At 41.5% G+C, this 129,513-nt stretch overlaps 4 protein-coding genes across 6 annotated transcripts; 2 read left to right on the forward strand and 2 right to left on the reverse strand.

The window, feature by feature from the left end:
• Positions 1-5,261: 5,261 nt before the first annotated feature.
• GSTO1 (glutathione S-transferase omega 1) lies at positions 5,262-12,409 on the reverse strand. 2 transcript variants are annotated; one of them, XM_065639132.1, is made up of 7 exons: positions 12,307-12,409; positions 12,116-12,224; positions 10,321-10,543; positions 9,673-9,774; positions 9,358-9,426; positions 7,482-7,588; positions 5,262-5,796 (listed from the first exon to the last, which is right to left on the reverse strand). In XM_065639132.1, the coding sequence occupies exons 1-7, from the start codon at positions 12,338-12,340 to the stop codon at positions 5,643-5,645; spliced, it is 798 nt and encodes a 265-aa protein (XP_065495204.1). In that variant the 5' UTR covers positions 12,341-12,409; the 3' UTR covers positions 5,262-5,642. The 2 variants fall into 2 exon arrangements, with proteins under 2 accessions (XP_065495204.1, XP_065495206.1); XM_065639134.1 differs by lacking the exon at positions 9,358-9,426.
• A 2,559-nt stretch (positions 12,410-14,968) lies between these two features.
• Positions 14,969-59,830, forward strand: CFAP43 (cilia and flagella associated protein 43). Its single transcript, XM_065639149.1, has 39 exons — positions 14,969-15,054; positions 18,214-18,467; positions 19,216-19,312; positions 22,135-22,302; positions 23,697-23,847; positions 28,585-28,735; positions 30,480-30,542; positions 31,634-31,713; positions 32,392-32,523; positions 33,552-33,668; positions 34,849-34,929; positions 35,776-35,924; positions 37,093-37,196; positions 38,267-38,407; positions 38,784-38,953; positions 39,723-39,875; positions 40,316-40,446; positions 41,135-41,300; positions 41,879-41,983; positions 43,596-43,673; positions 44,949-45,074; positions 45,531-45,635; positions 46,350-46,466; positions 47,271-47,426; positions 47,577-47,783; positions 48,572-48,661; positions 49,474-49,551; positions 50,201-50,326; positions 50,850-50,969; positions 51,048-51,155; positions 51,839-51,925; positions 52,228-52,316; positions 52,712-52,919; positions 53,710-53,822; positions 54,635-54,791; positions 55,640-55,804; positions 57,785-57,865; positions 58,926-59,079; positions 59,673-59,830. The coding sequence occupies exons 1-39, from the start codon at positions 14,969-14,971 to the stop codon at positions 59,828-59,830; spliced, it is 5,022 nt and encodes a 1,673-aa protein (XP_065495221.1).
• Positions 59,831-61,920: 2,090 nt separating this feature from the next.
• Positions 61,921-65,693, reverse strand: SFR1 (SWI5 dependent homologous recombination repair protein 1). 2 transcript variants are annotated; one of them, XM_065639315.1, is made up of 4 exons: positions 65,180-65,693; positions 64,057-64,180; positions 62,531-62,917; positions 61,921-62,314 (listed from the first exon to the last, which is right to left on the reverse strand). In XM_065639315.1, exons 2-4 carry the CDS (start codon positions 64,159-64,161, stop codon positions 62,123-62,125), a joined length of 684 nt encoding a protein of 227 aa, XP_065495387.1. In that variant the 5' UTR covers positions 64,162-64,180; positions 65,180-65,693; the 3' UTR covers positions 61,921-62,122. The 2 variants fall into 2 exon arrangements, with proteins under 2 accessions (XP_065495387.1, XP_065495388.1); XM_065639316.1 differs by having other exon boundaries at positions 64,057-64,183.
• A 21,514-nt stretch (positions 65,694-87,207) lies between these two features.
• On the forward strand, positions 87,208-128,945 carry COL17A1 (collagen type XVII alpha 1 chain). Its single transcript, XM_065639531.1, has 57 exons — positions 87,208-87,455; positions 92,023-92,088; positions 92,823-92,867; positions 93,632-93,730; positions 95,678-95,815; positions 96,174-96,221; positions 97,143-97,178; positions 98,769-98,816; positions 99,191-99,334; positions 100,314-100,457; positions 101,189-101,260; positions 102,243-102,314; positions 102,677-102,742; positions 104,055-104,219; positions 104,584-104,673; positions 104,813-104,857; positions 105,472-105,621; positions 106,303-106,518; positions 107,098-107,136; positions 107,849-107,875; positions 108,364-108,390; positions 108,875-108,937; positions 109,101-109,205; positions 109,708-109,770; positions 110,425-110,460; positions 110,596-110,649; positions 111,035-111,070; positions 111,271-111,306; positions 111,702-111,764; positions 112,114-112,149; positions 112,530-112,601; positions 112,954-112,980; positions 113,680-113,715; positions 114,250-114,285; positions 114,504-114,584; positions 115,649-115,684; positions 116,375-116,455; positions 117,673-117,726; positions 117,848-117,889; positions 118,724-118,786; positions 118,946-119,005; positions 119,533-119,559; positions 119,647-119,688; positions 119,850-119,915; positions 120,287-120,334; positions 121,563-121,676; positions 121,950-122,087; positions 122,647-122,730; positions 123,744-123,872; positions 124,989-125,078; positions 125,623-125,736; positions 125,983-126,135; positions 126,919-127,326; positions 127,520-127,660; positions 128,229-128,291; positions 128,493-128,564; positions 128,751-128,945. The coding sequence occupies exons 2-57, from the start codon at positions 92,034-92,036 to the stop codon at positions 128,795-128,797; spliced, it is 4,542 nt and encodes a 1,513-aa protein (XP_065495603.1). The 5' UTR covers positions 87,208-87,455; positions 92,023-92,033; the 3' UTR covers positions 128,798-128,945.
• The last annotated feature ends 568 nt before the right edge of the window (positions 128,946-129,513 follow it).

Genomic DNA, 129,513 nt, shown 5'->3' on the forward strand with positions numbered 1-129,513 from the left:
AGATGAAGTGCAGCAGGTGCTGAGGTGAAACATTTAAATACATCCTTCACTGTTTAGGCATCTGAGTGCTTGTAAAACATCTGACTGTGGCACTGTTTTAAAAATCGTGCACAAGAATGAAGATTAAAACCCCGATGAAGTTCTTGAGAGTGTCATGGATGCTCCGCAGGAAAAGGAGTCAATTTTAGATGCAAAACAATCTTCAAATCCACCAGCAGACTCACAGCCATTAACAGTCTCAACTCAGCAAAGACTTAATGATGCGTAAGGAGCCAAGATTACATTTCTGTCTGTATTGTGCTGCTTTCCAGAAGTGCCAAGACACTTATAATGTCATTGGAAATCCAATTAGGCACCTTTCTGCAGACAATCTAACATGCAGGATCCAACCCAGTGCAGTACAGGCCCAGCAGGCAGAGCTAGGATCAGTAACCACACCGTGCACAGCCTGACTCATCAGTCACTTCACCTCCCCAGGTGCATGAAGGCAGATATTCATTATATTGCTCCTAACCTTCAGTCTTGCTCTCTAGCCCTCTGCTGGGGATCAAACAGCACAGAGGAATTTCCCAAAGCCACAGGGAGACAGTACTTGGCTTGCTAACATGTTCCAGGTCTCATCCTTACCAGCTTGCACAAGGCAGGGCAGCCCCGGACGGTTCCTGTGCCTGTAAGCACAAGAGATGCACAGCGGCTCTGCCCGGCCTCTGTCACACAGGCGTTCCCACAGGACAGAGGCGTCCTGCACTGTCAGCACGATGTTCCCAGCAGTTCAGTTCACCTTCAGGGTTATCACATCATGACAGCATTATGAAGCTTCTGCATGTAAAACTAGAGAAAAACAGAGCTTGTCCACAGGCAGGTTTCTACCAATGGCCCCACACTGATCCCCTCCTGCCAGAGCCACACCTGGCATAGCCTTGGAGGTGGAAAGTTCGATCCAGAGCAGAGATACACCAGCACAACACAACTAAGCTACATAAAGCATATGAAGAGTAATTGAAAGGCACCAAGCCTGTGGGTTTGAAGCCATGGGTTATATCAGAGCTGTCTTCCCACAAGGAGAAACAGTTGATTAATCACCCTGCCTTAGCTACTACAAGTAAGAGGAGATGGACTTTGCTTCCAAGCCTAAACAGGCACAGGAAAGAGCTGTGTGACAAATGTAGAGGGGAAAAAACAGCCACACTCTGCCTTGTGAATTGGCCCAGAGCGTATTCCTGTTGAGAGCTGCCTTCTGAGGATGGTTTGAGTGACAAGAAGAAAGGCACAAAAGCATTCTTTGGGGAAATGAGAATGTATGCAGAGAGCTGCAGGAAGAACAGTATTAAACCATAATGTCTCACTGTCGATCCTCATTGATTCTTCAGGTGGTCTGAAGTTGACAGCTTTTTCCCCCTTTTCCTCCTATGCCTTTGCTGTGCAGTCACATAGGTGACTCATGCAAACGGTCTGCAGCTTACAGGAAACACTGTCTGCTCCCTACTCAGCTTGTAGCTGTTCAGTGCCCCTTTCTTTTGCCTCGTTTTCCCCGGAGAGATGGCTTTTTCCATCGGCTTTGCCAAGAATGGTGGTTCTAAGATGCAAACCTGCAGCACGTGCTGTAATTCTCACAGACTGCCTCCTGTGCATCAGGAGATGGCTGTGAACGGCACAGAACAGGCTCAGTACATTGGTCCCCTAATATGAGCTGTGTTCTTCCTTCCTCGTGGACTCAGATGCAGTGTTACTGCACCCTGCTGTCACATTCCACCCCAGATACAGCTGCGTCTCACTGACAAGTTTTAAAATTCCTGTTTTAGCAAATCAGCAAAGTCTTTTAGGAGGGAAAAATCCAAACATCATCACACAGCATTACTAATTTACTCAGTTAAATCAGGAACTGCCACTCCTGTTGGCTTTGGACCCACAGAAGAAAAGACCGCTTCCATCTTACAGAAATTGGGAATGGTTTAGTAAAATTGCATCTGCTCTCATGACTGTAAAGAAACTACATTTTCATCAGCCATTCCCAGTGTCCAAGGAGCAGAATGGTGAAGTATTCAGGCTACTAGCAAAGAGACAGGTTAAGAAACAGCAAGTTATCAAACTTTGATAGTGCAGGGGAACATTACAGACTCCACGAGAGTGGAAACCTTGGGACAGCAGGCCCAGGAGATGTAACGCTGTGCCAGCAGCGCATGCCTAGAACATGCGCTCACATGCAGCCAGGCACCTCTGATGAGCAGAAGAGACAGCTGTTAAATGGAACATGGCAAGAGGCTGAGATTAAGTGAAACACAGCAAGATGCTGAAATTTCCTCTCCTCTTACTTTTTTGATTAGAAAAAGCAAGAAAGCCACAGGCATCTGTCTGGAGTTCACATAAGTGTTTCAGGTATCCCTAGTATGTGACATTTGAGACTTTTCAAACCAGTATCTCCAGCCACTACCACTTCCAGCACAAGAACCACACAATCTTCTAACACCTCCCTGGACAGACTCTTCTCAACAGTTTCCCCAAGCAAGGACCTTCTATCATAGCCACAGTCCCATTCACCAAGTTCTCACCCAACTTACTCAAAACTCAGCAAGCCTTCCCAGATCTTATAGCCTAGGATTCCCATCTCTCCCTCCATCTTGGCTCCCTTCCACCTTGTTCTTAACTTAGATATAAAGCATCCTAAAATGATTTTGAAGAACAAGAGGCTGGACCATGTCTTGCATTATGGTAACAACCACCATCTCAATGACATCAGTAAAGATACAGGGACATGCTACAAATGCAGGACAGAACAAGGCCAGTGCCTTGCTAATCTGAAGTGTCCATCATACTATTAAACTCACTATTTTTACTGAACAGCCTCCATGCTTTTTTGTCTGACACCAAACTTTTATTATTTCTTTAAACCTGTGCTGAGAGCATTTATATTAGGTGGCACAACAGAGAACAAACAAACAAACAACAAAATCACCATTGTTTTTGAAAGCAATAGCACCAACAACTTTCAAGAGCAAAATATGGAGTAGAAGGTGAGTAAATACAGTACTTGCTGTACAATCTGATCTACAGAAGATTTTAAGGAACGCTTAGATGACCAGCTCTGCACTTCAGTCAGCTTGATCCTTTTATTACTATCTACTATCATTTTCCTCTGTTGACTAAAACTGAAAATACAGGTTTTCTTTTCTTGGCCTCTTTAAACTAATGCTATGTATACTTTACACCCATCCACCCTGAAAGGAGAGAGCCAGTCCATTCTACACAACTTTTCCTTTCCTTTGAAGACTAAGCCAGAGTCTTGCATATTCACTACCACATCAAGAACGCTCTGTCTGAGGCCTGCATTTCTTGGTGTGCCATAATGAGTTCAGGACCCCAGCTGTCTGCCTGGGGATTTAAAACACTGATATTTAATACTAAATTATGAGGTAGAATATTTCATTTTACTTTTTTTTTTTTGGCTGAAGTAGCATATTTATAATGGTACACCCTACAGCCACTGAATAAAGACAGGGAAAGCAAAACTTTATTTTGACAGTCGTGGAGTTACCATGGTCTGTCCCTAGTCAGTTCAGTTTTTGGATGCCGGTCTCTGCTCTGAAGGCATTATTGGATCTCCCCAATGTCACATTTCCCACTGGTGTCCAGTAATACAGTGGAGCAAACTGCAACATATTTCTAGTATGTTTATGGAAGCCAACTTAGAGCCTGCTACATTAACAGCTTTAACAAGCCCTACACAAAGCAAAGCAGCTCATAAAACCAAAATGTTCTGCAGTTAATACTTGGAAGTTCGTCACTGAAATCCCACCAACACCATTTCAGGGATAGAGGCTTCAAACTCAAACCCCGCTTTTGTCTTATGAAATAGTCTAGATCCATCTCCTGACAACACACCTTGCAGCTTTATGCTTCCTGTGGGTTCTCTAATGACAATCTACAAAACATGTACAGCATCAGATCTGGACTGGGAAACTTTTTAAAGAACATCAACATTCTGAAGCAGCAGAGTAATTAGTATTTATCTAAGTAGTGCCAGATGTGTTTAAAAGCCACAGAGATAAACAAGAGGGAAAAACCTGCATAGTTTGAATTAAAGCTAGTAAGAGCAGAAACAATCCCCTCCAACAGCCATAAGCTGAGAGACTGAGTTCCTGCTGATTATTTTTCCTCATCAAATCTTTCATATGTGCTTTCCAACTTAAAGTTACACAAGCATGTACCTCTTCAGAGTTAGCATGTTGGGGCAGAACATGTTAAAGGCAAAAAAAAGATTGGTCCAGTTTTCCTCCAGAAAAGCTCCAAGACACTCAGTGCCTCAGTTACCAGGAAAACCATGAATCACCACTTTCTGCTCTGCTACCTTACCTCATTGCAATGGGAGACAGACAGGAACAGTCTTGGGTATCTCACGGCAACTGCCTCAGCACCACAGGAACCACAGCCCTGTCTTTGAACAAACTGCTTTGCCTGATTTCTTTCTGTGTGCTTATTTCCTGGAACCATGGACAGTTCGGGTTGTTAGTGGTCTGTTAGAGAAAGACCTACACAGCTGAGCAACTTCAGAATGGGTCATAGTTCTTTTGGTCCCCTACTGTGGGGATTAAAAAAAAAAAAACCAACAAACAAACAAAACCAAAAAACAAAGTCTTTCCTGTGAGTACTTTTGATTAACATAATATTGTCCCCACCCTACTATATTAGTGTACACAACGGCTTCAAAAGATGTACAACTGCAAATCTCTGTTCCAGCAAGCAAATGGCAGGATCAGAACATATTCATTGCTTCACCAGCAGGAAGACACCACCAATAAGTAATGCTCTGACTGAACTGCTTCTACTTCAGTTCTCCATTTTCACCTACATCTTGACATGTATAGCAACACTGAGTTTTGGAGCAGGACAGAAGAATAAATGTCCTTCTGCTCAGGATATGGTTTCTGTTAGCTTTACTCTCTACTCCAGCCTTTAGCATAATTTTGGTTAGGACCTAGACTAACCTACTTCAGAAGGGCAGAGAAGTGACACATTCCCCCAGCAAATCTAGCCCACATTGGAAGCCATTACTAGGTGGCCCCTGCAAACGTGACTTCAGCAAGGATAAGTGGGTTCAGTGGTTTGGCAGTAGTGGTGCCTAAAGAGGAGGACAGTTTGTACTAGGTAACTGCATCTTAACTTCAGAGACCACACTATCTGTTTTAGGCTTTACAGTGCCTCGCTCCTCTCTGCACAACCAGTCCAGTGACTAATAGCTGCCTGGAAAGAAGAAGAAAAAAACATTTAAAGACAACTTTCTTTGCTTTTTATTTATTTTCAAGACATCAGTATTACAAGTTTTAAACCAAGTAACAGGGTCAGTTCAGGGACTGCCCACCAGCAATGTCTGCAAAAAGGCCACAGATAAGAGAACATCACCTCTGAGGAAAGGCAACATTTTCCTTCATGCAATATCCATGACCAGCAACAACTTTCCATCGCCTGCCTGAAGCCAGCACACCCCCCTCCTGACAGTGGAGTTTTAAGAAGGTTCCTCAACCTTTTCAGCACAGATTTATTCCTCACTATGAAATGCAACCACAGAAGAGCCCACACAGAAGATCCCCACAGCTCACACTGAAAAGCGGCACTGACGCTTCAGCAAGCATGTGCCTACTGGCACCTCAGAGCCCATAATCACATGCCTCAGGGCTGTTCTTCAAATAGAGCTGGAGGTAATCTTTGTATATCTGGGGGTCAGTCATTGTAGCCTTGACAGCAGGGTCCTCCTTCATGGCCTCCATCCATCGTTGGAGCTTTGGGGTGTGACTCAAAGAGCTACAGGAAAAAGAAGGAGACTGAGTAACGCAAATGGGAAACAGGGAGGGCATCAAGGAAGCAAAACAGCTTGAGAGGTTCTATTTTACTGCTTGTTTTGCTTTCTCCCAGTATGATGCTCAGCTCAGAGCAGGTAACAGAAACATACATCAGATCATAAGGGACAGACGAGCATTTAAAAAGCAAAAAATTTCTTGCAGAGCTTGTGCACTCTGCAAAGCTGAGCAAAAACACAAATGAGCACTTACTGTGTAAGATACCAGCATGTTTTTGCCTACATTATTCCTGCTGCAAAAAGACACAGCTCCTATTTACCATTTAATCCGCACTGAGGGCAGAGGCTTGTGCACCACTACCTCCCTCTGGAATGTTTTGTTAATAGTGATTCTTGAAGTAAATGCTGCGTGCAGGGGTTGAGTCCTCCTTCACTACTCACAAAGCTCTCTTTTCTCTCACATACCAAGACAAGTTGTGCAGTTTGTACTACCCTGCAACCCAGCAACTCAAAACACAGACCCAGTCTATTGAGGAAACTGAGAATTCAACTAACAGACTAAATCCATAAACCCACTCAGACACATTTGAAAAAACACAACTGTGTAGCAAATTGAAAATAACAATTTACACTGTTAAGGTTTCATTCTCTTCTGGCAGATTGACTCAAGTACTTTACATTACAATTTCCAACTCCCGCATTTGGTTAATACACAAGTTCTCCAGGTAGCATATTTTCTTAACATACAATGGCTTAGATCCTCAATCATTCAAATACCTTAATGACTGTACACCTATACTCCTATATTGCTTGAAATATTTCCCCTTCCAGTCAAGGACCATATAGGAGACAAAGCAGGTCAGCAACCCATCAATATAGCACTCATTTTACAGTGCCAGAAGTTTCAATGCTAAGAATTCCCTGCATCTTTCTTGTTCTTCAAGAATGCTTCAGGGACCAGGGTGAGACTAACTGTTCTATACTCATCTTCCACTTTTACCACCCACTTCCTCATAAAAGTCTTTAGTCCCGTTTTAAGCCAGCTACAAAACAGTTTTTCTTTGATACCATTTCCCTATATACTAATGCAATACCATGGTAACTGGAGCTATTTCAGGACAAAACAGACCGAGACATTTATTTACATATCAAAAAAACACTATTACAACAGGGACACATCTATTAGCTACAGCAGGGTAGGATACAGTTTACCTATCTCAAAAAAAAACCCAAAAAAACAACACACACACCAACCAACCACAACAACAAAAAAAAAAAAAAAAAAAAAAAAATCACACTCAACATAGGATTTCCAAAGAAGATTGCATTTCAAGTCTGAGGTTTTCTACCAAGAACTTTGAACCTAGGCTTCCATACCTCCATCCCCTTCAAATAAAGACCATAGTCATCTATGTTGTTAGGGATGGAGAGAAAGTCCTGTATTTTGACAATTTCTTCCAAACCTGTCAAAATCATTTGGTAGCAAAACAGACCTGGTGAAAGAAAGCCTGTTTACAGAAGATCCCTGAACAACTCATCTGTCTTTTGAGAAGATGCTCCCTGCAAACTGTAACACAATACAAACTTTCTTCAGCAGCCCCCAAGAGTGCCCCATGGCTGCAGAGTGTATGCAAAGAATATTTATGCTGAGGCACTTCCGTTTGCACTAGAAGCTAGGGAAGGTACTCACTCCTTCAGCTGGAATGGTTCCAGACGTTCAAACCACGGCCACATCATGTAGTCAAGCATGGAGATCGAGTCCCCACCGAAAAACACAGTGTTGCGTTTGGACAGAATCTGTGAGGGGCAAGAGATGAAAATTGCCCTCAGAAAGGAAACTATCACAGCAGGACACTACAGTAACAAAACTTTCCCACCTTGTAGTGGAAGGCAGGTATACTGAAGGGATTAGACAGCAAATAATGCAGATAGAGCACGCTTCTCCTGTGCATGCAATATCTGGTGAATTAGAGCTAGTCAAAGGTGCTATAGTATCAAGCCTAACTATTTCATACACTGTCAATCCAGCTGTTCTCTAGTGGTTCAAAAACTGTCGCAAAATATTAATCGCTAGCAAGCTGCAGCTTGTGCACAAACAAAAAGGAATTTAGCTCTCAGTCTGTCAGTTTGTGATATCTGATTTGTGAAAAAGCATTAATTGCACTGACTAATCAAACATAACTATGCACATGCATTCCTTGAGCAATAAATCTACTTAAATTTAACATCCAGGTATACTAGAACATCATTTCAACAGGGACTCTTTTCCCATGGCACTTGCAGCTAAGTAGTGTCATGAAAGCATTTCCAATATTACATTTAGAACTGGATTTAATTCCAGGTGCGAAGGGAACAGGAAGCAAGTATAATATCCACATACACCAGAAGAAGATCTCCACAGCTCAGCACAGAAAACAGGACAATGAAGCAAGGTCTTCTTCAGAGACTGGCCTCTTCTTTCATAAGACTAGTCCCCCTGTTTTCAGGCACTTTAGCATTTTAAACATGGAACTCGAGAGACCTTACAAATCTTTGTCTTCAAATACAGACACACAACAAATTTGGACAACATTCCTATGGCATTTACTCCCTGTTCCCTAACCCCCATGATCTAGTGGAAATTTAAAGCAGTCCTTCAGGAAGCATCAAGCTGTTTGAATTACCAGGTGTCTGGCAGAACATAACCCACTAGATGCACAGACACTGAGACAGGAACAGAGATGGGAACAGAGCTCACTGTGTTGGGTAGCAGCAAACTAAACACAGCAGTGTTTCAAAACACTTCCCTTCTTCAGTATCTCTTGCAACAGGCTGGGTGAGGTTTGCATGGCTCTGTTCCTTTCTCCCATCCTCAGCTGACTTTCAGCTGCTGCTGCAAAATCCGTCAGGGTATAGTAAAATAGACACACTGAAGGAGCAGCAAGTATTTCATAGCATTAATAAAGGAGGAGGAAGGTTAATTCTTCCTTAATGTTTAATAGATTTGCATTTCAGGGAGGTGAAACACACATGGCTTCCCTCAAGAACTCATTTGACATTTGCACTACTTCAGCATCAGCTTGATCAGATAGACAGAACTACTCAGAAAACAATTTTACTTTGGCAACTCAAGGGGGTGGGGAAAGAGAATGCACAGAACTGTTAGGAGAATTAGGAAGGTACTAGAAAGATATTGATAGCTTTGCACCAGGAGAGAAACATCTTGATCAAGCCAAACATTAGTTGTGGCTGCCAGAAACACAGAAGGAATGGGTTCACGATAAAAGCGAATGTGACTGCTGTTTAGACTAGCCAAGAACCACTGCTGACACTAAATCAGGATTGTGAAGTTGCTTATCCAGCATGAAAGCCACCTGATGCTTCCTGGAGCTCTGCTGAAGCTGCATTACACCACTGTAGCAGAACATGGCCCCGGGCTGGATTTCTGCAAGAGACAGGCTACCTTCTGCTTCCCAAAGACAAGCTCTTGAACAAAAAAAGATTTAATTTCATCACCAGTGTATCTGCACCAATTTCAGAGCTACAGCACAGGTGCCTTTCAGCCACTCAAACACCTCAGTGCTTACTCTTAGAACATGCTGCAAGGTCTCCGTACACTTAAAGCGCTCAAAGGTATCCAAGACAACAGCAGTCAGCTAGAATTCAAAAAACTCCGTAAGTCCACACAGCCTTCATCATACAGATGTTTACTTCACCTACTTGGAGTCTACTCTAATGGAGCTGTTGTGCATCCTAGGCTGGAGGGAGTAAATTGAAAGATTGTTCATTACTATAACTACCAACTGAATGAGAAGAGATCTAGCTCCCAAGGCCAAAGCATGCGAGAAAAAAAGGATCACACAATCACAGGCAACCTGCTCATTATCATGAAATACTCTTACCTCTTCGAATTTGCCAAGCTTTTCAGCAATCTCTGCTTTGAGTGCTGTGGTGTCCTGTCCTTCTTTGACTGCCACAACATGCTTGAAAACTATGGATGTTAACTATGCAAAGGAAAGGATAAAGTTTTAAATATTCTTATTATAATAATACAAGTCACTCAGAGGTTGAGATGTTAATATAAGATTTAACTTGCATCTAGTAAAGATTTAACCTTAAAGAGTTAAATGAAGTCCATTAATAAAAATCTTTTATACTTCAGAAAAGGCAAGCAAAGGCTTAAATGAAGAATGAATGCAAATACTAATTAATTTTAGTCTTGAAAAGAAGGGCATGTTTCCCACCTGCGCATACTACCAAAAAAATAGCAAAAAGTAGCAAAACCTTGTCTCAGTCATATATACTGTCACTACCTTGGCCATCTTCCTGCATCCATCCCCACACATAAATGCTGGGAGCAATCCAGATGCACAGTGGTTTGTAGCCGCTCACAGCGAGGGACCCCAAATAACCCCTTTGGTTATTCAAATGCTTCTACCAGACACAAGATCTCTCTCTTAAGGGACAAAAGCAGCACTGGCAACAGAGCTGCTGGGTTTTGGCACTATAATAAAATAAGAAACACAATCCCACCCTGATCACGCAAGTACCTTTGAGAACTGTTCCAAGAGCATCTTCTGAAGGGCTCGCTCATATGGGTCTGAAGGCATCAACTTCTTCCCTGGAAATGCTTCATCCAAATACTCGCAAGTGATCGGGGACTCATAGATCAGCTGGCCTTTGCTGGTCTCCAGAACAGGAACCAGCCCAAAAGGGTTCTTCTCAAAGAACCAGTCAGGTTTGTTCTTCAGATTGATGTTGATTACTTCATGGCTAAAAGTGTGAAAGAAACAAGACCCAAACAGGCTCAGTTCATGCTCCATACCATGGTGAAATGCAGTCATTACACCTCCATTACAGTACTCAAGAGGTTGAATCCTCGTTCCCCTGCTCTCCTTAGTCTGCCCTGCAGTCCTTTGCAGAACTAACCATTTGACACATAGAAATACTGCCAGGGAGCACTTCCCTTTGCTGGAAGAAAAATCAGCACAGACTTACAATGAGTTGTTTATTAAACCAATAACACATGAGCAGTCTGCAAACACACAGAGGCAGCCCTTAGAATTAGGCTAAAAGCAAAGGTCAAGCTAGAATGCAGCGCACTTATAACATACAGGTTCAAGGGCATTCTAAGAAAGAAGCACTGGTTTGCAAATAAGCTACACTCCAATTAAGAAATGCAGCTGAGCTTCAACCTGACTTTACACCAAAGAACAAATCAGAACAACACCCCACCTACTTATCTTCCTCACCTATGGCCTCACATAGAACAAGTGTGCAAGGTAAAGACAAAAATAGATACTGATAAAAAAGACACACGGGAAATATGTCTATGTTGTATTAACAAAGCATGTCATATGCTGTGCTCAAAAAAAAAAAAAGGAAATCAGTCCAAAGACACTAAATAAAAACAAAATTAAACTGATCTGGAAGTTTTAATGTACCTACTCTTTGGAAAAAAAGACCCAAGAGAATTTAAAAAAAAAAAAAAAAGAAAAAGAAAAAAAAAAACAAAACCCTCACACACACCCAACTCCCATCCTGCGATGGGGGTAACTGAGCGGTAAGCATTCACTATACTAACATAAACTATGAACTCCCAGTGCTGGATAACGAACTGTTGTCAGGCCTGGGACTTGATGGGAATCAGCAGGCAGAAAACCTTTGAAGCTCTAAACTGAAGGAAGCATTAGTTCCCATGTAAAAGCACTGAAACAAAATGGCTATCTTGAAAAAGAAAACAAACACAAGTACTTAATTCCATTAACTTACTACAGCACAGCAATTATAAGATGTTATAGGAACATAATACATTGCCTTTTTTACAAAGGCTACTCACTATTGCATTTTGCTAAGTGGTAATATAACAGAAACACTATTCGTATCTCCCAGGGTTGTCACTGCAGGTTACAGCAAAACCAAACAACAGACGTTAAGGCTCTACTCACATTTACCCAGGACAAGGTCAAATTTTATTATTGCAAACATTCAGGATGACAGGTAAGGGGAAAAAAAAAAAAAAAAAAAGAAAAAGAAAAAAGAGAAAAAGGAAAACCAAACATACATACCGAAACAATAAAAATCAGCTTGTGGTTTTTCCCTACAGGTTTACTTTGGGCCTTTACATAATTTATTTCACACACAGCCTGCTCATTTCCCACATCGGCAAAACATTGCTCCCAAAGAAGTCTTAAGAAGTTTAAGCTTTATATGAAAATCACCCACAGAAACCCTTTCTCACTCGTTTCTTTCGTAGATGTTTAACTGAAAGCCATTTAGGATGCCCGTGCAAGCAGAGAAGCTCGAACCGCCCCGCGCGGTACCGACCCGCCGGGGGGGCCTCACCTGATGCCCTTGGCGCAAAGGACGAGGCGCGTCCGCTGGGCGAAGGGGCAGAACCGCATGCTGTACAGCCGGATCACCCCCTCGGGCACGGGCCCCGGGGCCGCGCTACCTGCGGAGAGAAGCATCCCGACAGTTACAGCCGTTACTCGCCCCACGCACAGCCCTGAGGCGGTGCCGGGGCCCGCGCTTACCCTTGGCCAAGCTGCGAGAGCGGTCGTCCGACATCTCGAAGCGCTCCAATGCGCGGCGCTCCGCTGCGCCGCGTTATGTTGCTCCGTGCCGTGCCGGGCCCCGCCGCCGGCCCCGCCCACCTGCCGCCGGCCCCGCCCACACGCCGCCGGCCCCGCCCACCGGCCCCGCCCGAGGGGCGACCGCGGGCAGGGCGGGAACCACCGCCCCTCAGCGGGCAGCGGGCAGCCGGCCGGGCTGTGCGGGCCGCCGGGGGTCTGCCTCGAATGGCTGGCCCCCACGGCGAGGGGAAAGCTTGGGTTTCGGTGGGAGCAGCGTCGCGCACCCCGGTGGTCCCTCCTTGAGCTGACCGTCCCCTCCACCGGGAACGCTGACCCAGTCGCTGGGCCAGGCACTATTAAGCTGCTCTCTTCTTTATGACCGCAGCATAACCCACCCCAGCTGGCACTCCCATTTAAGTGGGAAACCTGTGGCAGAACTCCACTCATATGCCTGGTTTTTGAAGTGATGCCTCCTGCTTCAGGCGTCCCTCCGCATCCCTCATGGCCTCCTGGGCAGCCTTGTCCCGCTATGGCAGCACTGCATCACCCGTTGCCCTTTAAAATCCGATCAAATCCCACTTGACGACAAGAAGGTTTTCTCCTGCAGCTATTCTGCTTCATGATGAAAACCCAAAGCAAATGTTAGATTTAATTGCTACCTTACCATCATAGAAGGATTAGCGCTTGGTTCTGCAAGCATGACCTGTGGGACCATCAGGATGTGCACAGAGCAAAAGAGAGAACCGAAGTGCAGACTGAAGTCCTCTCCATCCCTTTTGCGCCCTTTTCAGTGGAGGTGAGGACACCAGGAGCCTTCTTTGTACCAGTTTTTCCTGAGGTATAATAGTGGTAAATGGAGGAGATTTCTTCTCAATGCATTTCACACAGTGTCCAAATTGATCTACAATCCCAGAAGCAAAATGCTTCCCTTCCCAGGGCTCCCCGCACTTCCACCCAACCTTAGGTCAGAGCTGTACGTTATTAGGAAATGGCACATTTATAGGCACCAGAGGGCTAGGGCAGCCATAGCCAAAGAGAGGGACAGTCCTGGCCCTCCTGGCAATGGACATGTCTCTGTCAAAGCCCCAAGGCTAACAGCGGAACGGGAGCTCCTCCACTCTTCTCAGGGGATCCATGCTTGCACGGTGAGGAATTTTTGCCTATCGGTGACTTTTGGTTTGGGCATCAGGTCACGAAGATCAAGGCAAACACTGAGATGGCCACTAGTAAAGTGCCCATGAACGTGACACCATGATCAATTTGAATGGAAGAACAACATGATTTTTTGTTAAGTCACTGCTGTTTGATTTTTGTTAAGTCACTGCAACTCAGCAGTGAAAAGGAGTGGTAACTCTTTGCACAAGCCTGCCATGCCCTAGGTAAAGCAAAGCTGTGAATAAGATGACCTTTGTCAACAAAATAATTCCTCCTACAGTTAAAAGAACCGTGTTAGAGGACATGTTTCTCATTCCTCTGAGAGGAATGATTCAGCAACATTTTTGTGTCATGAAAAAAAGTCATTTGAAGTTTCTTTCAGCAATTAAGACGACACGGGCAATCTGCTAACTCGCAGCCCAGAGACAGGCACATAGGAGCCTAAAGCAGCATCACAAGATCTGAGAGCTACAATAGCCCCTCAAAGCCACCATGGAAAAAAATAAACCCATTTCCTCATCCTATCTTGGTTTTGCACAACATGCAGAGCACATGTGGAGATAAGATGTAAGGCACAGGCTTGTGCTGCACCCTCCAGACAGGCATGCCACTCTCCATCGTTGCTGCGGGGTGCTGTGGTTGTGCAGCAATATCACAAAGCCACACATGGCCACTGTACAGATAAGTAATAATGAACTGACTCAAGCAAGACACAGTAAATAACATTTCTCTCTTCAGGAAAAGGAGGTATTATTGATAATTCAGCTTTTACAGTGCCAGAAGGTTCTTACTGTGTTACCATGCTAAAAGCCCTGAGTATATAAAGAAAACCCACAGCTGTACTTTTTCTTCTTTGCAGCTCTCTTTGAATCTTCAAGAACACTGCCTTACGTGTCCCAGGAAGAACTGTTGTACCGCATAAGAGGAAAAACAAGAGAAGCAATGGGACAAGAGGTACAGTTGTCTCACTAAGTGAAAAGCTGCTGGGCTGAGAACAGCAAAGTGCGCAGCTGCAGCAAGGACCTGTGGGAAGTGGTGGCTACAGGAAGGAACCCACAGTCATTCCACCAAGGTAGACTCACTCCTATGCCAGGTAAAGCCACCTGCTTTCAAAACGCAGCAGCAAAGCATACCCAAGTTAAAGGCTGCAGATAATGATGACTCACAAGCAGAATTACACCATTCGGCACAGGTCGGTGCCTGTGTGAGAATAGTGGGATCTACTGCAGAGAGCTAGTCTTATCACCTGAGTGCCTCCTGCCCAGCAGAAAAACCCCCTCATACTCCTTTCACTAGGGCTGCTGGCCCTTTAAATACCCGCCCGTGCTCATCGGTTGGTTGGCGCACGGGTGCAGGCCAATCAGCTGCCCGTTTTAAGGCTGGCGGGAGGCGGCGCCTCAGCTAATAGCAGGAGCCGTTCTTGTTCCTAAGAGACAAGTGTAAACGGGCAGGTGGTGATGAGCGGCGGATGGAGCCGGCCGGTCAGGAGCCTCGTACCGAGGCCCTGGGGGGCCGCTGCTGCTCCTCGGCCGAGGAGGCTGCGCTGGAAGTGAGGTGGGGGCGGCCGGAACAACCCGCGCCCTTCGGACCTCTGTAAACGCCGGAGCTCCGCGGCCCTGGCGGGGAGTCCTGACCTGTGCCCACGGGGCCCTGCTCCTCTCAGCCCGGGTCAGCTCCATACAGAGGACAGAGCGGCTGTAGCAGGGAGAGCGAGGGAGGCTGCAGTGCTGTGGGTCAGTGTTAGGCCGGCAGGTAGCTGGCAGGGGAGAAAGAAGCACTTGTAGTGCAGCATACAGCAGGGACTGAGCGTTTGGTGGATACAGGTGAAACTTGGGGTTTCTGCCCTTAGCACAGTGAGGCTCTGAAATGAGGAGTGAGCAACCCTGACTAGTTTTAAGCTGGGGCTTGATGAGTTGGTAAGAAGTGTGGCTTGAGTTGTTGTCTCTTCCTCTGTAGTGGTTCTGGCCCTGTGCAATCCTGATGAACTCTTGGAACATGTTGTGTTTGGTTTTTTTTTCTCAGTACCTGTCCTCATGAACCCATGCAGTTCAGGTCTGTGCATGACCACATCTCTCTTCTGCTTTACCCAGGCTACTTCAACCTCTAGAATTTCCCTGGTTGTTCTGTACTGTCCAAACCTCACTGTCAGCATCTTCTGCCATGGCTCTTAGTTTTCCTGGTATTGTAAGTCCTCACTTCTGCCTTTCTCTCTAAGCATCTTAACCTGCATGTCAGAGGCTTTCACATTTCCGTTTTCCACAAACATAACCCACACTATGTATAGAACAACACTTTCAGAGCTCTTGGCAATCCAACAGTTTGCTTTTTAGTTCTGAACAAACAGGAGCTGTAGATGAGTTAAGCCCTTCCTACCCCACCTTGGCTGAGACTTTCACAGCAATCCAGGATGTCTGGGTACTTTTTCTGTTGTGGGACATATGTTTAAACTTCCTTGTCTGTTTTAAGTATTTCAGCTGTTTAATCAGCACTTATGACCAATATAGGAGATAGAGATCCCTAACTATAGGTACAGCACTTTTCAGTGGAAAGCAAATTATTTGTTCTAGTAATGGAAGAAACAGGCTACAGCCTTAACTGTTCTGATACTTGCAGAGTAGAAAAATACCATCTGAAGTGTGTCATTGCTGTTCAGGGGAGGTCCCTTCTGCAATCCGGTGTTACTTGAAAGAGCTGTGACCCAGCTTTTCTGCTTTGTGAAAACACCCTTACGAAATGAAAATATTATGCAAAATTTAAAAACAATTTAAGCCCTTTGGAATGTGAAGCAAAGCCAATTTCCATAAAATAGAATGTTTAAAGTTTGCCTTTCTTATAAATTAATGTTGGCAGCAGTAGTATGTATATCAGTTTTAGAAGAAAGTGACAAAAATTATTTTGCAGTGGTCAGTTGGAATTCTGTTTTGTGTCTGCAGAAAACATGAAACTTTGACAAACTCATGTTTTTGTAAAACTTGTTTCGTATGAACTATTATTTTTCAGTGGCAAAATGCTCTATAAGGTAATTTCCAAACAACTCTAATTATTTTGCCTCATCTACATTGCACTAGCTGGTGAAGTATAAGACAAATACTTGTGACACAATGCTTATACAAAACTGGAGACAGACACAGCATGGTAAATGTGGGTGAGCTGTGGCTAATTACCTGACCCAGTGTGTACTGCACCAGTTATAGCTTGTCCTTGTCCCCTTAAGCTTTTACTACTTATAAGGATGATAAATCACACTGTCATCCCATTAATTTGTCTCTGCATAAATGTTTTCTAGATTTCTTTTTACCCCTGCAAACAGAAGTTAAAATGGTTCATTTCCACTGATTCAGATCTAGTGTTTGAGAACAGCCTAGAGCTGGTCCTGTGAGCATGTTCATAAAGGTCTGCTTATGTGTGCTGTGGCACTTCATACATCTTGGTTTTGTGTAAAAGGTCTGGAAAAAACCTTTGTCAGCTGAAATGTTTCCTCTTTGTTGCCATGGCATTCAGTTCATCTGCATGAGCACATAGTCAGTATGCTCCCACTCCCCTCTGGCTACACTTCCTCCCCTGGTGTGTAGCAGAAGAGGCCAAGAGCAGAAAATACTCAGAAAAGATAATGAGAAGTTATTGCTAGACATAAATATCTTAAGACTAGTCATTTAAAAATGTTCCTAACTATGAAGTGCTGAGGCTGTAGTACAATCTTCTACTAGGAGTACAAAGGATCAGCAGCTGATCTGATCTTATGACTGACATGTGTTCATGAAAGGAGTGTAAAAATGCTGCTTGCAACTGCAGAGGACAAAGATCTCTTCCAGTCAAATACTCTTATTTGAAAGAGGACATGGAAAGTTTCTGAATAGAAACTGGAAGAGAAGATGCCAACAGCAGTGCCGTACACAGAGTGTGTGTGTTACTCTGCTGAAACTTTTCTGCCACAGAACTAGCAAGCTAAGCTGTGGCTCGGTCAGCCATCTTCACTTAGTGGTAAATGCAAATCCCTTTCATAAGAGGACCTTGCTGTTTATCCACACACTTTCCGAAAGGCAAAAATATCTGCAGGCAGTTATGAACTTGTTGATACATTGTAAGTTTGTAAGCTGACTCCAGTGATTTATTTCAGTCCTTGTGTAACACATCTTGTTTACATTGTGTAGCAAAAGTCTCACCATGTTAAGTTTTACCATGTCAAAGTACTGGTATCTTTAAAGCAGAACAGACCTTCTGGTTAGGTTCATATAAACACAAGCCATGCCTTTGTAGTTTTTATTTTACGGGAATGAGATGCGCTATAAAAATATAAAAAGTTTAAGCAAACACGATTGGGTCCCAAGTATGGATTGTACCTGCGTACCTCTTTCAGAATAAAGGTATATACTCTGTTACTATGATGTCTGAGAACAAGAACAGCCTGTGAACTGGTTAACTTTATTTTTAGTGAAAAATGAAAGACATATAAGCATCTCTTCATGTTCTTATGACAGTCCTTTTTGCTCCATCAGGGTAAGATTGACTGTGTTTTTGGAAACACTGAACTAATGATTCATAATATTAGATCTTGAAGTTATTGTGGTTTTGCAACACTGGTATGAGGATGAGTCTAACCTATCCCAAGCATCAGTTCAGTGTAACTTAAGCTACAACATTCCCTTTATCACAGTACTTTGAGAAATGAGTGTCTTTGGTTAATGTTATAACATTCAGTTGCTCTTTCTTAAGTTGGGTTCAGGGATTCCCAAAGAAGAACTTTGACTTTATCAACAATCAAACTGTCTGCTACCCCTGTGGCAATTACATCCTCTTCCGGGACATTGAAACAAAGGAGACGACGGTGCTGCAGTGTCAGACTGGCCAGGTGGGAGCCTTTGCAGCGAATACCAACAGTCAAGTGGTGGCCTTTTCAGACCGGAAGCTGAATCCCATCATATATATCTACACTTTTCCAGAACTGAGTAAACTGGCAGAATTAAAAGGTAGTAATGTGATAACCATCCCTGTCACCATTTCATTGAAACAATACTTAAATCCTCTAGTTTCTGAAGGATTTTTTTGGTAAGACTTGAAAAACAGTGTGACAGGAAACTTGTCTCATGACAAGATGTGTGGAAAGCAGTGGGAGGAATTTTCCACTGCACTACTTTAGTTAGGCTTAAGCTAGGGAGGAATAAGACAATACAAAATGGAGCTGTTTTAAAAAGAAAACAAATGGAATGAAATGGTATTCATTCATTGGGAATCATTCATTGGGAGCAGCAGGCTCCCAAGCAGACTGCTGAAAGCCACATTGAGAAATCTGAGATGTGAGAGGAATGAGGGCTCTCACAGTTAAAATTTGGAGTCTGGGATCTAATGTATATTTTTGCCTGCCTCATAAAATTTCTCTCCTTAGTTAAATTACTTAACCTATCCATGTTTCAGTTTCCTTGCCATTTAAATAACGATCATACTACTTGCTTATTTCATGTATATGAATGAAATAGTTTACAAATTTAAGGTATTATTGAAAATTGAAAAAAAATTCCAAGCAGTGATACATAGTGAACTTTTTTATGATCAAATCAAAACAATAATCTGGAGTGAAGGAAAGGAATCAGGCTCCTGAAGAATGTCTTTGAAAAGTTGAAATGGATATAGAGGAACCGAGAAGAGTATTCTGTCTGCGATGGTATCCAGTAAAGTCCAGGGCAATTAAAGACCACGCTTTTTATTTTTACATTTCAGGTAATACTCAGCTGGACTACACCTTACTTGCGTTTAGTTTCACAGGCCCATATCTAGCCAGTTACTCTTCAATCCCAGAATTTGTTCTTTCAGTATGGTAAGAGTGAAAAAAATGTTTTCTAATACTATTTACATTTGATTCATAGTTTTGTCTGTGTGTCTGTCTTAGCATAAATTAACAAATGTAGAATTCACTCTGGTTGCCTTCATCTCCTTTCTTCTTCTGCAAACTTTCATTGTCCGCAAACTTTCTGTACCAGATTTGCTGTTTATTTTCTAGCACTGGTAACCATGAGTCAAAATGATGATTACTTTGCTACAGCTATCTTCTACTTGTTTCAAAATTTTGTGGTTTGGAGTACTTCTAAAGTCTTCAGTGTCAGTCAATTTTCTGTTCACCCTTGGAAGTTGAGTACCATGCTGTTTATGGAATAAAGTTGCCTGCTGAAAAGAGGAAAAGATTTCTAAAGTCTATTTCTACTTTTTCGTCTCCCTGGACTGTTCAGTGGTTCTCTTAATTACTTGTGCTTGATCTTAGTTCTGTCTGACAGTTTTGCTCAGCGATTACACTACCATGGCTCACTGGGTTAGATTATAATTATACTGCTCATTGTCATGAAAAGAAATATTATGTAATACAGTGCAGATACAGAAAGGGAGAATATTTGGTTTTAAAACATTGTTCTGTAAAAATATAATCCTGCTCTTGCCTCCACTGTCAACAAGTCCCTGTTTACTGTAGAGTCTGAGCACTTCTTCAAAACAGATAGGGAGGGTGGAGTAGGAGGCAGGCAAGCAAGGACACGCAAGGAATATTCTGTATACTCCCAATTTAATGGTGACCTTTCTTGTACAATAATTAGCGAAGAGGCAGAAACTCCTGTAACGTCAGAATTTTAGTAATGACAGTAGACACCATTGCAGATGCCTCTTCTTTATCCCTTATGAAGAAGAATGTTTGTTGTGAGCTCTGATTGTACCCAGTAGTTCAGGAAGGATGTCTGTGTGTATGTCACAGTAGAAACCAACATGAGAGCCCCGCTGGCCTGAATAGCTTACATGCTGTCACATTGAGCAGAAACAACACACATGGTCTGAAATGTTCATTGTGTGCACTTAAACAAAAATCCACCATATTGAAAGACTTCTCTAGATTATTCTTAAAAATGGAAATGTCTAGAAATGTTTAAATGCTTCACAGTAGTGGCAATTTCCAAGGCCAAACAATTTAAACCCATTTGAATCAGCATGAATGTTACTATCAGCAGCTAATTGTCACAAAAGAACCATTCTAGATTCCAGTCAGAAAGAATTCAGTAGCAAAACAGAATTACCTTACAATATTAAACTTAGAATTTATAATAAATTGAACAGAGGATTGTGAATTTACTGTGAGATCAGGACCTTCATTTTTGTACTTGGATTGTATTGTGCATTCATTGTAGAAATGTGTGTGTACAGATAAAAGAAATCTCAATATTTAGCATTCTTAAGATGTGATCGCAATCACAGTTCCTGTATTTTAAGCAGATAGTTTGGAATCAGAAGTATAAGAGATGATGTGAAAGTTATGTCAGTCTCAAAATATAGAAAGGTTACGGATAACTAAAAGCTGCTTTTCATCTGAGATATTTTATCCCTAGATCTTTATTCTTTTTTGTTCAAAGGAGAGGCTTAATGCCAGATTATTTTTCAGATACATGTACCTTATAGTTTCAGATCTTAATAAATTATCTACTATAAAAGAGTGTTGGCACTATCTGTTAGGTATGAGATGAGAACACGCTGACAGATCTTTAGAGAGAGAGCGCTACACTGATATCTCTAAAGTCAGAACTGCAGCTTATAGCTTTCTGAAATTTTAGTGAGAGTTACTGTGTATGTGTGAGTACTTTTCTTTTTTTGCACATGCTATCAGTATTCACCATTGTCTTGCATCCTTATCCATTTCTGTGAGTGAAGTTATTGTAGGCCAGAACAACAGGATTACACTAAGTCCATTTACAGCAGTGTATGCATTTTAAGTTTGTTTTTTTTTTCCTCTCAGCAGTAATGACAAATACTAAAGCTATAAATGTTATTTGGATTAACAGTCAGATATATTGTCCAAGAAATTAAAAAAAAAAAATTAAACCCATTTTCTTCAAATGATATTAATCAGTTCTTGGACAGCACCTAAGAATGCAAATGCAGTGAAGAATTTATCTGGATAATAGAGAAATCTGCAGATTAGATGGTGAGAACATAAAATAGGTTACAGTGGACAAAGGAAAATCAGTGGAAAGCAGATTCCCAGGCTTGTGTCAGCTATATGTAACAGCCCCACACAAATTCTGCCCCCTTTTGTGTTCAAGTTAGTTAATGCAGCCACAGCTTGTATGTCTGCATTCACAACACAATTACCGTATTACCTAAGTAATTCATCCATAGATAATCATGAGCTGACTGTGTTTTATTTCCTAACTACAATACCTTCCAGCTGCAAGCCTGCAAATGTAGCCATTATTTTAGGGATTGGAAAAGCAAGGCTGATGTCCGGGGTGCTGAAGAGTTAATTGTTTGGGCCCATTCATGTCACTGATGGGACTGATGAAAAAAAAATCCATGTCTCTTGACTCCGTAGGTCTTTTCACAAAAGGAAGTGCATGATAGTGTTTCTAAAATTTCAGTATTCAAAATTATTTTACTATTCAATCTTTTTTTGTAGCAGTACTAATTTTATGTGTGGATAATTAATGGCCTCCTTTTCGTTCTCAAGAGGACCAAACTTGTTTAACAGCAGAAATTTTTTATCAGTGATGACATATGTGTTTTCCAGTCTTGATCTTGATTGTCAGTCATAATCACATCCAGATATTTGACTTGAATGCTTTTGACTTATTTAATAGATTTGATTTTCTTTTACTTTTCTTAATAAAGGAACTGGAAAGAAAATATCCTCCTGTGCAGTGAGTCTCAGCCAGGGATAACCGCAACCTCTTTAAGTTTTAACCCTATGAATTGGCAACAACTGTGTCTTGTTAGTGAGAGCTCCGTTACTATCTGGCTTATTGAAAGGAGTAATGACGAACATCTCCTTAAGCAAAAGTAAGTGGAGCACCCTTCAGGTTAAGAGAAAATCTAGAAGTATATTTCAATAACTAAAACTAGCTATCTACATCTGTTTGCAAAGAATTTAATCCAATTTAGTTCACCTAGCAATCGCAACCAGTAATTGCTAAATCACCACCAGTGTGAATCTCTCTAGTCAATCAAGTGAATTGTACTTATGATTTTGTTTCTTGGCAGTCACATGTCCAGAGTACACACATCATTAAGCTAATACTAATCAGCTGCTTTGGCAGCATCTACGGAAAGTTGTATGACTGAATTAAGGTAGTGCGTGGACTGCTTTCCTGCAAGTGGCTATGTCGAGCATTACTTTTGTAGTTATGAAGCCACCAAATTTGAATCGAGTTGCTTCATAGTAAGCATAGTTAAACCATATGTTGTTGTAATCATAAATTGTACCAAAAGCAGTATCAGTTTCCTGTGTTATTTCCAGCTTGTGTGGCCAGTTTACAGGTCCAGAGGGGATGGCTTGGTGAATGCAATTCACTTAGTACAGCAAACATACTATAGAATTTATTTTTGCTAAAATGTTTGTTGTAGTATGTACCATTCGAGTTAGAGTTCTTGAAGTATAACATCTAAGCTGTTTCAGTGACAGCTACTCTACAATTCCCAAGTGTGTTTCATCTTGTTAGCTGTGAATATAACCAACATATTGCCATTGACACAGTTATACTAGTGAAAGTATAGACAAGGCCTTAATTTGATATCTGAAAAGAATATTGAAGGGGTTTTTGCCTTTTGTCATTATAGAGTACACACGTGAAAATACATATACACTCCTTTTTCCTCACTTTTCATTCCATCCAGTAGAGGTTAAACCTCCACTGAGAATTGGGTTTCTTACATATATTTTTCCAAGTTATAAATCAACATAGTTTGTAAACTATAGAATCCTCAAGTCCTGCATTGTAACAGCCACTCATGCCAATTACAAGAGTGCAACAGGCAAATACTATAAGTAATATTTCATCATCGTTAAACTTTATCCAGATAAACTTAAGCATGAATCCTCACAGCATATGCAAGTTAGGTGTGTGACTTTATTAATCCTGGTTAATAAGGAAACAGCAACATAGAGTAGTTTTTTTTACAAGGCAACAAGAAAATACACTGAGCTAGAACGTGGCAATCCGTTTCTGCCAGTTAGGAACATTCCTCCTCTGTAGTAGAATTACTATTACTTTTCAGTGAAATGGAATGTGCCATGTAGAATGATTGTCTACAACAATCTTCCATTACTCTTGCAGAGGTAAAGCCCATTAACTGAGTTGGCATCTCAAAGTTTTGAAAACACGCTTCTCAGTTTTGTGTCAGAATTTACTATTCATAATATGTCTTCTCAGACAGTGTCTCTTGCTTTTTCACAGCCCTGTGAAACTGCCTGATGGACAAGGGTCCGTGAATCCTCATGAAGAGTTGTTTTTCCCGGTTTCTCATAGTGAAGATCAATACTATGGCCCTGATTTGCCAGTTTCAGCCATTGCTGGACTGGTAGGAGATGAAGCAGAAACGTTCTTGGTAGTTACTGATTTTTTTTCCTTTTTACTATTCCAAGTTGTTGTGGTTTTTATGCAAATAGGTGTTAATAAATTAATAATTTTAATGTCTGTTAAACAGGTACAACCCACTAAATAGATCAGTTGTCTCAACAACATTTTAAAAGTTCGTTTTGATGGAAGACTTACAAGGCATGCTGCTGCTGCACAGTGCAGTACAATGTAGAGATTTCTGACACCGGTCCTAGCACAGTAATATATCTGTGCAGCGGAGGTACTAATCTGTATCTCAGAAGCAGCATAAACACATCAGCGTTTAACCATGCCCGAACTAATATGAGCTGCTGAAACCTTGAAAACCTATTCTCCTGCTAAACTGATAGTAACCTTCGGGTATCCTTACATCCCTTTGGGATTTGTTTTCTTTTTGGTTCTGAAAGTGCTTCACGCTACGGGAACATTGAAGGCTTTATGCCAGACAGCAACCCCTGCTTCTGAAATGCATTTCCATATCAATGTCAATGTTGGATCTGCCCATTTGTCTCACTTGTATTTGATCATTTATTTGTCAGCCTCCCTTGAGATGCTTCTTTTGAGATGCTTCACAAGTGTTCTCATTTTGTTTGAAATTTACTTTCACCTGACTACCAACTAGAAGCATCTGCCAGTGTGAAAACATTTAACTTGCAAATCTGGGATTCTCTTCTAAAATTAAGACCATCAATTTCTATTTGGTAACTTGTGATAGATATGAGACACCAAAGCTACCATGTGTAAGATGACACTGGCATTATACTACATCTTTTCAAGGGACAAATGTGAGTTCTGTATTATCAGATTAGTATACCACAGGTTTCTGCCACAAACTTCTCTTATAAAGCAGAAAAAAAATAAAACCAGGGAATTATGCTTTCCTGACCTCATCCTCTTTTCACAACTTCATGCATTCAGATTCGCAGAGGTTTTTGACTGTGTGACTGCTGATGCTCTTGGTTTCTGGGACAATTGATAGCTACAAACAAACATACTCTACTGACTCTAATTACACATGAGCTGCTTGTATTTCAGATCACTTAGAACATGGAAAATTAAGATAATATATGCTCATCAGAGGCATTGCCTTTTTCTTCTGCCTTACTGCCTCTTATGTGCAGATGATGAACTGCAAAAAACCACTTTGTTCTTTAGCCTGCGAAGTAAATTAGAAGGGGCATTGGGGAAAAAACAATTGCCATATTAGAGCTGTGAGGCTTAATAGAATTTGTCTGTCATTGAATGGATGTTATTCCATGCAGGAATGGTAGGTTCTCATGCTTGAGCTTGCAGAACCATGCTGTGAACTTTTCCACATGGAAATGTTGGTGCTTTCAACCATACCATACACCACTATAGGGTCTTTGCATGCCCAACTGCCTTCAGAAAAATCTGTATTTCTTCTTAGTACCTTCAAGGTGATTATGTTCTCCTTATACAGAAATATTCCTGGAGTAAGAGTAGATTGTCTTTGACAAATATTTCCTTTTCTTTCAAATTGCATGGTAAATATTTTGATACTTATTTACTGTCCAAGTTCCCTAGATGAGTGTATTTTGGTTGTGAATATTGACAAAGTAATGAACATCAGGTTATTTAGCAATACAAGTTTTTTGCAGGAATACAAGCTGTTATTGTTCCCTTTGCTGTTGTGGTGTTATGTTGTTTCTTGTGTACTAAATTGTGAGGTGCTACATGCACAGTTTAGCGCTAGGAGGCACTGAGTCAATTTCTGGCATATTTTGACCTTTCTCCAGACTGTGATAACTGAGTAATTTTTTGCAGGACCTGCATTTTTTGTGCCTTACAGCACTAATTCTCCCTTCTATGCATGCCTGTGCTCATATGCTCTGTCTCTAACCTAGCAGAAAAACTGAGCCACTACTAGATCTTGTAACCTCCCACACTGCGGGCAGAACCACACACGTCTTGTCAGGTTGAGCACCCCCTTCCAGCACCCCAACATGGAACATATGGTTTTAGCAAAGCAATTCTTGCACACTTTGGTCAGAATATACTTGATAGAGAAGATGCTTCTTTGAAATATTGTTTTATCATGACCCTTCAAAAGGTGCCTAATGCAGCCAGTTTGAGAAAGATTGAAATGACTGAACTTGCTGAGTTCCTCAGATATCCAGGTGTCTTTGGACTACAGTTGCTGTAATGGACCAGGCTGTCCAAAACAGAGGTGCTATAACAACCATTCCTCACTGTCTTTATCAACTGACACCCTGCTGCAGCAGATGTTATTGTCGCTGATAATTTGTATACCATTACACATGTCCATGAGCAGTTAACTGACTCTGGCCTAAAAATTGTGCCTTGACATTTGTAAATACCTTGGAGTTATTTTTCTCTCTACTATCATCAGTGCTTTTTTAATTAGCAGGAGACAATCTGCTTCTCCTGTGGTGGTTAATGAGCTTTGTTCAGTTGAATGCAGTGGGAATAGTATCATGGCTTGATGAAGCTCTCCCCATCTCTGCGAAATTTGACAGAAGGATTTTTGTTCTTTATCACTAAATCTGCGTCAGTTGAGATGGATGTTTTTCATCTTGATGTAAGCATCCAAAGTGGAGAATCATTTATTTAGACTTATTTAAAGGAGTTGTCCTCAACCCGTAGTCCATGGTCCTTGGAGGCTGTAGCCCACTCCTAAGGAATGTGTGAGAGGCAAGTAAGAAAAGCGAGCCCATTGCCAGGGCACTTGTTTTCTCCTGTGAAATGTGTTGGGATTCCATACTCTAGAAAAACATGCTGAGGCCGGGTATGTGCCAAAGTGTAACCACAGGGGGGCAGCAGAGGGAAAGGAATTGAAATGTTGTACAGCTTTCAATCCTTTTCTTGCATTAGATTGATTTCGTTTTGTTTCAGTATTTCTTACAGCTGGGACCTGTTTTCTAAATATGCGTTACCATGACAAGCCCATTTGATTCCACTTCATCCCCAGTACCAATTTTATTCCACTGTCTTTTTATAAAACTTTTCATTACAAGGATCCGTCCTGGATTTTTTTTCCCCCTCAAACGGGAGAGAAGTTCAAAAGAAGCTGGCATCATTATTATTATTATTATTATTATTATTATTATTATTATTATTATTACTATTATTATTATTATGCACCTCTGTACCAATGCACAGTTCAAGAAGCATCCTGGTTTGAGATTTACATAATCTCATTCTTGGATTAGCATGTTTTATCTGGTTTATGTGTGAAGACAGTATGAAAATGACAGCAGGTACAAAAGAACATTGCAGTAGTTGCCTTTATACAGGAAGCTTCTGATTCGAAGTATTTCAGTGACAACCTTCCCAAAGATTTGTGATGTTCAAGCCTCATAAAATCAGTGAAAATGCCTATATTAAAAGTTTCTCTGTATGATGTAAAGCCCCATTTGTCATAGATTTATTACTGCTAGTTCCATTTGATTTATAAAGTGAATGTTAATATACTTTATTTCTCTAATATTTTCCCCTGAGAAATTCAGAATGCTTTGTAAGCATAAATAAAGAGTAAGTTACTTACCCAGAATCACATAGCAAGTCCTCGGCATATTTTACTAATGAAATCTACGTACTTGTGAATTTCTGTCCTGTGTTTTCATCACAAGTCCATCCATATTTCCTTATTTATGGAACCTTTAGTGACACAGCAGGTGTTTCACAGAATTATAGTATCTTTTTTTTTAAATCTATCGTATTGTCTAGTGTTCCTCACCACTTCTGGTCACATGCATGCTTCTTTGAATCTTCTGTTTTAAATGTTCTCCCAAGGTTTTCTTGTGTTTTGTTTGCCTTTCCCTTTCCCTGAATTCTCTTCAACCTGGTTCTTTCTATCATGGTATTTATATGACCCCTATTACTGTTGTATCTGAACAGGTCTCTGTCCTTAATAATATTTGGTGGAGAAGTTTTGTTCTTTGTGTTTTATGGATGAAGGATTTATGAGATTTATTTTAGTGAAATACAATTCAAGGCACATGGGAAGTCTGGCAGGGATATTTCTAGAACTAATTTGCAGATGACACAAAGGTTGACAGACAGAGCTATTTTAAAGAGCAATTTGGATTATATGATAAGATAAGCTATTCAAACAAAATGTGTTTTAATACTGCCAAGTATGCAAGACCACATGTGCAGGTTATGTCTACAAAGTGGAAGGCTATTCTGAAAAGCAGATTAAAAAGCATTTGTCAGGGTGCAGGTCATAGTGGGTAAACATTTCAATTTGGGCTTCCAATGCTATTCTGACATTTAGAAAAAAAAATCTAGGGGCTTAGTGTGTTGAATTTTATCATAATTTTATCATTAAAAAAAAGGGAGATGACCTGGGTATTGTGGGTCAAGATCTTTGCAAGGTAATGGAAGATACTGGAGGGATTCCCAAGCAAGAGGACAAAACTGTAACAGATTCAAGTGCTGGAGAATTAATCCAGATACATTCAAATTTTAAAATATATAGTTTTAAAATAAAAACACAATCATTTTAACAAGTTTCTAGGTAGAGAGCTACATTCTCCACCACTATCTCACATCATAGACTTTTCTTGAAAATGTTCTTATTTCTCAAGTTACTGGCCTCCGTGAAGGCACGACTGAATAAAATAAGTCTGATGTTATACAAGTGGTCAGACTCTATAAGGTTTTTTTTGGCATTAAAATGTATGTAACTCTTGTACAGATACTTGTCAAGTGTTGATTGAACTTGTTTATTTTTGTGCTGAAGCCTAGAAATTATATTAAGCCTTCAGTGCATCCTACTGCTCACTGCTGGACTGAAACCGCAGGAGTTTACATAAGCTGTGAAGAAGGATATGTTTTGACAATTAATGCTGAGACATGCAGTGTTTCTGTTCTTCAACAAAAACCTTTACCTGGTAAGAAATAGCTGTGTTGTGTGTTTTATTCAAGTAGGGAGGAAAGTGTATAGGTGAAAGCTTTTTTTGCTTTCTTCTCTTCTATTATGTACCTAACAGATGTGTAAAGCTATACTGTAGACCCATATTTCTTTCATTAGTATGATAAACATTTGAGAATGTCTTTTGAACTTCTGTGTGGGTTTCTTTAGCACCCAATAATTGGCTTTCATTTTTCTTTGACCAAAAAAAAAAAATATATATATATATATATAAAGCTCTAAATAGATCAAAACTGATAATAGTTCTGGAACAATAGTTCTGGAAGCCCAGATCTTACTAACCAGCTCTACCAGATTAACATTAAACTATTAATATACCAGCTATACACAGTCTTTTTACTATTAGTTAAGTACCAATAATTTATTTTATTTTGTCTGAAATATTGGACTGTCCTCATTTGGTATGTTAGATAATGTTAGAACACATCTTTGAAGAATCATGATAAGTCTTCAGACAACAAAACTGAATTTATTGTAGTGTTGCTTAGTAGAATTCCAGCTATTACATAAACTATTTTCTAATGAAAACAAGGTTGTAAAGACTATCAGACCTTACTGCAGAAAGTATGAAGCACAGAGAGTGAACAGAAGACGTCTTTGGCTTCAAACAAAGAAATCTGCTTTTAATTTATTCTAGAATGGGAGGACTCAGTATATATCCCTCAGATTGATGGCAACTTGCCAAGGTGATTTGTCTGCCTTATATATATTTCTACCTGTCTTTTTTCATGGGGAATCTGCTTCTCCCTGACACTAGAACTGGGTAATATCCTGTTGCAGACCACCATAGAACTGCTTCTTTAATGAACACGGAATCAGTGTTAATGGACTGGCTGGTGATAAGCTTGTTTTCTTATTTTGCCATGTAATACATTATTTTTCAAGCTGAAACAAGTATCCCTGACTTTCCCAAAGTACTGGATCTCTGTTCAGTTTTGATAGTTACCACAGAAATGAAGGCTGATCTTAAAAAACCCAGCAAACCAGCATTCTTTCTCTGCTTTTGAAATTATCAGAGTTTTAAGTTTACCAAATCAAGAGCTGGAAATCATCAAAAATTTAAAAGCTGAGGTGTGACCAGAAAAGTTTTTGCCAGTTCAGTAGAAGGCAACAAGAATATTTGCCATTCAGGCTTTTCCTTGGCCTATGTGTTTTTCTTTGAGTCCTCTGTCCTAAAACTGTGTAACACAGTTGTCTGTATTCATATTGTACTGAAGCTTCTGCTTAATTTAAAACCTACTGCAATCTGTATTTATTTAGCAGAATGTTTAAGTTCATGTCCAGCTTAAGGCACATGAGAAATTCGTGTTATGATGTTGCAAACAGGATCATAAGCAGCCCCAACATTCCACTTTGGCAATTTTTTCAGACTGGCTGAAGATTCTTTTGTAAGTAAAAAAAAGTAAAAAAACCCATGGTTAGAAATAATACCAGAACTTAGCATTAGAAGATATGTAGATCTGCATCTGTACACTCTCTGTGCCAAGTAGTGTGATCTCCCTTTTACAGCTGTAAGCTGAATCACAGAAAGACTGTGCCTGCTTGGTTGCATAAATTATAGAAATGGTGGATATTGGGGAAGAACACACATTTTTGATACAATATACTGAACCTGGCCTTTTATTTGTTAGACTGGAATACATCTGACTATTATTGCAATGTTGACATAAGGTTGATGTAATAAATTGTTTTCTTTTGTGCAGAACGCATACGTAAAATATCAGACGTGGTGTCATATGTTCACAAAGAAGTACAAAAAAAGAAAGGTATTTCCATGTTCAAATCAAGCTAACAGATTTTTAGGCAACACCAGTGAGGTCTGGGAATAATAATATGTGAGCGCAGCTGGAAGCCACTGGTTAGAAAAACTCAGCTCACACTGACCTCCATAAGAAACATTGATGACAATCTTTTATGTTTACATGACAAATGATTAATAGCTTTTGTGCTAATAGACAGACAAATGAATAACCTCAGGAGAAAAAGTGGCAGTGAAATAATTTCTGATTGTTCTAATTTAAATTGGAATAAGTGATACTAGAATGAGTTCCCTACTGCTTAGTTTTAGTAACTTTTTTTAGAACTGCAATCACTTGTAATTTAGCCGAGTTAGGATGAAGGAGTGTTTGTATCAAACACTTTGTTTTGGGCTCCGCAATATTTACATAACGGACAAAGTTCAGCACAGAGCTGCAAAGATTATTGGAGAGTCTGAGTACATGACATACAGAGATGGGCTGGGGGAACTGTGTGAGATTTTACTATTGCTTCAGCTACCTAATGAAATGTTACAGAGAAGATAAAACCACACAGGTGAAGGACACATTTTGCATCAATGGAAATTCTGGGTAGATATTAGAAAAAAAAATATTTTCACAATGAAGGTAGTCAAACATTGAGACAAGTTGCCCAGAGAAGCTATGGAATTTCCATTCCTGGGGATATTGAGACCTCGGCTGGATGACTCTGGACAACATGATCTAACTTGGAAGTTGGTTCTGAGTTTGAAGTTGGCTTTGTGCTGAGCAGGAGGTTGGATCAGAGGCCTTCTAGGGTCCCTTCCAACCTAAATGACTCTATGATTCTGTTATTGACAAACTTTAATGTGGCTATTTGCAGCTTTTACAAAATCAAATGTTTTCTCAAATTAATTTCTAGGTCATCAGACCACAACAGTACTGTCACCTCAAATTCTGTATACCAGTCTTCTCCTTCATTATCACCACAAAAAGTCCAAAGAATATATAGCCCATGGAGCCTTTTTACTCATAGATAGGAAATCATCCCAGATTTGAAGTTGAGACACATTGTTGCAATAAATTAAATTTGATGTTTTACATTGGTTTTGTGCTCTCAGGTGGCAAACCAAAGGATCTGCAAAACCCAGTTTTATCTTCCTTGGCATTTTGTAAAGACGGACTGTATGCAACTGGAAGTGTAAGGCATCGTTTATGCTTTTAACTTACTTTTATTGTATGAAAATCAAAGAACATTTGCAGAGTTCACTTCAAAGACAGGAGTTAGAAAAAAGTGGAGGGCTGCAGAACTATAAAGGTCATCTCTGGTGTTGCACGTATTTTCTTTGTTAAGATGTGAGACAAGAAATTGGGAGGGAGCAGAGTGGGAAGACATTCCATTTTTGTAGTCAAAGAAGCAAAAAAAGAGAACAATGCTATTTTTAACAAAAGAGTATTCTAGAGGAACAGAAAAGATGGATGGACAAAAAAATAGGAAATCAGAGAAAATTATCAAGAGAATTGCCATACACAACTCAATATTTAACCCGAACTGACAATGCCATTGTACATTACTGCTTAAGAGTGGGACAAATTCTTACACTGTCTTAAAAAAACCAATATGAAATCTTAAATATTAACTGATGAGACTGTTTTATCAAACTTGGACTATTACTAAGACTTGTATTAAAGAACACCTTCATTTTTCAATAGATTTATTACCCAGGGTGAGAGTCCTCTGGATTTAAACATACTAAAGGCAAATGAAACCATTAGTGATGGGGTACACTGTTACTGTAGAGATTTTCAGAAGTTCTTGCAGTTCAGTTTGCCAGAGTGGGCCAGGGTAAATGACCCAGATTTGTACTTTTCTGCACAGGGGGGCATTTTATTCTTTTATCACATCAAAGATCTGCAGTACGAGATAAAAATCTGCGCTGATGTCTTGCAACCAATAACCAGCCTCATATTCTCTCCTGATTACACTGTACTTCTGCTTGTCACTGACCAGGTATAGCATTTGAGATAATAACGTTACATAATGGGATGTTCCTGTGATTCTGTATGTGTATGCTGATGCTCTTAGTATGAAATGTTTGTACTGTAATCACACAAGTCAACAAATTGTATCAGAGGTGACCTTAGTCCATCTTGTGTTTTTAGTGAAAGATTGGAAAGACTTTTGATGAAGGACAGAAAAATTGTCTCCCACAGATGGGGGATTATAAAGTACCTAATACTGAGATCTCCCAACAGAAATACTTGTGTGTGTACAGTAGAGCACATGATCAGTGTGTCCGTGTCACTGTGCGTGAGCTCTAGGGTTGATGTGTGCCTGCACAGTAGGAAAAGCACAGCTTGGGTACGTTAGACCTGCTGTAGCTATGCAGTAGAGTTGTTCTGTATATGTACCTGAATTTGTCTGGCAACCCAGCTCGAAATCCTTCTTTGAGCAGCCTAATGTCCAGAAATCATACACAAGAGTCTCAAATCCTCAAATTCCACTTGTTTTTCCAGACCTGTAATCATTTGTATTGGCATTTTTAAAGCTCTTAAAATGGTTTTTTGTGCTTTTGTATGTGTCAGGAGGTTCTGAGTGCAATGGTATCTCTGGTCACACTCTCTCTGATTTCATTCTCCATTTGTAAAATTAGTAGAGGAGTTCAAAAATCTTTGTCAATATTAGTTATGAATTGTTTCTAAGAGACTTTGAGATCTTTAGATAAAATCTCTTAAAATTTAAGATTTATGATTTTTGTTTCCTGTTGTTTTAGATTATTTATTGATTCCTGGAGTAACGTTATTTTATTAAAGCAATTTTGAGAAACAAAACTTCTTGAAAATGTGACTAGTTGGATCAGTGTGTAAACTAATATAATCCACTACATTCAGCTGAATTCTACTGGGCACTTTTAACCTCAATTTGGAGTCAAGTATAAAGCTTTAAAGAGTGAAGCTCAAAAAAATGGATATTTTTTGTTGAAGTCTTCGAAAGCTTTTAATCAAAGGTTTCATAACCTATTTCTCTTTATTTGCCAGGGGGCAGTCTATACTTACAAACCTCCTGACAGTGAAGAAGCTGTCAAACTTTTGGATGCATGCAGCGGTTATTTTTTGGCAGCTGATTTTCTTGCTCCAGGGAACAAGTACTGTGTGGTAAGAAATGGTATTCTTTGTTATATATAATGATGGCTCTTTTCAGGTAACCAATATGTTGCTAAAGCACAAAATCAAAAGCTTTGCAGAGATTGGGACTGTTCTGATATTTGTTACAGTTGTGTAACTTTTCATTAAGAAAGTAAATGGCATTAATTCAGATATGGCCTATAAAAGGATGAGAATTTGCCCTAGAATAAAGGGTGGATAATTTTCAGATTGCTGAAATGTCATATTGGTCCTGCTGTTGATTTGTGTGACTATTTTTTGGGAACTGCCAGCATCTACCCTCTCCCAGACGAGCCCCCAGTTTTAACAAAACCAGGACAGGAACACAGCTGAGCAAAACATGGATTCAATTCAGAGAACAGATGTTGGAATAACAAATTCCTACTGATCTTTTCAGCCATCAGCACAAACTGGAACAGCCAGAGAGATGCCTCTTTGCTGGGTCCAGGCACAAAGAAGGCTTTTTTCATGAATCTGTCTATTCAGAGAAATTCCTTGCTTTCCTCTTGTGTCTTTGATTGCTGCAAGACATGTATTTTAGTCAGCAAGTCTGATTCATCTCCAGGCCATGAATTCTTCAAGTAGCCAGCCTAGGAACCCTGGAGTCTTAGTCAGTTAGGTTTGCTGAATCAATTTGTTTGTTGTTAGCTTGGGAATGATACATTTTACCTGACTCTGAATGAGTAATGTGAGGGTTGATGGATCTCTAGCCGTACTTTCCTGTGGAATTATTAAATTGACTCTGGATATAAGAAGAACTCAAGTACTATTATGATATGCATTCTTTTTCATGTGAGAAAACAAGACCTCTCCTTAAGCCCTTCCCTATGCAAAGAAAATTATAAGCAGGTCTTTCTATCGATGGCTGACTGCTGGGAGTGCTAATATTGATCAAGTTTACATGTTTTGCTCTAGATTGTCTCTTTCTGCTTAAACACCATTCCTGTAGTTGCAGCAATGCACAAAAAGTATTAAACATTTTCCCATGTCAGGTGTATCTTGCAACAACTGGACTTAAAGGAAAACCGAGAGAATTCCAAGCAAAACTAGTAACACTTGGTCTGCTGTGCTCAGACATTAGTTGAATTTATCTTCTATAGAAGATCACTAGTCACTTTGGGACTATTTGGTTATTCCACCACTTTTGACTATGTTTTTCCATGTTCGACAGTCTGTAGCAACTTCAGGGGAAGTACAAGTTTGGTTCCTGGAAGACGGAACTTGCCTCAGCAAGCTAAACCTTAATATGGAGGTATGTGTAACCAGGAGTTTATATAGTGACTGATACTTAAAATTTTCTTTAATATTTTTCAATGCATAGCATAATATTCCATGGATTTGCATCAACTAGTGTTGAGGAAAGCTCAGTATTGTCTTTGAACAACCATGAAAGATTTTTAAAATATTGTCTTTTAAAATGTTTCCTTGAACTAATAATGAATTTAACTCAGCCATAAAGCAGAGGAAACATTTTAACCTCATGTCCTAGCAATGTGTCTTTAAGTGTATGTTTGTAAAAAGCAATCTAAATTTTTATTATATTTATTAAATTTTTATTTTTAATGAGTGCCAGAACTGAAAGGAAAGTTTCAAATGTGTAAAAACACAATGCCTTGATGAATCTGAAAAACAAGTTTTAGGAATTTAGTTGATAAAGTATTTAAAATTATTAATGCTTTGTCCTGATTTAAGATGCATTCAGACCCTTAAATCCAATGTAGTAAGAAAAAAATCCCTTTCTATAAAAGCCATACATGTGATTGCACTCACTGTTTATTTAGGTGGAACTTCTTTCACTTAAAATCTGGGTAGTGGATATAATCTGGTGTTGTTTTTCCTGAGGAGCGCAGAATTAGCTTTTGATATGTAGGTACAGAACATAGGTAAAATTCCTATGATGTCTCTGAAATCCCTTCTTTGTTAAAAAAAAATAAATAAAAAAAGAAAAAATGAAAGAAAAAATGTTTTTTAGATAAACCACTTGGGGTTTCTTCTCCAAATTTTAGGGACTTTTAAATAATAAGAAACTTCATACTAACTTATAGCATAATATATAAAAAGATAAGGAACTGTTAAGTATCTTTTACTTCTCAACTAGGCAACTGCGGTGGCTTGCTGTCCCTCCTCCAACAGTGTTGCTGTAGGGACCAAAAGAGGTGTAATCTATTTCCTTGACGTTACCAAAGTTGAAGCTCCACGGGTTGTTCACAGAATTTTTCTTTCCATGTTTCCAGTCCTGTCTTTGCAGTAAGTATGTAGTAACAAGGGCAGGAATATTGTCAATTTGTTGCTTGAGTAATACTGTTAGTTGAACAAAAAAAAAAATTAAGTTTTTATTCTAAAAACAACAAAGTAAAATATTTTAACAGCTTCAGTTTTTTCCAACATATTCTGAATTGCCTTCAAGAGGAGTAGGAGGAGGATTTATATGAGAAAAATATAAGAAACCTGTATTTTAAGAAGGTTTAACTGAGCACCAAAGATAGTAATGCATAAGATCCTTTCTGATAGATCACCATATGCAGTAATTATGTACAGTTCCATGTATCTGAATTTAGAGGGTTATTTCTCACTGAATATACATTTGAGATTTTGTGAAGTTAAGCCTTTGGATGTATCTTCTTATGTGATGGATTTTTATTACCATTGTTAATTATTCATTTGCTTACAGTTCCAGAAATTACCAGTCCTCTTGTAGTTAGTGATCTAAAAGGCTTTTTTGGTGTTTTTGTTTGGTGTTTGTGTTTGGTTGGTTGGTTTTTGGTTTTTTGGTGGTCGTGGGGTATGTGTGTGGTGGTGGTTTTTTGGTTTTGTTGCGTTTTTTGTTTGGTTGATGTTTTGGTTCGGTTTCATTTGTTTGTTTTCCCAGTTATTGAAAAAATCTGAGAATATTTTACTTCTACTTTTTAAAAAATAGAACAGATTTTGACCTGTTAAACTTTAATATAAATCTGTCTGTTATTCTGACACTTAGATGTGTTCTCTTTTCACAGTTACCTAAGATAAACCATTAAAAATAGATACAGAAAGCAACTTAATCAAAGTCAAATGAATGCAAAGACATGTCTATTCAAAATAATATCAAAATCTGTATAGTAGTTTTATTTTTAGAAAGTAAAAAGTGTTTTTATTTTAAAACTTTTATTTTAAAAAACTTCCAAGAAATATTTAATAAAGTTTTTAACACAGCCTGCTATGGAGTATCATTAGCTTTAGATTGACCACCCACTCAATTAGAAATTGCACTCCTAGCACTGGCCTTTGTATCTGGCCTGAACCCTGTAAACCCAGAAGCTGAAATTCCAGTTGTGTTTATTCCACCAGTGAAGTCAGCAGAGTTATGGGAATGGAACTATTTGACCCCTTTTACTGACTTTATTGAACTGTATTCTATTTGGATTTATATTTCGCCTAGTTATGATCAGAGCGGCCAGTTCCTCATCGCTAGAGCTGCAGAAGGATATATATTTATTCTAGATGCTCGGCCTTCAAAATTATTCCAAGTTCTTGGATATGTAGGTAATACATGTAACAACATTAACTACATGGTGTTTTCACTATTTGTTGCACTTTACGGATATTTCCTGGGCAGACTAAGCCACTCTCCTTCATTCTACTTATTTTTTTGGAGGACTAAACATTTTCTTCCCACCTGTGTTTTGTCCTGTTGTCCTGGCCAACCTTTTTTTTTTTTCCCCTCTTTTCCTTCTCCTTTGTAATTTTACTTAGCAAATGCACCAATATTGCTTTTCTTCCAGGGTACATATAAGTCACAGGGCAGAGAATAGATTAGCTCGATTAGCTGACCAACTGATCACAACTCCAGCACAAAAGTGATAGTGCTGGCAGAGAACTTAAGACCTTTGTGGCTCTCCATATGAGAATTTAGACTAAAAAACTGTAGGTCGATAGCTGGGTGTGATCTCCTGTTACAAATGGCCACCCCAGACATCTTTAACATGGGCACTGCTGCAATTTTCAGCTTTGCTGGTTGATACTGAAGAATTTCAAATTAAGGCATTTTAACTCACAAAAAAAATCTGAAATTTGTAAATTTTTTTATGCAGCCTCCCAATTCCAGTCACATTACACTTGCAGATCACATCTATGCATACGGATCTTCCTTATACTTTTAAGCATAAAGGACATTATTTTATCATTTTAATTGATTTGACAAATATAGAATTACGTCTTATTAGATAATTTTCAGAATTTGCTTGATCATGTTCTCATTGTCTGGCTGCCTTCTTAGATGAGGGCTTTTCTGTGCTTTTTCTGGAGGTTATCATCAGACGGCCTTGAAATTGCTACAATTCAAGGTGGATGTGAACTCAGATTTTAATGTTTCATGTAATAACATTCTGGTGCTTGACATACTCAGCATCTGGTGCCTCAAGCTGAACTTGTGTGTATGCAGCATTTTCTGAAACCAGATTGTGGCTTGTCTGACATTTTAATCCAAGTTCAAAACTGTTAAGCTGAGAAGTATTCTGAACAGGGATCTCATTTTTTTTGCTATGATATCTTAGTAAAAACAATGTTACCATGCTTCAGTAACAATTTGCATTGATGTTCCCTGCTTGCTTCAGTGTTGGAGGATCAAGTGCTGGATCTTTCTGTAGTTTCTGACTTCGAGAGCAACTTAGTGGAAGTGATGGTACTTGTTAATGTAGTGGAGGTCCAGCGAGCAAGACTGGAAACTTTTTGTTTATGTTCAGCACTCACAACAGGTAAGAATTGAAATATAGACTATGTGATATTTTTCTAATGCAAGAACATGTTATTGTCATCCCTTAACACAGAATACTAACAATCTTAATTATTTTCTTATTAGTGCATACGAATTGTCATATCACAGTGGTTAAACTGTTTCTAGTACTTCGTTAGAGCTAGTAGAGCTGTGTCTCTGCTTCGCTGCAGTGGCTGCATCAGCACAGCCCACAGCCTTAGTGTTAAAACCAGGTGTTGTAATTCCCTGTCTCCTCCTTGAAAAGTCACATCAGCTCACTCCTTGCTGAGGTTGGTTTTCATAATTCCTTGTGAGGTGAAACACCTGCATTAGTGGTAGTGATGCCTCTTCCTCCTTGTTTTTTTTTAATCTTTTAGATAATGATAAGTGTGTTAATGAACGCGGAATATTTAATGCTAACACCATTAAAAGGAAGCAATATGATCTGGATTACCCTTTAAGCTCAGCAGTCAGATTGAAGAATAATGTTGTGTATGGCTACTGTACCTGTGCACCTTTCATCTGTAAATACCATCTCTCTGAAGAGGTAATTCTCTGAAGCTGCTTTATTTTGGGTAGTGGTTTAATACCAGCAAACAAAGGCTGTAGATGAAGTGAATATAGCAGGACATTATGTTAAAAAAAAAATCCTCTCTGCACTAAAAATATCTACTCCATCCATAAACATCAACTTTCAGCATCCTGCCACCTGCTCAGAAACCTGGTAAAAGCAATCTCCTTGTTCTATTACAGAGAAAGCCGAGTATTGGTTCTTAAAACTCATGCAGCTTGCAGGCATTTCACATGAAGCTTCTGTATTGGAGCTACGCTTTTGTGCAGTCTGCTGAGAAACCTGAATATCCAGCTATTGAAAGAACCAAGCCAATGTGAGCCCATGACTCTAAAACAAAACTGCAAACCCAGTTCTGCCTCACAATGAAGTAATGGAGACTTCAGGAAGCCACTGTCATTGCCTGCTGAGGAACTGGGGCTCTGCAGCTCGTAGGTCTCCCTCAGTTAAAGAGTCAGGTCAGGCAAGAAGGGGGGCATTCCCATTCCAGAGGGGAACACTCCTCCTTGACAAGTCTCATACTTTCTAAGCCAAGAAACTCCAGGCCCAAACATACCAAATACAGACCCTTTTGGAGAGATAAGAAGCAAATCAGCAGCATAGCAACGGTACTGCTTCTGAGCTCAGTAATCCAACAACATTTTAAACTGCATGTGATAACCCACAAAGCTATCATTAGTCTTCTCAAAATGGCATAGATATTTCTATCATCTGAACTGCTGCTAATGTTTTGTTTGTTTGGCAGAATATGTCAGAAGATCTGTCAGTATTTTCATCAACAAAAAGGACTCCTAGCAATCAGTTTGGATCAGGGTTCCTCTGTTTATCACCCAACAGCCGGTGGCTGGCATCAGCAGCAAACGATGGTGTTTTGATCATCTATCATACTTCTACTATGGTAGGTAGGCATCAAGGCACAGGCTTTGTTTCGTTTATATGAGAAAGAGGTGTGAAAGCTACTTTCTTGCACTGTAAGCTCTTCTTTACTTGAATATAAAGTGTTCCAGAAAAATGTATGTTGAACATGAACTGACATAACATAATACAGTACAATTGTTTTTATAATGAACATGTATATGATCATACAAATGACTTACTTTCTTGTCCAATAAATCTTAGGGTAGATAATTTTACTATTCTTCTTTATCTCCTGCAAAATGAATTTACTAGAAACTTTCCACATCTGTAGTCAAAAATTATAAACTCATAAATCCTAGTCTTTTATGTACTTCGGATTGACATTTTGGATTGACTTTTATCAAACTATAAAGAACCATAATTTACAGACATATTCCATTAGAAACATATTTGCTGATGCTGCTTCTATGACTTTTCTAGGATATACTTGCTCAAAAGCACTGTCACTCATATCAAGGAGGGGGAATCAGATCCATGGTATTTTCACTGGATGGCAAATTTATCCTCGTTAATGGCAAAAATGATGGTGCCCTTGTGTGTCTGCAATGGAAGTATGTATAAAGTGGCAGACTAATATTGGTGGTGTACATTCTTGTATCCTGACAGACTGATTTTTGCACATACTTGTGAATCTAGACTTCCTTTTTATTAGTTCCAAAGTAAGGAGAAGAATTGGATAGAGATAAAATCATTCCTCTCATCTTTAGAAGCAGCCCCCCTAGCTCGTGAAAAGACTTGTATTTTTGGTGTGCTTGCAATACAGATTAAGGAATATCTTCTGATAAGTATTACCCACAATGAGCTTCTCATCACCCTCATATAACCCACCTGGAAGGGGCTCTCTGGGGAAGTAAGGGATGTAATCTCATGAGACACTATTTTAACTCAATGATTAGGAGACTTTATAGCTTTAATGGGAATTCAACTGTGGCTGTAGAGAGCTCTTAGAAGACATTAGGAGTAAGAGGCACTGGAAACTACAACTTTTCTATGGTATAACAAATATTTAGGTAGATGCGTAGATGGCTCTGCCAGAGCGGTATTTCAAATCTGGGTAACCCATCTTTCAGAATTTCTAATTCTGTAGAAGCCTCACTTAATTATGCAATTCTAGAATTCAAATAATATTGAATCATATGTAAAAATATAAACATTTTTAAACAACTTATAATTGTGTAATAATATTTCGTACTTCATCCTTTACACAAAAAATACATCGGTTCCCTTTCTGTTTACTAGGAAGATAAAGAAAACTGAAGTTAAGGAAGCTGATTTTCACTGGCAATCTCTTCTTGCGATACTGAACATGTCTACTTCAAATGAAAATGTTGCTTTACAATCTATGGCAGAGTGGCAGTCTGAAGCAGAATCCACATCAGGATCACTTCCAGAAGAGAAATTTAAGGTGTTTTCTCTATTTTTATGGGGAAAAAAAGTTTGATAATTATCCTAAAATTACACATGATAAAAACTGTCCTCAAAACAAACTCTGATCCTTCTACGAAAGTAGAAGAATAGCCCTGAGAATAGGCTGAATATGCTTAGTTATCAATTTGTGGAATAATATTATCAAGGAAACGGAATAGTTATGGGAAGATGACATTCACGTCTTCAATTTCACTTGGTTTCTTCAGCCACAGAAAACTCTGTGAAAGTCAGTTTCTCCTCATGGGAAGTTATGTGTCATTGCCAGTGTGATGTTACCTCTATACACTGTGTGTTACTAGTTGTATATATTTCTGTTGAAAAAGCAAACCAGTGATTACAGAGTAAAGTCAGCCCTTTTGAGTCAGAAGGCTTTGCATAGGAGCAAGAGTTTGCAGGATCACATCCGTGGACTGGTTAGGGAATAGAAATGTTGAAATAGTCTCTGGAATTTGGTGGTGGTGGTGTTACTTCTAATGTGTGTCCATTTTTTTTTTTTCTGTCTCTCTTTCATTCTCTCTAAGTACCTGAGATGGATGTTTATATCCTTCATTTCAGGAGGAATCTTCCAGTGTAGAGGTGACAGAAGAAGACGGAAACATCCCCAGCTTGTATTCAGACAGTACCAATGAAATGACATGGCTAGGTCAGAAAATGAAGAAGGTACTATCATAGAACAAGCATTAATCAAAGCCAGAGTTTTCGGAAGTCGGTAGTGATTTGGGGTGCCAAATTGTATGCTGTAAAGAAATCTAGTTTCTAAAGCTTCTCTGACATTTGGACCTCTCTTAAGACATTGCGATCTAGACTTTTAGGTCAAGGTTATAAACAAGGTTATAAACACATCACTGCAGGTACCTAGCACAATAGGAGCTCTAAACACCAAAAGACCACTTCTACACAAGGAATAAACTTAAAAAAAGGCCAGAGAAATTGTCTTCCTTTAGAAACTTATAAAAACTCTTTTATTCTAAACGTCAAAAAGTTGCACAGAAGATTATTATCAGAAACCAAGCAGGTGCTTTGTTTTGCCCAAGGGCCAGAATAACAAATTCTACAGCACTGATAAATCAATAGGTAACAATATGACATTAATTGTAAAACCCTTGAAGTTTATTTCAGGTTAAGGTTGAGGTTAATATGTTACGTAACCAAAGTTTTTATAAGTCAAAGTCTATCAAAGGTTTGTCGACGGAGAGGGGGCTTAGTGCTTCGTGAGTCTGGAAACGGCTGTGTTAATGTTAGCATAGATTATTTTTTTTTCCCCAGAAATATGAATTTATGGTTGCTAGCGTATTCTTTCTGATATGAGCCAGAGCCTGGTATTTTGTCCAGCTTTTGGGGTTCAATGATAGGACAAAGCAAAACATCATTGCTTTCTGGGTGATCTCAGGAGTGACTTTCTAAATTAGGACGCAGTTTCACAAGCGTCCCAAGTCATTCTAAGATGTACTGCCACTGAAAGTGGTGTCATCTCCATCCCCCTCCCAGACATGTATTCCTGTTTCATCTTTGATGCTGACACTCACGCTTTGGTGTCTCTGTTGGGATTTTTTGGCAAATCCATGTGACTGTGCATACACATGAGTACCACATGACAGCTAGGGATAAAGGTTGAAGGGCAGCAACATTGTCCTAGGTTGTTTTAAGCTTCTCATTAATGTCCTAAGAGACCTGCATCTGACTTTTAGAGGATGGAGTCCATCCAATGTCAGAATTACACACCCCTTCCTTTCAACCAACAGCCATCATCCTATTTAAAATTGTAAACTTCAGAAAGCAAATTCCAGAGGTGCAGACTAATTGCAAATTTTCCCTAAGAGATGAATTGGTAAGGCTGTAGGTGCAAAGAAAATTTCACTGCTTCCAGAATGAGTAATAGATGTTAGTTTACTTGTGTCTTTAAATGTCCCACAGGAAATGCCTAGTGACAATGACAAATCTAAGGAATATAAAACACTTAACAAATTCTGGCAGCGGGTTTTACCCAGTTCATTGTGTTTGTAATCATTTCACTTGTAATTACTTCTTAAATATTTTCTTTCTTTTAAGCTCTATTAGTGTACAAGTAGTTTACAATGTGACCTGGTTGTACAATCCTTTTTCTCTTGAGCAATTCTAAGAATCATCTTATTGAATTAGGATAATGTTTGTTTCTGTTATTAATCCCTTTGAGTTTTGTTTTCTGTACAGATAATTTTCCTTTAGATTATTTCAATCTTTTTTCTCTTCTTGTTTATTTTTGTTTTTCAACTATATATTTGTTTTATGTCAGGTCATTAGAGAAGAGACTCAGAGATTTGCTAACCAGAAGAAAGAGCTGCAAATGGGAATTAAAGAGCTGCGTAAAACTGTGAGTTTCTTACAAGGGTAACGGCTTTGCTTACCAGTTTTGATTACAAGTATACTTCCTTTATGGCTATCAGCTCTGGCACTCAGTTACTTTTTTGTCATAAACTCTGAGCAGACAGGTAATAAAGAGATGTGCTTCTTCAGGGACTGTACACTGAACCTGTCAGAAACTACTGTCTAGGTCTTGGTTTCCTTTGCTCCAAATAAATATTTTGTGCCACTTTTATACCTTGAGCAATCAATACCCTCAGCAAGCTAGTTTCTGTCTAACAGCCTTCCATTATAGAAATTACTGTCCTTTCCTCTTCCTTTGTTTCCTTCCATAAAACTGCTATCTGCCGGAGGATAAGGCACAGTCGCCTAGACCGGTCTGCCCAGGACCACGTCCAGACAGATTTTGGTTATGTCCAAGGATGGAGACTCCATGACCTCTTTGGGCAACCTGTTCCAGTACTCAGTCACCTTCACAGCAAAAATGTGTTTCCTGATGTTTGGGCAGAACCTCCTGTGTTTCAGTTTGTGTCCATTGTCTCTGATCCTGTCACTGGGCACCACTGAAAAGAGCCTGGCTCTGCCCTCTATGCACCCTCCCTTCAAGTATTTATATACATTGATGAGATTCCCTGCAAGCCATTTCTTTTTTAGGCTTAACAGTCCCAATTCTCTCAGCCTTTCCTTGTATGAGAGATGCTCCAATCCTGTAATCATCTCCATTGGACTCTCTCCAGTACCTCCCTCAACCTGCTGGCAACACTCAGTACAGCCCAGGACACCGTTTGCCTTTTTTGCCCCAAGGACACGTTGCTGGCTCATGTTCAACTTGGTGTCCACCAGGACCACAGCTACTTTTCTGCAAAGTTGTTTTCCACTTGCTGAGCACCCAGCATGTCTTGGTGCATGGGGCTATTCCCCATCAGCTGCAGGATTTTGTGCTTGCCTTTGTTGAACTGTATGAGATAGATAATGACTTAAGTGATAGCAACTTAATGAAGTTTTCAGAACCAGAGAATAAAGCATCGTGCACTATACATTCTTAGAAAGGATGCACAACTTCACATATAACATCCAAATCAACTTTAAGAGAAAGATGAAATATATTCACATAGTACTCTCTGTCACTAGCTACAGGCAGCACATTCTATCAATTACCATGATGTGGTTAAAAGTGGAAGCGATTAAAATAATTTTATCTGATATCAAGTTCTACAGTGTTAAAAACAGGACTTCCTCTATTCACATTCAAGTGACTTTTAATTCCTTATTTTTAAAAAAACAGATTCAGAACATGATGCATGAAAACGAACAAGTGCCAGACATTGAGAAACTGGAGCAGTGGGAATTCAACCTGGATATAGAAGAACAGGAAAGAGCACAAGCAAAGGCTGAAGAAGAAGTGGCCAGGGTATGACAGAATGAGGAGAGAACATTTTAAAACTAGCAGTAAAAAGGAAAAAAGAATGATTGAAGAACAGAGGATGATCTCAAAGTTGCTGTTCACTGCTGAGAAATAAGAAAAGTTAAAAGTATTTTAAGTCACTTTCCGAAGCAGGTGAAGCTGCTGATGCAGACATTGCTGATTGGAACATGATCTATGCCAGAAACTATAAGTCTGACACTGTGGCCCTGGAAATATGTCTTAAGTTCTATAATGCTTTTCTTCACATATAAAATGATGCCTTTCAGTAGCAGTAGTAGTATGCAATATAGTTTTTGGAGAAGATAGGTGCAATAGTCTAAGATGATGAAATATTGGTGATTCATTTCATCTGTTAGGTTTATTTCAATAACTCAAAACAAATTGCCCATATCTTGCTGTTTTGCACAATATCTTGTTACTTTCTTTTCTGTGTCTTGAAAGGTGAGGAAGGAGATTGAGATGGAGAATTTAGCCAACCGCTATTTGCAGGATGTCATCAAAGAGGAGTGCTGGGATGCCATGTGTGTAAAAGGACGTGCAGTTAAGGTAACTTCTGCTTTCTAGCTTATTTTCTGCAGTAGTTTATTGATTCCTTAAGGCACAGAGGCAAAATAAATAAAAGTTCAACACATTTCTGATTGCTTATGGTATGGTACTTCTTCCCAGGGTTCATGCAAATCTTTTATTCTGTTCTTTTTATCTGAGTCTGGCTGATTTTACCTTCTAAGGTGGATAAGAGTGTTGATAAGCAAATAGGTAACCCTTCAATTCCTTTTTTTCAGAGGGTATCTTTCTGCAGTGTTGCTAAAAGGAGATGTAAATGTTATTCTTCTGTGTGCAGTCAGTATGACTTCTGCTATGTAGAGTATAAAGGCAAAATTTAACCCTCATTTTCCCTGTTTTAAACAGAGGGAGATTGGTCAAACTCATGGTACTAGATTATTTCCAGGATGGTGAAAGACCAAGTCATTTTATGAAAAATCTTGTTCTAGTGGAGTTCTGTGGATAAAAAAGCCATCCATATCCATTGAATGTTTAAAAAAAAAAATTTTTTTCACTACCATAAAGGCAAATCGTTTTTGTCTTACCCTTGTATTTTTACTATATTGTCTCTATTAATTGTTCCTCAATTTTATTCCTGATTTTAAGAAGCTTTTATAACTATTTAGCATTCAGGTATTGAACAAATGAATTGATAGGTGCATTCTGAAGAGCTTTGTGTTTTTATTCTTTTTTTTTTTTTAAAAAAAAATTGAACAGTGCTTCCATATGGCTTGTGAAGTGAAGAATTATCCACTGAAGGAACGTAGTGAAGAAGAGCTGGAAACTTTGGAGAAAGTTCTCCGGTTAAAGAAGATTGACACAGCTGATCCTAAGGTACAATCTCTTTGAATTACAGCACAAAGGCATTTCAAAACAGGATGTTCTGAGTTGGCATCTTAACCGTTGTTTACATAGATATATTTCTAAGGTGCATTTTCTTGCTGTGGAGATTGTCCAAATATTTTTTAAGATAAATAAAGATGAAATGTTGTGGGTTTACTCTTAACAAATGTATTAGTACTAAAGTATCACAGAATAGCTGAGGTTAGAAGAGCCCTTTGGATGTCATCTAGTCCAACACTCCTGGAGCACTTTACTCAGGGCTGTGTCCAGTCAGATATGGAATATCTCCAAAGATGGAAGATTCCATAACCTCTATGGGCTCCCTCTTCCCATGTTTGACAACCCTCATAGGAAAAGCGTTTTATTATGTTTAGGTTGGATGTCCTGTATTTCAATGTATACCCAGTTCCTCTCAATCTGTCACTGAGCACCACTGAGAAGAGTCTGGCATTGTTGTCTTTAGTCCACACCATCAGATTTTTATATGCATTACTAAGATTCTCCTCAAGCCTTCTCCTTCTTGAGGCTAAGCAATTCTCAGCCTGTCCTTGCGTGTTAGATGTTTCAAACCCTTAATTGTATTAGTTGCCTATCACTGACTTGCTTCAGTATGCCCATGTCTTTCTTGTACTTGGGAACCTACAAACAGACCAAATATTCCAGGTGCAATCATTTTAATTTGTATTATTTTGATCACTGAGCTTAATTGCAGAATATAACATCTAGAATTTTTTCATACATGTGCCACTGTATTGTGTACAAAATTAACATAGTTATCATGTTTGTGATATTCAGGTTCAGGAGAAAAATCATGAGATGGCTGATGATAGTGCATCTTACTGTCTGATTGGAAGTCTGAGCTCTCAGTATGGTGGAGACACGTCTGTCCTGTACCAGCAATGGGACTTGCAGACTAGGGAGCAGAAAGTCAATCAGATAATATTATTGCAGGTGATATGTTCTTAAATTTGTATTACTGTGGTGACACTGTCATATCTGTTGGTTCTCACAGCAGCCACAGCCACTGTTAGATTTTGGGCATGCTCACACTATACAATGGAGAGTTGCACAGTATTGCTGTTTCCTTTTTTGGTATTTCAGGACATAATATACAAATTGAAAACTGCTTTTAACAAGGAATTTGACAGAGTTGTACGACAGAAGGAGCAGGAGATCGCACGAGTGAAAGAAAGAAACCTGAGGATCCAAGAAATCTTGGCCCAACTTGAGCTCCAAGTGGAATTGTGGGAGCCAGCTCTTACAGATGATGAGATGCCACAGCGAGTGCTCACAGTTCAGGATTCAGAGGTGTCTGAAAAATAAATCTTTCTCTTTCACCCACTCAGATACAGTTCTCTAATTCTTCTCATTTCCAGACAATGTGTCAGTACTGAAAAGCCTGAAAACTGATGTGTCTGTGTACTTAAAATCATCTTTTTGACTCTTTTGCTTCCCTTTCCTTTTTATAATAGGTAGAAGCTCTAAATAAGTCAATCTGAAATGAATAAAATGTATACAATCTTCATTTATTGTTAAAAGTTTTTAATTGTCCATAAATTAGGTAGAAATTCCCCTTGTTCCTGACTGTAAGATTCAAACCAGGCTTGCAGGGATTATTTCCATAGATGAGCATTTCTCTGTTTTCTATGGGCACCATTTTGAAACTAAGTATTTTCAAAGTATCTAGGTATCAAAGCATACTTAGTACTGGACTTATAAATTCAATTGATAATTTATAAAGAAACACTGTATTTATTACATAATATATTCCACTGATCTTATCTGCTCTTTTGGACAGCCTTTCCCCATTTCTCTCTTCTCTACCACCAGTCCGAGTTATTCCACTGTCAGGAAAGGTATGCACAAAACACAGCTATCATCAACAAAAATGATGGTAGTTTGTATTTTAGTATTTTAAAATATAGCTTTTGGAGCTGTTCAAAAGAAAAATTTTCTCTTGAGAAATATTAGCATAGGGCAGAGATACAAAAAGCATTAAGAATTAGTATTACACCATCTTTCCAAATGTTCTTAGTCCATGTGTGATCACATTTGGAGAAAAGAATCCTGATATGAACATCATTTTCTTCCCTCAGATTAAAGCTGAAAAACACTTGACTCAACAAGAGAGAGAGAAAGCAGAAATGATGGCTAAGCTCGAAATGGAAAGACGCCTTGCTGATAAGGTACTTATAGTATTCTTTTTACTGAATAGGCCTTTGCCTATTAGGTGAATTTATTTATTTTATTTATTGCCTGTTAGGCTTATTTAAATGCTGCACTGGAATATTCCAGTAATGTAGTGTGGGAGAATAAATTTAAGTTGGTAGGTAATTATGATGTGTGTCTTTTCCCTCTTACTATTGTTTACAATCAGAACTGCATAGACTAGTGGGGGGAAGAAAAGATTTAGTGTTAGGCTCACAATTTTAAAAAATGTGCTTAGTGACAATTAGAAAGACCATATCAGGTGACGGGGGACTAGATACATTTCTAAATACATTCTACTGCTTAATTAAGAGCTTTGTGCTTGATATGTGTTTGTTGACTGAATAACCTCGGTTCTTCAGGGATCAGACTAAAAGATCATAGTGCTTTCCTCTGGCTTTAAAATGCATCTGTGAAAAGGCTAAGATGGTTCTGGCCCCAAAAGAGATGTGCAATAAGACAGTAACACTACCACTTCCTTCATCCTAGCCTGCCAACTGGCCGGAAGTAATCTATGCCTATGTATTCTTTCCAAAACTACCAGAATGGCGGCATCCAGAATAGCAGTTTTAGTATGTTATTTGGCATATGAACATCATCCACCAGAAAAAAAAAATCTCTGAGGCTTTTAGCATATTTCACATACATCACTGAAGAGCATTAATCTACTAGTGACATGCATTATAATCAAATGGGTGATCTAGAGGTGAACTACCCTATTATAGTTCCCCAAACTTCCAATTACTACAATTCCTTTTGCACCCTAAAATATTTTTGTGGTCATTCCCAGAACAATGACAGACTGCGTGCTCTTGATGACATGATGGGTGGAGTACTAGAAGTCAAAAAGGAAGACATCTTGAAACTGGTGAGCTGTATTTCTGCCGTATCATTTAGGTAGTTTGTGGGCTTTCAAAGAAATGTGAAATTCAACTAGAGAATTGTAGAATTGTAGAACTGTGTTGCTGGGGGAAGGGTCTATTATCCATGGCTGTGATCTTACAGAAAAACACTGTGTTCCATTTAACTCAGCAAAGATAGATAGTACAGTAGTAGAGGAAGGAAAGAATGTCAAGGAGTGTCACAGAAAAAGGATAGGGCAGACCCAAGCGCTATCCCTGGAATTGATCTGTTTTGGAAAACTAGGACCACACTTAGAAGCGTACATTAGCATGGAGTAAGATTTGGGGTTCTGAGAGAGAAAATGCAATACATCTTATACCAACAGTAGTATGTTTGAGTACAAAATACTCGTATTTTACAAGATCCAGCAGTGAATTCCTGTAAGCAAGTGAAAGAGAAAAGCACGACATACATACACAAAAACTACTGGTGCAACCAACAAACTAGAGAAACAGAACATATATGTTACTCAGACTTAAGGCTCACTTACATTATTTACCTTACTTGGCACTAAGAAATACCTTTCATTAAGTTTGATGTGTGCTGTAGTTTGTTAGTGTGCTGATGGAGACTTAATATGGCTTTTGAAGCATATTTGTCTTTAATACTTCCAGGATATTCCTCCACCTGCTTTTATATCCAAGCCTGAGCATCTTTTGACTGATGAAGAAAAGAAAATACTTGGAAAACATGAGGAAAAAGTCAAAGAGCTGAATGAAGAAAAAGAAAAGTATAGGATGGTAAATTAAAATGAGAAAATGAGTGGTTTTGTTCACAGTGCTCATGACCAAAGCTTCTGACCTTTCTCAGGAGATACTTCTAAAAATGAATACTAATAAATAGAATAAATGAAGAACAAATGAAGAACAAAGATCATGTAGCATATTAAATAAGTCCTAACTTAGTAAAATAAGGCAATCTCTACTTATACCAATCGATATGTGTCAAAATTTGTGATATATGACAAAGGGTAACTTTCCTTCACAAATGTACTAGTATTCCTGATTTTTTTTTCAGCCTCTGTTCCTAGAGTGGCTGATGCGATACACAAATAATGCCATTGTATTTATCCTTCAAAATGGTAATTGGACAACATAAGTTGGTAGCCTGGCAGCACTCTCCTTCCAAACAAATAATTTCTGGGACCTTTTGGCTGAAGGATACAGTTCCATATTGTGCTTTCTCCAGCATCTGATATACTGTATCAGAGCTTCTTTATTCCTCCAGATGTAATATTGTTGCTTTTGCCCTTCCCTTCCCCAGGCACTGCAAAATGAATTGAAGAAACTTGAAGACTCCATCCGGGAAACAACACAACATTTTGATAAGACTGTGTGCAAACTCTCTGAAAGCAAAGTGAAATTAGAGATGGTCATCTACCAGGTATTGCAAAGAACATTTTTTTTTTTTGCCTCTGTGCAGCAGGAATGCTAACATTTTTTTATTACAATCTTTTCACAGGAAGAACTCAAAATACTCAATCTTGTTTATGCTTTACTGTTGGATGAAGAGTTGGACACTAGAGAAGCTGGACTTCATAATTTCCTTACGAAAAAGCAGAAAGAAAAAGCAAGTTACTCTTTAGAATGCTTTCTTAGGAAAAGTGTAATATTTACAGTACAGTTTCTTGTGGAAGCTGCTCTTTCCAAATCAAAATTTTGCCATAATTGATTTTCTCACAATTTACACGGTCAGTGATGGTTTTTTTCTTGTCAAACACAACAAAATGGTCTTCCTAGCAGAGCATAAGCATTTAACAACCTTGATAAAACAGATAAGCTTATTATCCTAACACATAGCAGAACTATGTCATGGCAACAGGGAAACTGCATTCTAAAATGAAGAACCATCCACTGAACAGCATCTGAGAATTTTTGACAGCATTTGAGAATGTTTGACTGGTCTTACCTGTGCCAACATGAAAGGAAATCTCTGTGCAACTGAAAACAAGTATCGACATAGGTTCTTACATTCAAAGATTAAAAGGAAGAATTATAAGCATTTGAATAAGCTATTTCTTACACAGATTTCTTACTTTCTTAAGCTGTGGACTAGTTTAATTTTGTATCTGCTCACCTTTTAGCAGTACCTACAAGTAACTGCTTGAAGGAGGCATTATATTGTTAGTAAAAAAAGCTCACAAGGTTTTCTCTAGAAATAAGAAAGTGTCAGCTTCATCAATGTATATAAATGACCATTCAGTGCTTTTGCTTACTGACTTTCACTCCTGAAATCTTTTGGTTTTTCTATAGGTCAAGACTGCAGGAACAATCCAGGCTACAGAAGATAAAATGGAGGCTTACATAGACACCTATGAAAATGCAATAGATGAAGAGAAGGTGAGACTCTCAGAAAACACAAGGAGGTTCAGAAATTAAAAAGTTAATGCTGTGTCTTGGTAATGAGAAGAAAATACTTCACTATAAGCATGGGAGGAGTTCTGGTCAACTTGCTGATCACTGAGATGAAGAAGTAAAGGAGAGTAGGCACATAGAAGAATTTATGAAATAGTCCAGATTCCTGTGATGCTTGGGAGCAGTTGGAAAAACACTGTATTCTGTATTTCTAAGACATGGGCAGGTTGATGCTTTTTTTAAAAATAACATTGTGGTAACAAGGAAACCTTCTGTTTCCCTCCTAGAATCTGGAATATGGTTTTGCAAAGGAGTTTGCTGATGTACCTGCCAATCTCCTTGATGAACTTAACCAACTTTACAGACATCGACCAAAGTAAGATCCCTCTTGATTCCATCTGTTTAAATAGTAGTATTGCTTGTGTGTCAAGAATGAAAATACTATTTATTTCAGTAGTCTAAATTATTTTTATAATTAGTAGACTGCCTGCCTTTTTTTTTTTTTGATTAACAATGATTGATTTCCTATCATACTAACAACTGCTGTTTTGACTACTTACATTTCCTTATTCACCCTACGCAATCTATTTTAAATGCAATCTAACTAAACATCTGGTCTCAAAAACATATTTTCCTGTTTTGTGTAAGATGCAGTCTTACCTATTTGCTCTTTGTAAGAGGCTGAGTGTATGAAATGTTCTTAGTTGTTTGTGAGCTTCTCTTCTGCAAGGAAAAATAAAAAATACTGTTTGTACTATGTATGTGCACTAGGATCCCAAGGACACGAATGCTCCTTGACAGTGCTAACCCATATAGGGATTGTTCAGACTCAGCTGAAGATTACAAAGATGCACTTACCACTTTAATGAAAGCCATGGATGAACTGGATAGTCCTGAGCACATGCCTGATGGCTTAGACCCATCTATATGGGAAAATTTTTGTCTAGCTAGACGAAATAAAGTGGAGAGTGAGGAGCTGGTATGTAAAATTCCTTATTTTGCCAGTGTACTTCTTGATATTTTCAGGTCTTAAACTTCTGTGGAGTTCAAGAGTAGGGTTAAGCTAGTGGTGAGCTGACAATGCAGCATACATAAGCTGCATTTGAGTTTGAAGGTTGCTTCTTGACACATTCAATTCAGAATAATAGAAATGTTATCAATAGAAACCAGCTCTAGTTTTCCTTCAGATGAAAAATTAGCATATGAATGTGGATGGATTTGATCAGAATGATTGTGACCTTGATACAGTTTCATTTAAAAAAAAAGAAAGATCATTTCCCTTTTCTCTATCCATACCAAAAAACTATTAAGGTATTCGACTTCCATCATCTGTTAGAGTCATTCTCACCCATTAGCATTCTACATTTGTACCAAAGCATTCTCATAATTTTCTAGACCATCAAGAGCAGTTCTTAACAAAGGGTGTTGCTGGAAAGTTCTAGCAAGAGACTTGTTCAGTTTAAAAGCATGAAGGTGTAAATCTGAATCATTCAGAGACAGAGATACGTGACCTTTGACCTAGAGAGAAGGAAATATGATTTCCCTTCATGTGAATAAACTATGCATAAAAGAATAAATTTCTGAGCAGAGTGTAAAGATTGTAACCTCTACATCTAATGTGCTCTACTGGGATTTTCAAAATACCAGGCTCCATATTTATGCAGACATATGTCTTCTTAAGAACTTGTTTTCTGTGTTCTTGAAGACACTTGTCCTGACATACTGGTGAAGCTGAAAAAGTTCAGAATGTCACAATGTTGCTTGCTTAGGTGAAATGGAAGGCTCTAACACTGACAGAGATGCAGGGCTTTCTCCGGAGAAGACTGGATGACAATGAGAGGATTGAGTCAGAAATAGAAGACATTTTCGAAGAACTCACTTGGTAATTTTGTTTCTTTTCCTATGTTCAGCTTCATTTTAATACTTCACCAACCCAGAACCAAAAGTTACATACAGAATTACATAGCTGTGTTCTCCAACCCTCTTTTAGCTAGGATTCATCAAAGAGACCTATGGGATTTCTGAAATGAGGTGTTATTGCAGCACGTGTGCAGGCAAAAGCAGCTCTTAATCTACCATCTTAAGTAACAACATCAGTTCAATTCAAACTGACTGCCCCAAAAGCTACATCATACAGTGAGTGCCCCAAAGCCTTTGAGGCCATATTTGCACTAGCTTGCTCAGTTAAATTTTGCTTTTGTAGGCCTAAGATACAGTGATCAGTCCTAATTGCAATATGCTGTGCTGTCATCTGACACCTGATTTCACTGAGCTGCTTCCGCTTGGACCTGCAATATTTCATTTTTTCATGTACATTACATAATTTTCACATTCATTGTCATCCAGGAACAAAACCTAGAATAAACTGTACAAGAAAAGGGGTGTTCGCTGGGAGTCTTCTCCATTTCCTTTTCAATTATTAAGATTTCTCTTCAGCAAGGACACTTTCTCTCAGAACATCTGCTATAGTGTGTTAAACTGAACCCAGTGGCTGAAAACTTCATGTATGGAAATAAGCTGCAAATTCTGTAGCCACTTTGTGTGCAAGTAGGAGGCGGCCTGTCAAAGAGTAACACTGACATGAATATACTGCTTACCAGTAATAAATAAAAACATTTTGAGAATCATGGGAGGATTTATATAATCCTGTTGAAATCACTAAACTTTTTGTTTGTTTGTTTTCTGCCATTTTAGGCTGCAGGAGGAGAAGATGAAATTTCAATTGAATTCGATTATCCAGTTTTTGCTAAAACAGGGACAGGTGGAACTGGAAAGTACTGAGATCCCAGAGTACAGTGATGCCATTCTCATTAAGAAGAGTGTTGTTGAAGAACTGAATTGCGCTATCATGGTAATTTACATTATCTGAAGTAAATTTAAGCTTTTTACACACATGTATTGTCCTTCAGGGGCTCTGCTTTTTCTCCAGTTTGACATCTAGTTTCAATTCATTACTACACGTCAGTAGGCTCAATTGTAATCTAGAAACTATTAAGAGTTCTGTAATGTCTCTTATCATGGCACAAAGATTGCAACTCAGACTGCTTTCTTGATGTTTGATCAGCGCAATTCAGATCAATGAAATGGCAACAGTTTTTAGACACACCATCACTTACATACATGCCGTAAATAGAAAATGCTAATATCCTGGGCACCAGTCCAAAAATTCCGTGAAGGCAAACTTACTTATAGTTAAGAAGCACTTGAACAGTAACTTACATTAAGATTTAAAAAACTACTACACTTTTTATGTAAGGTGAAATTGGTGATCCTACTTAAAATAGTTCTTCATATTCTTATTAAAAGTTCTTTTTTTAGGCATTCTAGCTGTACAAAAATTGCTTGTTACTGCTGCTGCACAAAGCCTTCAGCAACAGCTGCAGAATAACTTATACAGAGTAAGTTTAAATTCTGTAGAGTTAAAATGCCTTTGCATTCTTATAAAAGACAGAAAGATGGGGAGAGAGAGGTTACTTGTAATTTTCTCCATCTCCTTCTATGATCTAAGGCTGTGGCACTGAGCATAAAAGGGAACAAAATTCCACAAATGATAAACATCTGGAGCAAAGTCTGGAAAGAGACTGCAATATAGCATGTTTCCTTACTAAAAATGTAACTTTGGAAGCTTGCTCATCTGGTTGCAAATAATTATTCCATAATCTGTGAAGTGTGTTAATAAAGATTGATCTACTTTCTCAGTATCAAGGAGAAAAAAAAATTGCTAGCATGGTGGAATATAAAGACTTCTCTAAAGGGATATTTAAGCTGGAATGGGAACACAAGAAAATGAGAATGCAGATAGAAGATCTGAAGCAGAAGGCTCAGGATATCGTAACACTATCTATTACAAAAGATCGCCAGCTGGTGAGTGATTTTCTCTAATTTATATTTCGATCACAGAAAATTTTACTGCCCATACCTGTGAGACTGTTTATACCTCCTAATGCTCTTACTACTATGAAGAAACCTGATGCCTAATAGGTCAACAATTCAGCTTTCAAAGGGAAGTTTTACTGTTGAGATTGATCAGTGAAGTTGTTTGGGATGTTCAGGTGTAAACAAAACCACAATTAGCCCTTACTCTTAGTGTTTCAAAATTGGCACTGGGAGTAAGGAATCAGGATTTTGCAGCCACAAGGAACAGATCTAGTAAATAAAGCACTATAACTTCCTTTTAAGTGAAAGGCCTGAGATGCCTCCACCTGGTATCTCACAGAAATACCGTAACTTTTGCTCGGTATACAAAGATGGAGCGTTCCTACAGGAGCCTCACTGAGCCCCACTCTCTGCCATTTGTTGGCGCAGCAGCAGAAGGACTGGGAATTGTTTGCAAGCAAGAGGCAGCAGCTGGCCCGCAAGTCAGCACCCACGGAGCTTTGAACAAGCCCAGCTGGCAGAGCAGAGAAGACAAGTAAAGGTTGTGGGAGAGAGCCCAGGGTACCAGTGGGACAAGAGAGGAGGAAGAAGAGAGGTTGTAGGGGAAGCCCGAGGGTATTGCTGTATGGGATGTAGAGGACTGTAAGAAAAGCTGGTGGTTTTGTGGTGATAGGATGAGGGGCATAAAGGTTTGGAGTAAGGAATGTTGGAGGATGGGTAGGCTAGAGAAATTGCAGTGTGGGGAGCTAGAAAGCACCAAGGCAATGAAGAATGTTGGAGAGCAAGTAAAGATAATGCAATTCAATTAAATATTAAAAGAAAATCCAAAACACGTGTTTTGCTTAGGCTTCATTTGTTTTGCTGCTCTCCAAACTATTTGTTCATTTCTGAATCACAGCCAAGGGACTTCTGTAACTAACACCCACAAAACAGCTTTCCAAAGAGGTGATGTGCAACACACTGAAAAGTTCTTGTAGCAAACTTATCACCAGTGTTGCTGTTAAATGTTAGCTCTTAAACTTCATTTAAACTGATGAGCAGAACTGTTGCCCTTCAGAGAGTTAGACTTGCCAATAGCAAAGGCATATACCAGTTTAATCAGAATTTGGATGTTCTGAGGGGCTTGCCTTCACTTTTTGAGTAGAAATGTGGGGTTAGTAGGAAAGACAAGGCAACAGAGACTCCAACAATAGGAACAGAAAGAAAGATGGCTTAGGTAAATGCATGGGGCACAGACCTGAGAACATCTGGAATGAGGGATGTTAGTGAAGTAGTGAGTGAAAGCAGATTGGTGCTGTAGGCAAGGAGCCTGCTGGCTCTTTCCTGTTTCTCCTAACTAGAGCAGTCCACAAAATTTTAGCTGTCACTTTGATGGGACAGTACTCTGGAAGGATGAATCTACATCTACAGAAACTTGTCTACTGCCCATTATGGGTAATACAGCCTGTTTTACCATTTGTTATTTGATAAAGAGATATTTTAGTTACAGTGAGCCCAAGAAAAAAAATCTTTAATAAATTATCTGAAACCTGAATTAGTATGCAGATATAAGAACAATAAAAGAAGTAAGAATTACCCAGAAGCCACTTGACAGAAAATAATAGCTTTCTTCTGTGGCCTAAAGACAGACTGTATAGCACTTTGGCCTCCAGCTGTGTTAGCTTAGACTACCTTATAAGCAAAAGCATAGCTTGAGTTTTTTTACAACCTCACAACAAATGTCCTTAGTCTTTTTTTCCGTTAACAAATAATGGGTAACATTCTTTTTAAAAGCTGCACAGTCTAGTATTCACACAGCATCCAATAAAATATTTACAATGTCCATTTATGATCACTAGTAATCCTTTCTACTGTGCAGAATTCTAGTTTTCTAGATTTTACATAGTATGATTGTATTTACAGAAGCGTGGAATTGTTGAGAACAAACAGACTTAATAAGATGGTTTCTCTCTGTTTTTAATTCTTCAGTTCCTAACTGTGCTGAACTACAACAGCCGCATCGCCCACCACATTTCAGTAATGGAGCAGACTCTTGACATCATGGATCAGGTAAAACCTAAGTGAAACCCTACATTTGAAAGACACATCCTTAGTTTAAAGGCAACTCCTCTCTTTCATTAGCAAGAGGTGTTTGTAAGGAATAACTGCATCTGATGTAGGTGTGCTAACTCTTCAGCTACCTCAGAGACTGTTGGAGCATAGCCATAACAGCACTCGTGGATGGATCTATATATCCATGTATTTATTCATCTGACTTTCAATAGTTTCTTCAGCTTGTGTGGAGCTCTCTACAGCAGTGGTTCTATGAAGTCTTTGGAGGCAATCATCATACCTTGATTGCTGCATAGGTCAACCCTATGGAGATAAATCTATTTGCTCTGTTACTGGAATCAAATGCTTTCCTTCCTGAACACCTGAATGCAGATCTGGTTATCACTTCTTACACAGCATTGCCTATAAAAGTCACTCTTCCATTTCTAATGAAGGGTTCTTCCAGTCCTCACTGCTTAATATTTGTCTCCAGGAGCACCAGCCTGTTCATAATAACACTCCTCCCCTATATTCAAAATAACACGGTCATAACAATCTGATTTGCTGGCTCCGTCATCTGGTTCAACAATCAAGTTATTATTATCCTTGCTTTTAAATGATTCCACTGGGTTTTCTCCAGGTCACTCTATCTGGCAGCAGCCTCTTCTTCCTTTAATATTTACCCTGTCCTCTTACAGCTCAACAGCTTCAGCACAACCAGCCTTTCTTCAGCAGCTCATGGCAGATAAGAGAGAGTTCTCAACTCACTGATTTCTTGACTTACTTTCTTCCCTTTGCCTTTCAAATTTTATCTTTAATATATCTCTCTCCCTGACCCATACCTCTTTGTTTCTTGTCTACTACCTATATTAGAATTCCATAAAGCAAACTGGAATACAGTGTGTGTGAAAGACACTATATGAAGTAAAGCTAGAATGTGCTACTAGTCACATCAAAATACATAAAAGCTTATTGAGCTACCATGCAGTGCTTAAGATTATAGGTTTCCATCAAAAGTTTGTCTGAACAGCTTTTGTATAATGTCATATGTTTGCTTTATTCATTTGGAAATGGACAGCTGCACAAGAAGAAGGTGAAGAAACGTCAGAAAAGAATGAAAGAGCTGGAGAAATGCATCAGATTAAAAGAACAAGAAAACTACGAGCTCAGCCTGGAGCTGAAAGAAATGCTTGTCTCTGTTTCAGAAAGGAGGTGGATCTTTAAGGCAGCCAGTGAGTCACAGTAATGCACTTTAAGTCACAAGTAAAAAACACTCAGAAAATATCTGCAAGGCCAGAAGGTCCTGTTCTCCACCAGCATCAGCTATTGGGCAAGGAGCGCCTGTTCATTACTGTACGTGTACAGTTAGCGCTGCCCTTTCTACCACAATTTAACATCATTTATGTAAGAGCATACTTAGAAATTGTTGCTCTTGTAACCGAAATTAATTGACTAAATTGCTGAAACTACTTAAGTCAAAATATTAGAGTTATTAATACCTTCATTAGGCAACATGTTTTCATTCACAGAACTGTTCAACTCACTTCTTTCCACACATTCAAGTGAACAAAGTAACATGAAGTGGAGAAGGGTATTCACTGTTGGGTAAACCGTAGAGATCTTTCCACTAGTAAAACAGTTACAGATTTTCAAAACAGTGGGTACTTGCTAGAAACTAAAGGAAGCATGCCCAGTGCCAGCTGTGAGCCTTTTTAAAAACACCTGCCTATTTTGTTCAGAACTTGGAATAACCCCAGGACAGGTCTGATATAGACTATGCATCCCCTACAGGCACAGGCTAACCCTTGTATTTTGTTTTATGCAGACACAAAGCATGTTTCTGAAAAGATGGCAAAGCAGCGTCACCGAGAGATTTTGAAGGAGAAATACCTACGTGGTCTTATAAAAGAACAGGAAGAAGAGTTTAAAATTCTTCAGGCAGAAGCTCAAAGACTGAGATCAAGAACATTCCCTGATCTTTAAAAATCAGAGTTCAGGTAGATTTGTAATACCATGGTCTTCTCTAAGAAAAAGAGCGTTTCTCCCTGAACTTTTCTTTCCACAAACGATTTCTTCTGTAATTTCTTTAAAAATAACTTCTGTTTGAAAGATGCATGTTTGTCTATATTGTATATTTTATACCTAGTCTTATCCCCATTTTATTTCAGTTCATGAGATATGTTTCTGCTGTTTTGATTATATGAACCATATAGCCCATTACAGAAAACAAAGGGTACAAGAAATTGTAGACTGAGAGAAAAACAGGTGTATTTGTATATCCTTAGTCTGCAATATGCAATTGTAGAACATTTTGAAGATGAAGTGCTGCAAGAAATCCATGAATTTGCATCTGCTAAATTAATGTCTGTGGTTTTGACTTCATTTTGCTTTTTACAATATATTTACACCTGCGAAGGCACAGGTGTAGGCTGCTGATAAGATGAAGGTATGCTCGGATATGACCATGTGTGTACCTGGCCCTGTCCTGAAAGCTGCTGCTGCTCAGGATGGCATAATTACCCACAGCCATCAGTAGCTGTGGCTGATGCCACTGGCAGAACTACAGGAAAACCAGCTTTGGAACACCTGGTCTCCTGAAATAGTTGTTGCTATCTCCCAGCCCTTCACATTGATAGGCAGTCTGGTCTCCTGCCAGATCTCTCCAAGACAGCTTAGAAAGATAAAGAACCTTTGATAACAGTAACTGCTGCTGGAGTAGGGTCTACTTCCTCAGGCATTCTGAACAATTTTTATTTCTGTCTTCAATGGTATGTGTTAATTCTTCTCCTTTTATAAATTCACATAAAATCTAAACTCATGCCCTTGTAAGAGTATTAATAGCTTTGATACATAAGTTTAACAAAATCCTACACTTGCAAGGAAAACTACTTCCTCTTATGATTACCTCAATTTTTGTTTTATTGTCTCTAACTGGGGCCTGTAAGGATTCTAATTACATCCCCATTCTTCTTGCAAGACTTTTTTCTTCCTGCTTAAACTTCCCTAGAACTAGCAGAGTTCCAAATTTGCTGGGGATCTCAGTGAACAGAACCACCCCCTTCACCATGTACCATTATCTTTTTTTATTAATGTAAAGAGGCAGAAGAAATAATATCTTAAATCTTAAAAAGTGATTAGCAATAAAGGCTGTTCTTCATTAATTCTTTGTGGACAGCAACATTCAGTATTCTTAAGAGCAAGCTGTGGGTACAGATTTAAGTCTAATGAGCCCTGTTGATGTTAAAAGGGTCTGTATGATCTTTGATTTTCTTTCCCTTGAGATATCTAAGAAATTACTCCCTTATTAAGGAAACAGGAAATGGCACCTGTAAACAAAACAGGTTACAACCAGTAAGAAATGTGATCACATATAAAATAATATTCATAGCAGAGTGAGTTGTAGAGTAGCTAAGATTTGTGTATTGTTACACTTGATGAGCAACGATTTTGAGAATAAAAGCAGGAGTCACCACGCTACACACATAGGCCAAGTTAAGATAAAAAAACATTTTAAAGACACAACATTTATTGCAGGATAAATGAAATGCTGAAGCTTTATTCAGTTTTATGATGCTGTAGTTGAAGCACTCCCGTTAAAAAAGGCTTTGTTTTTCTTATTTATTTGAAGAGAGAAAACACCTCGGCTCACACATGAAGTAGTAAACAGATGTTGGTTGCGATTTCCTTGCTTTCCCTGAAGACAACTGTCTGGACCAGTATCTGAACATAAGTGTAGTGTGTTATGGCACATTTCCCTCAGTAATAATTAAAGCTATTGAGGACAACTCATTGCAAGCTTCAGACTACTAACAACATGAAAATTGGTTATCTTTACCTAACTCGCAAAATGCTGTCATTAGCTGAGTGGTAGCAGAAAGACATTTGTAAACTGGGGATGTATCAGTGAACAAAGAACTAAATTCTTCCCCCTCTGAACATCAACAGAAATAACAATTTAGTTAATTACTTCAAGACAAGTAACCACACAAAGACTAATCAAAGAACAGACTGCATTCTACTTGTTAGAGTATGACTTGATTTAATTTTATTTTTATTAAATAACAATTCACTGATCAAGTTATCAAGCCAGATTTTTGAAAACAGCATGAGTTCAATCTTTTCTGTTAAGCAATGCTTTTTACAGTGCCTGCTGTATTTAAGTACATAGCTTTACAAATAGCTCTTGAGAAAACCTCCTAATCTCAAAGCATGAAGTTCACTGTCTGATCAACTCTGCTCATGCATGTGTGTAATTGAAAGCTTTGCACCTGTAGATTATGCATCTACAAAATCTTCTTCTGCTCTGCTGTAGTGCAATAACTGGTCTTCTAACCCAAAAGTATCTATCAGCTGAGTGAGACTCACTTTCTTGCCATCTGCAGAAAAGGCAGACTGTAGTTCATACAGCATCAGCTGGGTACTACTTCTCCATTTCACTATCAAAGCCTGTAGTTCAGACAGGTTGTTCTGAAATTGGGACAAAACAAAGAAAAAAAAAAATTGTCATTTGCTGAAATGTAGGGTTTTTTGATACCCTGCAGATCTATTTTTATAAAACAGCTTAAACTGAGAGAACACACAAGAAAAAGTCAGTATTGTTGCTTAAATCAATAAATGAGGATTACAGCATTACTTCTACTTCAAAGAATGACTTAAAAGTGCTTTTTCAGAGGTTCGCCTCACCTTAGATCGGTACATCTTAACCAGTTTGAGCCTTCGAAGTAGTTCTTCCTTCTCTTGCACTTGTTTCTCCAGCCTAATTTTCTCTTCCAGGGGCTGTTGCTGACTATGATCAGCCTGTAGCGCAGGAGAATTCTCTGCTGATCCACAGATATCATTTTCCTGTAAGGGACTTTTGAAACATGTATGTCCAGTGCCATTTCTTTCCAGGTTTTCTGAACCATCTTGTAATCTGGAACAGTCTGTACTTGTCTTCAGCAGGCACCCTTTGTCACCATCAGCAGAGTCTTTTTCTTCAGCATCTATTTTGAGCCGTTTTGCCACTGTAAAATTGGCATTAAAGGAATGTCTTGTTTTCCTTAACCGCTCCCTCAGAGCTGCACTCATTGGCTGAAAAAAACCAAACAAAAATGCCAGAAAGATCAGAACAATCTAATATTTTGATCACATTTTTAAAAACTGTTTACCCTGGTTATTATTTACATGTCATATATGTAAAGATCATTGTAAAGCCAGACTTCCCGATTCTCACTATATCTTTCACAACCATAACAAAGTTAACTTCTTCCTTTCACCTGTGTTTGGACACATAGCTGTAAGATATAGAAAGACATACCTCCACATTTTCTAGGAGAAAATCTTGTATTCCACTATGGCAAACCTACTTTTCTAGTCTTTGTGCAGAAGATATAACGCATACTTCAACTGGGCTGATTTTATTGCATCATGTTCAATTTCCCCCTCTAGTCTGATGGAGATAAGAGACTTACTTTTTTTCTCTTCCATCCCACCACACATACACTTTTTGTATTAGCACCACTAGCATAAGACATCTGTATTCTACTTGAGAGTATTAGAAATTATCTGTATAGTTTTGACCTGTTCATGCTTTGAGATCGTTCACTGATAAGCATCTAAAAAGTGATTATTTTTCTTCAAAATCAGTTAACAATTCATTTTACCACCAGTGTCTAACATTTTTACCTGTGAAAATATGCTAAAATATGGGAGAGAGGGATTACTTAAGGAACACTTGCCAACTAGCCCTACCCAGCATAGGTCCAGATGCCAAGCGTGACAGCATCACCACAACTCCTGCATGCTGCGATGGACACCAAAGCAGAGCTCAGCATGATGAAGAACATACAAACTGAAAGCAGTGTACTTTGTTCCAGTGCAAGCAGAAGTCACAGAAAGTCACTCTGCAGACACAGCAACCCAGAGAACTAGGATTTGAGAAAACTGAAGATGACGGGTTAAAAAACAGAACAAGAAAAGCTGCCACAAACCCTGAATAGTATTTTTATTTTTTAGTATGGCATTTGGGTTATACTGCTCCATCACTTTGTATTCACAGCAAACATCTGCATATTCAGAGCAAACTATACCAAGCACCTGGACAACAAGCTACCTATTTTTAGCCCTCCAGCGAACAGTATCGTAGTGCCTTCCAACTACTTGATGATTTCACAAGCATTTTTGTTACTATGAAGAGTCACATTACTGGAAAAACAAATAAGTTTTCATACCTGTTTCCCAGAACCAGTCACCTGTGGAGCTGTTGTCCCAGAATCCTTTGGAGTATTGCACAAAGACATCAGTTCATCAAACACTGGTTCTTCCATCTCTCTCATTTGATCCTTCTGGGGAACGCTGCTTAAAAAAAGTAATTACTCATACAAGTAGAATTTTAGATTAAAAGTAGGCATCCCCAGTTTGCTCAGAAAAGTGCCTCAATTAAAATAAGTCACACCTCTCAGCATGTACCCACCTCAAATTTATTTGGCAGTGTTTAACTTAGTTTAGCACTTGTGAACCACCTGCTAATGACCAAAATGCAGCTGAAAAACCGTCAGCTACACCTCTGCTTACCTGCAAATTGCAATTAGGAGTTTCAAAACAGAAGCCTCTTAAAAATAAAATCCTGCAAACAAGTCTTTAGGCAACACAAGACTGGCATAAGAGGCTTCCTCTTCCAAGATTTAAACATACCAAAGCCTTGGTACGCCACAGCTTTACCAACCCAGCAACCCTGGTCTGCCTGGCTCTAAACCAAAGGACACTGGTCCTCATTTATTTTACAAGTCAATATTCCCTCCAGTTGTTCAAAATTCAACAGAGCAGTCTATTAATAGACTTTAGACAAGAATGTCTAGTTAATTGGGTATTTTAGCAATCTATGACTTAAATAGGAAACCCACAGCACCTATAAGTTGTCGCTATTATTTCTTAATGTAAACAAGAGCCTAGAAAAAGCTACATCATGCCTGTGTATACAGTATGTCACAAATATGTAACAAATCTTAGTAAGCAGGAAAATAATCTGAAGCGTAAGAGCTAGCTTCAAAAGACTTGTTCAACTTAAAAAAAAATAGACTGCGAGACTCTCTCCCTTTACATTCTAATGCAGATTGTTTTCAGATGAGGATAACTACAACGAATACTTTTTCCAATGGTTCACTGATGCTGTTACTTTAAGTCTGTTTTTGGCAGCGCGTTCACAAAGATCTCCTGGACTCTTAAAATCCTTCCCCAAGATCTCAGCCTAACAATCCTTCACATTTTCAATCACACAGAAAAAGAATTCTGTCCAGCAATGCAGGAAAACTTGGGCTAGAAGGGGAAAAGACCATTTTGCACTTCAGTACTTACTCGATTTTGCACTTGGGTAAGTCCCCGATGCTCAGTCTCCTACTTCAGTTTTCCTGCTTGTAGCTACACTGTGTCACAGCACTCACTCCTTTCACACTCTCCTCCCACCAGCCGAAGGCTTCATTAACACTCAGTAACCATTTTCCCCTACCTACTTTTCCACCCTCCAGAGAAGCAGCAAGAAGGGTGGGCAGCCCATAAGCAGAGCCACAGACCGGGGAGCTCTTTCTGAGGTGCTGCACCCTGGACAGCCCTTCGGCACCCCAGAAACGGAGCACAGGAGAGACCCGCAGCGCAGCCCCAGCCCGAGGCTGTCCACAGCCGCGGAGCGAGAGGCGGCCCCTCACGGAGCTGAGGCCCTAACGAGGCCTGGCCCGCCCCTAGGAGCTAGCTGGGCCAGGGCGTGGGGCACCCCTGAAGGGCTCTCTGCCCCGGTATCACTGAGCCGTGGGGAACAGAGCCCGCTCCCCGCGGGGATCAGGACAGGGGACTGAGCAGAAATACCCGTCCCGGGACCGCCGGGCCCGGCGCTTCAATCTCCCGCTTCCGGGGAAAGGGGCGGGGCGAGTGGGGCGTCAGTAGTGCGCATGCGCCGCGGCGTGCCCGGCCGGCGCAGGCTGATTTGCGCCTGCGCACAGCGGGAGACGGTCTGGGCTTCTGGTGCGGGCGGGCGCGCGAAGCTTGTTCCTTTGGGCGGTCGGGCGGTAAATGCGGGCTTGGGCGCAATGTTGCGGGGCGTCTCTGGGAATCTCGTACACTCTTCTGTTGCAGCTGGGCATGCAAAGCCAGCCTGCTGTGGCCATTTGGCCAGTATGGTCCTGCCACCCCATCGCTGGGGTCTTTGCTATCTTGGTGCAAGTGTCCCTATGCCAAGGAAGGGGCTCCAGCCTCGCAATGGGGCTCTCCCCACCATGAGTGGCAGGGCAGGCTCAGCCTTTTGGCACGACCAAGGGAACTTCAACTCTTCACCTCAAGCAACCAGTTGTCTCTACCTCGGGCACTGTCTCCTCACAGAAGGGAAAAAACTGTACCCAAGGAGCGCACTGGGAGAAGTGCAGTCTGAACAGCGCTGCGTTAGTTCTGAGGGAAGGAGAAAGAAGTGGAAAGAAACTTGACTGGAAAAAAGGCGGGTAGATTCTGGTGGTGACAAGGAGCAGGCTCAGCCATAGCTGCAGACACACAGGCTAGAGCGGGATTAGGCAGGGCCCCGACGCTCAAAAGTGCTGCAGAAGCAAGCGTGACTTTCAAGTCTTTGTTAGCAAACTTCTGTGCTGCAGACTGTATTTCCCCACATGGATTTACGTTTCTCAGAACTGATTTGTACAAAATGATTTTCCAATATAACTGTCAGGACCGAGAAAATGAGCCGTGGAAGCCACACCGGCGGCAGGTCCCAGCCCACCGCGTGTGTGTGATGTGCCGGCGGTTCCTCCAGCGCTGCCCGCGGCCGAACCGCTCCGTCCTGCGCACCGAGGCCTCGCGGCTGTGCTCGGTGCTGCACGTGGAATACGCGCACCTGCACGCTCCTGCTCGATCACGCCTTCGATTTGTGCAGCAGAAACATGTTAGTTTTCTTGCCTGGTTCCTCCTTGCAACGACAGACGAGAATGCGCAATTTTCTCTTCGCCTTGTGTGACTCCAGTCTGTGTTGAGACAAGATACGCTCTTGGGCTGAGAGGTGAGTAAGCATTGAGTGTAGGTGTGATAACATGTTAGCAGCTGCTGTGCTTTCGACCGTAAGTATACATAGAGTAACTCGCTTTGAATAGAATTTTACGAGGATTATAGCAACCTTTTTCTCTCCTACAGTAAAAAGTATCAAAGCATTCTAAGCCCATCTAAAGTCACTTTAGGAAATCTGAGAATTTGGGGTCTTTAGATTACTCCTTACGTAGGAGTTGACTATGTATGGGTGAAATTGATTTAGAAATAATAGTAGCAAATGTGGGAAGTTAGATTATGTGACTAAATGTATGATCAGTTATACCCATCTAGTGAAAAAACTTGCACGATACCTCAACTGTTGTTGAGGCTGGCTTGCTTGTTTGTTTTAATACCTGCAGTTAATGTAATAAATATTTTACTGGTTTAATATACTAAAAATGGACTCCTGAGTGCAATAGTAAAAGTGCTAATAGAACTTCTGCTGCAAATTTATCAAGTGGGTTGGATCTTACATACACTGGAGCTTTGAGATGGCATGTCTCCAGATTCACAACTATTTCCTTCTGTCTCAAGGATGGTCCCTGCTTTAAATTACTCACACCCTGTTGTACAGACATGTTAACAGTTGAGTTGCACAAGAACAACAGAAAGTTTGAGATTTTAGATCATTTGCCAGCTGAGATTCCAGGAAGATTTTACAGGAGCATAACACATGAAAAAGTCATCCTGTGCATTGTTGTTGCTACTTTATTAGAGCAACGCCCATGTGCCCCACCCCAAGTGAGAATTACAGTCTGCTTGAGACTGTGGATATAGAAAGATGGTTCTGCACATTGTGTTTATGAGTTTAATGTGCAACACATAGAGAAAAGGAAATATACTAATGGGTAATCACTCTAGGAAGAGATCCTGTTTCAGGTTGGTATGAAGTGCTTAGGTGTGTTTACCTATTGGTTTACTGGGTGTTTACATGTAGCACTGCAAAAAAATGACTGTCCAAGATCTGGCAGGAGGCCCCTGACAGAGCTGGGAACTAGAATGTCATCAGTCACCATCCAGTGGCTATCCAATACTTTTACTGCAGAAGCCCAGTAGTGCTGGATATTATTTTACTCGCAACATAATGATGGCAAACAGCAGTGAGACTAAAACCTTCCTCTGAAAAGGTGCACAATTGTTTCCCTTGAGGAAAAGAGATTATCCGTGTATTATTGATACTGGCATGTTTATGGCAGGCTGTAGAGCATTTCTCAAACAAAGTTCAGTTAAGCTCGCTGGTATGTGCAGACAGCTAGCAAGTTCATTGCAATACAGGCTTTATTAAGCACTATAATGCTATTGTTTGATTTTTTTAAAATTCCTTTTTAGGATCAGAATAGCTTGGAGCACGCAAAATAAAATTAAAAAAATGCATAGGAAACTCTGCACTGGGTAATAAGATTATTGAGCTCTATTTGCTGAACATATTGCTTCCCTTCAGAGAAACGTATTTCCCCAAACAACCAAAAGGAAAAGGTGCCTCCTGGTTTTATTTTCTTTGGTGTTTCTGTGATGACATTTTAGTGAGTGGATTTTTTTTTTTCCGTTTACACCACTGTGTTGTGTCTGCACAATTGGAAGATATTATCTGTATATTGTCTCTTTCATTAATCTTATGTCACCAGAAGAGCACTGAGGCTCACACATCAGCACTGACAGGACAAGAACATGTTATATTCCCCCATGGGCATCATCTGTAGTAGCAAAGCCAAAGTGGAGAGTAATAGTAAAAGGATACTGACTTTGGGTTTAGAGACTCCAGTTTGACCTTTATGAGTTATTCATTTCCAGAGTGCCAGGAGCACCACAAAACTTCCATTTAACAGCTTGCTGGGCACAACAGCCAGGCCTTTTGTCCCTAACCATTGCCAACAAGTGACTGAGATGTTACTCAACATACGAAGTCTTAAGGCACATATGCATCACCTCCGTCTCTCATTTTTCCGAAATCTGTTGATCTTGTTTAAAGCCGAATGATGCATCTTGACGTATGAAGTACACTCTGCACTGTCTACATATTCTCTCTTGCCTAAGGCAGGAGGGTGGAGTGTTTTTATGTGCCTAACCACTAACTGCTGCAGAAATTTTTAAATCCTACCCATTTCAGCATGGGCCTAGGGCTGTGTTTTTGCTGGCTGCAATTTACTCCTCAGAAATATGTTCTGACTTGCTTATAGCCATGTAAACATATCAAGGGAAGGGCTTTATAGACAAGATTCCTGGAGTAAAACCAGTTTGCTACAACAAAACCTGTCCTTGGGAGATAGATTCTGCTCTCATAATGGTGCAAATGTCCATTTTACAGTGAAGTCACTAGAATGACATCAGCATGAAGCTGAAGCAGAAGTAAATTTTTTTTTCCTTTTCTGCTTTACATCTGGGGCTTGCTTAGACTATGCCTTATTTTTTACTTCAATTTTCAAGGTACCTGTCTTGAAAACAAAAAACTGACATAATTTATTGTAGCTGAGAGGCACTGCAATTTGCCATTGCAAATGATAATGTAAGAGCCAGCTGAGATGGGCTTCTAGTTCTTGCTGCTGCATGTGTGATTAACCAAGAGGGTGAGGCACAGTGCTAATGAAAGGGAATGGCATAAGGCTGTCTCTTATTTTTGTGTTGGCTTATGGGATTTTCTCTGACATAGTCATGCCAAAAATTACAGTTTGAAGTCTTTACAAGACTGTACCAGACAAAGGAAACAATAAACAGATCTTCAGTGTTCTTGTCTTTGCTGGAGAACTGATTGATCATTATTTTAAGAAAATTTAAGCCTTTTAAATCTAAGCCCTTGCCCAAACTAGTCCATGGTACAGCTTGACATCTGTGATGGTCTGAGCATGCTTTTGTGTTAAAGGTGTTTGGATTGTAGTGGAACTCGAAGAGTCGTTTCATTTTCTCACATACTTAATCCAAAAGTTCATTTCATGCAGTGCGCATGTAACTTGGGTTGCTCACATTTATCTGTACTGCTGAAACTGGTGAAGCTGGAGAAGCAGACACAGTTTATTTGCTAGTGCAGACGAGCTAGTTTGGGGGCATTTACTCATAGTCTGTAGGCTTTGGGTGGACACGGTGAATTAAACTGGGGTACGAAACAAGTCATCCAGTGGGCAGGTAATCACAGGTGGAGATGCACATCTTACCTTCTCCCTGGACTCCTGGGGGTATCACACTTGCTCTGAGTGTAGACATGAGTGAGTAGTGTCCATCAGCACTTCAGCAGCATCACCAGTTATCGTTTTGTTGTAGAACACGTAACCATTCTACTGAGCGCATCTCCGTCCCTACTGAACTGCAGCATTTGCAAGCAGGATTTAAAAATACACTTCCTGCCTGTTATTAAGAAACAAATTATGTCATTTACCTGAGGCTAGAGAAAGCCTTGTAAAGTAAAAATTCAGAGCTCCTTTCCTGAGATGAAATATGAATGTGGTGTTCATGGGAGTTTTCCATCTCTGGATACTGCTGACAAAGTCACGTCTAGAGGGCTGAGATTTCCGTGTGTCAACATTGTCAGGCAATGACCACGCTGATGTCGCAAAGCAGGCTCACAGGTTAATAGGCTTATGTGGGAACTGGCTTAAAGCTCTCTCCTGTTTTCCTGTCATAGAGTTAGTAACTTACGTAAGGTTTTAAGTTTGCGTAATGGTTGCAATATGGGGGATATGTCTGTGTATTGTTTGTGCAAACAAAATCACATGTCCAAGGACAGCTGCCTCGGGATTGCGAGGCAGGCAGTTCTCCAAGAATTGTGAACGTGAACAGGTGTAAAACTCTCACTTTTTAATATAAAAGCTGAAGCAAATTCTTTAAAAGTCAAAAGACAAGGTACTCACAGACAATGAGAACTCAATAAATACTTGTGTATCATCCCTCCTCTCAAAATACGCAGCTATAGGGAAGGCAATAAGAATGTCTTTTGCGCCATTTCCTTTGGCAAGTAAAACGTGCAGTGAAGCTTTTGGACTTCTCCTCGTTTCTTGAGTAAAATACACTGTTTATGCCACTTATGGCTCATTTCAAAATGGATATTTCAGTGTTTGTGAGCCATATTGCTTTTGTTCCAATTATTTCCAAAGTAATTGCAGTGTAATTTTTATCTTCATATTCATATCTGAAATAACTCAAAACAGAGTCCCTTTCTCTACATGGGCGTACAGAAAGAGCTTTACTAATGAGTGTGTCATATTTTCTTACAACCTCAATGGGTTGAAGTGATTATTCTTACATGATTTTTACCATTGTCATGCTGCCTTACTGCAGAAGGGCAGCTTAGCCCTTGTGACATTTGAGGTTGTTGAGAAAATTCCTGCTGAACTGAAGGGAATCAGCTGATGGAATTTAGGAGAAGTGTGGCAGATGGAGTGAGCTAAGGTTATGATTTCATGTGGTGCTGCGATACTGGAATTGCAGCTGACTGCATTAGCATAAGTGTTTCACACTGTCTTTAATGTGTGAGAAGGCAATCAGACTCCCTCTCAACACATTAAAGAAACTGTATTTTGGCTGAAGAACATTTTTCTTAAATGGAGTCTAGGAATGCTGAACCAATGCTAATAGAAGAAAGAAAATTCTTTGATAAACTAGGTTAGCATGTGCTACCGACTTTAATTAGGGATGTTTTCCCATCAGTAGCCCACGTAGCTTTGAGGTTGTGTCCTGGCACCAGTGACATCCATCACACATATTGCTAGTCACTGAACAAGCGCTCTTGGTCATCAGCCTCTGTGATGACAGCCATGCCATGTCATTTCAAGTAACGCTCCCATAACTGGGAATCATTCACAGCTGAAAGAGTTGTTCTGGTTTTGGTGTTTTAAAGTTTAGTGCATTTTTTTATTTGAGTTAATTACAAGCATTTATGGGTAACATATGCCAGAATAAGCTATTTCATCATTGTTAAGTGCTTGGTGGTAACTCAACACATGGGTATGCACTGACAAGTTTTCTCTTGAAAGACTCCAGAGGATTTAGATCAGCAGATAGATCACCCTGGAATTTTAGCTAGCATATGCTCTGCCTCTTCTTGTGTCTGTGGAACCAGGCATGACTAACCTTAAAACTGTCCACATTGTCCACTGTCTGAATAACAAGTCCTATGCAGGATTCATTTTTCTAGGATCAACAGTGCACATCTGTGTGCACCCTACTTAATCATGTATGGTGCACGGGTAGAAAGATAGTCAAGAATATCATCATCCACTCCATACAGTTTATTTTGTTTGGTGACATCTTTCTCTTCCATTTCAGTGAGGAATTTTGTGTCAGATTTTTTTTTCCTTAGAGCAGGATTCTCATTTTCTAAAATCAAGCCTAGTAGCTGTTAAACTACCTCTGGTCTAACACTTCCTTGTCCTAGACTTTTCCCTCAAACCTAGAGAGCCATGCTTTCTCACAAATATCGCTATAGTGCAGGAGCTACTGCTACTTTGCAGCAGCAGTTAGTGTGCCTAGCTGTAACTGCTGATTTACTAACGTTGTGGGGTTTTTTTTAAAAAAAAGAAGGATGATAGGCAGAGTTTGTTACTGGAGGATCTTGATGTTTTGCTGTTGCCTTTGCAAGGACTTTCAGGTTCCTCTTAGAACAGATAAATAGCTCTTCTCACTGATCTCCAGCTTTTCAGGTATACCATGGGTACATCTTGCAGGTGAAAAGTACAATTATATCTCAAAAGCCAATACTGGTGAGATGCTTCAAGTTGATGCTGTTGTGCAATATCAGAGTCACTGCATAACACTGCTGCGAAAACTGCAAATGAAGATGCTGCCCTTTTTGCCTGGTGCTACGGGCAATGTTCCTCAGTTCTGCCAGTCTCATTATTCCACATGTAGTATGGATTTTTAGCCGTCAAGCCTGCAGTCTATTTTTGACACCAGACAATAAATAGAGGTACAGCTCTCTGGAGAGTCACCAGGCAGTGGAGAAGTTGAGGGGACCTCAAGAAGCTAAAGAATTCGTATATTTTCCTTTTATCATGAACCTGAGTCCACCAAAGATACATTGTCCCGCATATTGCCAAATTTCAGGAGCAGGGCATAGTGGTGAAATCATTCTGTGATGCATTCTTAAGACTTGAGTTTGTCACCAGAAGCATAGGAGCAATACCATTGAGTTAGAACAAAATATGGAAGGATGTGGCTTATGTATATATCTTACACAGAAATGTTTACTTTTCCTTTTCTAAGTAAATCTGTGTGCAAGAACCATCCTCATGGATAAGATGGAGAAGTTGCAGTGACTTGCCATCCAAAATGTGGAGGATCAAACTCCACACCCTGAAGTCACCATGATAAACTCTATTGCTGCTATTAATTATTGCTGCACTTATTTCTGAAACAGCAAAACCATGTGGGCCAATTTCATCTTTAGCTTAGCTGATTTCATGGGAATTGATGATTTTATATCAACAACTGATTTCATTTAATTAATTTGTAAGAAAATTTTTTCATCTCTGTAATTTGGGTAGAAGAAAGGTGGGAAGACTGGGATAAGATTAAATGCTCCTCAAGTGTTTTCTTTCTGGGAAGCAGCTAAGTGGGAGATGCAGCCTTCTTCAGTGCTTTGACCTATTAAAGCCACTACTAGAATGAATGCAACTGCAATCTAAGCTTCCCTTTTAATTTATCCCCCACAGATGCAGCCATGTTTGAACTGATGCTATGATTAAACTGTGACTTAATGTTCATCATCTCCGGTAGAGGAATCCCAAGAGGTGATCACCAAATATGGAGGCTCTTTCATGAAGAGGTAGGTATGTGTTCAAATCAGAGCACCTTTTGAATATATTCCACAAATGAATTGACTGTGTTTTCCCACTGATGCTTTGAAAATGCAGATTCTAGGTAAAGTATTAAAAAGGCATCGAAGGGATACTCTTACAAATATTTTGTGAATATTTTATGTGCACACAAGTACGTAACAAACAATTCTCTTGTATTTGATCACATGCTCATTTATTGCTAAGTTGTTTATATTTTGGGAGCTGCACATCCGAATTTATTGTACACTCACTTGTATTGCTTCTAGATACTGGTCTTTTTTCACTAGTTTGTTGTTGTTCTGTTGTGCAGACACTATGCATTTGTTTTAGGAAAAGCTGAATGATTCCACTAACATGGCAAATAGCTACACTAAACAGAACAGAAGCAGGGGCATGTCATTCTAACAGCCCCTTTAACACCAACCCAACCATAGTTCACTGCCCTCCCTCCTCTGAGCTGATTGCTCTTGACTCTGGCAATTGCTTAGTCTCTGTTTCTATTCTGTCTTCCTCCCACTTGGCCTCTGTCTTCCTTAGTTTTCATTATAATATTTTATGTGCATGTATTGGCTTGTTGATTTCTTTATGTTTTAGTTGACTGCATATGCTTCGTGTGCATTATCTACCACAGATGCTACGGTGTCTGCCACATTCTGTGTACTCAAATGGAGGGGACTGAACCTCTTTACTGATGAGGATATACACGTGTATCAGTAAGCGTTAGGTATTGGACATGGCTGTTTATTGGCAAAATAATTTGCTTCTAGAAATATTAAGAACACCAGTTTCCAATAGACACTATTCATGCCTGCACAGTTAAGGGAATAACTTAGGAAACTGGAAGTTAAACACTGCCCGCTGGTCAGGTCAGTGAGGTTCACGACAATTTGGCACTGGTTGTCCTTCACCAGCAAAATATGGTAGTTTTTACCTGCAGTTACAAGTTTAAAGACATTTGCAGAACTGACAGATCGTTATTATCAAAACAGTGATTAATTGAAGTGTCATGCAATTAAACTAGACCGGCATGTGTTTCACAGCCTTGGGCAACGCTACGAATGAAGTCCCCCGTTCAGCACAGTACTTAATTGTGCATGAAGCTTTAAGCATGTGGGTAGTCCCCATGAAGGCTTGTGGTTGTTCTCAGTGACCAGAGGTCCAGGAAACTCAGGGTCTGAGGAAACCTGCAGGAAGAGGAAAAGCTTAGTCTGCTGTTAAAATGGCACATATAACAACAGCATTCAAATACATAAAAGGTGGTGGCAAGAAAGGAGAGAAGTTACACTGACAATGGAAGAAAGGAAGTGATCATCAGCTGAAGCAGGAGATACTTGTTTTGGAACTTCAAGACATTTTCTAACCGTAAGCATAGTGAGATAGGGACCAGATCATCTCAGGAGGCTCTGAAACCTCATGGAAATGTTTAAAAGTGTTTTAAAAATAAATCTGTCAAGAATAGTTAAGGTAGAGCTGGGTGTTGGGGCAGAGAGATGGACAAAATGCCTACCTGAAGGCCTTTTCAGCCTTATTTTCTACAATTGTATCATTTTATGTACTTAAAATTCCACTTGTACGTAAAAATAAATGTATAAAGGCTCTCATGGAGTTAATCTTACAGGCTTAGGCAAATGTTATTCTGGCAGAAGGGAGAGTGTTCTTGCTGGACTCCCTGTTGATACCTCATCTTTGCAAAAGAAACTGGATCCAGTGAACTCAATGTACTGAACTCCAAAAATACTCACACTTGCTAGTGAGAGTTCTTCACTTCAGATCACTGCCTATACTGTGTTCTATCCGTTATTTCTATCTTGCCACAGTATGTAACAGGATGATTTTCTTAGTACAGATTTTTAATATTTGGGGGTAGGGGGTAAATATTTTGTTCTGAACTCTTTAATATATGCTAGAAACTAAAAACCTCTTTAGGTATTGTGGTTACAAAGCTTTCAGGTGACAACTTGAGTCATGGATGTTATTAAAGTAGAATCCAAAGGGCAGTTCCTTTGTAGGCACTGGGTAAGGAAGGCGGCCACTATAACGCGTATCTGGCAACTATGTGATAACAATAAATATACTCAGAAACATCCATCCCAGCATGAACACCTGATACATATAGCATATGGAGTGAGGATGAGCCCAGGGTGCGTTGATTCTGATAAGAGAAGGCTGTGTGTTATTGCAGGTCTCACAAGATGAACTTCTGATGGAAACAAATTAGTAAGAATCTGATTTGCTCTGAAATGAAAAGTTTGAATAACAACTAAGTTTTCAGCCAGTCATCTTGCTGAGAAGAAATGACAAACAACAGACCTGGCTTTTGGGAAAGGCAATACTTCTGTGCTTTGGAAAAGAAACGGGATTTTTCAAGCAGAGACATGAAAATAGAGATGGGCACAGTCAGAAGCTTCAGAGCCAAGTCAGAAAAACTGCCAGAAACTGGAAGCAGAGGCTACTTAAAGAGCTTGGATTCAAGTTTTGAGTGTTCACTTGCAAGTGTCTTACTCAGAGCTATTTTAAAAAAAATCTGCTAGTCTGAAGTCAGTGTTCAAATCCTGGTACAAGCAAAACACTGAAAATAAAAGCTTCCTTTTTCCCCAGGGTTCTGCCCTACCAGCTGAGCAGGTGGAGCACAGTGTGATTGCTGTCATGCCACCTTTTCTCCTTTTACTTTTAATTTTAAATACCTTCTTGGCACTGGGGAAAAGCTGACTTGTAAAATGAGATCCTCTTGCAAACAACATTATGTGAAGGAGTGATAGAATCACTGATGGCCATTACTGGAAGAGCAAGGAGTAAAAGAGTAACCCAGAGCCTAGGGGCTAGACTATGTAGGGGCTTTCCCAGTAAAACCAGCTACTGCTCATTGTCTTTCTCTAAAGTTCCTTGTTTATATCTCTGTTGCATTGCAACTGAAATTGTAATACTCACCTTTTGCAAAAACGGTGAACTACTCCAGGAGAAACTCCATTGTGCAAGGCAGTGTGTGACCCCAGCCAGCTTAGGATCATCTTTTCCTTGGAACTATCAGGAGAAATGTGTGAAAGAAATCTGCAGTTAAAATGAAGAAGCATTCCTGCCTAGCTCCATAGAAATACGAGTCCTGCTGAAAATAAAATCTTCCCAATCGGCTCTGGCATACTGGAGAGCTGGCCCTAGAGTTGTCACCTTAACATTGGCATTTTGATCGTAACAATGAGTTGCAGAGCAATTACATGAATTGTGGTTGATGCAGCAGCTTGGGTCAGGGTTCAAACTGTGCCTGAATTAACTGTAAGACCATCATGCATGAAAGATCTGCATGATTTCTATGGAAATTATTATTATTACTGCCTTTACTGCTACTGCACCAGTATACATGGGTAGATATTCCACAGACTGCATTGTACTTCTCTGTTCTTACCGAGAAGAAATAAATAAAATCAAAGGGCCGTAGACCTGCACTGGTCTGTTCTCTCTGGGTCACAAATCTTCCCCTTGTTTATCCTTCAACAAACAGTTTTTGGTTGGAATTAGCATATCACTTGTGGTTTTGTGTGGCAAAGGTGTGTCTGGCTAGAGATTTGCTTGCAGAAGCACAATCTCTAATGAAAAGCAAAAAGCTTGGAGAAACGTGAGGGAATAGGAGCATAAAAATAACCATGAATGGTGATGACTGCTGCTTTTAACTCACAAAAGAAGAAAGCTGCAAACTAAAAGATGTTCTATGCTAAAGAACAGTGAGGGATCGTAAAACAGATTGAAAAACACTTGTTAATGAGCTGCTAGCTCTGACTTTTGACTTCTATAATACTGCTCAAATATTTACTCTCATTCTAAGTGTTGGTAAATGGTGTGTCTCTCTATAACTCCAGCCAGTTTGCAGCTTTTACCTATGTCTGTTCACAATTAAATTAGAGTCAAGGCAAAAAAAAGAGTATGGGGGGACTGGCTTATTTTAACCTTTGCATATGTTTTTTTCCAAATGTTTTCTGAAGAGAAATGTTGAGTTGATGTTGTGACTGTGTCCTATGGGTCTGGTCTGTTGTTCTGTCTCTCTGGAAACATTTGTATAGTCAGGAAGACTGTGCCAGGATGTCAGATTTAGATGTGAAATTTGATTGGGATTACTGAAGTGCTGGCATATCAAAATAGAGGGAAGTCCACGAATGCTATAATTAATTTCAGCACAAAATACAGATGAAAGGCACTGTGAAAGAGAAAAAGAATATTTATAAAAATCCATATATAACAACAGAATTTGAGAAAGACAGACTTTGTAACTTTTGGCTAAGATCTTAAAAAAGAAATCCCAGTTTGGAGCAAAGTTGGATCCCAATTTCAGCCTGTGCCAAGTTCCTCATGAGCAGAGTGAAGCTCTGTGTTACCTCCAGGATAACCAGCACAGAGCAGGCAGCATGCTGTAGACACTTTACTCTCTCCCAACCTTTCAAATGACCAGGTTGAACAAAGAAAGACCACTATGCTTTCGGCAAACCTGACATAAAGGTGTCTTTTTGTAAAAAACCCACTCACCTTGAAAGTCAAGATGAAGGTATGTTCTAGACAAAGACACGTATAACTTCCCTACTGAAATACCTTCGCAGACTCTGACTCAGCGTCAGCGCTGAACAGTGTGACTCCTTTAGTGCTTGTTTTTGATGTGTTCTTTGTAGAGTAAAGGGTTGCTTATCCTGCTCTGCTATGGCATTTGTAGCTCTTATTCCTTGGGACAGATAAATTAAAACTCATCGACTTTGGTTGTTCTATACAGTGCATCTATTATTATTTTTGTTGAAGCATTGAAAGACTGACATGTAATCATTTAATCTATCCACCTTATTCTATTTCCTAACAAAGTGGTTGATGAATTTGAAATGGCTTAAGATTTTGATCATACAGATTAAAGACACATAATTAGGAGGAGAAAGATATTGTTCTGGTACAGAAGTGATTGAGAACCTGTGACCAAATCCATCACAGCCCAGTTTGATGTCTCCCACCGTGAGCCTCTCATCCCTCTGTTGAGGACAAAAGCATTTGCCTTGCTTTCAGATGTGTAGATCAAAGCTTCTGTGGATGCAGCATTGAAATGAGGATATGAGCTTCTGGATTGTATCACTTCAAAGAACTTTGGTCAGAGTTCTCTTTTTATTCAAGGTGCAATAAAAATGAAGTATTTTTCTTACCCTCTCACATATTCTCCCTGCATCCTTGCTGTCATCCCTGTGTGCAGTATAGAATCTAGCAGCTTTGGACTTTATAGCCTCTTTGCTTACCGAAAACAGCATTAAAAAAAAAAAAAGATTGTTGTATCAGTCTTCTACTCTGGACTCAGCTTTTTATTGGTGCTGTAAACTACATACTTCTTATTTCCAATAATCCAATGCTTCATTTTATCAGTATTTACTGAGCTGAAGAGATTTTGAGGTGGGGGGATGAGTTGGAAAAGGTGTTATAGTAGCCTGCAAAACATGTATTCAAATTGATACAGTAACCAGTGTAAGAGCTGTCATTTCTGGATAAAAGAATATTTCTTCTATCATGAACGAATGCTTATCAAAACAGATGTGATGCACAGTGTACTCCCTCAGTATAGATCTGATGGTGCATTTGCTTGCTTCAAGTGAGTGAATGCCCTTCCAGCAGAACTCATTAAGGATGGTCATCTTTTTTTTTGGAAAAAGTAGTCAGGAAAGCTAAAAATCTTAGCACTTCTAAATTAAAGCTTCAGGTATTAAATCAAGGAGTAGAAACAATTCACTGCAAGTTAAATGAGCAGTTTCATTTTGTAAATAAAGAGTATCTCAAGACCCAGTTGAAGAGAATAGACCAGGAAAAGGTACAAAATTTGAAAAACTTGAAAACAGCAGCAATTTTCATAGCTCCTCCCTGTAAAGAGAATACAAGGAAAATTTGTGAAAGGAGTAGGAAGAGGACAGTTAATACCCTTCTCTTGAAGAGGATACTTAGCAGTTTTTGAAGAAGGGAAAAGAGAAAAAAGTGATGGAGGCATGATTTTGGTAATGTAGCAGAATGTTCCAAAGAAGGGACAACTCTGAAGAATTGTTACTAGCTCTCAATGAGATTAACTTATTCCTCAGTAATTTTTGCAGTGTGAAAGAGAAGGGTCCCCAAGGCAGCCTCCAAGCTCAGTGCTGAGAACGTGTACGAAGCTTCCAGTTGCCACGTGAGGTGAGTTCTGGAGAGCGATTTTACCAAGAGTCTCATGTCCCATCTTGTGCTTGCAGTCCTGCAGGAGATCGGCAGTCTTTTAGCCACGTATATTGGATAATAATATTTTATGCCTCTGGAATGTATCCTCTAATAAAGGAGTGCCATTTAAATTGGGGCTTTGCAAGCCTGCACATGGCAGGGAAGGCTGTGCGCCCCAGGAAAAGCAGGTGCAGCATGACGGCAGCCAGGAAGGACCCAAGCCTTTCTTTCTGAGGACAAATTCAGCAAATAAATAGAAGTAGGAATAGGATTAAAACCAATTTCACACACCTTCATGCCACAAGCAGTTATAGCAAGTGGTATAATGTTGCCTTCAGAACCAAAATAAGATCCAGATTGCACAGTCTAGTGTTGCACTAATGGAAACAAGTCTCGTGATTTAAATCTCTTTTGCAATACTCAGATAAGCAAATGTTTGGAAATTTATTTATGGTTGTGAAGCACCCAGGAGGATGAAAAGCTGATGTGAGCTGAAATGCCCATCCCTGAAAATAACACCGATCTTTACTATGATAAATGCCAATCCATGATAAATCCCTGATGATCAGTGGCAATAAACAGAGCTCACGACAGAGCATATTCCCCTAGAGGCAACGCCTTAGTAGCCCAGCAGAGACTTCTCATTCTGTTGTTTACTTTGGCACTGAGAAGCGAGCACCGCCCTGAAATGCTTGAGAGCCAAATCACAGGAAGTACCTTCCTAGTGAAGAAGAACAAGGATCTTGTTGACAGGGCCCATCTCTGGAACAGAAATCTTGTAGAACTTTGTAGTCTTCCATTCGAATTGACTCAGGAAGTTTGCTGAATGGCCTCAATCTTCATCATGCATGGGCTTGGGAGATAGTCAGAACTTCCCAGGATATACAGAGCACAGCTCTTCTAACATGTTTATACAAAGCCACTTTTTTTTCCCCTCAGAAACATTGCTACCAAAGCTTGACAGTTCCCCCAGAAGCCTTATTATTTTAAAGGAAACATTTTCTCAAAGCCCCTTCAGCCCAGGACAGACTGTCTGATCACAGGATTAGAGAGAACAATGTGAAAATCACAGGTTTAAATCACTATACAAGTGTTCGCATATTCCAAGTGAATATATTCACTGGCCTTCTCTTGCTTCTCCAAAAAAAAAATCACGATGCTCTGGTTTCAGTTTGACGTGGATTTCAAACTAATGGGAGACTTGACCCCATCAGTATTAATGTAGTGCCAGACAGTATCTGCTGCATCATGTGCTCTCAGGACAGTTCAGATATGAAGACAGAAACTCAGAGAGACGAATTACTACTCTTGAATCTTAGCTGTGTAAACCTGGCAGAGCTGAGTGAAAAATCGAGCCTCATGATTGTACATGAAGTGTGTTTTTAAAGAATGTTTTTATTTACCTGTTAAAGGAATGGAAATAAGGATATAAATGTTTTGTGCTTTCACTCCGCTTTATAGTAAAGAGTGATCCCAGAAAAATGTTATGTGGGCACAATGTCCCTAGAGGTCTGAAAAATCAGCTGTCTTATAATTTCCGGATTTAGATTGTACCAGCCTCATTTAGCAGTGACTTCAAGTTCTGCCCCAAACCAGACCACAGCTTGGAAAAGTTAGCAAAGAGGGTTCACAAATGGGATCTATTAAGCAAACGTTTTTGGAAGAAATGCATGGTTTTCTGTGTTTAATTCTTAGTGGCAGGGATTTTCATTTTAAATTACAAAAATCAAAAAAGCAATGGTGAAAAATGTTCTAAAAAGCTTTGAATTATTTTTTTGAACCATTTACTTTGGGGAAACCTGTATTCCCCATGATTCCTCTTGCTCCCCTGGAAAAAAAGAGGAGCGGAACAAAAAGAAATTTTCCACTTTTTGTCATTTTCAAACTCTGTTGGAAACAAAAATATTTTATTCTTGTAAACTTCTCTATAAAAGTGATGTGGAAAAGAAAATCGATGGAGAATTTTCAGCCAGCCGATGATTTTGCTCCATCATTTATTTCCTCTATTGTAAACAATAGAAAGATTTTCCTAGTTCTGACCTGTCTTTTTGCCTTCTCCTAACTGCGATATACTCCTGTGGAAAAAACAATCCTTCTTCAAGCCACACTAAATCTGCAGGGATGTATTCAGTGTCCTTTTGTTTTCTAATTGAAATTTACAACAAAGGCAGTTTCATGATCAACATACACATGTGCACAGACCCGCCATCCAGGGACTGCAAAAAACCTTTTGTGTGTAAACATAAAAAATGAAAAGCTCAAAAACTTGATTTCGCTATTTTTTTTTAATGCTTTTATGTTTCCTAAAGTGGCAGACTGGCATGCCATATAGACAGGGCACAGAAAATATCTTTGTTGATAAAATAGGCTGAGTTCGAATCATCATTTACTTTCTGCCCAGAATCCAAAATCGCTGGGTACTTTCCATGTGCCAGGAAAGATCCCCGAGAAGGGATCAAACCATACATAGTATTCTTGTTGTGCTGCGTGTTCTGTGCTTTTGACATACTTTCTCTGATCTGATACAGTAGTTTTGCAGCCTTTTTCAACTTGTGGACTTCTAAAGATTTTTAAAGGGAGGGGAAAATCCCTCCATTTTAGACTAAAACAATTTGGCAATATGCTTCTTTTACTTACTACAGTTTCCTCAGAAAATCTTAACACAAGATTGTGTGTAGACAATGTGGATAATGAGGAAATCTATTATGATAGCAAAGTTAGATCTTGACAATATAAATATGGAGAGAGAGCTTGGGGATGGGATACAGAAGATGTACCACAAACAACGTAGACTCAGTTGCAGTTCAGCTGTCCGCACAGCCAACAGCTCTGCTGCTTTCTTCCCTTTCTGCCCGTGCAGCGATCCCCAGTGCTTGGCCAGCTTCCTTGGACCGTTAGGAGCTATGGGCTTTATGCACAATCTTGTGTTTAATTTCATTCTCCGTGCCCAGGTACTTTCAGGAGATGTTGTTCTACTATGTGAAAACTCACCTGAGTGACAAAGCATCAGTGGCACTTCTGTTCCTAAAGTCTTCTGAAAATCCTCTCTGGGCTGTGAAATAATCCTTGATCCAAAAATGACCATTTGAAACTTAGCAGGGCTGGAATATACAGAGCTGGAGAAGGGGAGAGCAAAACAAAACTGCTCTCAGAGACCCTTCAGTCACCTCCTGTGCATTTCCCATCCTGCCAGTGAGAATCCCTCTCTCTGTACAGGTGAGTTGCTGCAAGCCATATTTGAGCCTGGCAGAGATTTTCTGTCAGGACTTTTTTGCCAATGTGTGTTTTGAATTTTCTGTCAGGATGGCAGACAGAAATCAGGCTTATTTGCCAACACTTGTAATTGAGGCAGGTCTCCAAGATAAGTGTTGTCTCCAGCTTTTGTCCTGTATGCAGTGTTGCACTGCAGTTCCCCGTGTTGCTTTCTGTAATGGTGCATAAACCTCCAGGCTTTGGGCTGGCAGCAGGTAGAACTGGTTGAATTGTTTGTTTAAAATAGTAATTGCTTGGAATTTTGACCATGGATATGGCTGGTGAGCAATTCACAAATTAAATCTTGTTTTCTTTTGGGCTGCCAGAAAGGGCTTTTTTTTTTTTTTTTTTTTAATGCTGCCACTTCTTTGTAAATGGTTTGCTTTGACTTTTCTCCATTATTTATATTGGCAGCACCACAGTCAGGTCATCTGGCATTGGTTATGTCCCTTTGCTGCATGGCTGACTGAAGCATTTGATGTGCAGGGTTAGCAAATAATGCATTTTCTGGTGCATATTTTTTATCTAAAAGACACTGGTGCCAAAACCGTTTTAAGAGTTCCCAGGTGGGCTTGCAAACAGTCAGTGGTTTTCTAAAAGCCAGGGGATAGGAAATTATATGATCCTGTGAATCAAAAGTTGCATTCTCCTAAATACAGTACTCAAGGGCTGGTTCGCTTTGTTTCTGACCAGGCAGACTGGGCAGTGGGCTGATCGTGAGTAATTACCGGCATCAAACAGGAGACTCGGTCCAGCTCTGAGCTCTGCTGCTGTGTGCAGCATGTGCTGCAGGCAACTCTTACCTGGAGGACAGAGTGAAAGGGATTATTCATCATTCCAGCACTGGGAAGGAGAGTTTTATGGATGAGAGTTACTTAAAGTCACACTGATACCCCTCAGAGTGGCAGTGATCAGCACCATCTGCTTCACAGCTGTGTTCCCTGGCAGATGCTGTGGTTTGCTGGACAGCTGGGGTTGCTCCCTCATTGCCGTGGGTGAGGGAGGAGTGAGGAGGGAGAAGGAGAGGGAGAAGAAGAAAGAGGGGGAAAGGTGACAGCACGTCACTTTTGCAGACACGTCTGTTAACATCCCAGCCTTGATGCCGTTAGAGGTGAGTCTGACATGAGTGATCACTGCTGGCTCTGCCAGCCAACTCATGCTGTCCAGCCTGACCTGTACCAAGATGTAAAATGTTCTCAAGCATCTATGCACCTAAAAAGCTTCATGGAGGATGGGGGGACTTTAAGAGGTCACAGGTGTGTTTTGCTTGGATCTAGCTGTCACCAAAACTTACATTATCAGAAGCAGTCCCAGACACACAAGATAATGCACATGGACTGGGCTGCTTGCTAGTAACTGTATTGCAGAGCACCAAGATGGCATCAGAGCCCTAGTGTCTGTACAGGCTTGTCTCTGAGCAGAAACAGGCAGCTGTCTACAGCTGCTAAGTCCCACTTATCCTGTCTATGGGGTAATAGTAGGAGCAGCAAGCTCAAGTCTTCAGCCACCTCCTCCCAGTCTCTGTCCACCACCAGAACAGCTCAGGCCCTCCTCTCTGGACAAGTGCAATTCAGTTTGTCCTGCACTGTTAAGGATCAGTGTTTTATTATGCTCCATATACATATATAACTTCATTATAATTATTGCTATTTATTATTTGCACTGTGATAAACCTTAGAAGCTGTAGCAAGCCTCCCATTGCTATATAAAGCCAGAAGAAGAGTCAAAAGACAGACCTTATCTGTACGGCTTTTATATTAATGAGAACAAAGAGCCGAGACATCTTCTCTTGATCCCTGAAGTCTCCTGGGACCTGGTAGGTTGAGTTAGCAATATTTTTTTGCATCCTGATATTACTCACCTGCCAGCACCCCAAAAGCACTGATCAGTTCCCCACAAGGCTTTTATTCATGCTCGAGGTTACTCACGGTGAGTTTCTCAAGTGATGTGCAAATGGTGCACTCAGGGCATTGAGTCAAGGGAGTGACTCAGGAGGCTCTGGTTGGTTCAGTAGCTGCCCAGCTCCATTCTGTAAAACCAAGACACAGAAGGAACTGCAGTTACTACCCAGATATAGGTGTGCTTTCTTTTCTGTGCGAACCATCCTTGTATGGGCCTGCACTATTCCAGTCAGTTTCTTGGCTGATTCACTAGCAGTGTAATTTATGTGTCAGTTGAGACAGAATTATCAGACCAATGTACACCTTATCCTGTGCACCACAGCTCCCTTTGAAGTTGAAGATAACAAGTTTTCATCGCTTGGCTGTTTCTAAACCACGAACACACCTTAAGCAGCTAGAGGATGGCCATGACAAAACCAGCTGGTTCAGCTTTGGGACTCTTTGGGCTCCCCTTGCAGAGTGATATGTGATTCAGGTGTGCTGTAGAACAGCCTCCCTCCAGGTGCAGTGGATATGCAGTGTAGAGTTCTGCCTCATCTTCTCAACTTTTTCAGTGCCAGCATCAGCTGCTGTAAATTTTTGGAGCATCTTTCACCAGAGACAATGGTGCTGTCTTCAGCTAAAATCATAGATCTCTATAGCTGCTGGACAGAGGCATCAAGTGAAAGCTCAAAGCCTATGCAGCTTCTTCTTGTGCTGGGAACAGAGAAAGCAGCAAACTCTGCATATAGTAGAACATTCTGAGGTACACCCAGCAGGAGTGTGACTCCATATCTACAGACTTCACCTTCTACAAGTGAAATTCAGCAGGACAGCTGGGGAAATGGCAGGATGGTGATTGTTATGTCCAAGAGGACCTCCAGCTGCCTCCCCTGTTCTAACCACCAGTCCACACACCACCACTGTTACTGGAGAAGTGGCAGCTGGTGACCTGAAGCTGGGTCTGCTGCAGTTCATTGTACTCTGCCAGCTGGACGCTTGACTTTCAGTGGCTCTGAGCACCTGAGGCAATCAGTGACTTCAGTAAAAGCTGAAGCAGCTCAGAACCTCTCTGAGTTATGTCCTTGATGTTGACACTTGCCCATGAGGAACCTGAGTGAACTAATCAGTGCGTTTCATCAGGCAGCATCCTCAACTTCATCTTCACCTAAATTTCTTAAACACAGACTCAGTTTTTCTCAAAATGGGATTTATTTCCAGTTTCCTTTTAAGGCATCTCCATGTCATACCCCCCCACCACGTTCTCTTTCTTTACAGTAAGAAATTGGCAAAATGACTCATTAAGAGATGCTCCATGAACACATTGTTCTCAAGAAACATTAAGCCAGTATCTTTCTCACTGACAACATTGCAGGGATTAAAATACTGTGATTTTCTTATTTTATCAAATTTGTGATGTCTACCTTTTGTTTATACATATGAAGAAAACTAATAGACGAAGGTAAAGAAGGGACAAAATTCCTCCAGTCCTGAGGACATTTTCTTAAAATGTGAAGTCCCATCTGTTGCTCCAGTGAAGTCTGTGTGCCATTCCAGTGAGTCTCTCTCATACTGGTGAGTCTTAGAGAGCTAAAATAGCCCAGTGTGTTCAGTGCTGTCTTGTCTTGAACAAATACCATTTGCAAGCAGGCAGGGTATGTCTGAAGCACACAGCTGCGCATTGTGCTGGAAGTGAGTGTAAAATGTGATGACCAAGGTGCAGGTTTAAAGTGCAGTTGATAATAAGAGAGGCAGTAACGTGTCATGTTCAAAGTGCATGAAGTACAAAAAGCTAAAGCCACATTTATCCTTTTGGTCAAGTCTTAAGCCAAGTCCAGTTTGGCCAGGTCCCAGGCTGAACTCTACACCTCTTAATTACTTAATTACCACATGCAGCTTGTTTAGACAACTAAATGTCCTTTGGTTCGTGTTCAGAAGGCAGAATCATGGATGCTTCCTCCATGCAGGGTGGAAGTTATTCTTCATAAATACCCGTCTGGCTAAAGGTTTGCAGAGACATCGGCAGGTGCTGTATATAACAGATCTCAGATCACGTATCAGAAAGCACTGCCATCACAGTTCATTTTCCCTGACATAAACCGTCACACTTTTGTCTATCTGAGATCGAAATAGTTAATCTACCTGAGCAAATAAGTAGGAGCGTTTTTGCTTTCAATAAAGTTTGATTCCTGGAGGCAGATATTTTTTTCCAGTGAGTGTCAGATAATTGGAAGGGTAGGGTGAGGCAGGAAACCACGACACGCCTTTGTTGGGACTTGTTTAAGAGCACGGGAATAGAATAGCAGAAGAAGGGCGAGAATAAAACAGGTTAAATAAAGAAGAAGTGAACATTATTGGATGATCACTCAGATTCCACACACCTTTGGAAGGACATGGTATAAAGTGTAGGTGGCAAATTTTGGTAGAAAGGAAACGGTTGAGGAGAAAAAACAGATTTACAGTTCAGTGACCAAAGCACTCCAGGTAAGTGACATTACTAAAAAAAAAAAATTTTAAGAAAAAGTAGCCTGTATTTTCTCTCTTCCAGATTCCTTGCAGAACAAGGCTGTATTCTCAGGCATAATAGAGGAAGTTTTAAATTTTTCTGTGGTGAATACAATTTAAAAATAAGATAGTGTAAGAGCTGGGTCATGTTGGTTTTGTGTTTGTCAGTGAATATAGATCTTTTAAAGTGAGTATGAAGTGAAAGGAGTGTACCTGCTGAGAGATAAGAAATGCGAAGCCAAGGTCTGGGTACATTTTTAATGGATTTTGTGAAACTGCTGTGCAAACAGATAAAGTTTAGCTGAGTGTTCTCTGTTCCATAAGGGTAACTGCATGGTGAAATGGAGAACATCTGTTGACTGTTTTTTAAAACTGAGCAGATCTGAAATGTGCTGGAGGAATAATGTTTGTAGATTGAAGCTTCAGATGGGTGCAAGGTGCAATATTAAGGAATTGATCTCTAGTCCTTACAATGCCTAAACTGCTTCTGAGTAGAAGTTTGTGTTGCCATGGACAAGCTTTGCTTTGTCTTGGACAAGTGGGTTTATTTATCAGCAGTGACTCATTGATTATGGAGTTGGGGCCACATTTTTGTCATAGAAGATTAGGAGGCACTGTAAGGTGGTTTTGAAGCTTTGTCACAAAAAGTCAGAAAAATATGATTTCAGAATCAGTTTGAATCCTTCCTGCCAGCAGGTCTAGCAAATTGAACATAGTGGCATAAGGTAAAAGACCAGTCTTCTTTTTCTGTCTTTGGACTGACTTGTAGAGGGACTTCAGGGAAGTTACTTGTCCTTCTGTGACTAGTTCATCTGTGAAATGGTGACGGCAGCACTTTCCTGTTCTGCAAATGTTCCCTGTATAAACCCAGATTGTTTGTTTTCCTTTCTGTGCCAGAGGCGAGAAGCTTGTGCAGGTCAGAATGGCCTTGCTTTGGCCTGTTTCTCTTTGGGCAGCACAATTAAGTAGGCATGATGAGGACACATTCTTGAAAGGAAGGTACCTGGCAGTGTGGAGTGAAGTCTGGGCAGTGCTCCTGCTTATGCTCTGGGAAATGAGCACATATTGGTGTCAAAGAAGCCAGGACAGGTTGTGGCCAGAGCAGAATTTGGTTCCTACAGCTTTGGTTGGGAATCTAACCTGCTTTCCTGGCATTAGCATCATTTCAGTGAGCCTAAAAATGAGCAGATTTGGAAGCATGATTTGTTTGATTCATTTCTGACTGTGTTGGTTATGGTAGAATAACTGAAAAGGAGTAGTTTTTAAAGCAGAATGGGAAGGTCAGATTCCTAGACTGTGGGGTAAAAGATAGATAAGGGGCCATCTTTTAACCAGTTCTGTTAGTACCAGTACAGTGGCACCTGAAAGTCTTGATTAAGACGAAGGGACACCTTAAGAGACATTTGATATGATGAGAGCCATGGCATTTGCTTTTAACATAGTCAGTGACATGATTTGGCGGCATCTACTGAGTCTCAGAGTATTCATGATCAAAGGGTTCCACTTGGATTAAATATTATTAATCTCAACACCTGCTAGTGCTTCTTTCTCCTAATGGAGTGTCTCACAGCAGGGACCATATTAATGGAGAGAAAAGAGAGCCGAAAGGATGTGCTGTGAGAGTGTAACAGCATTCTGACATGAAAACTAGCACGACATTGCGGAGGGATAAAAGAATCTGAAATGTGCCTACTTTCGTTTTCCCATTAAAGTATGTCTTTGCGGCTATTCCCTTCCCCTTTGAAAAATCTCTGTAATAAACTTTATTACCATTGCACACAATACCTAACTCCTAAAATAATACAAGGGGTTTGAATGTCCCATCTCAGACCAGCTTTGCATCCTTGCCAGTGTGCTGCACTGCAGTCAGCCGGAACAGGGGTGCAGGAGGTACCCGGCAGTGTTGGGCTAATTTGGGAAGCACAGCTCTAAGCAAGCCTTGCAAAGCTGGGCAGCTATTACTATCCTGCTTTTCAGTGCTGTACATAGAGAAAAAATGCATGGTGGTGCTAGACCTCTCCTGGTTCCTGGTGCCATTAAGGTCTGCAAGTTCCCTGTTTTTGTGGGTGCCACGAGTGCACTACAACCCCTGAACTTACATTAAAGGGGCCATGGGGTTGCCCCATCCTATGCTGCCTGTGCTGTTTGAGAGTGATTCCACTACACAAGTTCCTGCTTGTTGCTCGGAGATGATTGCAGGTGGCTTCTCTGATTCAACAGCGCTATTGCTTTGCCACAGACATAGCCCACAGCTATGTCTTTGTGAATCCAGATAGGAGCTGGTGAGATGAGTGGGAGTTGGTGAGATGAGTGAGTCCTGGCAGATGATGGAAATCCAGCTCACTCAGCCTGCTGGAGCCTGGGCTGGCTTTTGCATTCAGATGGCAAACACACATGCAACATAGATCAAAATGCACCAAGGGCTTGGGGCTTGGCTATGGCGTGTGTGGCTGCAGAGATGTGGTTTAACCTCTTCTTCTTCTTTTTTGGATTGGTATCAAAGCAAGATATTTCCCTTTCTCAGTGAAAGGCAAAGATGCAGAAGATGCATTCACTCCGTGGTGCTGTGTGGCTGCTTCCAGCATCCATTACCTGCACTGTTTCCCAACAGCAGAAAGGAAGTCAAGTTCTGGGGCTACAAAGCAGTAGGAAAGCAGTTTCCAAATATAAACCTGTGTACCCTGCCAAAACACTGGCAGAGCCAACAGTGCTGACATCTAGACAACAGCTTCCAGCATCTGTTTTTAGGATAGGAGCTTGAAAGATGCTTCCACTGTTGATGCAATGAAGAAGAGTAGCAGAGATACTGCCTTTCCTTGGAGTGAATGACCAGGGACCCTTCCCTTGCAGGGGACTGTCATCCTGCTGGAGGAGGAGCTCTCCTAATACATATAGCTCCGGTGTTGTATATGCTTTGTAATCAGTGCCCTGGATAATCCCTTGGAAATCCCCGGTGTTAGCAAGCACTGTGAGGGCTGGGTAATGTCCTGCCAACAAGGTTGTGTAAGGACTTGGATGTGGCTTGAGGAACCCCATTTTCAGGGCTGTTTAGCCAAGCTCAGTGTCTGAGGTGCAGACAGTGAGGGCTGTGGGCACTGTGGGTGTTCTCTGCAAAGTTCAGCTGAGCGTGTGATAAGAGGCTAAAGTGGCTTGACTGATAGTGTGTCTTTTACACTCAAATTGTTCCTGTCCAGCTCGGGGAATAGCAGGAGCTGCTCAAAGAGAGAGCTGAATCTGAACTTCAGATATGCCTGCAGATTCTGTGCTTCATCCTGGCTTGTGTCTTTGTTTATGCATGGGCATAACATCGATGTAACATCGATGTAGCTACTTGATAGACACTTTGCAGAAGGGTAAGTGAATTCATGAGGGTCAAACTCAAATGGTAGCTGAATTGGAGAGCAGGGTCTTGGGTTCTGCCTCAGGCTCTAAAACTTGGAAGGAATTTTGCCCAAAACCTTTTTTTTTGATACTCAGCCTATTAAGTGTGTAGTTTTTGGTATAGCTGGGCCTTCAGTTTTAAGGAGTTTTCAAATACAGTGGAGAGTGTTTGCCTATTATCATCTTGTGCGCAAATTAAAATCTCTTCTTTCTTGTTGTTTGCACCTGCACAAGATAAAATGTTGTTAGAGAAACTAGCAGTGAGCAACTGTGTATTTCCTTCTGAAATAAGTGGTTTCCCTTCCAGCTGATGTTTCTTTTCCACAATCACAACATTTCTTTGTGGTATTCCTGCCTTGGCAGACAGTCGTACCTCTGTTAGAGATTGTAATTTTGACTAGAGAGGGATCCAAGTCATGAAGAAGAGTTACATAGCATTCACAGCAGTGATTCCAATACTGTGTAGACTGACCTGAGCTGGTATTAGATCAGATTCCACAGCCGCAAACAGCACCTCCAAACCTTCTCTGCTCTGTCTGTAAAGATAAAGCACTGGCTACCTTAAGTTCCTTACTGCTGAAAATAAGTAGTTTAAAGGTACCTCCAGTGCTTTTCTGCTTCGCTAAACTCAGTGCTGAGGCCTTAGCTTCAGCATACCCTGAGAATGCACAGCATTACTGTCCAAAGCGCAACCGTTTCTCTGCTTAGTTTTTTCTGACACTACTGCCACGGTGTAGAGAGCTTAATCCTGCAACTGCCTGCATTTCTAATCCTCTACTGTTGAGTCCTGCCCAGAGCAGATGTGTGGGAGTGGTGTTTGGATCCTGTGGTTGTGGTGAAGCTTTTATAAGGGCACAGCTGGAGACCATAGCATAGTGCCACAAGGTCTGGATATAAATCCAGGTCTGAACTTCTCCAGCACTGAGTAGATTTTCTTCAATTACCCTATCTCTGCTGCATTGTGCAGCATTCAGTTTTGTAGGCAAGTGGTGCTGGTCTATTAGTAATACTCAACATGGCTCTGGAAAGGCATTCTAAAATCCCTGGCACAAATGTCTTCCAGGCAGTCTAATCCCAAGCTGAAGGGAGAAAAGTGGGGAGCTGTTGTTATCTCCTGCTTACTATTCACAGAGCTCTGAGTGCAGTCTCTCTGCTTTCCCTGCAGATGGCAATGGTATGGATTCTGTAACAAAGAAAACGAGGCAAGAAGGATCAGAAGTTACTGAAAGACGTAAGGAGAACGTTTTTTATTTTTATGTCACACACCAAACATCCCAGAAGCAGATGCCCAGTTTTGCAAGGGCTTGAATGCTGACCAGAGATCCAGAACTAAATCCTGCACCTGTTCCTGGTCTCTGTTGAAGTCAGAAAATGGAAAAGAATGAAGCAAGATCAGACATTTAGAGACATGTAGCATGACCTGATTGTTTAATGACAGATGATTGCCTTGTGGTAACACTTCTAGCTAGCAGGGCACACGTTTGGATTCTTCTCCTACCTCTGGTATCAATGTCCTGTATGGCTTAGAAGATGTTCTTTAGATATCTTTTTTGGACATGTGTAAAACAGAGGGTAAGTTTCCTGCTAGCATTATGGGAGTTAGCTATTAGGAAGCTAGTAAGGGGTTTGACCATGGGCTTTGCTGTTACAGCAATGGCTGTGATTTAGAAGTGCTTGGAAGTAATAATACTTGCATGTTTTACAGAGATTTTGTAGAGCAAAAAAGTCTTTCATTGCAGTGATGTTCTTCATTACTGTAGAGTTAGAAAGGCCTGCAAACTAACACACAACATTGTGTGCTAATGTGACTGCAGCCCCCAGGCAGTGTAGTCTTAAGGGACTTTTTCTTTAAATGAGTCAATGATCTTTGAATGAGTCATGTTTTTCCAGGGAAATTAAGTAGAACTTTGATCTTATTTGACTATATTAACGTGTCATTACTTCTGCACCCTTTTCTTTCCTCAGTTATTACAGAGACTGTGACTACAAGACTGACATCCTTACCACCCAGTAAGTAATTGTTGGTCATTACATTACTTCTGCTCAGTGTTCTGTGCCCCTCCATGCTATTTGACTGCATTATTTTCAGAAATGCCTCTCCCAAAATACTTGTTAGTGGAGAGAAGGAGCAGTATGTGGGGAACCGTCTGGGTGCTGTCAGAAACAAAGCTGCACAGTCAACTAAGACTGGTAGACCAGACTGTGCAAGGGCTTATGTCCAGATATAGGGTCTCCAATGGTGACTGTCTCTTGGGAACAAGGGTAAAATTGATGGGTCTGTAACCACCGGTGGGGCTGCAGCATATTCCTCTGTCATCTTACCCGGATGACAACAGGAAGTAAATATTTTTTGGTAATATCAGATGTCATGGGTGATTTCTACCTCTGTGCAACAGGTAGGGAAGACTCCTTCATGCTCTTTATACCACCGTAGTCATGATTAGCTTGCTGCAGCTGGGATGGAAAGGAGTCACACTATCTCATTTATGATAGGGTTAACAGGAGAATCCTTCAGTCCGTTTATGGATCAGAAGTTGACTACAGACCTGCTGGGTCTGCAGCGTGAATGCTTATTTGCTCTGCCAAGACACTTGTCTGCAGTTCTGATATCTCACCAGACATGAAGGTTTACTTGTAGCTGAGTGTGAGGACAGCTTTGATTACCTCCTGCCTTGACTTGCAGTGTCCTTACTCTTCTCATCTTTTGCTCTTCTCATCTTTTAACCTTCTCATCTTTTACCCTGAATATCTCATTTTGTGCTCATCTCTTCCAGAAGGAGGGAGCAGCAGTGGGCTTAAAACTTCATCCCACACTGGAGGGAGCGGAGTGGAAAAGAGGTCTTACACCCATGGCAGCAGCTATGTGACCTCAAGTAAGGAATGAAGACATTGCACAGTGATGAAACAGAGAGTGAAGGCAGCATAAATGGTTTGGGGAGAGATTCAGGGCAGGGAAGTAGGATGAGACAGAGGTAAGGAAAACAGGGTTTATGAAAGTAGAAATGGCAAATAATCAAAGCAAAGGTGTTCCTTCCCTAAAGTTGGGTGTGAGGATGGGTGAGTAAATGGCAGAATTCCCATTTTCCACAGGCAAAATTTGGTTTCAGGAGAACAACAGCAAAACATACCATTCCCACTGCTGTTAAGAAGTCATTCAGAAAACAGATTTCCCATCTTTCATGATTTCCAAATCACCATCTTTCTGATCGTTTTAGTTCAAAAATCAGTTTTGATTAATCTTGCTGAGGATAGAATATTATTAAAGAACTTCCTAGAAAATATTTTCCTGTGTGTGGCGGTCCATAGCTTTAGCACTTTGAAGAGTCTGCCAGATTTTCTGGACGTGCTAAATCAGTGTGTGCTGTCTACTCCGCAACAAAAGGCGCTTCTCTCAGTGCATTCTTTGTCCAGCTGTTAGATTGTCATAGCAAAGGTTTCTGAAGAATAAGCTTCCTAGCCACGTTTCTGGCATACCCTTCTCTGTCCCCAGTGGGACAGACTTTATCCCTGTAGAAAATACTCTCCATGCTCCAAAAGAACTGACAAACCAAAGGGAGTAAAGTGCCGTTTGGAAGCTCAACAGGGGAATTAACCATACACAGTAGGTCTAACAGATGCCTCCATATCAATTAAAGGCCAGAGTGTGGAATCACTTTGCCTCAGGGCAGATGTGAAGTGACTGCAGTGAAAATGTCAGTCTGATTGTCTGGACTGGCACCAGTTTGAGAAATAAACCCAGCCCTGAAAACTCAGACAACTCTGCAGGATTGCCATCTTCCTTCTTATTTCTTTTCAGTGTGTGGAGGTAGAAAAAAGAATCTGAACTTTAGAGATAATGAGTTTTTGAAGTTTCACAGAGCATTTTCTAATCTCTGCTTTCCCACTTGGCTTGCAGAATGCCTCCAACAGAGGCCTACTTGTCATAGTGGTTCTTTCTACTGAATTAAGTGGAAAAGTTTCAGATCTAAACAGGTCCTTGTAGAGGAGAAAGTTATCAAGAAAACACTATTGGTATCACAAGGGCACATTCTTTTTGCAGGGATCAGTAAACAATATCCAGTCTGATCCTGCTGATCATTGTGGGTATGTTGCACTTTATCAGAGGGCTGCCTTTTTGCTGCACTCTGACCATACTCCAGCATTAGTTTTCATACAAGAGTACGAACACACTAGTTTTGGCTGCTCACTTCTTTTTCCACAACACAGATGTGAATGAGGAGGGAAATCCTTTCCTCTGTCTAAATATAACAGCCCCTAATAACCTTCAGGCTGTCTCAGGCCTGACACACACATCACTTCTCCAGAAAATGGACTGACTAAGGCATGACTAAGTGGGAGTGTGAATGGCTGATTTGGAAGGGAAGTGGACTCACCTCTGCTTTCCCTTGTCTCATGAACTGAATCTTTCAGCACTTTGAGTTTCGTTTAACAGTCTCCCAGTTTTTGTGGCCTGTGTCATATAACACTTGAGTTTGCAGGTGGATCTGTATCCAGACCTAAATGCAGTACCATCCAGAGCCAGATTTATTCCTGCTCAGGGGAGATGGCTCATTCATCCCCCTAGGCCAAAACCTGCTGTCATATGTATCATTGACAAGATTTGTTTTGAAACCACGAAGATAACCAATACTTCTCTCTGCAATGAATGCTGAGGGCAGTCAGAGTTAGACCCAAATAAAATTCTTTCCCTTCTCTAATTGTGAGGTACCAATGCAAATTTGTCCAGCTCAGAAGATGGTAACATAAAGCACCTAGGCTATCCAGAGTGTACATCCAGGGCATATCTTCAGTTTGCTGAGCATGTTTTGTTTTACCTGTAGGTGGAAGTGGTAGATTGAATTCGTCATCGTCATCCTCCGGCTACAGACAAACGCAGTCTCCCAGCTCTACTCTTACCAAATCACCTGGCTCAACATTTGAAAGAAAAACCTATGTCAGCCGCCATGCAACATATGAAGGTATCACAGGACATGCCATCGAAAGGAGGCAGTGTGTAGTGCACTCTGAGGTCACGGTAATGCAGGATTGTCGCAAATAGCACAAGAATTCCATTGTGGTTTTGTTAGGAGATAAGCCACCAGGGACACATTTTAATAGTTGCGTCCTATTTATAGTAATGCTCATTCCTAAAGGGAGTTGTGGCATAGTTTTATTGAAAGACATTAGAAGCTCTTTTCTGTAATCCTGAATAGCTCTTTTTTTAATGGAAATGTTTGTTATCCACTGGGATTAGACAATTATCAGGAAGACATGTTTTGAAAGCTTTTAAATATCCTGTGCAAAGTATATTAATGAACACTTTTCTGTTTCTTGCAGGGAGCTCCAGTGCCAACTCTTCTCCTGAGTTCCCCAGAAAAGAGTTTGGTATGTTCTTTTTAGAGCTGTTCCTCTGAACTTTATGGCAATGTCATGTGAGCTGATGACTACAGTGGTGTTTTGCATGTTACTGTGTCTTGCTCTGTATTGGGCAGCCAGTGCAGCTCCATGACTTCGGAGGGGTTATTGGGGATTTACATTAACAGCTGACAGCAGGGTCTCTAGCTGATACATATTCAAAGGGAAGGTACATACAGTATATCCGCTACACTCAACTGCTTTTGTGCCTCTCCCCATGTGGCACAGGACATGGACAGAAGAACACAGACATGGGATGCTTCATAACATTTTGCCCCAACCCCATAGCTGGAGGAAGAGCCCCAAGCAAGAAAGCCTAGAGTCTTAGGATTCTGAACCATTGCTACTTACCCAGTAGCTCTTTTCTAGGCTTCAGTATGTTTTTATGGAAAGATGAACTGGCTGTCAAGTGATATATTTGCACTGAAGATTGTTAGCAGGTATGAGCTTGCTGTGTTCAAACTCTGAGTTGCCAGTTTTACTCAGTGTAGACAGTGAAACAATATGATCAGACCATCTTTTTGGCTCAGAGAGGAGGCAGGGTTTCACAGTGTCCCACCTTGGTCAGTGGGATAAACAGTCCTATTAACGTCCTTCTGGCCTGTTGAAATGGGAGATCACCGTCTATGAACAACATTTATGTGTACAAAAAGAAACAGCAAACAGCGGTTGGTCCAGAAATGCTAAAGGTGCTACTTATTCTTTAAGATGCCTCATGGTGAAAGGGGGGCCTGGTAAAAACTCTAAGGGTTCAGTTCCTCCAGCTGTGCTGTTAGGTAAAGGACGTTACTGTCTAAATCTGAGCACTCTGAGCAAGATCCATGTGATCATTTTCAGATATGTCACAGGCAGTAAAGCCTAATATTGCTTTTCTCTCATTGCTGTTCACAGCATCTGCCGCTACGAGAGGGAGAAGCCAAAGTCGAGGTGAGATACTGTTCTTTTACAAACCTCCTTTGTTTTCTTCAGTATGATTCAGTGTGTTTCCTTAGCTGGAATCAACCAGTTTAAGTGTAGAGTTAGTCAGATGAGCTACATGGATTTACCTCGATGCAGATGTGAACAATTTATGTGTAAGCAATTGCTTAGACAAGCTTGGTGTAAAAATTGACCCTAGTGAAGTTCATGGTGATTTGGACTGTGTCAGAAAGGAGGATCTACTTGGGGATCTGGACATCAGGGGACATAGGACATAGGCTTCCATTTTGACCGTTCACTACTGTAAACTCAGTCTGTCCATGCTCTGTGACCTTTCTCTGACATGTTTACACTGATCGTATTCGTGTTCCACCTACTGTGATCTGTCTTACAAACCATAAGGCCATATCCTGAAATGATCTCATGCAGGGAGTGAGGAGATGGTGAGGAATTTATGGTCTTGCTGTGGTCTATTTAGCCAGCTCACTGTAATGCTCTGCATTGTTTAAATCATTCAGCTCCTCTAATAATTTATTAACAGTGTTGCAGAAAGCATGATTAAATTGCTCTGTAAGAGTGTAATAAATGTTCCCAGTTGCTTGAAGAGGAAACTATAATGTCACTTTATCCAGGTTAATTTTAGCAGTAGATATAAATCAAAGTGTGCTCTTGCACACTCCTTCTGGCGAGTGTCACAGTTACCAATTATTCTACCTCAGATCCTCACAGTCTCCTCTAGCACACTACATACTGAGCTCCCAGCAGAACCAGGCCATACATAACAAAACAGACACCAGAGAATCAACTCCGGCCTCTCATATTACTTCAGAAAATAATTCCAATCCATCAGCTTCTCCACATGAATGCCAGAGCTCATGTTTCTTGTATTGTGCCTGCACTGTCAGATTTCATCTTGAGGAGCATGTATCACACATCCTGGCTGGCCAGTTTGCTTGTGGGTAGCAACCTTAAAGGCTTGTCCCAAGCAAATCACATTAACTCTATAGTCTCCTGTGCTGGATGGTAAAAGTCAGTAATAAAATTGAGTACCTGGTGAGAATGTTGGCTTAAAGCTGGCCCAGTTACATTCAGTGAGCCAAAAGAGAAGCCAGCAGGTTGTGAGAGACTAAATTGTACAGTCCACAGTAGAGATGACAATGTGAATTTTACCCAAGAAGTAGTAGGGAATTTGTGTATTTTGTAAGCTTCTTTTGGCTCTCTAGGTTTTGTCCAGAAGAACAATAATAATAATAGTAATAATAACGGGGAATGGGAATATCAGTATGATTGAGGACTGCATAATTAAGTCTTCTGTATGTCTGGCAGTAACAATGCTATTTACTTCAATAGAGGCCCTCAATGAGGAAAATACAGCTCTCTGGAATTAAAAGTAGCAAAATGTGACCCCCAAACAAAAAGTCACCCAAACCAATTTACAACCAGTTTACATGGGCCATGAGTGCTACTCAAGTCAAGCAGTAAGGCAGCGACATGGAACATAGACAGCAAGAAAGAAGGAATTCACTTCAGCATAAAAATTCATTCCAAGCCCAGGGCACAAATGCATCTCACTCCATGATTTGCTTTTTCTCTTCCCAGAGAGTGAAATACGAGTCCGACTCCAGAGTGCATCTCCCTCTGGCAGATGTAAGTGCCGTGGCCTTTATTCCAGGGGGATCAGGTATAAGATAGAGGGTGTTGCTGCTCTGGGTATGTCTGCAGTGGCTCTGGGACCTGATCCTCACGATGACAGATAGCAGTGCCTCATTCTTTTTTAAGAACATTCATATGTCTCCTGTTTCTGAACAAGGAAGCATGCTGTGGTCTTGCAAGGATGGAGTTGTAATTAGTCCCAGAAATGTGACTCTGAAGCTTTGTTATTAAGTAGATGTCTCCTCTAGAAAGTACAGCTTCAGAGACAACCACAGGTAAATTCCACTGCATGGTATAGCCAGGGCAAGATTACAAATCAATGAAACAATGGCTTTTGTGCGAATCTGGATATTTGCTTTTCCTGCCAGGGACAGAGTTGGATGATGTGAAACGTTTGCTGAAAGGAAGTCGATCAGCCAGCTGCAGCCCTACTCGATCACCGTCAAGTACGCTCCCGATACCAAAAAAGGCTGTGGTGGAGACAAAGCTGGTTACTGAGAGCTCTCAATCAGGTACTTATCAGAGGATGGTTAGCAATGCTGGAGCCATTCCAAAGATTATTTGCCATAAAAATACCCAGTTGCTAAGAATACCTGAGTAAGAATACATGGTCTCTCTCCCGGACAGTGGTGGTAATACAGAAAAATGGTCAGAATGCTGGAAGACTGTTCCAGACATTGCCCTAACAAGAGCCATCTTGGGTAGCTTTCTAGTGACTTGTTTAATTTCCATAAAAATGAGCCAGTTTCTGCTGCCACCAGCTTTAATTCGGAGGTGCTTCTGGCAGGGACACGAGCTCTAAGCAAACATGTCTTAGAGCTGTTTGATCTCTTATCTCCAAATAAGATGGAGATAGCGCTGAGGACAACATCTGGGTTAGTGCTTGATTTATTGGATGCACCACATAGTTCAGAGATCAGTAGAACCTGATAATAGTGGAAGTGGTACTTAAAATACTATAACCAGCTTTTATCATTTATTAGCCTCACCAGAGTGCTTGAGGCAGTGGTATTCACATTAACTCCACTGTCCTCTACCAGTACCTAGGAACAAGCAATACCTTTTTTCTTTAGCATGGCTTGAATCCTGTCTAAAACTGGGAATTTTTGACCAATACACCAGAGCCACATGTGGAAAGCAAAACTCATACATTCCATGGCCCAGGATGATTTATTAGCAGAATGGCAGACAAAAGTGTTTTATTCTGGTATCATAGCATCTGCAAGCGATGAAATCTCTTCAAGTTGTTTTGTGAATGATCATGCTGTCAGGTCAATCTTTATTCCATTGGTTAAAATTCAAGTGGGCTGTCATCAGCTGGCATTTGAGATCAGTTATACCTTGTTAACCCGCAGTGATTGTGTTGACTCCACGAGGGTAATTGAAATTTGAAGCAGATAAAGTTGTTTGCCATATAAACTTGCAATGCGTGCTAAGCCACAAACCTGGTCTCACTGAAAACCACTTCTGTTTGTTTGGGGTTTTTTACAGTGTCAGGAACATATGATACAACCATACTGAATACCGCCCTTCCTTCGTACATGTGGTCGTCCACTCTGCCTGCTGGATCTTCCCTTGGTGGATACCACAACAGCTCTTCCTTGATCAATACCATGTCTCACTCTACAGGATCAGGTATGCTCCCTGGACCTCCCAGGCCTGAAGGATGTAACTCTATACTGAAACTGGGTCAAGAGCAGTGCTTTTTTTGTACAGCAAGAACTAAAAAGATGGAAGAATCGAAGTGGCAGGGGATATGCTTGAATTTTCTTTCGTTTTCTGTAACTTCTACACTGACCGTATTTGAAAATCCTTCTTTGTGAGAATCTATTGTCCTTACTGCCTGATCTGTCACTAAACTTTGATGATAGCTTAACCAATGAGGTCAGGCTCACATTGACTATCAAAACTAATTTTAGACTCTAGTTGACTTTGGATTATCCCATGTAAGAACAACTGGACTTAACTCTTCAGTCCTTATACTCTAAGGATGTAATCAATAAGTGCTGAGTGTGCTTATATCTTGTAAGGCCCACTTCTAAATGCCAGGGATGCTGCATTTCCCAGCTGCAGAGAAAAACCACAGGAAGCTTTATGATAGCACACTATTAAAAAGCTGTGCTTTCTCACACTGTCTCATGACTGCAACTTGTCTGATGTAGGATTTTCACCCCTTTGTCCATTCAGTTAAACAGTGGTTTGGTGCCACAATTTTCAAGATTTTTCCTCTGTGCAATTATTGAGCATTTTCACTAAATCCATTTCCAAGTGACTCTGACTTAACTTCTGTGACTGTGCCACTGATCTTCAGGTGCTGAATTTCTGATTCTAGAGAAGTAATAACGTTTTATTTTCTCTTTTTGCAGTTTTTGGTGTTCCAAATAACCTGGCTCCCAGCAATCATACTCTGAACGCAGGCCTGAGCACCTCCTCTACAGGTCAGATTTTTCTCTTCTCGCCTTCACACTTCAGCAGCACCACAGTCCTGGCAGACATGCACAATGAAATAATACCTGTATCACTCTGTTTCTCTCCTGTTCCTCATCACAGTGTCAGCAGCTAATTCTGAGTTAGCTCTGTATAGCTGGTGTTAGATCCTGACTATTTTTGTCTGGAGGGCAGGGAAAACTAGAGATTTTCCAAGGAGAGTAATTTATCTTTTGAATGATAGCTGTTAGGCCAGCCTGGTTTTTTCCCTAGAACAACTCAGTGTAGTGCCTTAAAATTAAACTTGTGTGTCCTAATCCATAAAGGCTCACTGCTCCTCTGTCAGTTTTCCCTGTAATTTCCCTTTGCTTCACCTGACTATGGCTTCTGGCAGACTCTCTTCAATGTCACTAAACCTCTTCTCTTCCTTTCACAGTCACATACACGATGTCCAGACAGCACAGTGCTGTCATGCACGGTCTCTGACAGGGCCTGCAAAGAGATCAGGGTGCATGAGAGCAGTCTGTACACTGCACTAATATTGCCACACTGATTCTGGCACCAAAGGTGCCACTTTCCAAGCTCTTTGCTTCTCTCTGGACAGTACTTTGACGTATACTGTGTGCAGTTATCGCCTAACATTTCTTTTAGTCAGACCAAGCCAGTTTTCTGAATTTACATTTTTCCCAAGTTGTCCCACCTTCAGAAATGTCTATGCAGCCATGAGAGCAGCCTCGCAATCTAAATTGAGATAATGTTTCAAACTGCTCACCATTATTGTTCTGGGCCAACAATAACTTATAGAGCAAAATTATCTAAGGAAAAAACATTTTGTAAGGAAGATCTTGCTTGGGCCTGTGATGACTCCAGGTAGCTAGTGAAATTTCTTGGGAAAAATTGTCATTATCGTCATTGGTTTTATTTTGTTTTATCCAGAATACCACCTACACTGCAGGACTCCTATAACCCCCATTGCAATGTTTTTCTTTGCAGTGTTTGGAGTTCAAAACAACCTGTCTCCAAGCTCTTCAACTGTGACCCAGAATGCTACTGCAGCCTCCGCAGGTCAGCAACAATTTGAACCTAGAGAAAGTGTGAGGGTCACAAACGTGTGCTGCCTTCTTCCACCTTTTCTATAGTGACTGTAAAGTACATATTGACAGAGAGTCGCTCATTACCATCTTCTTGTGTGGAGCAGTATGGTATGAGGGGATATCGAGGAATGTTTCCTCTGCTTTACATGTGCAGGAACTCCCAGTGCCTATGTAAGCACCAGAGATCTGCTTGCTGGGGAACCCCTTGCTTGTTTGAGTTGTCCCAGGTACCCTGAATGACAAGATTTTTAAAATGCTGTGCAGCCCAAGGTTGGTGTGTGTAGATACCTTGTTATCCTTCATCTTTTTCATTCTCAGTTTTCTTCATTGCAGCATATGGGCTGAAGAACACTTCTCAGAGCAACACCACGGCAAGTACGAGTGTGTCTGCTTCAGCAGGTGAGTGTGTCATTGGCAGTTGTTTAGGCATGACCTTGTGCAAGCATATAATGATAAAAATGAGCTGGAGATTAAGCCAGCTGAGTGACACTAATACCTGGCTCCTCAGGAGCATGACTTGTCACTAGCCAAGTCTCCCACCAGTACCTTTCTGGAAAGAAAGCAAATGAGCCAGAAGCTAAGAATGAGGAAATGAGCTGGTTTGATTCAGATCTTCCCCACTCTGTGGTAACTTGGAAGATTTAATTGCAGCTATTTCTGGTCAACAAGCAGGTAACTGGATAGGAGATCACACACAGGAAATTGTGCTTCATTTGAAGCCAAGACATTTGCGAGGTTATTCTCAAACATCATTTTGCAGTACCAGCCTCAACCACTCAAAAATCAAGGAATTGACTTATACACGATCAGGTATTTTTTTTTTAATGAGAGAATCTGAGGTCTTTCTACTGGCCTGTCATCTTTGAATGGCTGGGATTCATCTTTTCCAGCTTTTTTCTGCAACTCTGAGAACTAGAAATTAGTCCTTTATTTTTTATGTGAGGGAAGCCAAGTTTCTTTTGTAATGCAAGGACTCCCAAAGATGAGGCTTAAAAATAGTTGTAAATAACATGGAAGCTGTGATAACATTTCTAATGCAGATTTACTCCAGATTTGTGCTAGAGTAATGGAATAATACCATTCTGGTTATCTTGAGTTTCAATGCTGTGTCAATTTGTGTGCAAATTCAGGTTTGTACACCATTCCAGGCATACTTAATACTGCCTAATGGCAGAAGGGTGACCGCACCGATGTTTTTGAGCCTTGTTTGGCCTGTGTCCACCCTCCATAAGCTACAGTTCAATGCCTCATAACCATGTCTGGCCCCTAAGGATATGGAGTGCTTTGTGCTTGACAGGGTAGGTCTGCTAAAGGTGCTCCTCAGCTTGAGCTGTGCTGGCTCTGATGACCTTTGAATGTCTCTCTCAGGCTGAGTTTATATAATTCTGTAGCACGGGTGTCAAACTCATTTTCATGGGGGGGCACATCAGCCTCACGGTTGCCTTCAAAGGGCCGAATATAATTTTAGGACTGTATAAATCCTACATTGAGCAAATGATAAAATTCCAGATGCCATCCCATTTCTGGTAACAGTTGCTCCCCTGCTAGTGAAATACTCTAAAGAAATCTAGTGACACGCACAGCTCTCCTCTTTGCTTCAGTGACCAGTGTGTCTCTTACTAGTAGTGAACAAAAGTGTTGTGGCTTGTAGTTATGACTCAGTGGCCCACACTCATCTCTTCCTCTTTCCCATCCTTTATGAATATTCCAGCTGGAGCTGTTCTGAGCTCCCAAGGAGATGACATTCTGCGCAAAGACTGCAAGTTCCTGCTCCTGGAGAAGGAGAATGCCCCAGCAAAGAAGGAGATGGAGCTCTTGATCATGACAAAGGACAGTGGCAAAGTCTTTAGTGCCTCTACCACTGGGCTTAATGGAGGTAACTCCTCTTCTTCAGGACATGTGGATATGCTCAGGGCAGAAAAATGGAGACTGATTACAGAAGGAGTTCAGGACACTACACCTGACTCAAACCCCTACAATCCAGCCAAGAAGCTCTGGCAGGCAGCCTTAAACCATGCCAGCTGCAATCTAGGTCTAGCTTTTGCATTTGAAGCTCTAGCATATGCCTTGGAATATTTCTCAAAGCTCAAGAGCTTTGAAAGTGAAAAAACTAGATCTGATTTAAACAGGCAGAGATATTGTGTCTCCTCAATAAAAAATATGCCTTTTGCCAAAGAAAGGAGATAGGCCTGGTTGAACTTCTGGTGTCATGTTTTTAATTATATTTGCTTCCTTTTCAGGATCCTTTGCAGAAGACACCTTGAAGAAAGAAAAGCAGGGATTTTCCTCCTCTTATGCTACAGATACTGGCCTAAAATCAGATGCAAATGGTAAGAGTTTGTCCCTGTGGAAACACAACAGAACTTTCTCCTCCTGCCTCCATTACTACCTTCCCCCTTCAAGCCCATGCTCTAAGTTTAATCATGCATAGAAAGACTGTTAAAACCTCTTGCACTGTTGTCAAAACAGGAGGACTGAAATCTGTGCCAACAAGGGACAAAGCAACTTACGCAGGTAAGTGATGGAATTCAGACTTTCATTGGAAGAAGCACCAAAGCACAATATAAAAAAAGGCAGTTGTTCTAGAGTGACATGAGTGATCTCTGTGCCATGACATCAGAGGAAGGGAATGTCCAGGGGGCTGCTCTGTCTGTAATGAGTAGAGTACACACCAGAGAACTTGGTACCGGTGATTTGACTGTGGTTAAGTGGGCAGTTGGGGTATTTTTTTATTGTTGGAAAAAATTGGATAGCTGAGAGTACAGCTGCATCCTGCTGCCAGGACAGATTTATGGGGAGGAGAGGGCTCAGACAGCCCATGCTGGCTATTGCTGTCATTTATGCCTCAAAACTGTGCAAAATACTGACGCCATGGGGATCACGTTTTTCAGCTGTTCTTTTAAAATGCACTGAGTGTTGTCCCCTGTTGGAATTCCCATTGAGAATGCTGTTCCCAGTTTCCACAGGGACTAGAATTACACCCACCATGTGCAGAGTGGCTGTAAAGATTTTTCTCCATAGCCATTTGTATAATGGATCAGACTTTGGTGTCCTTGTTCTAAGAGATTCTTGACTCTGAAGTCAAGGAACTCCTCATTAACCAGGAGACTACCCCTTTCCTCTTCCAGAAATACGAAATGGTGATGCAGGGGGTGCAATCGAATCAGCACCATCCTGGTGTCCCTGTGGTTCCTGCTGTAGCTGGTGGAAATGGCTCCTGGGTTTACTTCTGGCCTGGTTGTTTCTCCTTGGATTGCTTTTTGGACTCATTGCTCTGGGTAAGAAATAACTGAGGAACAAGTTGTTGAATGTGATAGACAAACAGAGGGCATAAGCTGGCGAAGTACTAGAAATATCAAGCCAGAGAACTGAGGAGGAGCACATTCAGCTTGGTGGTGGCTGTCACTAAGATACAGATGGGCAGAAAGAATGGATAAGGAATATAAACCTTTGATGAGAGGTTATGTGGTCTTGGGATGAATTAGACAGGAAAACTCCTGAGATCTGAGGTCTTACTTCTGAGAGACTAACAGATTCCAAATTTGTTCTTTGAACTCCAGATATCCCTGCTAGAAAAAAAGATACAAAGAACAATCCTGAAAAACTTAGTGGCCATAGCTATCTGACAGTGTTGCCTTGTCCCTGCTACTAGAAGTAGGTATTTCAGACACGCATCTGTGGCAGCGTGTTCCCTAGCATTCTAGAGGGGACATTCAGGATGGGCATGAGGAAGAAATTTTTTGTGATGAGGGTGGTAAAATACTGGCACAAGTTGCCCAGAGAGGTGGTGTATGTCCCATTCCTGGAGACATTCAAGGTCAGGCTGGATGAGGCTCTGAGCAACCTGATCTAGGTGAAGATGTCCCTGCTCATTGCAGGGGGTTGGACTAGATGACCTTTGAAGGTCCCTTCCAACCCAAACTATCCTATGATTCCGTGATTCTGCTTTAACCTTCCAGCGGAAGAAGTGAGAAAGCTGAAATCTCGTGTGGAAAACCTGGAAAAAATTAATGGCGGCCTCCTGACAATTAACCAAGAGGATGGAAAAATAGAAAAGGCTATTTCAAGAGTCGACTTTCTTCATGGTATTTCACCATCCTCAGCCTTTCTTTCTGAAAATGAAGATTCAGTCTGGTTGATGGTGAAGAACAGACTGAACAAGGAAATAGAACGAGGTGAGCAGAGTCAATGTCTGTGATGCTGCATGAGACCAGGGAGTGGGAGGATTTGATTACCCAAGGGCCTAAAGACCGAGACTTTTAGAGTGCAATGAAGTCTGTCAAAAAAAGTGCCCTCACCTATCCTCGTAGACAGGCTGTGCTGGAGCTCAGAGTGCTGACACTGGCGGTGCATCCCTTAAAGCCAGCAGAAAAGGGAGAAGAAGGGAGGTTGTGGACATACCATCCTGTGGCAGGATGTATCATGTTTGCTGTAGCAAGTGGGTTTTCCATTTTGAAAGAACTACATAGAAAAACGAACCCACACCTTATTTCTCATGCTATTTTTGTTAGCAAGGGAAAGATGATTTGCTTCTGTTTAGCAGATGATGGACATATGTTGAGAACAGAGGAGCCTACGTTGTCCCAGCTTCAGAAGTTTCATGAAAGCAAATTTGCTGAGGAAACTCTGCTTAAAAGCCATGCTGTGCTTGATAGCCTGTGCTGCCTGCAGCCTCAAAATCCAAATATAAGGATCGTTGTATGCGAAGTGTGTTGTGTAACACACTTCAACAGCCCCTTCACTTCCTGTTACAGGTTACTTCCGAGGGGAGAGAGGAGAACCCGGTGAGAAAGGTAAAGGCCATATATTCCTTCTCTTCCTCTGTCCTATTCCTTGGCCCTGGCAATGCACAAGTTTGGGGTGGATATTGCCACAAGGGGCAATTGGCAGTGAGAAAGATGAAGCTAGTTTATACTTAAACAAAAAGACCAACACCCACCTCGCTACAACCTCCTTTCAGGTAGTTGTAGGGAGTGATAAGGTCTGCCTCTGCCCTGAGCCTCTTTTTCTCCAGGCTAAGCAGCCTCAGTTCCCTCAGCTGCTCTTCATAAGACTTGTGCTCCAGACCTTTCTCCAGCTTCATTGCCCTTCTTTGGACATGCTCCAGCACCTCAAATTCTTGTAGTGAGGGGCCCAAAACTGAACACAATATTCACAGTGCAGCTTCACCAGTGCCAAGTACGGGGGACAATCACTTCTCTAGTCCTGCTAGAGTGTAAAGCTGGTTTGCTATGTAAACTGTTGAGGGCCTGATCCCATGCAGAACATGCAGAACAAGAGGCCCAATGTTGCATTGTACCAGCATGAAAGGCTAGATTCTGTTTGCCACTAGTGGGAGGGGTCTGATCCTGCACTATTCAAGTGTGAAGTGTCCCTGTTCACCCAAAACTCCTTCCTGTTTCATTGAAGGTGGGAAAACAAATAGAAAAAACAAAATGAATGAGTAATCATTGGAAATACCTCCAGGATCTGTCTTGATATTATTCTTTTTTCTTCTTTTCTCAGGTGACATGGGAATGCAAGGTCCCAGAGGTGAGTCTGGAGTTACTTTCTTTCTTGGGTAGATTGGCAGACTGCCATAGGGCCTGGGTAGCAAATGGATTTTTGTTATTTCAGAAGTTAGTTAGAGAAGCTGATGCATTCTGTAGTTCTAGTTCAGATATTGTTGTGATGGTTGGGTTTTTTTCTGTTCCTCTGGGCAAAGCAAATTTTAGAGTCCACAGAGGAAGAGATAACAGGTCTCACTTTGAATCTACAAACTTCTTTCACCTGCATGAAAGTCATTCCTGAAGCCAAGCTCTACCTGGTTTAATGACAGAGTGCTTCAGAGGATTTTGCGTGGTGTGAATGATTCAATCCATTGTGTAAATACAAGAGGCCAGTGAGGTGTTGCTGGAAACAGTAGAACTTGTTAACATGCCAGGAACATAAACTGCTTTTTATGGGGGGTGATGATCAGCCAAAGTGCCAAACAGGGAAGACCTATTCCCCACTGATGGTCTGTTTCTTTCTGTCTACAGGAGAGCGAGGACTTCCTGGTCTCCCAGGTGAGCAGTAGTACATTTCGCCTTTGAGGGAAAACATTTAGTTACATTGCTGTAGGCAAGAACAAATTTTACATTGCAAACCTAGTTCAAGGTGGTTCTCTGAAGAGTCAATATTTAGCATAGACTAAGTCAGTTGATTAATACCTTGGTGCTGAACTACAGACACAGCTCAGAGACTTGGTTACAAGCAAGGCTTGAACCCAACTTCCGCTTAGTTGAACATGCCTAATTTAGGGATGTGAAGATCCCAGCCTACCTTGGAGAGAGTCCCACAGCTGCATGAGTACTAGGCCCAGCTTCCTTGTGGCCTTATATTTATTGTGTTCTTCTAAAGAGATCCCGTTCAAGTACCTACCTCCAAAGTAATATATTGTTTACCCTGGCTGATGAATCCCTCCAAGCTTCAAGTTCCCCTAATTTGCATTGGGTTTTTTTATGGTACACAGACATGGATTCTGAACATTTGTTGTGTTTTTCTTTCCAGGCATTCCTGGTCCAATTGGGCACCAAGGGCCAGAAGGACCAAAAGGACAGAAAGGCAGCATGGGTAAGCATCTCTATCAATGCTGTGAGTCTCTCACAACTGATAGACACATGGCATGGAAATACAGACACCATCATCGCCTTCCACCATGGAGGTGGCCACGGATCCTCTTGCCCAAGGCCTCCCGTAAAGACACCTTATATTACAAGCCATTTGTTTCCTGTAGGTGATCCTGGTATGGAAGGTCCCATGGGACAAAGAGGTCGAGAAGGGCTACCAGGGCCTCGAGGGGAGCCTGGACCACCTGGATTTGGAGAAAAAGGAGACAGAGGTAGGAACTAGGTGTCCCATTTTTGGATGAAACAGGGATGGACAAAAACTAGAGTTTGGTCCTGATTTATGAAACACCTCAGTGACAGAACTTGATTTGATTATTCAAATCCAGATTTCATTTCAGACATTTCCCACCAAAGACAAATCTGTCCTAAGGGATTTTTTTTTTTGCCAAACTTAAAATGGGTAAACCGGGGTTGGTTTTGGTTTACCAGGTCTCACAGTCAGATTTGAGTTTGGCAGAACCAAAAGCACTTAGCATCAAGATCATCTTCTTTCCTGTTATCCGAGTCACCAAAGCTGGGGATTTGTCTTGCTCATCCTAGAGCCCAGTGAGATGGAATTTTTTTCTTGGACAATGCATGCTTATTTGTGTGTTTTGAACTGACCAGCAGATTATTCATGACACTTGCCAGAGGAAGGATAACAGGAGACGGGATAATGGAATAATAAGATCACAATTATATTCTACAGTATCTATCCATGCTCTTATTCTGCAGGTGTTGTTGGTGAGCCAGGTCCTCCAGGGCCACCTGGTCCCCCAGGTTCTGCTGGCCTTAAAGGTAACTATGAAGATGGACAGAGAGAGCCTAGCAGGCTGGTTAGGAGCAAATGAGCACACCAGCCTTCCGGTTTCACTGGTGTTACACTGCAGTAATCGGAAAAGTGAACTAATGTTCCTCATTTTAGATAAAATTTACTTCAGTAGGTACACATGACCTTTAGAGCAATAAATTCTTGGAGATTTATAGTAAGAATGGGGATTGGCAGGCAGGTTTCTCAAAACATCAATCTTTAAGATGTGTGATATTTCCAGATGTTTTTCTGTGCTTTCAGAAATAATAAGGTAAATGCCACGCCCCTAACAGGCTTCTGACAGAGTTGCAGCTCTCCATTCCATGTAACTGTGATAAAAATTGGGCTATAAAATATGGGTCCCACCTGAAGCACAGATCCCAGTGTCTCAGCCAAGATGGAAGGCTTGAGTCTCTCTACCTTACTTGAGGGAAAACCACTTCCTCTGTGTCACAAGAACTGAGTGGTGTAGATTTGTTATGGTTTTGAGGAAACCATTGATGCAAATTCTCTCAGTGGCTGGAGGAATTCCGATCTGCTGAACACCTTGGGTTGTGGATGCTGTTGGGCAAACCGAAAGAGATTGGTTCATTTTCTAATTGTGGTATTACTAAAAGAAAATCTGTGTTCTTTGTTCGTAGGTCTGATGGGTTCTCCAGGCCCACAAGGTCCTCCAGGTGAGTCCTGCATTCCTTTGCTATGGCATCTAGAGACTAGAGAAAACAAGAACTGTGATAGCTTCTCATAGTTTTTCAGTGATGCATAATGGTGAGTGAGATGAATTGAACCCCCCCATCTCATTTTTTCTGCAGGTCCTCCTGGCCTACAAGGGTTTAGAGGAGAAGCAGGTCTGCCAGGTGCTAAAGGTAAGCTGCTCTTCCCTTCAGCAATTACAACAGCACTAGCTGATGGATTTTTCTAGCACTTCTTTGAGTAGCAGACTTGGTCTGAGCATGTAACATTTTGGTGCTAGGGGCAAAGAAAAGCATAAGACTGAGGAAAGGGGAGGAGGAACTAAACTTAGTGATCACAAGCAAATATTGAGAAATAGAAAACACAGAGGTAATAGAGCAGTCTAGATGAGGAAACATGGTTGGATTGTTGGAGCTGTATTGAAGGAAAGGAATTTCCAGTTTGAGTTCGTCTGATATCAAAATATCTGTATTTCCCCTATGATTTTTCTTGATGCATGAAATACTTTTCCCTTCTGAATTGTCAATACTATTCTTCAATCATTCATGAATCTTTCAGGTGAGAAAGGAGCCATTGGAGCCCCTGGACCCAAAGGTATGTTGATCAATTAGGTATATTTTGTGGATATTTTCTTTAGATTCCTTTAGATATGGATACTGTCCATGGGTATTAACCCTATCCTTCTTTGACTTTTTCTTCTGTGCTCTTGTTGGGCAGCAGACTTTATTTTCTCTGGTGGAAACATTTTCCAATGAAATAATCTCACAGAATGCTTCGCTTTTTTTGTACAACAGGTGATCAGGGTGAGAAGGGTTCTCGTGGAATGACAGGTCAGTGGATTGTTTTCCTGGAGTAACAGCCTGTCTAATATATAAATGCATTATTTTAATTTTCAAATAACAGTATAACTCAGCCAATCCCAGTTAGCTTTCTGAAAAAGTATAGAGATGTTATTGGTTATAGGAGTTTTATTTTTGCACCCAAGTTTTAAACAAATAGATCCCATTCTTGATTCCAGTAATCTTGGTAGCAATCTTTGTATTTGGCTTCTTCACATGCCCTGTATTCACATTACTTGAGCTTTTCTAATGCCCAGAGACAGTCACAAATCATGAGGCCTGAACGTCCTGTCAATGCTGGTTTTCAGTTGCAAAGCACCAAATATTGCTGACAGTCATAAATTGTATCTTCATCAAGATTTCATTTTCATACCATTTCACTACAGGTGAACAAGGCTCAAGAGGAATACCTGGTCCTCCAGGAGAGCCAGGGGCTAAAGGACCCGTAGGTAGGTAACAGAAAACAGCTGTGTTTATATGTGGGGCAATGTAATTGCCACCCAGAGTGTTTCCATGAGCACAGACAGGGGAAACAACATGGGAGTGGAATCATACTGGTTGTGAGCCTGGGTCTTTTCTCTAGATAGCTAAAATTAGTCTGTATACTCAGAAAAGACATCCCATAGTTATGTTTCAAGTGAATGTTTCTGAATCTTTAGTAACTGCAGACAAGGTTTCTTTCAGTTGCAATGTGATGAAAAGCCACTCTCTTGTGTTTAGGGCTGTGCTCACCTTAGTAGGACAGGGCAACTGTGGTTCTATTGCAGCAGTCCCTAATAATCTCTTTCCTTTGGACAGGACCAGCTGGCCGTGATGGACAGCCAGGTGAAAAAGGTAAGGGATTCCTTTGAGGCAGAAGTGCAGGTACTTTCTGATTTGGCAGGAGGTTGATTTATAAAAGGGGTAGGAGAAGATGGCAGCAGATTCATGTTCTGGCATCTTGTTGTCTCAGAAGAGCTGTAGAGTCAACCATGTGAGCATGGAAGTGAGACATGTAAAGGATCTGGCTGTAAACTTGTGACAGAGTTCTTCTTGCTACAGAACTCTTCTGTCATTGTTGTTCACCTCCTAGACACTGGTGCTGAAAACAGCCGATTGGCTATGAGGATACGGTACATAGAAAGTGCTGCAGAACATCCAGTGGCCGAGCTTGAATGGATCGCTGGATTGTAAGTCAGTGACTTCTGGCTTGTTAATGGCGATTTTATCCCCAGGTGAACAAGGTCTTATGGGAATGCCAGGAGCCCGAGGACCACCAGGACCCTCTGGAGATGCGGGAGAACCAGGTAAAAGCATACAGAGAACAGAAATACTTTTTGCTCAGGCAGGAACACAGATGTCTCTGTCAAGAATTTCCAGTCTTAATTTGAAGTTAAGGCTGGCAGAGGTAATGTACTGTAAGATGGTGATGGAAGGAAAACACACAGGGAATCTAGGCTCTTTGTGATCTCAGGATTACACACACTGCAAGCAAGAACATCAGCTGCTATGAGCCCCCTTTTAGTTTACATACCAGATGCTTGGCCTTGTGAACTGTGTGCTAGAATTTTAAATACATGTAATCTTTTTCTCTGTGTCTATCCTTTACCCACCTGAAATTTTTTTAGACATTTGAGAATTTTTGCCTTTTTCTTCCAGGTCTCACAGGACCCCAAGGACCACCAGGTAGGCTTTTCCACTGTGTTCCAATTTATCAATGACACACTTTGATACGGGTTCAAAAATCCCTTGTTATTTTCCCTCCATGCTGCTCAAGGCTTCCAAAGTGGTATCCCAAGGTTTTTGCATCTCCCTTGGCTTTTGAGACATGTTTAGTGGTTGGTGTGTAATTTTTGGGGAATGCAGGGCCTTGAAGTGTCGAAAATTTGCCTCTCCCCAAAACAGTTTGCAACAAATAACATTTCAGTTCTCTGTGCATCACTGAAAAGTCCTTCAAATCAGCAGCAGAAACAGAGAGGAGAGGATGTAGCAAGAAAGGTGGCAACAGGGGATTTGGCCTCTGCAAGCGGAGGTGGTTTGGGGAGCAAGTCACCAGGGAATTTATTCAGGAGCCTCAGGACAGGGAACAGTACCTGGAAGAAGTTACAGGTAAATCTAAGGAGCAGTGCCATCATCTAGGGAGCAGTGGGAGAAGGGAAGCCCTTAACTATGCCCAGGGATGCTACCAGCGCAGTCTACAGCCCACTGTGAATCCCCTTACTTGCTGTCAGGGACCTGCTTATAAATGCTGAAAGCCAGAGTCTTGAGTAGGGAGCTCCTTCTCTAAACCCACAAGTGAAACTCAACTGGGGTACTTGGAAAAAATAGAGCAAACAATGTATGCACTAACCATTTTATTATTATTATTCATTTACCTGATATCAGGACTTCCAGGCAACCCAGGCCGACCAGGGGCTAGAGGTGAGTTTTGTTTCTTCCCTAATACTCATTTTCTCTCTAAGCACTTCATTTTAGAGAGGAATATCTGCTCTGCTAACCAGTCCCTGATTCAACAGTGGCATCTAGTGGCTTTAGGGAGGTTTGAGAAACAGGTGGTAGCCAAAGCCTCCCTGAGCATACACCAAAGGGAGGGCATCTGCTGAGGCATTCAGCATGACAGTTCTCCACTGAGAAAACCTTGGTAAGCCCGATTCTGCCCAGTGTGTATGAGTATGATGCCTGGTGACTGCAATGGGACCTGTGTTCCTGCCTCAGATAAATCCAGGCCTATTGCCTATTCTGGCAGGTGTAGTGCTTGGAAAGCTTGTCAGAGGATATCTCTGGATTAGCTGAGCTCTGTTGCTTCCCCATGGCCTTCTAATGCTATGACTTCTCAGACAAGACATCAAGGGCAAAGAGAACAGAAACTGCATGTTTAATAAGACAAAGTCATTGAGCTAGTGACAGATCTTCCCAAAAAAAGAAGTTCATCTTTTGCCCTCTTTGTTTTCTTAGGAGAACCTGGAGCTCCAGGAAAAGTCATAAGTGCTGGTATGTAGTTCTGTGAGAGTTCAAACACTTCTGCTTTTGGAGGAGTTTCTCTGGCTTTTGTTATGCCTCCTAAATTCATCTCGACTGTGTGTCAGACCTGTACTGGGGCTTGCTGTGTTGGGAGAATACATATGTATGACTCCTTAAGGACAGATTTGTTACACATTGGATGTGTATATATATGTGTATGTATGCAAATGTATGTGTTTGTGTTTCAGAGGGTTTGTCAACTATTGCTCTGCCAGGCCCACCAGGTCCCCCAGGCCCAGCTGGCCCCCCTGGACCCCCAGGTGTTCCAGGTGAGAAAGGTGCTCCTCTGCTGTCATTTTTGCAGGCAGCTTGCATTGCTGTGCATGCAGTTCTTCATTTAATGTGTGATGTTTATTGTCTCTGCCAGGCTGCTCTGTGTGTGAGGGAAGATTGCTCAGGCAGGACTCATGGTCTTCACCCTTCCCTGCAGAAAGACTGAGGGCTGAGCTGGGGAGGCAGCAGCCTTAAGGGAGAAATAGGATATGATCACAGTGGGGAAGGACAGAAGGAAGGGCTGAGAAGATGAAAAAACTGGGAACACTGTTGTTGTCCTTTGATCTGATGATTACAATTAGTGATAGGTCAAGTCCAGTGAGTGGAATCAAGCTCTTTTACCTCTCAGGAAAGCAGACTTGTGTCTCACCCCTTTCCAGGCCCTGTTACTGAAATCAGCAAGGGCTTGTTTTCCAGTCTTAGCTTTGAACTCCAGACAGGAGAAATCCCACATGAGCACCTGCAAATCTTTCACACAAACACACAGACTCTGCCTGTGCATGAGCTTGGTCCTCAGACTCATCTGTCCCAGGTCAGACACTGCTCTCCAGCACGCTGTTGTCAGGCAGCAGAGTTCCTGAGCCCTGGTTCTCATTACGCTTCTGTGCCTCTTCCAGCATTACAGCTGGAGCTAATCCTGGAGCTGGTTTGGTAGAGCCAGGCTCAATTTGCAGCAGGGAATGCAAGAGGAGGATTAGGGCTATTGCATTTCTGTTGTGGTCAGTGACATTCTGGTTATTTCCCCAGTCTAAGTGGCACCAAGGGCCACATGATGGAAAATAAGTCTCTTCTCCACAGCTTCAAGTAATACATGGGACATTGATTAATTCATAACCCACAGCAATTTGATTTACTTGTGCAGACAAATACATTATTTGATAGTCTCAGTTCTTATAAAAGACCTATTGATTCTTTCTTGCTACTGTAAAATACAACCAGGAAAATACAGAGTGTTTCAGAAAGATGGACCAAATTATTTAGTAACCTGATTCCAAATCGGGTCAATCTTTTTGAAACACCCTGTGTAATGCAAACTGGGTTTTTTTTCCTTTTAAACTAGGTCCTGTTGGAGCAGCTGGTCTCCCTGGACAGCAAGGTACCGTTCATTCTCCATCAGCTTTGATTCAGCTTCTTAAGAGAACTGAATTAATTAGTTTTCCTTTGTTTCTAATTCTCTCAGCCCTTGGCACAATCTCTCTCCCTTTTGTTTGCAGATTTCTTCCTTTCAGTTCATTTTGCTGCATTATTTGGCTTAATTAATCTTGTAAAGAATTTCTATTATTTTTTTCTTCCCCAGGAGAAAAAAGGGGGTGGTAACAGCCAGTGTGATGTGGATGCTGCAAATGTCTTTTTTCGTATATTTTTTTTTCTGAAGGCTGATATTTCTAAGGCACTTCTCCAGTGCAGTTGCCTTTCTCTGGTAGGGGATATAGCCCGGCTAGATACCGTCTGCCATTTTGAAAGGTGGGAGAACAAACTACAGCCAAATTGGGAATAGTTTCACTGCGAAACCACTGCCAGTTGGACAGACATCTGTTTGGAAGGGTCTGAACAGAGCTGACTCCTAAGAACCTTCCTTAGCCTGTTTTCTATGATCCTGTTAGAGCGAATTGTGCAGTAATTACCACATTTGAATACAGTGTCCCTCAGAGCCAGGGACTGAGTTCATGCTCCCAGTTCACGTAAACAAAGGCTGAACCTGTTGTCAGGGAGGTGAAGTGTGGGTACAAAATGTCACCCTCTCTCAATTAAATAATTAACTTTTTTTTTTTTTTTCCTGAAAAAGGTCCACAGGGTGAGAAGGGATCTCCAGGTGAAGCCGTGATAGAAACTATCAAAACAGAAGTCTCATCATTAGCATCTCAAAGTAAGTGGGCCTGCTTTCTCACTCCTTTGCTTGGAGAGGTGCCAGAGGCTTCAAGGCCAGCTCACACCTAGCAGGAGGTGCCTCTATGTCTTTCCCCTCAACATGATATAGGGCAAGTGTGTGTGCTTTTTTGGTGGTGGGACAGCAATACCAGCTGCTTCTTCTGCCCTCCTTTTCATCTGTGCATCCCAAAGTGCTTTCAAAAGGAGGCAGGTTGCACCTGGCCCATGTCACAGAGAGGAAAGCTAAGGAGTGGTGATTGGTGAACAGTCCCTAACAGCAGAGATAGTCACAGGGCTGTGAGGTGTCAGCGTGGCCTTTTAGCCACTGTGTTTGCACAGGGCATTTCCCTTTGTAATATGAACACAGAGCCATCTGTAAGAGGAGAACCAGTTTGAAAATGCATGTTAATCTAAGAAACAGAAATCAAAATCTCTCTGAATTAGAGGACAAATTCACCGGGGAGAAAATGCTATTTTCGACAAAAATAAGTGGAGCAGAACAGAATGGTTCAGCAACATCCCAAGAAGAGTGTCTGTTTGCTCCATGCAGTACTGGATGTGCAGTGCACTTACAGTCAGTATTCCTGGAATCTGGGACCTCTGCAAGTGTGCAGGAGAGCCAAGGCAGAGGAAGGCATGAAATTATAAATGGTCCTTGCCTGATCACCATCTAAATGGGGTCAGACCATGCTTTAGTACTGTCTCATTGCCCATTCAGGAGTCTTGGATCTCATCATCACTGAACTTCAAGTTTGTGCCTCAGCTTGGAAGTAAGGATCCATCTCCAATCTAGATAACACAGAGCAGCTACTTGTTAAATAATGGCTGCATAATGTTCTCCTCTCAAAACTTGCCCGTTGTTGAAAGAATATTTCTTCTCCTTGAAAGCTCTTTCCACCATTCTTCAGCCTTTGAATCCTTTGCTCTTTCCCTCAGCAACCATTACTCTCCAGAGAGATCTCCTCCCTGTTTCCAATCTGCTGCCAGCCTGCTCAGTGCTGTATTTTGCTTCATGCCCAGACCTGCTTGCTGGCAACCAAACACATCTGTCTTCTCCCCTCTCTGCCTCAGCTTTGTCTTAGGTCACCCAGGTCCTGCCTTAGTCCACCTTTAACTGTAAGAGCTTTTAACAGCAACTTAACAACAGTGTTTCCATAGCAGCAGTAACTTCACGGCAACAATTTTCCCCTTTTTGTGTGTATTTCATTTGCACAGTGCTGGCAGATCTACCAGGGCGAGCAGGACCACCAGGTCCCCCTGGACCACCAGGTACGTAATATAGCAGAGCTCAGTATGTAAGCAGGTCAGTGCTAACCCACACAGCATGTTTCTGGGCTGTGCGGTTTGCTGAGTAAATATTCTTTAATACCCCTGATTCTTTCTTCATCAGGTGAATCTGTGCAGGGACCCCCTGGACCTCCTGGCCCCCCAGGTAAGAGCTTGTTTCTCTGAAACAAACCTGAAAAGTAGGTGTTTTTTCCAGTGCCTCCATCCTGTGCCTTGCGGTATCTCAGGTACAATCTTGGACCTGGTGGAAGTTGGTAGGGCTGACTTTACTGGAAGCAGAATTTCACACAGTGGGTTCCTGCTAACACAATTTCACTGCAATATAGTTTCACAGCAGCAAGATGCTGCCCAAGAGAGATTTGCTTTGGCAGAGGTTTGCTAGCCAGAGTAGTAATTCATAAAAGCCATACTTTTTGGGAAGACACTCAATGTTCTCAAGTCCCCAGAGGAAGTAACTGCAATCAATTCCATCTTTACTTCTTACTTACCCAGCCTAAGTTTCCAGCTGGGGACAGAGGGAGTGGTTCTTATGAGAAACAGTGGTTCTTATCATGAGGAATATATCCCCACTCCACTTTCAGTAGCACAGATTTTCCTTTCACAGCCAGAAGAGGGCAGGTGCAGGAGGACATGAGACAGGAGCATGACCCCGTTCCTTGCTCTCTGCTCTGTAGCAAAGGGGAGCAGGTCAGGTGTGTGATGAAGTGAACCTTCCCTCTCAATGCAGTGAAGGCCAGGTGGGGTAGGCATTCTGTACCACAAAGCAAGGAGTTTCTCTGTCCTACGTCTGCTGTGGTGGCAAATGATAATGAAAAATAACTAACAGGGATAGATGTGTGTGGAGAAAAAAATGAAATTAGCCTACACTTGGAAATATTTGAGCTATGACCATGGCTGGAGATGTATCATCTCTGACATGCATTTACTTACATTGCTGAGGCTTATCCTCCTGAAGGCTGTTTGTTTCCCTTTTGCCTAGGAGAAGGATTGCCAGGACCTCCAGGCCCACCAGGGAGACCAGGATCTGCCATGTCCAGCTCAGGTAGGTTCTTCCCACTCATTCCCTCGCCTGTGCTCTGGGAATGTCCTGACTGTTGGGATTCCAGAGAGCACATCCTTGGCTAGGACCAGGTGGAGCCAGAGGAAAATTGTGACATGTTCTGTTGGATGTCATTAAGAAACCTTTTTGTTTTAATTACAGAAGCATTCTTCACAGGCCCACCAGGTCCACCAGGCCCACCAGGCCCAAAGGGAGACCAAGGTGGGTATATCCTGCTGCCTCACCAAGATACTAGGTGAATGTCAGCACCTCAGACTGAAAAGAAGGAAGGAAGGGCTTGGAAGTAGACAGTGTCCTGCCTTTCTGTGGCTGTAAGAAAGCCACCACAGTAGTCACTAGGTAGGACTCCTGTCTGCTGCCATAAAACAAGTCAGGCTGTTGAAGAAATGTGTTGGCCTCCAGTACTGGTGTCATGGCAATCACTGTATTGAGATTCTGACTTTGCAAGCCCATTAGATTCAGGATCATTCAGAGCTTCAGATTTGCCATGGTCAGGGGAACAATCTTTTTGCAAAATGCAGTGTGGACTTGGCTAAGTCAGTGCAAGGAGGTGGCCCTGTGAAGTGTAGCTCAGCTCTGAGCTCACAGGAAAAGATGAGACCTACTCCCCTTACTCATTTCTGCCCTGCAGAACGAAGGCCATGATGATATTCTGCAGTGTGGGTTGGGATGTTGCTGATCAGAACAAAGCGAATGCTAATGCTGTTCCTCTGCTCCCTTGTTCACAGGTGAACGAGGTCCACGAGGATTCACAGGTAAGGAGGCTTCCAGGAGATAGCAGTGGGGCAGAGTGTAGCTTGCCCATGTATATGACTGCTCTTCCATTTCTGTGTCCCATGCAGGAGAACCGGGTGAGCCTGGCCTTCCAGCGTTCTCCTCCCAGGGTCAGTCTGTGCCCCCTTTCCCCTTTTAATTCATTGTCTTTAGGCTGAAACCAGGGGGCAAATTCCTGCTCTATTGATTCTAGCTTAGTTTTAGTGGAGCCAGGATTTTGTCCACACCCTTTGTTCCTCTGAATCTCTGACTCTCCTTCTGCAATTGGCAGGTGACAGAGTCACTATTCAGGGACCACCAGGAGTTCCAGGCCCGCCAGGCCCACCTGGACCCAAAGGTGAAGTTAAAAATCTTCTTTCTTTGCTGGTGGCCTCACACAGCCAGGAGTGGTTGAGACTAAAGGATGGAGCAATGTGGTCCTTTGGGAACTGTGGCTGTGCCCACCCCTGCCTTTTCAGGCAGAGTAGGACCATGGCAATAGAACTGCTCTGAGCACGAGGCACCTGGACAGGTCACAGAGGGCTCAGGAAAGCTGCCGTGGCCTCTTCTTTCTGCTTTTGCCCAACAAGGTGCTACTCAAGATAGTCATTACAAGGGCTGGGTAGTTGCTTCTCTGACAACCTGTAGCTCAACTTTTTTATACGACCAATTATGCAACATGCAATGACAGCCATTACAATTGTCTGTCTCCCTCTCTCTGGTTTCCAGGTGATGCAGGTGTCCCAGGCGCTCCTGGCATCCCCGGGGCATCTCGAGGTAAGAGGCCACACCATCATTGCTCTGACGTTATCAAGAAATGCTGACATCCTGGTGGAGACTTTGAAAAATCTCCTTTGGGTTTTACGAGTATGGGTGCCAACCTAATGCTGATGGGATTTGTGTTCAAAACCTTCTTTTTTCACAGCCTGCCTTAAATCAGACAAGTTAATAATGGCAAGGTTTTTGTTTCCAGTTTACTATGAATCCTTTGAGCCAGAGTTTGTCCTCATGGGACATGAAAGAAAAGAATTCCAGGCTGGCTAACAGTGTTCCACAAGGGATTAAGGAAACTGCATCGAACTCTCTAGTAGAAACACTTCTGATCAGAACAAAAGTGCCCTTTGTTCAGTTTTCCTTACCCTCAGGTGGATTCGTGTAAATTGAGCTGCTTTTATTCTGAGTAAGAGCATCTCTGTGTGCAGGATATTAATGCAGTTTCACAAAAAGTGCGTATGGATTAACTTCAGTGTCCTTCCATGTGAACAAGGCCTCTGCTGCTCCACACTGTGTTCTAGCAATACTACCTCAGGGTGCTGGGAAGACAGACACCTTAAAGAGCACCAGGTGTCACTTGACACCTTGGTGACAGGAGTCACACAGGGCCCACCTCTATCTTGCAGCGGAGACCAGTGAGGAGGTTCCTGAGCTGGCGCTGCCTAGGCTGGCTGGGACTGGGAGCAGCAGGGCAGTGAGGTGAGCCCCATGAGCCTGAGTGCTTTATGGAGCTCCAGCTGTATTTCTGCACAGTGTTGCACTCTGGTACACAAACAGACCACATCTGTCCATATGAAGCCAGCAAGGTCTCTGGACTCAGCCCTGCAGAGCTGCATAGGCTGAATTGTAAGATGTCAAATTAATTGAAGACATTATACTGCCTAATAGCCCATGCTCAGACCATGTTTAGACACGGAGGTGGGGAGCTCCTTCATAGCCCATTCCTAAAGCTTTTTCCAGACCTGTGGGAAGAGTTCAAAGCAAGCACACTTTAGCATCATGGAACAGGCTGCCCAGAGAGGTTGTGGAGTCTCCTTCACTGGAGACATTCAAAATGCACCTGGATGCATTCCTGTGTGATCTGCTCTAGCTGAACCTGCTGAAGCAGGTGGCTTGGACTAGATGATCTCCAGAGGTCCCTTCCAACCCCAACCATTCTGTGATTCTGTGATCACTTGGTCTAATGCAATCATGCCAAAAACATTCCTTCTCCTTACAATGCTTTTTATAGGTGGATCCAGACAAATTCAGGGACCACCAGGACCTCCTGGGCCACCCGGTCCTCCTGGCCCAGGTGGAAGTTCATCTCAAGAGATTCAGCAGTATGTTGCTGACTACCTGAAGAGTGAGTATAATGAGAGTTTGCTATGGGTCAGCAGATGCACACCTATCTCTCTTTTGCTCCCTGAGCCCCTTGTCACTCTCCCTTTAGAAGCAGCACCCCTTCTGCTCTGGCCTTATTTTTGCCGAGTCCTGTGAGGTGCTATTGCCTGCTGTGGCCTCTGCAGAACTGTCCTTCTGTTGGCCTGCTTTGCCAGGGGAAGAGGGTCCAGTAATTGTGCATGTGGCCATTGTCTTCCTTCTAGTGATGCGGGTGTATCTCTGGCTTCCTACCTAGGTGACAGCGTAAGGCATTATTTGACTGGTGCCCAAGGCCCACCAGGCCCTCCAGGCCCACCTGGAGTCATCACTACTGCAGATGGGACAAGCTTGGATTATGCGGAGCTGGCTACCCGTGTCATGAGCTATATGACAAGTAAGCACCATGTTGGTAAGCTCGGTACTGAGCCACACTCTTGGCTGAGCTTGTGCGACACCTAGGAGGTGAGAACCAGAGGAGAAACACCAGTTTTGAAATAGCAGCACCCCAATCCAGTTATTCTTTTTCTGCCGCCTTGGCCCAGGACTCCACACAGCTGAGGTGGCCTCTGAGCCTTGTTTTAATGGTTAAATTCATTAACAATTGCTGCTGTTTAAAAAAGTCTTACATTAAACATTAGCTGTTAGACCCTGTGACACCTCGAAGACCCAAACAGAGGTGGCTCTATTTGGTATATGCGGTCTCAAGTATTCTGGGGCTGCCTTGTATGCTCGAGGCCCTCCTAAAGTAAATGAAATTCCCAGTGCTTTTGGAAGCAGCATGGAATCTCGGTCAAAAGAGCACAGACCATACAGCTGTGGAGATGACCAGACTGTGTGAGACATGGTTGGGGGTGTGAGAAGCCCATTCCACCAGTTAAACTGGATTAATTCAGCTTTCCTTTGTCCCTGCCTGACCCCTCTTCACCTGTCTCATCCTGCCTTCATTCCCACAGGCTCTTCAGATCGCTATCAGTCATTTGCCAGTTCGGTATCAACTACATCCGTTTTGTACCAAGAACTTCTGGACATGCTGCAGAGTAAGTGACCCTCAAGGGAAACATGAGGGCTGGGGGTAAATCATCCCAGCAGCCTGGAGAACTGCCCTTCCCTGCCAGTCTCCAACTGGGGTGACCAGCAGCTGCTTTGGAGGGCAAAGGCCTGCCGTAGTTGCTGCTGAATGACCTGCAATGTTTCATCCAAATCCTCTGGAGACAGATTTATGTGTCTTGTACTGGACAGCTTTCCAGGAGCTGTACTTTTTTACCTTTTGCTTTTCATACCCACAGTTGTAACTTTGCAGTTTCCTACCCTCTCCCTTCCCTTTCCCTCCTTGGCTCTCGAGGTGGCATCTGCCTATGTCCCTCCTTTTCAGGAATTCCCCACAATTTCTCTCAATCTCCCACTAAACCTTGGCTTTCTGCTTTCCAGCTCCCCCACTCTTTTAGGGTCCCCCCCATTCCTTCTTGCCCACCTCAAAGCCTTGCTATGTCTTTGTTATTAAGGTGAGGAGCATACCCAGCTCTCTGTTCTTTTGTACACACTGTTACTGTGGGCTGATATGTAAATCACCAGGATATCATTTTGCTGTGCCTGAAGGTATTGATGATACTGGCCAACATTGTTTTCATCTTGTGTGGTCCAGTGGGGAGTCAATCAGATTTCATGTCCCAAACAGAGAAATGGCTGTTGAAATGCCACAGAGCTCAGCATGATCTTTCCCAGCTGAGACGCTTTTTATTTCCTTTGCCCATTGTGTTGTCCTGGGTGTCTTGAAGAAACAGAACACAAGTAGGTGCCTTTAGCAATTTGAATTATCATCCTCCTCAAGCCCTGGGTTGTAGGAGGTTTCCAGCCCTTTCACAAATGTTTCTGACACCACACACAGGGCAGCTCACACTCAGAAAAAGAGTAGGGGGGGAAAGGAGCTTTGTATCCATAGGTTTTAATGGTCTCCTAGTGGTGGGGCCTCAGCTCGCAGGCTGGGAACTCCTCACACCTGGTATCTTTGCAACAGCTGGACAGTCTTAAAAGATCTATTTTTCATTTCCAGGAGAAGAAATTCGTCAGTATCTAATTGGACCTCGGGGCCCACCAGGACCTCCTGGACCAGGGGGAGATGGCATATCTCTGTCGCTGGATTATGATGAGCTGACCAGACGGTTTATCAGCTATTTGACAAGTAACGGTCTTTATTAGTGTGCATTTCTCTCTGTTCCTTTGAGCAGAAAGCTCACGCTGTCGGTGAAAACTCTTCCAGTGTCAACTGTGTGAATCCCTATGTAAAGAGACCTCCTCATAGGGATCATGAGAGACTCAGAAGAGAACAAAGATACCCTGTAGCTAAGATACTATGTACAGACTCTAGTAATGAGTTCCTGCTTTGCTAATAACTGAGCTTAGGAACATCATTTCATCTTAGCCGTCTTTAAAGTCCCACCAACACCTTCAAGTGCTTTAATAACCCTTTTCACACTGGCTGTGTGGCCAGGATCTGTCTGTGGAAGAGTTGATCTTCATGTCAAGGCAGCCCAGGCAAGGAACTCTTAGAAGTTTAAAGTTATTTGAAACAAATTCCACCTCTCTGTTTCATTGTCCCATCTGTAGAGGGGTGATACGGCATGTAAGAACTGTCGGACAGAGATGACTCTGGAGCATCCCCAACAGCACTGCTACAGTGCCTAATCCTGGTAGCTGCAACTATTTGCTTAAAAGCACAGCCTAGTATGTGCTCACTCTCTCTAAACTGTCCTCAGAGACTATATCTCACTAAAGGGCTTCTCCAAAGTTGGTGGGAATTTCCTCTTAGGTTCTGAAAGCAGGAAACTGCTGTTTAACAGCAGCACCCCAACACTTCAAGCAGGACAGCTGCATTTTATTAGCAAGGACATTTCATTAGAGCAAATCACAAAGGTGCAAAGTTTTGCACCAGAGCTGCTTGCAGATAGGTGGACACAAGGAGAGCAGCACATGCATCAGTGGGTCACAGCTGAGCTGAATATCCTGGGGTGCCCCACCCTGTGTCAGGGGTTCCTGAGATGTGCAAGGCTTTTGCCAAGAGTAGGGGCCTGATGTCTTTCTGCAGATGCCCTTGTTTTGGGATTAACAAGGCGAGCTTTAACTCCAAGTCTAGAACAAAGCCTGAGCCCTGGTTTCCAGCACAGTCTGCTGATGGGAACACTCCACCCTGCAGGAGTCCATCCTGCACTGCCTGTGAACAAGCCCTACAGCCTGTCTGCTCCCACTGTAACAGCCTGTTTTGATAATCTGCTACTCTTGGATCTGTTTGCTTTTGCAGGTTCTGGGATGAGCATTGGGCTCCCTGGACCACCTGGGCCTCCAGGGACACCTGGTCTATCTTACAGTGACCTGACAGCATACCTGCGAAGTAAGCCGACTTCTTTACTCCCCTGCCATAGGTCCTTACACACCCCCGGGATCCTTTTTATAGGCCTATGCGCAGAATTTCCCCTTTTGCCCATCACCCCATGAGATGCTGATGATTCCTCTGCCTTAGTGAGTGGTACCACAGGCCTCCTGGGCTCTGCCAGCACCTGCACAGACTGTGAGGGGCTGCAGACAGGTCACTGTGCCCCTGTGCAGAGCAGCAGCAGCAGCCAGGTGCTGTCTTGGGGATGGAGAAGCCCTTTGTCTTCTCCAAATTCTGCACCATAAAGCAATTTCTTATGTCTCTTTTTAAAAGTATATTTTAAAAAAATAGGGACTTCTACCCTCTTTGGGATCTCCTGACTTCCCCATGTGATGTCTACACTCAGGGAAGTGAGGTGAACCAGGAAGGCTGCATCAGAATGTGCTGGGGAGAAAAAAGCACTTTATACTTGCCTGTAGCTGGCTTTAGCTCTATCATCAGGGAAGGTTCATCAAGACTGTGATGGTTTGGGTGACTTGTTTTCTTCACTTGTGTCTTACAGACTCTGAATTCGGTGGTCTTGTCGGGCCCCCTGGTCCTGCAGGGCCCCCAGGACCTCCAGGGATCCCTGGATCACCTGGCACCTCTTTGGAGGACATCTCTGCTTACCTACAAAGTAAAGCACTTGTGTTTCTCACAGCTGGCAGGGAGATTCTGTTTGTAGGTGCCGGGGGGACTGAGACTGAGATCTAGCTTGGCAGGGGCTGTGATTGCCTGCTGAGAACAAGGTCACTTAAAAAAAAAATCTCATCAACATCAGCTGGAAAGGGATGGAAGTTGGGGTTGGAGCCTTTAAACTTATCTCCATGTGTGATTTCCGTGTTCTCTCACTGTCAGAAAATAATTCTTCTTCTCTCTCAAGGTGTGGGATACTCATCCCTCTCTGGAGTCCAGGGTCCACCTGGCCCTCCTGGCCCTCCAGGACCACCAGGCTTCTCCGGAACCAGCCTCCTGTCCTATGCTGACATCACCCACAGCGATGAGTTCAGGAGCGAGCTGATCCAGTACCTGAAAAGTAAGGGCGCACCACCCATCCTCCCTGCACACACCCCACCGTGCTCTGCCGTGCGCGGGCTGCCAGCTCTGCCCCAGCTGGGCCAGTCCTGTGGGAACCCTCCCTGACCCGGGGCTGCAGCAGCACCCGGTCTCTGCAGCCAGGGCTGTGCAGGACTGCACTGCGCCCACAGGCTCGTCCCCTCTCAGTCTGACTGCGAGGCAAAAGTCCGTGTTGTGAGCCACTGGGCAGTGACAGTTGGCCTGTGCTGAATAGTGAGGCCTTAGTAAGGTCCCCTGCAGAATTTTGCTGTGAGAAAAGCATTTCCTTTGCCTACAGAGCAATGGATGATGTAGGAGTTGGAGGGCAGCACTGAGCCAGCTGTGAAGTAACAGTAGTCTGAATTTTCATACTGGCAAGTTGTCCACAACACCCTGTACAAAAAATGGAAATCTCCTCACTTGTGGAAAACTGGTCACTGAACAGCCATTTTGGCAGATGTGCTGAAATAGGCCTGATGGGAGTGCACCCCTCTGTAAAATCATTGGGCATGTTTCCAAGATCAGGCACCTAAAACTGTAGCAGGGATGGGAAGGCGGAGGGTGTCGTGCCACCTGTAGAGGTCAAGGTTGATGTAGGTGCAGGATGCCTGAGAAATGGCACTGAATGAGGGTTGCTGCGATGATTGACGGGACAGAATATCACACTCCAGTCTTCATGCGGGTGATAGCGCGGGACCTCTGCCAAGCCTGGGGGGCCCAAGTACCCCAGTGTCCCTGAAATTCCCCCTCTTGTATTCTGCAGGTGATGAAGTTCGAAGCTACATCTCAGGGCCGCCTGGGCCCCCTGGGCCACGGGGACCACCAGGACCCAAAGGAGACAGTGGCTTAGTGGCTGGGTCTATGTCTTCATCATACCATGGCTTACGGACTTCTGAGCGGTTGCATGAAGGATCCCTTGGTGCTGAGGGATCTCATGGGGGATCACTGGGCACTGGCAGCTCATATGGCAGCTCCATGAGCAGCATGTCATCTTACAGTGCCTCAATGGGCAGCGATGGCTCTTATGATGCCTCCATGGGCGGTGATGGGTTGTTGACAGAGGAGGAATCACACAGGAGATCAGCAGGTTCAAGCAGATCCTACAGCAACTCCTTCACTGGATCCCTGGATTACACTGAGCTGGCACTCCGTGTATCGGAGAGCCTACAGAGTGAGTGGGACACCTGCTTGTTCTGACCCTCTTTGTCCCAGCCCACAACTCCTAACCCCCCAGGGTGCCTGGTGTCACACCGTTCCCTTCCCTCACCCTTCCTGCTGCCTGTGGCTCTGCCTTGCACCTTCCTGCCTCTGCAGCCAGCCAGTTTTCCCAGAGCTCCTTTCAAATGATGTCTTTAATTTCCCAGGCCAAGGTATTCTCCAGGACCTGATGTCTTACACTGCACAGGGACCCGTGGGTCCCCCAGGCCCTCCTGGTCCCCCCGGCATCAGCAGGGTTTTTGCTGCCTACGGCAATGTCACCGAGGACCTCATGGACTTCTTCAGAAGTAAGTGACATATTGACTTAGTGTTTGTGGCTCATGCATATGAGACCTCTCCAACCTCACATACACCTGGTAATCTTTGTACCTTTGCATGCTGCAAAAATACAGTCAAGACACAAAGCTGGAGGCAGAGAGTCTTTCCATCCCCTTCCTCCCTTGCTGGGGAGTCTCATCATTAGGAAGGACATCAGGTTTTCCCACTACTTGTAGGAAACTCATCCCAAACCCCGAAGGCCACTGTGCTTGCAACCCTTATGGCCCATTTTAATGTGGCTGGGCAGGCACATGTAGAGCAACACGATACGGCTGCTCGCTCTGTTCTCAAATTCCCCTCCCTGAGCATGGGCCAGCTTCAGGCCTGGTGGCAGAGCAGTGCTGGTGAAATGGGATCACAAATGGACTTGGTTGAGACCAAACCTATTTTGTAAAAACCTGCCCTCAGTCAGTCTAATCCCATCTAATGTAGAGAAATGTCCTTCCGGTGTGACTCACTGCTGCTCTCAGTGAGCACAGAGGCTTTCGCAAGTGGTTTGTTCCGCTCATTCATCATCTCCTTCATGTCTCTCTCCAGAATATGGTACCATCCAGGGGCCACCTGGTGAAAAGGGGGAGAGGGGTTATCCTGGACCCAAAGGTAAGGCCATCCTTTCCCTCTCAAGGCCTGTAATGCCCAGGACGCAGCACTGTGTTCACAGATAGTCGGCACAGGGCTGCTCGCAAGAGAGGTGGCACCTTCAGGACCTTGGCCCAAGCACCAACTTGGTCCTACCCTGGCCTGTCACTGTTTATGGGCCAGTCATTCACAAGGGCAAACTGGGTCTTCTCGTTCCTTCAGGTGACCCTGGACCAATGGGCCCACCAGGACGCCAGGGGCACAGGGGACCACAAGGAGAGAAAGGAGAGAAAGGTGAGAACACTGGCTATCGCCAGGAGCAGAGTTTGCCTGTTGGGGAGTAAAGGATTTCCCAGGCACGGGCCCATCCCTGAGAACTGCTGGAAAACCCACACAGTCCTATTTTTGTTTGTTTTGTTTTGGTTTTTTTCCCCACATGAACTTTTCAAATAATTCTCCTTTTAATTTTTTTGTCCCCAGGTGAACAAGTGTATGTTCGCAGAAGAAAAAGAAGTGTTGGGGTTTAAGGAAAGAGCCAGCTCCATTCAGCACTGGGCCGCATTGCCAGCAGCCCATGGAGAATTAGCTGGAACCTTCACTGCCTTAGTGCTAAAGTGTCCCTGCCCATCAGCTACCACTTAGACTTAATAGTGCGTTGTCACTGCTGAGATTGGAATGGCTCTGTGTCCAACGTGGCCCTTGCATGGGTATTTGCTCCTATTGCTGATATTTGGCTTAGCTCCCCTGAATTCCCAGGCTCATACATCTTTGAATTGACAAGGGCTTCCTGTCTCATCCAGTACAGGCTTGTTTTATTACCCCCAGCTCTGTAAAAAACATTTTTTAACAACTAGCCAATTATCCAGAAAAGGGAAAAAAAAAAACCCACCAAAACCAAATGCATGATTTTTCAGATTCAGCCTAAAAGACAAATGGCCTAGTCAGAAGCCCTGAGATTGAGCTCGCTCACTGCACTGGGATTCCCTTTCTGCACACTCGCTGTGCTGGCTGCAGGCAGGAGGCCCTGGTGAAGCAGGTGCTGGTGCTTCTGAGTGGGACTGTGGCTTGGAGGATCCCTGGCAAGGGCCGTGCCGAGGTACCAAACATGGACCTGCAGGAGACACCGAGCCCAGCCTGGCCCCGCCAGCTGCTGGGGGTGCTGCTGCCTCCATCATGGTCCCAACTGCAGAGCTTTCAGACCCCTGGGGTCAGCACCTACTTCCAGGCCCATAATTTGCTTTGG

This window comes from Caloenas nicobarica, chromosome 7, assembly GCF_036013445.1.
Source record: "Caloenas nicobarica isolate bCalNic1 chromosome 7, bCalNic1.hap1, whole genome shotgun sequence".
Taxonomy (NCBI): domain Eukaryota; kingdom Metazoa; phylum Chordata; class Aves; order Columbiformes; family Columbidae; genus Caloenas; species Caloenas nicobarica.

Coding starts and splice junctions, on each gene's coding strand:
- GSTO1 (XM_065639132.1), bottom strand. CDS start 12,340: ATGTCGGACGACCGCTCTCGCAGCTTGGCCAAGG. Junction 9,775..10,320: donor TCTTGGAACAGTTCTCAAAG/GTACTTGCGTGA, acceptor TCCTTTGCATAG/TTAACATCCATAGTTTTCAA. Junction 7,589..9,357: donor CCTTGCAGCATGTTCTAAGA/GTAAGCACTGAG, acceptor TGCCCCTCACAG/ATTCTGTCCAAACGCAACAC.
- CFAP43 (XM_065639149.1), top strand. CDS start 14,969: ATGGAGCCGGCCGGTCAGGAGCCTCGTACCGAGGCCCTGGGGGGCCGC. Junction 18,468..19,215: donor TAAACTGGCAGAATTAAAAG/GTAGTAATGTGA, acceptor TTTACATTTCAG/GTAATACTCAGCTGGACTAC. Junction 41,984..43,595: donor TAGGTCAGAAAATGAAGAAG/GTACTATCATAG, acceptor GTTTTATGTCAG/GTCATTAGAGAAGAGACTCA.
- SFR1 (XM_065639315.1), bottom strand. CDS start 64,161: ATGAGAGAGATGGAAGAACCAGTGTTTGATGAACTGATGTCTTTGTGC. Junction 62,918..64,056: donor TGACTGGTTCTGGGAAACAG/GTATGAAAACTT, acceptor GGTTTTTTTCAG/CCAATGAGTGCAGCTCTGAG. Junction 62,315..62,530: donor TTAAGATGTACCGATCTAAG/GTGAGGCGAACC, acceptor TCCCAATTTCAG/AACAACCTGTCTGAACTACA.
- COL17A1 (XM_065639531.1), top strand. CDS start 92,034: ATGGATTCTGTAACAAAGAAAACGAGGCAAGAAGGATCAGAAGTTACT. Junction 110,650..111,034: donor AGGTCTGCCAGGTGCTAAAG/GTAAGCTGCTCT, acceptor TGAATCTTTCAG/GTGAGAAAGGAGCCATTGGA. Junction 119,916..120,286: donor AGGCCCACCTGGACCCAAAG/GTGAAGTTAAAA, acceptor TCTGGTTTCCAG/GTGATGCAGGTGTCCCAGGC.